Source organism: Paroedura picta, chromosome 7 (assembly GCF_049243985.1).
Source record: "Paroedura picta isolate Pp20150507F chromosome 7, Ppicta_v3.0, whole genome shotgun sequence".
In the NCBI taxonomy this organism is placed as follows: domain Eukaryota; kingdom Metazoa; phylum Chordata; class Lepidosauria; order Squamata; family Gekkonidae; genus Paroedura; species Paroedura picta.
Window position 1 is genome coordinate 120,680,396 of NC_135375.1, and position 142,545 is coordinate 120,822,940.

General features: G+C 49.0%; 3 protein-coding genes across 18 annotated transcripts in view; all 3 read right to left on the minus strand.

Moving 5' to 3' along the window:
- Positions 1-316: 316 nt before the first annotated feature.
- ZSWIM8 (zinc finger SWIM-type containing 8) lies at positions 317-80,277 on the minus strand. Of its 6 annotated transcripts, XM_077346211.1 has the most exons (27): positions 79,518-80,276; positions 55,603-55,756; positions 49,759-49,853; positions 39,278-39,465; positions 33,322-33,429; positions 24,656-24,737; positions 24,189-24,309; positions 23,009-23,210; positions 22,651-22,826; positions 18,146-18,950; positions 17,951-18,052; positions 17,642-17,773; positions 15,046-15,225; positions 14,041-14,224; positions 11,832-11,930; positions 11,566-11,690; positions 10,778-11,012; positions 9,414-9,566; positions 8,309-8,531; positions 7,730-8,019; positions 5,628-5,851; positions 4,679-5,161; positions 4,014-4,182; positions 3,117-3,290; positions 2,326-2,445; positions 1,729-1,907; positions 317-1,263 (listed from the first exon to the last, which is right to left on the minus strand). In XM_077346211.1, exons 1-27 carry the CDS (start codon positions 79,693-79,695, stop codon positions 1,060-1,062), a joined length of 5,385 nt encoding a protein of 1,794 aa, XP_077202326.1. In that variant the 5' UTR covers positions 79,696-80,276; the 3' UTR covers positions 317-1,059. The 6 variants fall into 6 exon arrangements, with proteins under 6 accessions (XP_077202326.1, XP_077202324.1, XP_077202325.1 ...); XM_077346209.1 differs by having other exon boundaries at positions 3,117-3,287; positions 17,951-18,950; positions 79,518-80,277; XM_077346210.1 differs by having other exon boundaries at positions 17,951-18,950; positions 39,278-39,450.
- Positions 80,278-90,813: 10,536 nt separating this feature from the next.
- On the minus strand, positions 90,814-129,267 carry LOC143841618 (neurotrypsin-like). 11 transcript variants are annotated; one of them, XM_077346178.1, is made up of 15 exons: positions 129,128-129,267; positions 127,294-127,339; positions 121,973-122,209; positions 120,352-120,475; positions 115,611-115,783; positions 113,385-113,535; positions 113,107-113,285; positions 109,991-110,132; positions 107,806-108,008; positions 106,700-106,841; positions 104,774-104,979; positions 100,326-100,407; positions 97,752-97,874; positions 93,995-94,275; positions 90,814-91,817 (listed from the first exon to the last, which is right to left on the minus strand). In XM_077346178.1, the coding sequence occupies exons 1-15, from the start codon at positions 129,188-129,190 to the stop codon at positions 91,507-91,509; spliced, it is 2,463 nt and encodes an 820-aa protein (XP_077202293.1). In that variant the 5' UTR covers positions 129,191-129,267; the 3' UTR covers positions 90,814-91,506. The 11 variants fall into 11 exon arrangements, with proteins under 11 accessions (XP_077202293.1, XP_077202295.1, XP_077202292.1 ...); XM_077346180.1 differs by having other exon boundaries at positions 100,326-100,404; positions 113,385-113,532; positions 129,128-129,266; XM_077346177.1 differs by having other exon boundaries at positions 109,991-110,135; positions 113,385-113,532; positions 129,128-129,266.
- Positions 129,268-140,525: 11,258 nt separating this feature from the next.
- Positions 140,526-142,545, minus strand: part of CHCHD1 (coiled-coil-helix-coiled-coil-helix domain containing 1) — a 10,364-nt gene continuing 8,344 nt past the window's right edge. Inside the window, exons 2-3 of the mRNA XM_077346186.1 lie at positions 142,154-142,272; positions 140,526-140,921 (exon numbers count right to left, since the gene is read on the minus strand). Of these exons, the coding sequence (XP_077202301.1) occupies positions 140,808-140,921; positions 142,154-142,272 (233 nt within the window). The 3' untranslated portion in view covers positions 140,526-140,807. The remainder of the gene's footprint in view (positions 140,922-142,153; positions 142,273-142,545) is intronic.

A 142,545-nucleotide genomic window follows, 5' to 3' on the forward strand; every position in this document is an offset into this window, starting at 1 on the left:
GAGGCCACAGATGCTCGTGCTCAGCCTGATCTACCCCACAGGGCTGTTGTGAAGATGCAATGACGGAGAACGATGGGCCGGGGAGGGGGGCCTGATTCCAAGCCAGCAGAGCTCTCCTTAGGAGGGGGAAACATTTGCATCCAGACGCAGCAGACCAAGTCTTATCCCAAGCCTCCCCCAATTTTTCACCACCAGGCCAGCTTAAGGGGAGGACCCCCCCCCCCCCAGCACTGAGTCTTGGCCAGAAGAAAGATGGGAGGTGCCAAGGCGAAGGCAGCTCCACTCAGGCAACAGAAGGGAGGGAGAGAAGCGTCCGTCTAGGAAAATGGATGTTTTAATCAGGAAACTAAGACAAGGAATAAGAAATTGATTACAGGAGAGCTAATAATCCCAGCCAAGGGAAGGGACATTGCTGGCCAACCCTTGGGCCCATCCTGGTCAGAAGCGCCACTGAACTGCAGCAGCCACTTCTGTGCGGTCCAGGACATCCCGCCCAGGCCAACGGTGTTGCTTCTGCCCCCCCCCCCCTCCAAGCACTCAGGCTGGCTGGGGGTTGGTCGGTCCCTGGTCACTGCAGGAAGGAGTGCCCCAGCTGCATAGAAAGCACACTCCACCCCTCCTGGCCCGGGAAAGGTGAATCTGTTTAGAATCTCGTAGAAAGTAGTATACATATTTATAAATGCCAAAATAAATATTTTAAGACAGGCCTCAAACATGCGCGCACAGAGGCCCACCCGGAGAGAATCCTTGGCAAGGCCATCTCCAAGGGGGGAGGGGGGCTTTTAAAAGCTCTGACAAAATATCAGCCTGGCCCACCTTCTGCCCCATTCACCCGGACACACCCCACGCACTCTCCCAGTCACACTGCCTGGCACGCACCACACCGGCTGGGGGAGGAGAGGGCACGGACACAGCAGCGCTCAGCCACCGGTGCAGGGAGGAGGAATGTCATGGCATAAATACATCAACTCAGTGGTTTCCAACAGCTAAAGAGAAAAACAGCCCCACAAAGGAGGGATGCCGTGAAGAGAACTCTGGCGAGGGGGAGGGCAGAGGCTGTCAGGGAGAAAAGGTGGCCATCTCTAGGGAGACCCTTTGCCACAGGTCCTTGGTCTGCTTGCTGCGCTTCAGGTTCTGGAGGATGTCGTTGAACTGCATCATGCCCACCGGCGTCAGGCAGAAGGCGCTCCGGGCACTGCGGATGGCATTCACAAAGTCGTCGTAGTCTGCCGGGGTCAGGTGGATCAGCCGGTGGTGGATGTACTGGAGGGAGAGGAAGAGAGAAGCTTTGCCACTCAAAACCATGGCAGTACTCAGGGCCCTTTCCACACCCGGACTCCCTGAACAACAGCTGCCCTTGTGGGAGCCCAGGAGCCCTACCCCCACCCCCGTATGCCACAGGACAAGACAGCCTGGGTGTCACTGCTCATTTCACTGAAAATGGGAGCGAGGGAGCAAAGAGGCGGGCCCAGGATTGTCCTGGATGCTGGAGGCTGATCCTGCCTTGAGCAGGGGGTGGGACGAGATGGCTGTAGGGCCCCCTGCCACAGAGTCCCTTGACCCACAGAGCCATAAGAGTGGACTCTTCGGACTCCCATGGAAAAAGGAGGAGTTGGAGGAGGAGGCGGAGGCGGAGGCGGCCTCGGAGTCCCTGTGGGTCCAGCTACTCTTGACGCAGGCAGGCTGCTTCATCCTGGAAGACCCAGGAAGCAGGGGCAGGGGGCGTACCTGTATGTATGCCTGCTGGCACCGCTGGACCAGCTGGTGGAAGGCAGGCGTCCGAAGGTGATTGTGGACGTGGGCCGGGTTCAGCCTCTGCAGAGCTTCCATGATGATCTCCTGCAGGACGAAGGGGCTCAGGACCCCCTTGGCTGCTCCCACACAGAACTGGTGCACATAGTTCACTCCTGCAGGGAAGGAGAGGGGTTGCGGGGGGCAGCAGGGGGAGGGACCTGCCAAGCGCCCAGAGAAAGCCAGGGGCCCACTCCACCCCTGGGGGCACCTGCAGTGAGGGGCTGGCAGGAGCCCTCAGGCCACCTCCCAGGAGCAGGAGGCAGCAGCCAACCCACCCTTGGTTCTCTGTGGCTAGCGGGACTTGCTCACAAGCTTTGTTGGGACTGGAAAAATTACACCCAGTGTCTCTGTGCCTGCTCTGTGCCCTACACTCCATCTTGAATTGCATGCCCAAAAGCTGTATGAAACCACTGCGGGGGGAGGCTGGAAGGATAGAGGGGGCACACCACAGCCAAGGGGATGGGAGGAGGCCCAGCAGGGGCTTGTGTGTGCAGCCTGCCCACCCCCCAGGCCTGCTGTCCGGGGCCTCACCTAGCTTGGCTGCCAGCCCCAGGAGCCATTTCACATCTTCCGTATAGGGGGGGCTGCGCGAGAAGTTGTTGGGGTGATCGTTGTGGGCTCTCCGGCCGAGCATCTCCAGGGCCAGCATTCCTACCAGGACAAGGCAAAGGGCTGCAGGCAAAGCAGACTTCCCCCTCACCCCCCACCTCCCACCCAACCGCGGCTGCCTGGCAGACACAGGTACCCTGAGGGCAGAGCCCACCTGCCATCAACAGGCAAGGTGGCATCCCCACAGGGGCCTCTGGGCCTGCCTGGAACATCCAGGGGTGAGAGGCTGAGGAACCTTGCAGGCACCTTTGCCCAAGTCTTGAGAACAATTCCGGCCTCAGGCCTGCAATGGCCAGTGAGCCACACAGGCCTGCAGGGAGGCATTTCTGGGCAAGAGGTTCTGGGTGTCCCTCCTCCCCAGCTGCTCATCCTCCACACCCACGCCTTCTGCCTCCCTCCCACAGGGTCCACCATAGCACTTGTCTCCAGATGCCAACCACATCCTTTTCCTACTTCTGTCTTGCCTGAGAGACCAGAACGTCTCCTCTGGAGAAGGAAGCATTCTCAGCCCCCTCTGGACTTCCCAGGCCTCATGGCCTTTTCTTTAAATGAAATGCCAGGCCTGGTGCTCCGCAAGCCCCCCAGCCCCATGGCCTGTCAGGAGAAGCAAGCCCTCTTCCCAGGGAGCTGTCCCCCACCGTGGGGAGGGCACATGCAGCAGGCCTGTGTGGCTCACGGAGCCCCTGTGGAGGGGACCGCAGCTAGTCCCTTACCGACTCGGTAGGCGGAGTGGAGGTAGTGCAGGCCCTGCGGGCTGACGGGCTGGCTGTGCTGCTCCTCCTCTGAGGGGAAGCCCCCCGCAACGAGGGGAGTGGGTGGGGAAGACAGGCTCGTCAAAGAAGTCCCTTGGATAGCTGGGAATGTCGACCCCGCGTGGACGCTCCCTACTGGAGAGAAGAGGGCAGCATCACACAGGCACAGGTTTCCCCGACACGCTGGCCCTTTCTCAAGGTCACCTTCCCTCCTCTGTGGAAGTGCAGTTGCCCCTTTGCTACCCCCCCCAACACGCCTGGCCCTTTTGAGCCCTGGTACAGCTGGGGGAGGGGGGGAGTGCCATCAGGTTATAGCCAGTTTACGGCCACCCCTCGTGGGGTTTTCAAGGCCACAGATATCCCACCCGTAGTGTGCCCTTGCCTGCTTTTGCACAGCCACCCAGGACTGCCTTGGTGGCTTCCCACACACGGGTTAACCAGGGTCAGCCCTGCTTGACTTCGAGATTGGGCCAGCCCAGACTGTCCAGGACAGAACAGCAAATCACCCACGGCTTGCTCTTTTTGCATTGCAGGAAAACCCAAAAGGTGAGACTCAACAGACAACAATGATGGAGAGGAAGTATTTTTAAAAAGTTGAAAACAGAAGGAATAAATTTTATAGAAATGTTTTTAAACAATAAAAGCCGCCACATTGCTAGGCGAGAGAATATTTCTTCATTTACAGATTGATAAGGGAGGGGCCAGTGGCAACGCCTTCTGACACCTGAACACTCATGAGCAGCACAAGAGAAGAGCCACACCAGCCCAGGCCAGGAGCCTCAGGAAGCTCGGAGGCGGCCTCTGCCTTGCCCCACTGCACATCTGGCGCAGGGAAGAAGTGGGAGATGACGCACTCACTTGCAACATTCGAAGACAGCGAGAGCCCCGCCTCGGTGTGGTAAGGATGCACGGCCAGCTGCGTCATGGAGGGGACAGGCACTCCAGGGAATGACACCGCTGTAGCTGCCAGAGATGGGGTGGCCACTGAGTAAGGGTACTGTGCCCCAATAAATGCCGGATGGACCCCCTGGACAGGAAGAAGAAATGGTCACATTCCAGAGAGCAAGGTCAGGCTCCATAATGTAGATCATAGGGAGATGTTGCTTCTTTTATTAGAAGATGATGATAATGAGACCTAGCACTCTTTTAGACATGACATTTTATGGACCTGTGATAGATATTTGCAGCTGATCAAATGGGGTGTAGCTTTTTCTATATTCTAGTGATTTGCTTAGAACTAATAAGTTAAGGAGCAGCAGGAGGTCGACTGGTAGATTAAAAGGCATCCTGCTGAAGAGATTGTCTGCCAGAAACAGTGAAGAGTTGCTATGAAAGGACTGCATGACCAAACTCCCTCGAATCCAGAGGTTGGTTCCACCTCCTGCTGCAGCCCTTCTGCTGAGGTGCCATAATTCCAAAGAAAGAAAGGCTGGGGGGGGGGGGGGCTGCTCTAGAGCCAGCCTGCGCTCCCTGCAGGGACAGGGATGGGGAGAGAACTGCTCGGCACGCAGACTGTTACTCACTTGGGGATAAGCAGAGCCCGGCACCGGGAAGACAGCTGGGCGCGGCATGTGCTGGATCGGGTGCCCGATGTATTGCGGGTTGCACGGGATGTGGGTCTGGAGGGTGGTGTAGGGGTGCAGCCCCTGGGTGTGCGCATGAGCCATTGCTGGCCCTGCCATGGTGTGCTGCTGGTAGATGGTCGACCCCACCGAGATCACGGGCACCACCGTTGCTGCAGCAGTCACCGCAGCAGCCACAGTCACCGTGGTGGGCTCTGAGCTCACTCTGGTATCTGCCAACCCGCGAACTGCTTCACAAGGGGCCCGGGCTCCACTGGCACTGCAGCCGGTGGCTCCTTCCCGCTGGGCGAGAGTCCCGCCAACAGTCTGCTCGTACAGCCAATACCACTGGTGAGCCACTTCAAAGAGGACCTCTGGGTAAACTCCGCCCCCCTTGGCCGCCTCCTCCACTGCCATACAAGCCTTCTCCAGCATCAGGTTATCCTGCGGGAGTAAAGAAGACAGTCAGTTGCAGGGGAAAGCAGATTCTCTGTGTCTCTTCATAGCTGGAATGTGACTCTAAACTTGGGACACGATTGCTGGCCTGTCTCTTGTTGTGCCATGCCATGAACTTCCATCTGCAGAGGTTGAGCTTTTAACCACAGCAGGTGTGAATTTCCTGCATCCTTCATGGGGTTGACCCGGGGTTCCTTCCAATTCTAGGATTCCTCTGGAACACCTCTGTGACACTGCCAGCCTTTGGGTCCCTCCAGCTCAGTGGAGTCTACTCTGCTTGAGACCACTGCTAGGCATTGCCTTTCCCATCGCCTACTGCCCCCTGGAGATGCTGGTGGTTTCTGCCTGCAAAGCAGAGGCTCTCCCACGGAGGCAGTGAGAAAGGCATCCAGCCAGGCCTCCACAAAGAGGCCCTCGGAGCTGGGCCTGCTGGGAAGGACTCGGGTCCACTCACCTGCTCCTTGCACTGGACTAGAGCTCTCTGGATCTCGTTCGGGTTCAAGGCATGGGCATGCGGTAAGCAGCTCAGGGCCAGCTCAGCAGCTGCACGGACCATGTTGGAGTCCCGTGCTCTGGACGCTCGATCTGCCAAGGACGCCACCTCGGGAGGGGTCAGGTGGCCATCCCAGCATTCCACCAGGATGTTCAAGGCTGCACTGCCAATCTCCATGGCTTGCCCTAGGATGGAGGGAGGGAAACTTTCTCAGCACGGTGGTGTTGGGTGGTTGTACCATTTGGCAGTTCCACCCCTCCAACTGTGCAGATACTCCCTCTGCGGAGGAAAGACAAGCAATGTGAGGCAACAGAAAGGCTTCCTCTGTGGCTCTGCCAGACCAACAGCTTCTCACCTTGTGGCCAGGCACTGCACGCTGCTTGGAACGAGTCAGGCAGAAAAGAGCAGCAGAAAAAACTGTAGCCCTCCCAGGGGACAGGCACCCAGCCAACCCCTCCACATTACCGCCAGATCAGACCCTCTGTCTGAGCGATGAAGACAGCTGGCTGCTCTTGTATGAGCTGTGAGGGACCAGCTGCCATGCCTCCCAGGGACACAGGCCAAGGCCTCCCTGCCAGACTCTTGGGGCTCTGACCCACAAGTCCCCCCCCCCCAGCTCCTGACAGCTGCTGACAAGACAGCTTCCCTGCCTAGCACAGCACACAAGGCGGGAGCCAAAATGGTTCAGGGCAGCAGTTCTCAGAAAGAGCCTCTCTCATAATCCTCAGAAACGCAGAAGACACAGAACGGTTGCAGACCCTGACGACAGACGCCCTCCACAAAGGCCTTCACCCCACACACTCAGCACACCCTTTTCCACCATGGCAGCGGCCTTCTGCCACGGAGAGCATGCCTCCGCCCCCAGGCCTTTCCACTTGTGCAAGCGCCAAAAGGAAGAGTGTCTCCCCTCCCTGTTTCCAGGGGACCAAGGGGTAGGTGGGGGGAAAGACGGCACTGAGTCAAGCCCCACCACTTCAAGGAATGCAGCCCAAGGAGCCCCCCTCCCCGCAAGCAGGCTCTGGCGTTCACAACATACACTTCATATCCATCCTATTATAAAATCACCATTAAAACAAGAATAAAATCCTGTAGTGCTCTGTTTTCCTCCATTTAATTGGTCAGGCTGCCTCTTAGCCCATTTTGTGGGTGTTGTGTGATTTCGCTTTTCAATGTAGTGAGGGGAATAGCCTGAAGATGGACAGAGGGAGGCCCATGGATGCTGTTGAAGATTGCCATTTCAGAGGCCCTGTGGAACTTAGGTAGTCCCGCCATGTCCTTCATAAGCATGAGATGAGATGTCCTTGCCCACCTCATTGCGAGCCTTCCTCCACACTCTCTCTAGCCATCTCACCTCCGTCTTCCTCTCACGAAGCTCATCGGAATACCAAGGCACCCATTTGTGGCGAGGGTGGAGAGGGAGTCAAGGAGCAACCTTGCGGGTAGCGGCCGTCAGGCGGGACTGCCAGTCCTCCAGCAAGGCTGTTAACGAGACGCCGGAGGGCATCGGGTTCCGCAGAGCATTCAGGAATCTCTCGGATTCCATAAGTCTCCATGGGCGGACCAAACTCTGTCCGTCACCCAAACCGGGCGGGGGCGGGATGCAAGATGCAAGACAACCGCCGAGGTCTCATGGAACAAGCAATAGTTTCTTTCCTTAAGCTCCCCGGGAAGGTCCCTGAAGACAGAGACAAGTTTCTTATCTCCCAGAAAGGTTTCTCAGTCCTATCGTTACCCATTTTAATGAGCCACCAGGAACAGGGAACCTGAGGACAAGCGGTTGGTCTCACCGAAGCTGGCAGCCTGCCTACTTCTCACCCAGACAACTTTTCTACACTGAGTGTGTGCAAAGAACCAACAACAAAAGTTGACAAGAGCAGGATCTAGACTTGAGGGCCACCAGAGGCCATCTGCTCCTCCAAGACAGGCATCACCAAAAGCTCTTCCCACCAATCCTCATAATGGGGCAGTCTGGATTGCGCCAGCCAGTTACAATCGGGAAAGGAGGGCAGAGGTGGAAGAGCCATGGAACTCGCCCCCCAGCCCAGCCCAGCCCCCCTGCTCACCAGTGATCCAAGAGACATGGGAAGAGTACGTCCGAGAGAGCCAGTTGGGGGAGACAAAGTTGTGCAGGCCCAAGGCATAGAGCCCAATCTCAAAGGCGCAGAGGTGGAGGTTGCGATGAGGCCCCTGGTGGCCGCCGCTGGAAGATGGGTGGGTGAAAATGGAGGTGCTGCTGTTGCCCCCCGCCTTGATGAGGACGGTCTTGGCCAGCTCAAAGTAGAAGTGGGCAGCGGCTTCCGAGGGCTGGTTGGGGACGTGGGGAGCGTGACTCTCGGGCCTCCTGCCTTTGTATCTGGACGGGGCGAGAGAGATTCATGGAGCCAAGCCGGAATCAGGGGCAGAGAGGGGAGCCACAGAAGGAGGTCTCAGCTCCCCAGAGACAGGGAGCCCCGGGGGGGGGAGGTGTCCCCCGGGGGGGAGGCAAACGTGTCTAGTTTGCTCTCTGCCATGCGGGGGCTTGAATGCTCAATCAAGAAGGTGTTCTTGGGCAAGTTGCCTCCTCATGACCCCTCCTCCCCCATGCAAGCAGCTCCAGGAGGGGGAGGGGGGCAGCCTTGGGAGAGGGGCAACAGCTTCTCTACCTGCCAACTTCCACCGTCTTGGCACGTGCCCCTCCGCTGGCTCTGCGGCTTCCGCTGGAGGAGGAGGAGCCCAACGAGTCACTGGAGGAGCTGCTGATGCTGTCGCTGTCCTGTCCTCGGCCCCAGGAGGTGGCTGCCCACCCGCCCCGCAAGGGCCGTCGGCTGAGGGTCGGGGAGCTGTCCGAGGTTGTTTCAGGGGCACTGCTGTCAATGCTAGCCATTCCTAAAACAGAGGAGGCTTCAGATTGAGGAGGCCCACAATCATGGCTTTACACTCTCTGTTTTCTTAAAATGACACACTTTGGGGGGGGGGGGGGGGAGATCACACAATGCTCTCACAGCACTGCCCACCTTGAAGGGAGCCAGCCACAAAGTGGGCAGTCCTGCTTCTTCTCAGATGCAAAACATGCACCTGCTTCTCTCTCTCTCTTCCCACCTCCGAACCACCAAGGAGGACTCACCGTGCTGCTTTCACAGGAGTGTGAAGCTAGAAGGTTCTGGGAAGCAAAGAACCAAGCATCCGCCAGCCCCAGCCCCACACAGAGAGGAGCCTTCCTATAGCCTCCATGCTGTTGGGGGGAAGGGGGGACTCACAGCCTCCAGTCAGCTGATGTAGGGGGATCAAAGGGAAAGGAGGACTCAGCCACTTCTTCGTGCCGGGGGAGCCAGGGGCCAGAAACAGAACTCTCTTCTAAGATAAACTGTAAACTTGCTTTATTTTGTCTTCTCCGGTCATCCTCACAAAAATGGTGTCTCTGTGGCTCATGGCTCTCTGTACTGCTCAAGTGTAGCTCTCAGAGCTCACAAAAGTGACTTTCCCTCCCCTTTCTTGGAAATACCCCCACACATGGACACCCCCAAGCACTGTATCCCACTGCCTGGTACGAAATACTAGAAGCAGAGAGATTCTGCAAAGCAAAAGCCTCCCTCTGTTAGAGGCTGAAGCCCAGATGACACTCGGATCAGGGCCTTGAGCCATACAGCAAGGCTGAGCAAAGCACCTGGCCCATTTGCACAGAATGAACCACCAAGGCCTGTAGAACAGAAAGCGCCTGTGAGGAGTGGAGCCAACCGAGCATGGTGGCAGCAAGGAAGCCACACGCACCTGTGTGCTTCTTCTTCTGCCTGACAGGCGAGCCCCAGCACCGGCCGTTGTAGCCACCTCGGTTCCCCAGGGCCAGCCGGCTGGGGACCTTCCCTTCTTGTTTCAAGACACTCGGCTCCACGGGTGGGTCACAAGGAGACCTCTGAGGGTTCTCTGCAGAATTTAAAGAAAGAGACACCTTAAAGGAAAAACACTAGAGGAACAGGGAAGGGAAGGGATTCTAAGGCTGGACACACTCCACCTGTCCACCCTGGCTTCTCCTGACCTCGGAGCCAAAAAACGCAAATCAGCCGTGAGCAGTGAATAATCCTATCTCAGCCAGTAGACAGAAGGAGTGCAGCTGAATTTTTAATGGTTGTTTATTGAGCCAAAACTAAGTTGTTTTAATCAGCCAATTTTACTCTATTTTAGTTTATAATATTAGCTTATTTTACCCTATTATATTCTTATAACCTACTTGGCTGTATTTGCCTCTTATTGTTTTATACCAATAAAGGTTTATTATTATTACATAAGGAGTGGGAAAATTTTGCAACTGCCTTTTAGATCTCTGCCAGCAAGAATCAGCTTTTCTCAACTTTTTTACCCCTGAAACATTCTTGAGGCTTTGAGAAACCCCAGAAGTGGCGTGATCATGCAGAATATGGTTGGGAAGCCGAGCTGTGGACACGCCCACTCAGGGCCCCTCCCCTTCCTACCCCCACCAGGCACAGCATAGGCCATTTTGGGGGTGGGGGTCAACATGACCATATATGGTCATATAACCTGATATATGTTTAACACTTTAAAAATATACTGTCAGAATTAATTTGGGAAACGTTTCCAGGGCTGTCAAGAAACCCAAGAGTTTCATGAAACCCCAGTTGACAAATCATGGACTAGATGATTAAAATGTACATCAGACTGAAATGGCAAACACACAGAAACATGACGGGCTTGTGAGTCAAGCAGACAGAGGACACGGAAGAAGGGCCCGGCCGATGGTGTTGGGCAGAGTCGGCCTGAATATGGCAAATGGGAGCCTTCCCATTCTCTCGGGCCAGGGAAGGCAACAGAGAAAGAGAGGTTGGAAGGCGAGTTTGGAGGACCATGCTGGACTGTTAAAGAAAGGAAGCACTGGTGGGCAAAGCAGGAAGCACTCCAGAGTTTCCAACACTACTTTCTCAAACAAAGGGAGACAGAGAAGAAATTGTTTCCTCAAAGTCCGAAGGATTCAGACCACTTGTGGCTAACTGTATGGAACCTCCCATCACCTTTTAACAATGTTGGGGGAAAGGAGTTCGGGGACAAGAGGGAATGAAGCAAATATCCAGATTAAGGGGGGACCAACGGCAATCCCACGCCCGCCAGAGCCTTGACTGTACCTTGAGTGCTCCTCTCTAAGAAGGCTTCCGAAGGGCTGCTCTGGACCGCAGGGGTTCCCCCTGCCTGTTGTGCCACTGGTGTCCCCGGGAGATGCTGAATGGGCGCTGCTGATTGGCTGGCATGCTTGGAGGGAGATTTCTGGTTGGCCATCGTTGGCTTGCTGGATGAGTAGAAGGAGCTGAGAGTCTGAGGCTTGTGTGTTTGACTTTCTCTATCTAGCAGCTTATCCAAGATCTTTGGAACAGGAGAAATGGGGAAAATCAGAATCTTTAAGGGGGGGTTCCCAGGAGACAAACATACAGCTTCTGGCCAGCATGGGCTTCCCCCTCTCAGCTGGCCTAGTCTGCTGCACTCAAAGGATACCTCACATGAAAGAGAAGGCAAGGCAAGACACGGACAGGGGAGTTTAGCTGCACACACTCCTCCCCCCTTCCTGAAGGCCTCAAAGTACTGACATTCAAATGGGGGGGGGGCTGCAAAGTCCTACCCCAGGCCCTCCCCCTCAGCCCCTAATGAGTGGAGCCAGCAGCTTTTGGTTCCTCGGCAAAGGCTCCTCTCACAGCAACCTCAACCAAGAAGCCTTCCACGGGTTTCCACTTCGGGCGAGGGGGGTCCCAGGGAAGGCCTGCACACTCAAGGCAAATCCTAGGAAGCCCGGGGAAGGGGATGCCAGCCCCTCCAGCCTGCCCTTACAAACCAGGAAAGGCCCCCCTATCTAGAGGCATGTTTGGGGAATGGGTAGGGCTCCTCTGGGGAGGAGGAGGAGGGGAGATGTCCCTAGACCCACTTTCTTCAGCTTCGACTGGTCGTCCTTGTAGGTGATCATCAGGGCTAGCGCCAAGTCGCCCTTCTCCCTCCGGGTGCCCTCGCACAGCAGTGGGTGCTCCGCTTCACTCACGGTGGTCTTCATTCCTGAAGGCAGAGGGAAGACTGACAACCAAGGGAGCTGAGAGCAGCAGGGCAGTCAACAGGGGGACCTGGCCTTTGAGGAGGGGAGCGAGCCCAGGGCCCCCAACCCTCACTGGCTCCACCCGAGGAAGACCGAGCACTCACCCAGGGCGGCCACAGCGGCCTCAAAACCCAGCTCCTCATCCCCTGGCAGCTCGTTATTCCAGTTTCGGCTGGGCGGTCTGGAGCCTGTTGGAGAAACCACTGGGGGGAGAAGAAGAGAGGCGCAGGAATGAAGCTGCCACCAAGGATGCTCTTATCTTCTCTCCAGGGGCCCAGGCAAAGAGGCCTTCTTCCTGAGCTGAAACAGGGCTCCACCCAGGGTGGGTGGGGGGCACAAGGGCAGGGCTGGAGACATCTCAATGGGCAGAACTCCTCAAGGCCTTCCCAAAGGAAACGTTGAGTGTCCCTTGTTAAACATAATTAAATTGACTCCAAGCGAGGCCCGTGTTGTGGTTTACATTTTCATGTCGAGCAGTCTTATGGGACCTTGGCCAACTTTGTTTAACGCAGCCACAAAACGTTACCAGAAGTCCCTTCCTTTTGTGTTGTTTGGTATTTAGGGACATGAGGCAGGAGTGAGCCTCTTTGATGTTTGTGTGAGGATTTTTCTGGCAGATCAGGCCTGGATGCCGCATTTCTATTGGCTCACAATGGAAGCACAAACCTGGCCCCGCACTGCAGGGCCTCCATCTGAGCTATCATGGAAATGGACATCAGGAGTCAACCTGAACAAAACCTGCAGTGAAAGTCCTGTGGGGAGCAGAACAGTCAGGCCTCATGGAAGCTTCCAGAAATGAGACCACTAAGCATTTCCTCCCCACACCCCTGAGATGAGCCCAAAGGCTCAGGGACGTGTTCCCCCCAACTCAAGGGGCCACATTCCATTTATGGCAGCAATTCCCAGCAGGGTGTCAGTATTCTTCTGGTTGCTCATGTCCTTCTCCCCTGCCCCCCCCCCAGCCTTTTCCCCTCCACTTTAGCCGAGCAGGAGGCGTCTTGGCTGTCACCTCTGCCTGACTGGAATGCCCTCTGGAAGAGGAGGTTGCCTGGTTCAGAGGTCCCCCTTCTCACACACACCCCACCTACCCCCCCCCCACTTGTCCGGCAGCCCCTGCTTCCACGCTATCTGGTGTTGTCTTTAAAAAACCATCACCTAAATTGCTGACCAGAAGCAACCATCTGTGCACAGAGGGGGGGTTATTTTGTTCCCTCTTGTGTTGTTTCAGAAGCAGCAAAGGGTTTTGGACAGGGCAGCGCGCGGCAAGGAAGCTGACCTTAGAGAGGGCGGGCGGCGGCGGCGGGGCATCCTCAGCTGCTCAGCGGGCCGTTGGCGGCCATCTTCGATGCAGGCGGGGTTCTTACCGAGGTCCGTTTTCGGCAGGCACGGGAGTCCCTGGTGGCGGCGCGCAGGGCAGCTGGCGGGGGCTCCCTGCCCGGCGGGCAGGGAGCCTCCGCCAGCCGCCCTGCACGCCGCCGTCAGGGAGTCCCTCGGGTGGCGGCCTGATGCGGCGAGAGGCGCTTCGCGCCTCTCACCGCGTCAGGCCGGGAGCCTGCGCGGCTCACAGTTGTTGCGGCTGGGAATCAGAGGGACCAATCGGCAGGCGCAAAGCGCCTGCCGATTGGTCCCTCCGATTGTCTGTCATGAGGAAGGGTCCAATCCGGACCCTTCCTCATCCCGGACACAGCCCGCCCCAAGAGGGCTTACTGTTTTATTTAGTCCGTGGCGCCACGGGCGGTGTACAGATAATGGCTAGGAAACAATGGGAATTGTGTATATTGTTTATTCAGAATTTTGGTGTCATTGAGAAAGATCTACTCCCTTGAAAACAAGATGTGAACCGGACCTCATTTGGGCTGTGGTTCCCCAGAATAAAGAAGATTATTTCACGTGTTGTACCCTGTTGGTCAGAGTCTTCTTTCTTTGTTTGCGTCCTTGCCAGTCTCTGCCTGGCCCACTCTCATAATCCTAGCAGCACCCCCCAGGCTCCATGCAGATGATTCCTACTGGCAAGCAGCCAGCATCTTGCTTCTGACCGCAGCGGGTCCGGGTCTGCACAGCTTCTCCCACCACAGAGTTTGCCCTCCCGAGGCAGTGGGGGGGGGGGATCCGCCCACAGCAGCTTGACTCAGCCATGCAGGACCCAGGGATGCCATGGATTGTGCTGGCATCTGCTGTCCTTGCAGGTGGAATTTCAAGCAGACACCCCCACTCCCGTCCCTATGTAGCTTGAGGAGGCCATTTATCTCCCAGAATTCCCTGGCACCACACCCATAGGTCAGTAAATTAGGATCTCCTCCTCTGGGGCGTTACCCGGAGTGCAGAGGACATCAAAGATGAAGCTGGCCAGCATGAGCGGCAGCACCGGGCGGTAATCACAGAGGGTGCCTTCCCGCAGCTCTTCAGCCCTTCCCCGAATTGTGTTCATCTCATTGACACCAAGCGGGATCTTCTTCAGCAGGGCCACAATCTCTGACTCCTGATAGGCCAACTTGACCTGATTGAGACACAAGCCAGAGAATGACCCGCATGGCCTGCCACTCAACACAAAGGCAAAGCTGGGTGGGGATGCCAGCCTCCAGGTGGGACCTGGGGATCCCCTGAAAATGCAGCTCAGCACCAGATGGAAGAAATCAGCTCCCCAGGAGAAAAGGGCTGCTTGGGAGGGGGTACTCCAGAGCATCAGACTCTGCTGGGCCCCTCTCCACTCTGCTGGGCCCCCTCCTCACTCCCAGCTCCAGTCAGGGGACTAATGCCAAAGGGCTGCCAACAGCACACAAAGACCCACTGGCTGAGATGCCATCAGCGGAAACAGCTGGATGCTAGAGGCTCCCCCTAGGCTTCTGGGAGTCATCCAGGGAAACAAACTAGGGAGAGCTTCCTCCGCCTCCTCATCGTCCACAAGGCCTCAGGACAGCCTCAGGACAGCCTCAGACCATCCAATTCTGAGGCCAGCCAGCAAGTTGTAGGAAATAGATAAAACCCACTGAGGAAGAAAACAACTTTGAAAACGGGCTATTGAAAAAAGAAAAAAAATTGTGTTTATCCAGAACCCATTTTGTTTTATGTTTGTACATCATAGATATGAAGGCAATATCCACAGAATAAATTGGAATAATTATAACCAAAAAGATTACATTTTTGTACTAGCCAATTGGTTGAATTCGGCCAGCCCTCTTTTGTAGGCTACTCAGAGCGGGTGCCCAGCTGCAGCACCCCCACCTCCCTCAGGAGACAGGCAGCTCTTGTGAGCAAGCCCCTAGAACAACAGTGAGGCCCCCTGCAGCCCGCAACTCTGACTCCTAAGGCCAGGCCTACCTCCAGCGCCTTGGTTGAAGCCGGCGGCCTCTGCAGCTCCAGAGCAAACATGCCGATCTGGAAAGCCAGGGTGTGGAACTCCTGCCGTTCACTGAGCACCGTCAGCAGGAATGCTGCTTTCGATAAGGTGTTGGTTGCCATCCACGTCTGTTTGCTGGTGGATACCTTGTTCTTCTTCCCCTGCGACAGGAAGGATTGAGAGAGAGGAGTTGGATGAAAACCATGCAGGCCCCCTTGTTGAGGAGTCCCCCTCACAGTGCCCCTCCTGGCTTCCCCCAAGTGCTTTTACAGAGCGTGCAGGGCAGGTGGGACTTTAGTCCAGCAAGTCTTCTGGTTGGCTGTGGAGGTTTTTTAAACTGTTGCATTGACAGCTGCTGCCAGCACAGTGCAAGGATCTTCCTGGTCTGACCAGAGGAATGGGGCAGCAGCCACTTTGTGGCCGCATCCATCACAATGTGCCAAAATTCCAAAGGTGTTTGCAGGCTCACAAAGGCTGGGGACCCCTACTCAACCAAACACACTGAATAAGACCCCCAAAAGCTTCCCCTACAAGCCCCTTCCAGGCTGCTCTCCGTACCACTTAGCGCTACCACAGCTCCAACTGCTTCCACTTACGTCACAGCCCAAGTGGCAGGATGAGAAGTCCCAGGCAACACAAGCTGTACTAGCTCAGCCCCAGTGGCAGGGCACACATCTGGAAAACAAAACCCCATCCGCTGGGGCCCAGGACCACGGTGCCAGGGTCAACGGAGATCCTGACTTCAAAGGAATCTAGGACAAGAGGGGATGGCAGAGGGACAGGAAGGAGCTTGTCCAGAAGGCTCTTGAGGAAGGGAAGTCAGCCCGTCCAAGTTCTTGATATGGTCTTCTCTTCCACTGTATGCCTGGGATGCCCACTGATGCCAAGACAGAAGGCCTGCAGCAGTTCCGATCCTGCCCCCCCCCCCACATCAGGACAGCTGCGGCCCTACTGAGCCACCTCATCCCTTGGCTCTCCAGTGGAGGGAGAGTACCTGGGCCACGACTCTGACCCACGTGGGCGATGCCTTAACCAACTGACTCAAAGCTTGGGTTCCACCCGAGTGAGCCACATTTCATCAGGCCTGCTCGTGCATGATTGTGGCAGAGCTCACATCTTAGGAAACCTCTGAGAAGGCCTATGGGGGCAGCCTTGGACCTGGTGTCCTCCACACGCTGGGGAGGGGGCAGCTACTAAGGGGTTTACTTGAGGGAGTCTTGGCAGTTCCCTGCGGTCCTGTGTGGTGTTGACAGGCTCAGCTCAGCCAACTCTGAGAAGGAAACTAGCACCTGGCAATACACCACCAGAGAAGCTAAGGCCAGGCATGTAGACCAAGGAAGTACAGAGTTATTTCCCAGCTACAGTTCCAGGTTCTGAAAGGGACGCCGTTGAGAACAACCTGCGCCTCCCTTTCAATAAAGTTCACAGAATCAGAGAATAGACAGTCCCTTGCATTTCATTCCTTTTTCAAACTCCTTGTATTTTGACCTGGAAACTAACGATTCCTGGGAAAATATGGCAAACATTGCCCTCTCGAGAAAATTGCTTGCACACAAGATTCTGGGGGGTGGGGGTAGGGGTAAGTAAAGAATAAACAGCATTGCACACATCTTTGTTCTCCATCCCCGGGCATTTCCCCGGGAGGCAAATTGGCACAGAGGCATGCAGGAGGTAGCAGGGAGCAGCAGAGAGCTACTTTGACAGCACGAGGCTGCATGAATGGAAGCTCAAAGGCAGGCAACAAACACAGGCAGCTGCCACCCAGACTCAGGTCCACTGGTCTGTCAAGGTCAGATTGGCAGCAGCTGACCGGGGTCTTTCACAACAACAACAAGCCTTTAATAGCATATAAAAGTAGGGAAGAAGGGAAAGTGCAAAAGGATCCACTGCTAGTGAGAACAAAGGCAAAGATCATGCTTTGGACATAATACATTCACGATTTCTCATGGCAAGATGTAAAAACTTTGCTACTGGTTCAATTATATCAGGGTTCTGGGATGTCAAAAGAAACTGAGGGTCTTTCACATTGCCTCCAGCTTCATCCTTCTCACCAGATGTGCCATTCACACCTTCTCCATGCTGGGCAGATGCTCTGCCATGCAACCCTGGACCCATCACCAAGACTGAATAAGGCCCCCTAGGAATGTGCTTCGAGGTAAATGTAACACAACATCACATTCTGCTTTTGAAGAAAAAGCTCAATCAGACCTCAACTCTAGGAAGCTTCACCAGAAGCATGATGGCCTTGAATTTGGGGTGGGGTGGGGAGTCCCTCCTGTGATATCACATAAACAGCACAGAATTCAGCACCATGAGTAGCTCAAATTTAAAACAAGTTAAGTTTCTTGTCTTGATTTCTGAAACCCCCAATCTTAAATTTCAAACAATATGAATGTAAGCAAGTATGCAATATCTATATCACATCAATATGCTGCTTCTTTACAAAATTTGAAAGAGCCGATTAAGGCACTTGTGGATGTTTACAAGCATTATTAGGGCAATGCATGCCCAGCCACCGTGTCCTCCATTTCCATTCAGAGGCTGCCACTCACAAACACTTCCTGGGCAGGAACAGACCTTGGTTGGAGGCTGCTCCACCTTGAGGTCCGGAGGGTTGGCCAACAGGTCCTTGGCGAGGTCAACAGTCAGGCGGCAGGCCTCATTGCTGTAGCCATGGGCATAGAGCGCTTCTGCACAGGCAAAAAGGACCTGGAAGCAGAGGGGAACATACAAATGAGTTGCTGCCTTTGATATGCCGTCATATCATCAACCATTAGAGCTTGGGCATGGCTGGTCAAGCAGGTTAGTTTTCCACACTCCACTGAAGCCAGGACAACACGTCTGAACAAAGAAACGTTTACGTGTATTCCATCCTCACACACTCACCTCCATGCGGTTCTCCTGGTCCAGAGGCTTTATCCCAGCAAAGATGTCCTGTTCTTCTTCTGTCCCTCCCTCCACCTTCTCCTCCTCTTCCTTCACAACCTCCTGGGGGTTCAGATAGTACACCTGATAGTCATCATCGTCCTCTTCTCCTCCATCTGCACCATTCTCCCCCACTTCTTTAGGTTTCAGACTCACCCCACCACCACTCTCGCCTGGGCAAGGGAAGTCGTCATCTCCACTGCCCACTTCCCCCCCGGGGTCCTTGGGGGTCTTCTTGGAGGACGGACTGCTCCGGAGGGTTGGCTCGGCCACTTCTGAGAAATACACCCCCCCATCATCCTCAAAGGTGTCCCTGTAGCTCCGGCTCAAGGGGCTCTCTGTGAAGCTGAACGTGTTGCTGGCCTCTGCCCCGAGGGCTAAGCTGCTGTCATCCAAAGTCATCTCTGCCAGGTCTGGCTCCAAAGAGCTGTCTTCGCTGCTCATGCGACGCTTCCCGCTATGCTTCCCAGCCAGGCTCTTCCCTGCCGGGAGCTTGCCCTTGTTCACTGCTGGTTTGGAGGCCACCTTGTCACCTTCGGCTGAGAGCCGCCTCAGAGCACGCTGGGGGCCTTCGGGGACAACCTTCCGCTTCCCCAGGATTTCTTTGGGGCGCACTGCTGGCTCCTGGGAAGTGGGGCGGGACCTGTCCCCCAGCTGCAGGCATGTCCCTGCAGCCTCCTGCCCAGGCCCTCTCCCTGGCTCGCAGATGGCTTCTGCACATTGGGGCCGACAGCTCCGCTGCTGAATGGCTTTCACCCAACAAAACGAGTTCTTCTTGTCAGCGCTGCTGTATGTGATGCCAGGGATGGGATATGCCTCCTCCCAGTTGAAGTAGCAGGCTTCCACAGCTGGCTTGAAGCCTTGGAACAACTTCTCCAGGGATTTCTTGTGCTGCCCCCTTTTGACGTTGTCTATGACCTTTAACTGCCACAGCCGGAGCTGCGCACACATGTCTCTTCGCCTGGCATTGCACAAGAGGAGGGAAAGACAGGGAAAGACACAGGTGAACACACCATGTTCTGATTATGGTTCACAATCTCACTTATCTGGGTGGGGAAAGTCTCATGATTGGAATGTGTCAACCGAGGAGTGTACTGTATGTAGGAGGAAAAGACCATATAAGAAAGGTGAGGAAGTCCATGATTTTGATCTTGGCAATCAGGTTGAAAGGATCTGGCTGAAAATTAAAGGTGAGAAAAATAGTAGAGATGTCTTGGTAAAGAATTTATTATGGACCACCATGTCAGTCTGAATACTTGGATGATGTTTTTCTTCTAAAGGGAAAGGGAAAGGTATCCCCTGTGCAAGCACCGGGTCATGTCTGCCCCTTGGGGTGACGCCCTCCAGCGTTTTCATGGCAGACTCAATACGGGGTGGTTTGCCAGTGCCTTCCCCAGTCATTACCATTTACCCTCCAGCAAGCTGGGTACTCATTTTACCGACCTCGGAAGGATGGAAGGCTGAGTCAACCTTGAGCCGGCTGCTGGGATTGAACTCCCAGCCTCATGGGCAGAGCTTCAGACTGCATGTCTGCTGCCTTGCCACTCTGCGCCACAATAGGCTCTTGTTTTTCTTGATTAAATTTTAAAGGAGTAGAGAACTAATTGCTGCAGGGATTTTAATTATCCTGATATTTGCTGGAAGCTAAACTCTGCAAAGACTGCCAGGTCTAATAAATTCCTTACTTCCTTTGCAGACAATTATATTGTTCAAAAGGAAAAATAGGAAAGTGGCAGGTTCATTGTTTGGAGATGATGGGGGTCATGATAACAGGAAAGGGTCACAAAGAGCTGTTTAATATCTTCATTATTTCAGAGCTTTTTTTCACAAAGATATTCAACTGGGGAGAAAAGAAGTAAAGGACATTGGGAAAGGATAAAATATAGAATTGATAAAGAGGCTGTACAGAAATATTTGGCTACTTTAAATGAAATTAAATCTCCAGGGCCTGATGAATTACATCTAAGACTGTTGAAAGAACTTTTAGCAATTATCTTTGAGAAGCCCTGGAGAACAGGGGAAGTTCCAATGGCCTGGAGGAGGAGGAGGCGGTGGCACCAGTGTCCACAAACGCGCAGGCTGGTACGCTGACGCGTACCCTGCTGCACCTGCGCGTTTGCGGGCACCGGCACACCGATGCCCGCACCTCCCCCCCCCCGTGCAGCACGGTGCTCACTGCGCAGCTGATCACTCCCGCAGTGAGCGCATGCCGCGGGGGGGAGGGAGGCGCACCTGCAGATTTGTGGGTGCTGGCACCCGCAACTCCCCCCCCCCCCAGTCCCCAGCCCGAAAAGTTTGGGAGACACTGATATAGAAGATGGAGAAGAGTTGTCTTCTTTTGCCCCAGAGGGTCAGACCGGAACAAATGTGCAGTTCAAGAAGGGTATTGACAAGTTGGAATGTGATTGGAGAAGCCCGAATGGGATGGTTGAGGGGCTGGAATCTATGCCTTACAAGGAAAGATTGAGAGAGTTGGAGCCTGGAGAAGAGGGGGGCATGGTATTGCAGCTGTGTTTACGTAAGAGACAGACACGTTGGAGAGGGGGGCAACTTGTTTACTGCGGCATGAGAGAAAAGGATTAGGAGCAGTGAGTTCAAATTATGGGCTAGTACGTTGTACTTAAATCTTTTTGTTTGTAGATGGAATAGGCTGCGTCGGAGGTTGGTGGAGTCTCCTTCATTGGAAGTTTTTAGGAGGAGATGAAAGGGGCACCTGTCAGGAGTGTTATTTTAAGTCTCTGAGAAACTGAGGGGCTGGACTTTGTGGTCTTTTCCAGCTCCAAGTGATTCTGATCTCATTCTCCTAACAGATTAACCTTAATATTAAGTGATCAAGCTATATCCTACATGCACATCTCATAACATTTCTACTGTTTGAGTGGTTCTAGGGATGCACATTAGAAACAAAACTGGCCGCATTTCTCACAGCAAATGTAATTATTCTTTTTATCAAGGCAGCCAGAGCTCCAGGGATCAAATCCACCTTTGATGTTGGTGCCTGTAGGACAAAGGCACAGGCCCCTTCGCCAAGAGACCCTGGCTGTGGCGGAGCCAGGCCAGCACATGGGGCAGTAAAGGAACTTCTGCAGGGGCAGAACTTTGAGAGCCATCAAGCACAAGGACTCATTTCCTCCCCTTCCTTTCCAGGAAGCCCCTGTAGCCTCTCTCTTCCCACACTCCGGAGGCTGAGTGTCCTCCTCTCCCCAACCCCCACCCCACAAATCACCACGTGTTTCCAGGTCTGGAGTTGGTAACCTTGTCTCTTTCCCCCCACAGCAGTCAGGCCTTCCCTCCTCACCTCTGACCCAGCAGCCCCTGCCTAGGAAACCTGTGGCTCAGTTCTGTGGGCTCAGCCATTGGGCCAAGTCCCCTCAAGGGCTTGCTGGAAAACACCTCACTTTCCCTTCTATATCCTGCCCCCCACTGCTGCTTCTTTCCCTCCCTCAACCACCCTCCTCTCCCCTTTCCCTGCCTCAATCATAGAATCACAGAGTTGAAAGGGACCTCCAGGGTCATTCTCTCCTTATCAGCCTACCTTTTATGCTTCTTCAGCTACATTAACTATTTTCTTCATCTATGCCTGCCTCCTTTCTCCACAGTGGGGACAACAGCAGCTTACATTATTCTCCTTGCCTCCTTCTTAACTGCATCACAACCCTGTATGGTAGGTCAGGCTGAAAGTATGTGACTGGTCCAAAATCACACAGTGAATTTCCACAGCAAGATGGGGATTCAAACCTGGCTCTCCCAGGCATTGCTTGGAAGCTTTACTAACCACTACACCATGCTGGCTTTCATAGGGTGGCTGCTGTTGAATGGTAGCAAGAAGCCAGAACTAGTTCAGTCATGCAAGTCAGGTGGTATCAAGTCACCCAGAGCAGGGGTAGTCAACTTGTGGCCCTCCAGATGTCCATGGACTACAATTCCCATGAGCCCCTACCAGCATTTGCCAGCATTTGCTGGCAGGGGCTCATGGAAATTGTAGTCCATGGACATCTGGAGGACCACAGGTTGACTACCTCTGACCCAGAGCATTGCCAACTTTCAGATGGAACCTGGAAATCTACAGAATTACAATTGCACTCTGGACAACAGAGATCTGTCCTCCTTGAGAAAACAGCTGCTTTGGAGGGAAGACTCTAGGCATTATACTAAGCTGAAGCCTCTCACTCCTCCAAACCCTGCCCTCCTTAGACTCTACCACAAAATCTCTAGGAATTCCCCAAGCTGGAGCTGCTAACCCTAGTCCTGGCCCCAGTAGGTCCTGCCTCAAAGGTCAAAATAAGCCTGGGAAAGATCCTGTTCTCTCTCCCTGCCTTTTTACTCACAGAAACCCAGTCTGGAACACTGTAGTTGCCTAGCAACAGATGCTGAGATAATTTGTTAAAGCTGCAAACACTCATTTTATTATTTTCAAGTTTTTTCAAAACCTGTTTGTGTGTTTTTAAGATTTCATATTTTTCGACAAGAGTCCGTTTCAGGTTTGCAGAAAGATCCGTCTTGCATGTTTGCAGCTCCAGCCACCGGATTTACGTATCCTCAGATTGAGCAGTTTTGGCTACCAGTCTATAGATTTAATTTAAAAGGGTGAAACTGCATCTCTTTTCATGGACTGACTGCCTTTGCAGCTCCCTTGGGAATTATCAAACCTCCAAACCTACCTGTGAGGACTGATGGTCGGATCCAAGACAGCCAGCCTCCAGAGAACCACCATCTCATCGCACATGCTTGCACAGGCGTGAGCAGCCACTTCTGACTGGCCATTGCTGCGGCCAGTGTGCCCACTGGCGCTGCTGTGGGATGCGGATGTCCTGACACTGTACCACCATCCAGTTATCTAAACAGGAGACAGACACATCAGCAGCACGCATGTTCCTCCCCGAAGGAAATGCTAAAGGATCCATCCAAGAGAGAACACTCCATCTGCATGCAGACAGGACCAGAAGCCTGTGGTTATAAATCCCCCCTAGGCTTCATAAGCAACCACACTGCCTGCCCCTGCAAAGAACCGTCAAGTACCTGTTCATACGTCAGGCACTGGTCAGTTAAAATTTCCAAAAGAGGGGCCGCGTTGGTATCCCGTCTCTTGAACATCTCCCGGACAATAGAGAGCAAGTTCCAAATGCCCTCCGGTTCCCTCCCTCGCAGGGGGCGCAAGAGGCAAGCCCACTCTGCAGCAGCTGGGGGCTCCGTGGAAGAGAGGTACATGGAGTTCACATCACTTGGAGCAGAAAAAAAGAAACACATGGCAGTAAAAGAAAAACCAATTCTGAATGGCTAGACGCAGCCAAAATTCTTTACAGCCATCATCTCATCCACGTTTGTCTTTAATAAAATCTGCTCCCATCTGTTTAATAAAATATTGTTCTCATTTTTACCACTGAAAGAGACAGGCCCCACTAGGTTTCACCCCAGAATCCTGGCCAAGCATTGATCAGAGCCCATATATTCCTCATCCACTCACAGGAAGAGATGCAGCACATTTCCCAGTAACCAACAGCAACTGAAGGGCCCCTGCTCCCCTCCCTCCCAGAACTCCACCAGAGTGTTCTGGACCTGTTTGCACTGCTGCATTGTTTACACTGTTTAGTTGTACACTGATAGTTGTAATACAGTTATTAATATTATACGGTTATTCATATGTTATAGATTGTTCTTGGGTCTCATTTGCACCCAAGCAGCAGACGAGGTGGTAACCCTGTTTCTGGAATGTATCATGGGTGGGGATTCACAGGTTCCAGTGACCCTACACACGCATGCACAGATTCCCTGTGTGCAAAGAGTAGGATTCTAACAAGCTAGTTTTCATTCAAGTGAGTCACCATGTTGGTCTGAAGCAACAAAATAGACTTTGAGTCCAGGGGCACTTTTAAGACAAACAAAGTTTAATTCTGAGTAAAAATTGTTGTGTGCCCACACATCTTCATGCACATGAAAACTTAGAATTAAACTTTATTGCTCTTAGAGGTGCCTCTGGACTCACTGTGCTGATTTTCAGAGAGCAAAGGGTTTGGGTGTTGTTGTTTTTAAAAAATGGGGGTAATTCAACCATGACCTGCCCCCTGCCCTGGCCATTTTGGAGAACGAGGCCCCCTTGCCTGGTTCAGTCACTGCCCAAGAGCCATACATGACAGGCCCACAACAGCGGGCATGGCGAATCTCTGCACAAGTTGTTGAAGGTCAAGGAGAGAGGATTTACCTAAAGACAACTGGAGAAGGACCACAAAACTTGTGCAGGGTTTTCTTTATGTTGTCACTTAAAGTTGATTCGTCCAAGTACCAGGTGCTTTGATCGGAGGCTGAAGGACCAGCAGTGGGATCTGAAAAAGGGGGTGAAGTCACATTCTCCTTCCCTGGCAGATGATGGAGCAGAATGCCACAGAATTTGTTCAGTTACGTCTCTTTTCTCCCCAGCAGGAATCCAAAAAGGCTTCCACCAATATCCTCTCCTCCATTTTATCCTAACAACAACTCTGTGAGGTAGGCTAGATTGAGAGCATAAGACTAGGCCTAAGTCAGCAAGCAAGCCTCTGTCAGGATTAGATCCGGGATCCTCCCAGATCCTAGTCAGCCACTCTAACACTACTGCACAACACTAGATCTACAAAGAACCCCAACAGCAGGCTTTCCCTTGTGTCTTGGAGTGAGGCTACCTGCTAGCATTACCTGGGGCTCCACACACGGTGTTGATGGCTGTTGACTGAGAAGACAATAGCTCGTCCAGGAGGCGCTGAGCCGTAGGGAGTATCTATGCACGAGAGGGAGAAATGAATGCTTTTAATAAGCAACAATGCACCTGCTTCCCCCCACCCAAAGAAGAAAAGCAAAGCTGTTAACCATTCACATTTTGTGCTCACAAAAGTACGAAGGAGTAAAATGTGTACAAGTTTTGCCACAGAATTTCTGTGAAGCAGATAACAGATGAACTGCTCTTGCTCTTGATGCCGTCAGAGGCTTAAGGATCCCCTCTCCACAAACGTTTGGTGGAAGCCTGTGGTTCTTTGCCTGGGACTTCTCTGGGGATCACCCTAACATTTTTATCCTAATTGCAAAGATTCTACAGTGAAGGAATCTATTTTGAAGACAATAATAGATACTCTAGGCCCATATCCAGTCACCTGCAAGGAATGTGCCTTGTTTGTTTTCCTCCCTAATGACAAGATGGACTACACTTAAGTGTAAACTAATAGGGCATGTAGAAGAGAAGATAGGGGCCCGGAGGAGTGGATCAAAACATCTGCATGAAATCAAGGAAGAGGAGGATTTCATTGATAGGAGCTGATTGAACCTGCCTAGGAATGAAGAGACCAGTCTAAAAGAGAATGAGAGGACTGGCTTCTCTATGGAGCCTCCCCTTACAGGTACAAGACAAGTCTGAGAACGATGGCACTTGGAGCCACAGGAGGTCAGGGATAGATTCCAGGCCCTTGGATGGAAGAAGCGACAAGAACAGAGGAGGAACCTAACTGAAATCAAAGATGGAGTGGGGATGGGAATAGAAGGCTACAGCATTCAAAAGGAACCGTTGTTCATCAGTGACTCTCTGCTGAGGGGCATGGAATGCCATATAGCTAGGCCTGACCCCCTAGTTCAAGAGGTATGTGGCTCGCCAGGGGCAAAGAGTAAAGCTATTATGGACCAGTTGCTGAAACTGATAAAACCTATGGATCCTTACCCATTTGTATGGATCCTTACCCATCCTTAAAGGGGAATGAATTACATGGCTGGGAACACAATTGCACATATTAAGGCTGACTATGAAGATCTTGGGAGGTAACTGAAGTGAATGGGGTCACAAATCATGTTCTCTTCAATCTTACCTGTCAGGAGAACAGGAACTAGTTCCTGTTGAGAGCTGAAGATAATTGAGGTGAACTGCTGTATGTGTTGGTGGTGCTGACAGGTGGGATTGAGATTCTGGGACCATGGGATAAAATTTCTAGAAGAAGGCGTACTAGCACATGAGGGACCTCACCTACCTAGTTATTCAAAAGAAACAGAAAAGGTTGAGGAGGAAATGGAGTGGCGCTGTATGTGACAAAAGGGCTTTCCTGCCAAGAGGTACTAAAGGGGGAGAGTGACACTCCTGTGTAAAGTATCTGGGTGAAGGGAAATGAGGGAAAAACAAAAGGCATAGGAGTTGGCAGCTGCTACAGATCACCTGATCAAGGTGAGAATGTGAATGCTGCCCTCCTTGAACAGCTTGATAGAATATTCAGGCAACAAAACCTTGTAATTATGTGTGACTGTAATTTCACTGATGCGTGCCAGGAAACAAACTCTGTTACACATCCAGAGTCATGCAACCTTCTGACCTGCCTGGCCAACAATTTCATCTGTAGGGCAGACTTTAATAAATTCAGAGACAGGATGAGATTCATCCCATGGACGAGAAAGGAGCAACAAAGGAGCTCTCCTCAAACAAGAGCTATTGCATGCTCAAACCACGAGTATTCCAGCAAGATGGAAACATGGCAAGTGATCCACGAAGCCTTTTGGAATGAACTGAGAACTTCAGGAGGCATCAAGGAAGAAAAAGCTAATGTTCAAAAAATGGAGAGAAAGGGAGACCTCTAAAGAAGAGTATCTGAAAGTTACTAGGCCCTGAAGTTTAGAAACAAAAGGCTATAGTTGGGAGTGACCTGAGAATAGCCTGGGAAGCTTACTATAACAAGAAAAATTTCTTCAGATATGTAAGGAACAAATGAAAGGTAAACAAGGTAATAGGCTCACTGTTGGGTGAAGATGCATTTAGGTAGGAAAAACCAAATACACCAATATAAGATGGAGGAGACTTGTCTTGGCAGTAGCATGTGCGAAAAGGATCTAGGAGTCTTAGTAGACCATACATTGAACATGAGTCAGCAGTGTGACTCAGTGGCTAAAAAGGCAAATGGGATTTTGGTCTGTATCAAACGGAGTATCGTGTCCAGATCATGGAAGGTGATGGTACCGCTTTACTCTGCTCTATTTTGGCCTCACTTGGAGACCTGTGTTCAGTTTTGGGCACCCCAGTTGAAGAGGGATGTAGACAAACTAGAGCGTGTCCAGAGGAGGGCAAGAAAGATGGTGAGGGGTTTGGAGACCAAGACATATGAAGAAAGGTTGGGGGAGCTTGGTCTGTTTAGCCTGGAGAGAAGACGACTGAGAGGGGATTTGATAACCATCTTCACGTATTTAAAAGGCTGCCCAATAGAGCAGTGGTACTGGTTCGTGGATCAGTTGGTACCGGGCCACGGCTCCTCCTCGTCCTCCTCCCCGGCTGCTGCCTCGGGGGCTGCCCTGCCACTTTGCTGCCGGGACACCTTTGGTGCTCTCCGGCAGCCGCCATGGCTGGGGTTCCCCCTCGGTGTGGCATTGCGCAGCTACAGCTGGCAGAGCCCCCCAGCGGGCGGCAGGAAGTCAGGGGCGCTGGCGGGAAAGCAAGTGGAGCAGGGGCTCAGGCGACGGCGACATCCCTCGGCAAAAGACTAACCACCCCCCGGGCATCAGTAAAATTGTCAAGCGCTGACCGGTCCCTGGTGATAAAAAGGTTGGGGACCACTGATATAGATGATGGAGCAGAGTTGTTTTCTTACCCTGGATGGACGGACCAAAACGGAACAGACTTCCTCAAGAGGTGGTGGGTTCTCCATCTTTGGAGATTTTTAAACAGAGGCTGGATAGCCATCTGACAGAGAGGCTGATGCTGTGAAGGCTTAAGGGGGTGGCAGGTGACAGTAGATGAGCGATGGGGTTGTGGGTGTCCTGTATAGTGTGGGGGGTTGGACTTCCAACTCTATGATTCTATGATTCTATGGGAAGACTCAAACAGAAGGCAGAGAGACAGCAGAAAGGCTTGGGGCCTATTTTGCGAAATAAGCAATAAGACATCTAGCTAAGCTAGAGGGCGGAAAGGACTTAGCAGCTACACTATGAGGTAAGACACTCACCTGGAAAGGATGCTGGAGCTTAGGCACATTTTACATGGAAATGCAGTTGGAAGGAACTGATGTGGCAGCAAGCCAGTTCCCATCTGGCAGGGGACTGAAGACACGCACTGTAGCCAGCCCTGGCTATAACTTCCCAGACCTGAATGCCTTAAGCTCCACCTCTCTTAGACCACTGCAATACATCTCCCCACTAAAACTGTGGCCTTGTATTCATACTATGACTTCTAGCAGGATTTGGAATACTAGCATTCCAGCCCCCAGCTCCATTATGATTCCCCATAGCTTCTGGCTGTCAAAATTCACGTTTGCAAATAGTGATAGGAGATTCCTGCAACTATATGAGAGCTGGCCACGACAACAAGCATAGAGCCTAACAAGCCCCTCGGGAGCAGCTTACTCTGACAAGACACCTGCGTTTCATTATGAGGCTAGAAAGCGTTCCCTGAGTGAAGCCTCTCTTGGGAAGGCGGTGACATTATTGCTCCCCGGAGTTGCTTCGGAGAGGAGCCCCCTCGGCAGGAAGGCAACCTCCACTCTGGAGCATCCTCACTAGAAGAAAATGCAATACCAAGAAGGGCCAGGCAAGAGGGCTTGGGAGAAGGGCACTCCACATTATGCTGCTTGTTAAAGGGGGAGACTCAAGCTGCAGGCCCTGATCTCCCTCGCAAGTAAAATCTTACTGAAGATCATCTAGAACCGTCTCGAATCAACCACTGATGCTGAGCTACCAGATGTCCAGGCTGGTTGTCGACATGGTCGCGGCACCCGAGACCACACTCCAAATTTGCGCTGGATTCTTGAAAACACACATGAATATCAAAAGGCCATCTATGGGTGCTTTATTGATTATTCTAAAGCATTTGTGACTGTGTTGATCCCAAGAAGCTATGGGATGCCTTACATGAATTGGGGGTATCGTCCCACTTAACCCACCTCGTCAGTTCATTGTACACCAACCAGGAGGCCACACTCCAAACAGTGGAGACACTGATTGGTTCAAGGTCAGCCAATGTGTATCTTATCACCTTTTCTTTTTAACCTTTATGCAGAGGTAATTATGCGGAAGCTTAATCTGGACAATCGACGTCAACTGGACCTGAGTAAAGCTCCAACTTTTTTGGCCCCAGTTGAAACGAGATATGTTCTGGCCCCTGCCACTTATCTGTCTCAGCTGGTAATAAGTAAACAAAGAAGGGCATTTACTCTTTGTCTTGCCTTCAGCTCTTGTAGAGGGTCGCTATAAGAACATTCCCCTTACACTGAGACAATGTTTTTGTGGAAGTGACAAAATTGATACAAAAGAGCATATATTGTTCCACTGCCCTGCTTATGTAGACATTCGTAGCAACTTGATTGACCCACTCCTAAAAAAGTTGCCAGAACATGTTTTGTGCCGCCGCCATAAAAATCTGATGCTCTAAAGTAGCATAATATTACGTTCTATTTTATGAACTGTTCAGAAAAAACAGAATAGATCGAGGAGGTGGAGGTGTGGCACTGTATGCGAGGAAAGGGCTTACCTGTCAGGAAATTCTAGTGAAGGAGAGCTTATCTGCAGTGGAAAGCATCTGGGTGAAAATAAGCGAGGGGAAAACAAACAGTGTGGTGGTTGGTGTCTGCTACCGACCGCCTTACCAACGAGAGGATGTGGATGCTGCACTTTGTGAGCAGCTTGAGAAAATATCCAAGCGTCAGGACCTTGTCATCATGGGTGACTTCAATTTCCCAGATGTGTGCTGGGAAACAAACTCTGCAAAGCGTCCTCAGTCATGCAACTTTCTGACCTGCCTGGCTGACAATTTCATTTATCAAATGGTAGATGAACCCACAAGAGGTTCAGCCATACTGGACTTAATACTGACCAATAGGCAAGAGTTGGTGGATGAGGAGAAGGAGGTGGGGACCCTAGGGGGAAGTGTAGCACCTATTTTACATCTGTTGTTTTCTCACAGGTCAAAGGGTTTAGGCACATCTAGAGATGGCAGTAGCCAAAGGATAGTGTCTGGGTGGCAGGTTGACATGGATAGAGAGGTTGTCGAGAGGCATTTAGCTGCACTGGATGAGAGAGAAAGGAGAGATAAAATTGAAAGGGTACAGAGGAGAGCGACGAAGATGATCTGGGGCCAAGGGACCAAGCCCTATGAAGATAGGCTGAGCGACTTGGGAATGTTTAGCCTGGAGAAAAGGTGGTTGAGAGGGGACATGATAGCCCTCTTTAAGTATTTGAAAGGTTGTCACTTGGAGGAGGGCAGGATGCTGTTTCCGTTGGCTGCAGAGGAGAAGACACGCAGTAATGGGTTTAAACTACAAGTACAACGATATAGGCTAGATACCAGGAAAAAGTTTTCACAGTCAGAGCAGTGGAATAGGCTGCCTAAGGAGGTGGTGAGCTCCCCCTCACTGGCAGCCTTCAAGCAAAGGTTGGATACACACTTTCCTTGGATGCTTTAGGATGCTTGGGGCTGATCCTAAGTTGAGCAGGGGGTTGGACTAGATGGCCTGTATGGCCCCTTCCAACTCTATGATTCTATGATTTAGATCGAGCAAAGAGTGATGAGTCCTCCCAGGTGACAACTCAGCTGGCTAAATTTTGTGCCGCCGCCATAAAAATCTGATGCTCTAAAGTAGCATAATTTTACGTTCTATTTTATGATCTGCTTTAAATTGTATTATATTAAATGATGATTTTTTTTTGGTCTTTTATGTATTAACTTCATATAACTTGGTCTGAATGGCTGTAATAAAGTTTGAACTGAACTGAGCTTAATCTGGAAGAATCTACGATCGGAGTCAAAATTGGAGGTCGTAACATCAATAATCTCCACTGACACAACACTCCTTGCTGATTCAGAACGTGATCTGAAGGCCCTGATAAGGAGACTAGAAGAAGAAAGTGAAAAGAGAGGACTATACCTAAATATCAAAAAGACCAATATCATGACACCTACTGGCAGTAGCATGAAAGTCACGACTGACAATGAGAACATTGAATGTATTGATTTCATCTTTCTTGACTCTATGATCAATCAAAGTGGTGGATCCAGCCGTGAAATCAAACGGCGAATAACGCTGGGCCAGAACGCAACGTTAGGCATGAACTGAATATGGAAGATATCGGCCTTGGTGCAAAGCACCGGCTAGTCAACGCCATTGTCTTCTCCATAGATATCGGCAGGCGATTGGGCCCTCCGACTGGCCCGCCACCACCAAGGCAGCAATTGCGAGCTGCGCTGTGCGCGGCTCCCATGCCGGCGGACTGACATGTCGGGGCGCGTCAGGCCGCCAGCAAGGGAGCCCCACACTGGCCCGCTCGAACTAAAAAATGGCCGCCGACAACAAGAACCCGCTGAGCAGCCGCCGCCGCACACAGCACCAGGCTGCCAGGGAGCCGCTGCACGAAGCCACGGCCTCCCTTCTCCACTCCTTTCCCGGGCCGCCGCCGAGACAAGGACGCCGCGCCGCCACAGCCCGCCCTCGAAAATGCCTCCTCTTTCAGGTACGCTTCCTTCCCTCATGCTGCCCCCGCCTGTCCCTCACTCTGCCCTCGCCTGCTAGCGCCCATTGTATTTTTTATCCAATGGGCTTTTTTCCTAGTTATCATATAAAATACATATCAGATATGGGAGGCTTCTAGTTTTTCCCAAAGAAATCTCCTTGAAACAGAATCAAAAGCAAATTTAAAGTCTACAAAAGATTCATACAGAGTTGTCACAGGGTTGGAGGAATACATAGCTATAAGATGCTATTACTCACTGATCTAACGTTGAACAGCCCTCTCTAAACTCTCCCTGTTCAGCTGCCCAAAAGTTGTTATGATCATTCTAACCAATACTGAAGCTTCCACTGAAGATGTTTCGTGTAAAGGTAAAAGTATCCTCTGTGCAAGCACTGGGTCATGTCTGACCCTTGGGGTAATGCCCTCCAGCGTTTTCATGGCAGACTCAATACGGGGTGGTTTGCCAGTACCTTCCCCAGTCATTACCGTTTATCCCCCACCAAGCTGGGTGCTCATTTTACCAACCTCGGAAGGATGGAAGGCTGAGTCAACTTTGAGCTGGCTGCTGGGATCGAACTCCCAGCCTCATGGGCAGAGGTTTCAGACTGCATGTCTGCTGCCTTACCACTCTGCACCACAAGAGGCTCTATGTTTCATGTAGAGTTTGCTTATTACATTTAGTAGACTTATCGGTCTAGAGTTGGGTGGGTCATTCAGCCTCCCCTTTTACTACCTCACAACCCCTATGAATGCTGCCCATTTTATCTATTATTGTAAATAGATTAACCAATACCAGAGCCCACCATTCCACTAGACTCACAGAATCCTAGAGTGGGAAGGAGCCATCCGGGCTCTCTAGTCCCACCCCCTGCTCAGTGCAGGATCAGCTTCAAGCATCCCGGATAAGGATCTGTCCAGCCGCTACTTGAAGACCACCAGTGCGAGGGCGCTCCCCACCTCCTTAGGCAGCCCATTCCACTGCTGAACTACCCTTGTCAAAAAAAATTTCTTGATATCTAGCCGATATCATTTTACATGTAGTTTAAAGCTATTACTACGCAACCTATCCTCTACTGTCAACAGGAACCGCTCCCTGCCCTCTTCTAAGTGACAACTTTCAAGCCTATACGAGGGTTGGGCCCCACATACCTGCGGGACTGCCTACCGCCCTATGTTCCCCACAGGGCCTTACACTCTGCAGGGAAAAACCTATTGGTCATTCCCAGCCCTAGGGAAGTGCGCCTAGCCTCGACCAGGGCCAGGGCCTTTTCGGTACAGGCCCCTACCTGGTGGAATGAGCTCCTGGGTGAGCTGCAGTCCCTGCGGGATTTGACATCTTTCCACAGGGCCTGCAAAACGAAGCTCTTCCGCCGGGTTTATGGTTGGGACCAGCAGAGGAGATCAGCTGCCCCCCCCCCCCCCCCAGCGAAGGGAGGTTGAGGGCCTGTAGACATCACACCGCTCCATGCTCTCAACGCCTCTAGTTGGGATGGGGAAGTAGTTTGGGAGATCATCCGCCATGTTATGGGTTTTTAAGTTTTTTAATGGGAGTCTTTTAATGGGTTTTTAAGACCATGTTACCCGCCACACGCCCATTGGGGAGTGGCGGGATACAAATTGAAGAAACAAATAAACAAACAAAGAGAGCCATCATGTCCCCTCTCCACCTCCTCTTCTCCAGGATATACATTCCCAAGCCCCTCAAGCCTTTCCTCCTAGGGCTTGGTCCCCAGGCCCTGGATCATTCTTGTCGCTCTCCTCTGAACCCTCTCAATTTCATCCACATCCTTTTTGAAGTGAGGCCTCCAGAACTGCACACAGGACTCCAGGTAGGGTCTGACCAATGTAGTATACAGTGGAACTATGGCATCTTGTGATTTTGATGTGATGTTGTTTCCACTTACCTGTTGGGGGAGTTCACTGATTAAGTACTGGGCAAATTTCTGCAGCTGATCCCTTTGCAGTCGAGACAAGGATTCAGAGACAGGGGCTCGCAAACAAACGGCAGATGCCTGGGGTGGGGGGTGGGAAAGAGAGAAAGCAAGACTACTGTTTTAATTTCCACCCATTAATCCCAAGACTAGATACAACAATGTACAAAAACAAATTTCAGGAGCAGAGATCTCATTTAACACAGATGAAGACTGGAGCAGAACCACTCAGAATCGCAGCAGGACAAGTTTATAGTCCACTGTCAGAATATGGGTGTTCCTAGTTTTTCGGCTTGTGTCAAGATGTCACTTTCATTTCTCTCCAGTCCAGTACATGTTTGCCTTGAAAAGAAAGACTTCCATTGTTTAGTGGCAGCTCCTTCCATGGAGGAGTGTACAAGGCTACACTCGTAGCATGGCTAAAGGGAAGCAGGAACTCAACCATGATGATTCCTTTCCCCATTTCCAGCAAATTAGGCTCTTTTCAGAGAGCTCTGCAACAAGTGCCATAGTGACCTCCAGTCACTGCACACAGCTACTAATTTGGCTATTTGTCCGACTATGCCCGTTCTAGATGCCAATGGAGAAACCACACCACCAGAGAGTCAGGAAGAGGCGGCGACTCTGCCTCAAACCTCTGCTTCACATGGACACCTCCTCCTTTTCAGATTTCAGGTTGCTCCAACCAGCCCACCGCAAACAGCAGTCCCAGTGCAGGAAAGGATGTCAAGGGGCTTCCATCTAATTTTCCAAAGGGCCAGAGAAGCTCATGCACATTCCGGGGGGGGGGGGTGCAGTTAGTGCGTAAGAGGAGAACAACCTTCCACGGGCACCTTAAAGACCATTGGCAGTGCTCAAGACAAACTCCCATGAGTCTAGGCTCATGACAGCTCCCACGAGTGTGCTTTAACTCACAACAGTTTACACCACGGGCAATTCTGTTGGTCTGCCGGGTGCAAATGTAGTCAAGTCAAGTCAGATTTTATTGCATGTAGCCATAGACCATTCCAATACAAAAATAAAATATAAAAGGATTTAAAACATTTCAAATCAGTAACAAAAAGAATGTGCAATCTCAGACAACAATCACTTAACATCATAAAAACATTTCCAGACTACATATGTCCACCTATCCTAAAGCTCCCCTAGGAACTTGCCCTCTGCAGCACCACTCTGGCCCTTATTTTCTTTGCTGCAAGGGCAAATAATGACATTTTGTTAGAAACAAATGAATTAGTATCTGTTAACAAAAACACAAGTTTTTCCTGGTTGGATTTATCATTTAGCCCATCTAGTAGGCCAGCAAGAAATTTGGATCTGTATACAATGGGCAAGTGAGAATGTAATGTGGGAGATCCTCCAGAACCAAAGCTCCACAAATACAGAAGCATTGATCTTTTGGTGTTTTATGGTATCGCCCACTCAGTGCAGCTGTTGGCATTGTTTGAAATCGCATGGAGGTAAAAGCTACTCTGAGACTATGAGTTGAAAGATAGACTAGATAGGAAGATCTCGAATGGTTTGTTTTGAATAATTTGTACCAGGGTGAACTTTTAGATTGCAGGATTAATGATCTATTAATCAAGGCATCTGAGATAAATACCCAGTCTCTGAGTTTGTTATTATCTCCTGAGGAGTTTAACAGGTCATCTGGGATGGAATAACGTGACAAAATGTTGTTTAAAAGTCTGAAGCGAGAAGGATCTTTGGCCAACAAAAGCTTAAAAGATTGTTCACTAAGTGAGTTTGAACTTGATGTTCCATGCTTCCATTTCTTCCATACTTTTACAATGGCCAAATGTATGCGAGCCCTAATTGAGGGCAGGCCAGTTTCTGCTCTGATAAGAGCTGCTGATGTCCCCTTTGGAAGGACTAAGATACGCCTGAGAAAAAGATTTTGAATAGTTTCTAAGCTGGTAATAATATCTTCCAGATTCCAGCAGCGTACAAGAGGTGAGGGACGACCTTGCTAGTAAATAGTTTCAAGGCTGGGTCTATAAGATGTCCTCCCTTTGTGTTGTAGAATCTCAGAATAGACCCAACTAACCTCAGTGCAGAGGACTTGATGGTTTCTAGGTGTGCATTCCAATTCAGATATTTGAAAGAGTTACATTGTCTGATAGGGTGCCCGTATATACTCCAGTGTGATTTTTTTGGTCTTTTTCTAAATACAATTACTTTTGTGTTCTCATCATTAATGTTGAGTGACTCCTCCTTGCAGTATGCACCTAGTTCTTGCAACAGCCTTCCTAGTCCTATTTTAGTAAAAGAAATTAGGGCCATGTCATCAGCATACAATAGAATGGAGATTTTTTGTTGGCCAAGAGATGGTGGAAAAAAATGGGGACCGGAAAGCCTCTTAACTATGTTGTTTATATACAGATTGAGGAGAAGGAGAAGAAGGTGGAGAAGAAGGAGGAGAAGGAGAAGGAGGAGAAGGAGAAGGAGAAGGAGAAGAGCTGGTTCTTATATGCCGCTTTTCCCTACCCGAAGGAGGCTCAAAGCGTCTTACAGTCGCCTTCCCAGGACGGGTGCAAATGTAGCTCTGTTTATTCTGAAGCTTCCATATCTTATTCACTAAAGAGTTGGAAGCATGTTGGAAGCAGCCAGTAAACTGAAAGATCCAGCAGAAACATTTCCATGGGGGCTTCATGCAACAAAATTGAATAGCCTTTTAATTCCTCCTTCTTCTAAACAAGGTCCTTTCATTCATTCAAGCACCTGTAGGTGACCTCCTTGTTCTGCCTGGCATTCCCTCCATGGTTACAAGAAGCAGCTGTGTTAGTCTTCCACAGCAAAAAAAAAAAAGCAAAGTCCAGGGGCACCTCAAAAATACCAACAACGTTTATTTCAGGAAAGCTTGTATAAGAAGAATGTGGCCAGTCTTTAAGTTGCCATCAGACTAGTTTTATTCCCACAATAGTCCTTCCTCCCTTTTATTTATACTGGCTTATCCTTATCCATGGTTCCTCCTCTTTATATTTGTGAAACCGGCCTTGGGGAGGAGCGAGTCCGGCTGTCCAAGTTGGAAAATAGGGCCTATCAGGGTTCTCCCTGCCCCTATGGTACCCGCCCTCCCTCACTGAGCCCTCACCCCTCACCTCACAGGCGAGGGGGCCACCGCGTCTGGAAGTGTCCCCTGCTCCACTCGCTCACTTGCTGGGCCCCAGGGAAGCGGCCGCGGCGGCTGGGGGGGAGAGATCCCTTCCCTGGGGCTGGGCAAGTGCTTTCGCCCTCTCTCAGGCAGCCAGAGCGCTTGGTGGGCCCCAGGGAAGCAACCGCAGTGGCAGGGGGGAGGGGGGAGGTTTCCTTCCCTAGGGCCTGCCAAGAGCTCTCACCGCCTCTGTGCGGTGGCGACAGCACCTGCCGGACCCCAGGGAAGGGATCTCTCCCCCCCAGCTGCCGCGGCCGCTTCCCTGGGGCCCAGTAATGCGCCACTGCCAGCCCGCAGGGCCCCAGCGGGTTGGGGGCTTTGCAGCTAATTTATTTATATTTTGCTTTATATACTGCTCCCTCTCGATATACATCAACAATTTTATTTGCTGCCTCTGATTCATCCATGTATTTCCTTTCTGGTTTTAGGATGTAGTTTGCTGGCTGCCTCAGAAACTCTGATCGAGCAGAGCTTCCTGTCTGAACAGGAAGTGCTCATTTCCTGCTCTTGTCCCCCATCTATGCTCAGATCCTTCACAGCAGGGGTCCTCAACCCCCGGTCCGCAGCCCGGCACCGGCCTCAAAGGCCATGGTGCCGGGCCGCAGCGAGAGGGGGGGAAGAGGCAGGCACAGCCGCCGGCACGGAAGCGATGCAAATACGCACGTGCGGAGCTGCCGCGCATGCGTGTTTGCGCCCCCTGCTGGCGAAAACGCACACGCACACTAGTTCTGCGCACGCGCGTTAGCGCCACCTAGTGGCAAAAACGCGCATGCGCAGCAACTGCACGTGCGCGTTTATGTGCAGCTGCAGCAGCCGGGCCGCCGGCTCTCTCCCACCCTCGGAGGCGGTCCACAACTACAAGAAGGTTGGGGACCGCTGCTTCACAGGATCTCTGAAACCTCCCAAGAATACACCAAGGAAAGTGATTATCCCAAACTCCAAGACCAGGGCTGCAATTTGTACCTATCCACCTATCTCAGTGTGAGGATCTTCAAAAAGCAAACTCTTGACTTGAAGCAAAAGATTTCATATATTGAGCAAGAAAGTACTCTCATCAAAACATTGTCAAAACTGAGTCTTCACATATAATCCCGACCCTGACGCCCACCCATGGGAATCCAGAGAAAGAGAGAACATTGAATAGCCAGAACACTCAGATAAGGGAATTCAAGGGTCTAAGGGGAAAGGGGAGGGGGAGGAGCAGATGGCTTGTCAGGGGTGAGAAGGACAGAGAGAGGAGACAAGCTGCCCCAATCCCTACAGGGCTGATACTCTATATACCTAGCTACATAAATATCACTAAATAATGGCAGGAACATCAGGGTTCTGACAGCCACATGCTGATTGAGCTCTTTAGAGATGGTTTTCCAGGAGAAAGATGCAGCTCCACAAAAAAGGTGGAATAATTTCACCACATACTGAACATTAAAGAAAACAAAAGTGTGATTTTTTTTGCTTCTTGTCTATTTTTACAGGGATTTCAGATGGACCTTATGAGGCTGTTTTAAGGACTACAAAGGTGCCAGTACAGCATTTTCATGTTCTGCCTCCTTTACTAACTTATTCCTTTTCACAGCTCTCCCTGGGATCTGTTGTTCATACACAGGCTTAGCAGCTTCTTCTTTCAGGAAGCTAACATAGCTAACCTGGCCATCTGGCTACTTCCCTTGCAAGCCCCACTACCTGCCCAAATTCTAGGTCTTAACCTGGAAGGTATTTCAGAACATTAAAGAAAAGCACACTTAGAACTGCCTAGCACTGAACAGTCTCCAGGCCTGTTCAGATAAAGCAGGAGTGCCAAACAGCTACCATTTATGAGAGTCCATTTGGATTTCAGCCTCACATACATTTCTGTCACAGCTTTCTAGAACCTCGCTTCACTTTAGCCACAGCATAGAATCAAGCTTGTGGGGCTCCATTTGGCCGAAACACATGGTCATAGTGCACTGATATGTGCACAAACTCGCCTTCATCTCTCTCTACTTTTCTACTTCTTCCCCCCTTCCCCCAACTGTAGCTCTCAGGAGTCTATCAACTGCTCCAGAAACTATGCCCAAGAAAGCAGCAGTGGAGGATGAAAGTGCAGGGAAGGCCCTGCAAGCAATTCCTCTCGACCTCCTGACCTCATCAGTGAGGGGGGGAAGTGGAAGAGGACGGAAGAAGTTGTTACACCTGAGCCAGAAAGGAATTTGGCAGCTGGGAATCTCCTCTTGTGCTGGAATAGTTTACTTCAGCCAGATTCTGTAATGGACTTCCCCAAATGATTTAATTGCATAGTGGAAGAAGTAAATTACAAGCAGTTTGTTTTTGTGCTTGAAAAACAAACTGTGGTTTGAGATGTTCTCTACAAACCAAGATTCCAAACTAGGATTAATCCATGGCTTAGAATCACAATTTGGCAAGGAGAACACAAGTCAGTTTGTGAATCAGTTGACCACAGCACAGCATGTCTTTCATGAGCCTCCACACAAAAAGGAGCACAGAAGCCTAAAGATCTGTCTATGCTGGCTATACAGCAACAAAGCAGCTTTCCCAGGAACTAGTGGAAAAAATAAACACAAAACAGGCTGGTGAAGCACTGCGCACTTCCCCTACTCTGAGTGGGAGGCAGTCAAGGCTGGCTTTACGTGCCTTTAACATATAAAGGTGGAGGACGTAATGCCTACCAGTGAAACTTTGTGTACATCAACATAACAACAGACAAGCATACCAAATGCTCTGTAGAACCCCTCCCAGGTCCCAACTGCCACACAGAAGCCGCAACGGGGGACTTACATTGTGTATCCGGAAGAGGCAGAGGGCAACCACGTGGGCACACCACTTCGCCCCTGCGCCACAAGTGCAGCTGCAAGATGTTATTCGGCATCTGTCAAACATCACAGCCACGTTGTATGCTCCTTTCGGTGGCACCATCTGAGGAGGCACCACTGTGGCACTTAGGTGGAAACCTGTCAAAGAACAGGCTGAAGGTGATTCTGTGTGGGACAGAGATCTTATCCCCCCCCACCCCCCTGACACAAACAACATAGGAACAGTCACCAGCTAGTTGCTTCAACATCTGCCAATACTGGCCCATTTTCCATTTCAACCAATAGCTCAAGCACCAGGAAGACCTAGAGGACACCAAACCAAGTATACAACACCCACAGCTGAATTTTAATTTAAAGAGAATAAAGTTTCAGAGAAGGAATTTTCAACAGGAAGGATTGTATTTGCAATAAAGTCCATTTAGGCATTTAATTTAAACAAAACCACTTCCCACGGATATCCCATTAAATTACCCAGAGCTCTACTTTACAGTCAGGCACATTTTAATACCTCTGCTAGTTTTCAGATGGGGTGGGGGCAGGAAAGACTAATCCATGGCTGAAATATGAACCCAGGCCAGCCCACAACCAAGCCTCCCTCCCCAGGAAAAGCTGCTCTAATTCATGAGGTGCCCTGAGTTGTTCAATACACGAAGATCTGAAAATACTGCAGCAGGCATTGATTGCTTCAAGGATACGAGACTCAGATGCCGGAGCCACAAGGAAGGGCAGGGTTGGCTGGGGAGGGGGCATCACATAAGCATAATAACCCTGTTTGCAAATTTACACGCACTGCATTAGACGGGTGTGAAAGTTCTTTTTTTAGTGTTTGGTTTATAAATTGTTCTTACATTTCTGCTATTGCGCTTGAGATGTTTAGGAGGAAGGCAGGCACATAAATGCGTAACTTGTCAGCAAGATAAAACTCACAGGATCATTGGCCTCATAAGAGCCTTGTTAGAAGGTGCCTGGAACAGGGATGTACTTGGACTTCTTTTTTAATTCAATTTTTATATTAATTCAAAAGTACCAGCTTTTATTAGCCCTGATTTATTTATTATTTACAAAACTTATATCCCACCTTTCTATCCTTACATGGGTTGCCAAGGTATCTAAATATTTAAAACATGCAAAATACAAGCATTAAAATCAGCTCCTCCCCACAACATCCTCCTAGACTAGCCAGCAGGCCACTTCCCATTCCATGACCAGCAAAAGACACAGATCTAGTTTCTCTCTCTGAAGCACGGCTGAGAAAAGCTTGCTATATGTAAAGTAAGATGGTTAACCGTTAATTTTCAGAAAGCCAAAATCTTTTACTTTACCCAAAAAATCCTTTGTTAAATATGGGTGGCAGATTGACAGCTGTGACACTGAGCAGCCAGGTTTCACCAATGTCTAGGCATATTTTGCCAGCCCCCTGGTCTGTGGGAAGCTTGGGCAGCCCACCCACTGAGACTGCCCACCCAAAAAGCCTTGTTCAGAAAAGGGGACCGACATATCCCTTATGTGATCAAAGTCTTCTAGGCCAAGGTATATTCAAGAATACAACGGGCGCTAGAGCTTGGCAGTGGGAAGAGGAAGGGGAGGAGTTGTCCAGTCTGTAAGGGCATGGGGTTGAATGTGTGTGTTGTGTGGGAGGTTGTGGTGGTGTGGTGGCAAATGAGGGCATGGGTGTGGAGATATGGGTGTCAAGAACCTGTGGTGTGGAATGTTCGTTGAGTGTGGGAGAGGACTGACCTTTGGGAATTGTGGAATAGTGGTTGTAGATGAGCTTTCCAGAGCCATGTCCTCAGATATGTGAAGGGAAAATCAGACTGGAGACTCTTCTTAGGGGAAGATTACATGGCAACCAATTCCCCCCAGTTCTGCGTCATTTCCCTTCTTGCGTGAATTAGACCACAGACCCCAAAATGCCCGTCTGCCCTAATACACATGGGGTAGTCACAGTACATGGGTGTCCACCCTGTTCCTTCTGTCTCCATTTTTTCACTGTTGATAAAATGTTATGTGCCCACATGCTTCTTTCATGGATGCTCCTTAGAAGAAGAACGCATTTTTGTACCCTGTTGTTTACTACCCAAAGGAGTCTCAAATCAGTTTACAAACACCTTTTCCATTTTTCTCCCCACAATAGTCAACCTGTGAGTTATGTGGGGCTGTGAGAGGTCTGAGAGAAATGGGAATGGGCCGCAGTGACCCAGCAGGCCTCAGGTGTCTCAAAGCATTTTCCAATCATCTTCCCTTTCTCTCCCCATAGCAGACTCCCCATGAGGGAGGTGGGGTAGAGAGCCTCACAGGGAATTCCTGAATGCAATGGGCTTTTCAGCTAGTAACCAATAAATGTAGAAAAGCTAAATTTTTTTGTGTTAGAAAAGCTAAATTTCAATATGAAGTGCTAAACATAAGTGTTAGCAAATAGTGCTAAACATAACAAAAGGGTTCTTTAGTTATATTTCAAGTTAGAAAAAGAGTAGGGACACCATAGGACCACTGCGAGGACAAGAAAGTGAAATAAGAGAGGGCTGAACTGCTTAACTCCTATTTCTCCCCAATCTTCTCTTGTGAGGGAAATAGTGCTCAATGTGGCAAAAAGCATAACACAGCGGGGAGATGGGAAGGTTGCCCTAGGATCACTGTGGGGACAGTCCATAAACACCTAGTCCTTTGGATCAGATGAATTGCATCCAAGGGTACTAAAAGAACTTGCAGATGTCATCTCTGACCCTCTGCCCATTCTTTTTGACACTTCTTGGAGAACAGGTGTTGTCCCCATCTTCAAGAAAGGGAAAAAGGAGGGCCCGGGTAACTATCAACCCGTCAGCTTGACATATGTAGCTGACAAAGATTTGGAGCAAATCATAAAACTCTCTGTCCTTGAGCATCTGGAACACAGAGCTGTGATTTCTAAGACTCAGCACGGTTTCGCAAGAACAAATCATATCAACCTTATCTATGGACTAAATTGAAAGCCCATTTTAAAGAGGAATAAAATGGGCGCTAGGAAGGCGACGGTGGCTGCATGTCTTTGCAGCAGGCGGCGGCGTACCCGAGGGCGTGGATGGGGCGGCCTGAAAGGCTCCGCCGTCTGCTGGCAGCACGGCCAGGCCTCCCCCAGCGTGGGCCTTACCTCGTTGAAGTCAGGAGCGATTTGAGGGGCTCGCAGTTGTGTCGGCTCAACCGTTGCGGCTGCTGGGTCTCCCGCAACCAGGCGGTCCCGTCGGAGGCACTGGCAGGGCAGTCGCAGTGACGATCGCGGGCATGCCGGCTGTTGCTGGTGCGGCAGTGCGCGGCAGCAGCCGGAGGCTGGGCGGGGCCGCGCGAAGCTGTTTGCGCCACCGCCGTGGCTGGCATCAGGGCCACTGGGGCGGGGGAAAGCGGCGGAGGCTGGGCGGCGGTAGCGTGTGTCGTCGCTTTAAACAGAAGCCGGGTGGGGCGGTGGCCAGGCGGGCTGCTGGTGGCCGTAGGTGGCGGCGGGTCCTCCAGGGTGCGCAGGCATGCGTTTGGCGGCTGTATCGTCGGCGAGTGGGGCTAAGCCGCGCCGGGTGTTGGCGAGGCGGGGCGCTCGCGACAGGAGCCGGCACCGGGTCCTCGTGGAGACGCGTCCACATCGGCGGCAAGTGGGGAAATGGCGGATCTGGGCTGCCAGTCCAGGGCGGGCCAAGTGGCCAATAGGGAGGCGTGCTATGCGCGCCTCCCAATTGGCCACTTGGCCCTTGAGTTGCACTCAGAGGGGCCCAATCAGGAGCCGCTTTGCGGCTCCTGATAAGGGGAGTGCTGTGGACATACTTTATTTGGATTTCAGTAAAGATTTTGCTAAGGTTCCACATGATATTCTTATTGACAAGCTGGTAAAATGCGGTATGGACCGTAATTCTGTCAGGTGGATTGATAACTAGTTTACAGATTGTACCCAAAGGGTACTTCTTAATGGTTGAGCATCCTCTTGGAGGAGAGTGACAAGTGGAGTGCACCCGGGGTTCTGTCTTGGGGCCTGTGCTGTTCAACATATTTATAAAGTATTTGGATGCGGGATTAGAGGGGATACTTATTAAATCTGCAAATGATACTAAACTGGGAGAGGTAGCAAACACAACAGAAGATAGAATAAGAATACAGGATGATCATTATAGGCTCAAAAACTGGTCTAAACTGAAATTCAATGAAATTCAATAGGGAATGTAAAGTTCTACATTTAGGTAGGAAAAACATTTCCTGACATTTATCAGGAGTACTGTCTCTGGGTTGGTCCCTGTCCCCTGGTCCGAGTAGCCTTCTACTGTTGCTCCCCAACCTTCTCAAGCTTGCGTCTGTGAACAGCTGCTTTTCCTGGCATGGATCAAATAGCTTTCCCTTTGACAGGTTGCGTTCCTTTGTCCACAACGCTAGGATGATCTTGACTGCCGATGGCACCATCAGGTTCTTGTCCTATTTCAGGGACATGTCATTTTGGAAGGGAAGTTTTTAGGAAGTTCTGGAGCTGTCAAGAATGTAGTCTTCCCCACACTGTGCACAGGTTCGAAATCAAGATGCCCATCGTGCTTGCCAGCATTAGTACGGCCGATGGTTTCCCTTTGATTATTTGTCCTGCCAGATCCATGGTCTTTTGAATCTTCTTTTCTGCCATGAACAGCCGGGATGCCACGTTGTCTATCTTGACCCCTAGGTGCTGTGGGGGTTGAGTCAGTGTTAGAGAACTCTTTTGAAAATGCACTATGACCCCGAAGCTCTGCAGTGTTCGTAGTGCGATCTTGGTATGCTCTTAAGCCTGCTGTAAGTACTTTGCCTTTAACAACAGGTTATCTAAATACAGATGTGTATGTATACTCTGGCTCCTGAGTAAGGTCACCGAGGTGATTAACATTTTTGAAAAGACTCTGGACGCTGTGGACAGACCAAATGGTAACGTCCTATATTGGTAATGTTTGTGCCCACACAGAACCTGAGAAACTTTTTGTGTGCCTCCAGGATCGGTACATGCAAGCATGCCTCCATAAGATCCATGGAAGTAAGGTAGTATTGTAGTGTTTCTGAGATGGACTTCAGAGTTTCCGTCCTGAAGTGGCGGAGTCTTATAAAGAATTTTATGTCCAGCACCGCTTTCCAGTCCCCGTTCACTTTGGGAATGGTGAAGAAGATGGAGTAGATCCCCAACTTCTTCTCTTGGCACTAGTTTTATTGCTCGGATGTCGAGTAAGTATTTTATGGCTGCTTGGGCTCTTTCCAGAAGATGAGAGAGTTCAACGAGATCTGAACACAATGGAAAAATGGACAAATGAGAACAAGATGCAATTTAATAAAGGTAAGTGTAAAGTTCTGCATCTGGGTCAGAAAAATGAAAAGCATGCCTACTGGATGGGGGATACGCTTCTAGGTAACACTGTGTGTGAGCGAGACCTTGGGGTACTTGTGGATTGTAAACTAAACATGAGCAGGCAGTGTGATGCAGCGGTAAAAAAGGCAAATGCCATTTTGGGCTGTATCAACAGGGGCATCACATCAAAATCACAAGATGTCATAGTCCCATTGTATATGGCACTGGTCAGACCACACCTGGAGTACTGTGTGCAGTTCTGGAGGCCTCACTTCAAGAAGGACGTAGATAAAATTGAAAGGGTACAGAGGAGAGTGACGAGGATGATCTGGGGCCAAGGGACCAAGCCCTATGAAGATAGGTTGAGGGACTTGGGAATGTTTGGCCTGGAGAAAAGGAGGTTGAGAGGGGACATGATAGCCCTCTTTAAGTATTTGAAAGGTTGTCACTTGGAGGAGGGCAGGATGCCGTTTCCGTTGGCTGCAGAGGAGAGGACACGCAGTAATGGGTTTAAACTACAAGTACAATGATGTAGGCTAGATATCAGGGGGGAAAATTCACAGTCAGAGTAGTTCAGCAGTGGAATAGGCTGCCTAAGGAGGTGGTGAGCTCCCCCTCACTGGCAGTCTTCAAGCAAAGGTTGGATACACACTTTTCTTGGATGCTTTAGGATGCTTTGGGCTGATCCTGCGTTGAGCAGGGGGTTGGACTAGATGGCCTGTATGGCCCCTTCCAATTCTATGATTCTATGATTCTAGTTTTGTCTGTGTCTTTGGGCAAGGAGATTGTACAAATGTTGGTGGGAACCTTTGAAACTCTATGGCATAGCCTTGTTTTAAGACTTTCAGCTGTCTGAATGATCTGTCAACCATTGTTCTGGAAATAAGGCTAGATGGCCTCCCACCAGAACATGGGAGTCATGCTTTGTTAGGCTTTCCATCCCTGTCCTGTTTTGGTGGATGGTTTCCTCTCTGGAACCTCTGGAACCACCCCAAAAGGTCTGTCTACATGAGGACCAGTTTTGTCACCTGTCCTGAAGCTATTATATATGTTGTAAAAGCTAAAGGAGGTACCTGAAGATTGATTAAATCTCCTGTTACGCATAGTGCCCTATGCATCACCCCCTTCTTGTCACATGTCTCCACTGGCACCTCACCAAATAGCTTGGTACTATGGAAAGGATATACAGTCACTATAGACTTTGCTCTGGTGTCTGCTTGCTATGCGCACATTCACAAGGTTCACCTTGACTCTGCTGCCATGGCCATCGCTCTGTCATTGAAGATAGATGCGTCTAGCATTGCATCTGCTGTAAAAAAAAAGCAGCCTTTAACACCCTATCCATTCCTTCTACTATTCTCTTGCCAGGGTCAGGAATCAGTTGTATCAGCTTCTTAACCCACATAATAGTAGCTCTAGACATTATGGATGAGATGGTGGAGGTTCTCACAGACATAAGGCAAAATGTGTCTTGCATAAGGCAAAATCAGGCTTTCCGTCCATCATGTCTCTAACTGACCCCTCTCCACCTTCAGAGAGATGTCCATACGTTTGTAGGACTACCACAGGTGCATCCACAATAGATGTTTTCAGTATTTCCTCAGCATAGTGTACAACTTTTGGGCTTAGGCTGGTAGCTGACTATTTGCCATGGGTTTTTCCCACTCAACCCTGAACTTTTTTTCAAAAGTCAGGTAAGGGAAGATTTCTAGGCACATCCTCCTCTGGAGGAAAATATTCCCTGTTTCCATAGGGCCTCCTAGGGTCCTGCTTTGCTGGATCTTCCTCCCCCTGCTTCCACTTCAAATCTAAGGCATTTAGACATTTTGATAATCTTCAGGCTTGAAAAACCTCTTAGATACCTCTGGTAGTTCCATCTCTTCAATTACCTCCTCATCCAATAAAAAAAAATCCTCATCTTCCTTCACTGAGGACTGTGGAGGGGGAACTCCAATGGGACCTTTTGCGTGCTACCATAGTAGTCCAGGACGCTCTCTAATATCCTTCTTCCTCTCTCTATGACTCTGGAGAGGCCTGCCTATAGCGTCTGTGCTCCTCCGTTCTCGCCTCCTTCTATCAAGCTGCGCCTTAACTACCTTTGAAATGCATGTAATAAGCTCCTTAGAGAGTAAATATTCCCCATTGGGCCTTACTGAACTCCGGACTTCTTCCTCCTCTCCCTCAGTCTCCTTGTGAGTCAGCAGGGACTGGGTAGTGGACGTGGAGCCTCCCACGCGATGTTCCTCAAAATGGCTGCTGCGCACCTTCTCCTTGATCTTTTTCCTGTGGCGTTTGGCACCTCTACGTCTTGGCTCTGTCAGCTGGTTTGAGGACGGCCTGAGGTGCTCCCTCCAGCAACTGCAGCTCCATATTCTTTGGCTCCATAGACGCCTCCAGCTCACCTTCTGAGAGAAGGTCATCGGCCATCCTCATGGCGTGTCCTTAAATTATTAGGGGATTGTGCCTTTAATGGCGCTAGCACCCAGAGCAGATAGAAGGATAGTGGGTAAGAGTTGTTGTTGTTGTTGTTTTTTAATTGGGGAGGATAAGGCAGGCAAGAAAGACTGGGGGGGGGAGCGAAGATCCAAGAATAGAAAAATAGAACAAAAATAGAAGAAAAATAGAAGAAAAGTATAAATATCTACGTTGGTCTCTCAGCTCACTGCTCTCTCTCCAAGGCAGAAACTGAACTGAGTGCCACCTAGGTATGGGAAGAAGATGCCTGCCTCCCTTGATCCGACTGAATCTCACCCAGAAAGATGCCCTCACCCCAGGAGGAGAAAACAAAATCACCCCCCTCTATTTATTTCCTCAAATACCACACCACAAAAACATCACATAGGCAAAGCCAAGAATTAGAACACCTCCTCCACCAACTCAATACACAGCCAGAAAACAAATATACCCTGAGAAGATTGGAGCTAATTCAAAGTAAATAAATAAAAGCACACCTAGAAAAAAAAACCCAAACCTACATGAATCAAAGAACAAAGTTAAGATGGAGGAAGTCAAATAAAGCAAACACGACCAGAAGGAGGGAAGAGAAAAAGGAGGAAACACTAATCCAAGATATAGGAACAGGAAGGAAACTGAGTTATCAGCACCAAACAATAACAATGAATGCTCAAATCAGGGCAATTCTGAGATAATAAAATGGAGGTGCTCAAGAACAACAAGGATGAGTTTCTTCTTCCCATCCCATGGTACTCAGGGGCAGCAGCTAAGGGCAAAAAACCACATCCAACTCTGATGTTGTGCAATGCTAAATCGATCAAAAATAAGACTGCTACTCTGCAATCCAACTTTGCAGAGCAGGAAATAGACCTAGCATGAGTGACAGAAACCTAGATCAGGGAGGGTGAAACAGTCACCTTAAAAGTACTAGCCCCTGCCAGGTTTTCTGTCCTTCATCAGTCACAAACAGCATAGCAGGAGGGAATGGTGACAATTAAAATCCCAGGAGGATTACTCCTTCAGAGCCCTTCCTGCGCCATCAATTCCAGGCAGAGAATGTGTTGGCCTCGAGTGGGATACAAATGAGAGCTTGGCCATCTGAATCATAGAGTAGGAAGGAACTTGCAGGGTCATCTAGTCCAAACCCCCGCACAATGCAGAAACTCACAACTGCCTATCCACAGTGAACCCCATTTCATGCCCAAGTGATCCTCCGTCCACCAAAATTCTTCAGAATCCAGTCTGTCCTGGAGGAAATTCACCTACCATCCCACAGTGGCAAAAGTTCCCTGGGTGTGCAAGGAAGGGACACAGAAGCAAACACTGGCACATCCCTTCCTGCCTTCCGCTTACAATCTGCCTAAGTTCATAAAATCAACATTTCTGTCAGATGACTGTCAAGCCTCTGCCAAAGAAGGAAAACCCAACACCTCTTGAGAAAGCCTATTCCACTGAGGAATTGCTCTGTCATGAACTTCTCCCAGATGTTTAGCCGAAAATTCTTTTGAATTAATTTCAACCCACTGTTTCTGGTCCAGCCCTCTGGGGCAACAGAAAACAACTCTGCTCCATCATCTATGACAGTCCTTCAAATATTTGAATTCCCAGAGGGACTGAAGGAGGCAATGGTTTGGCCTCTGCTGAAGAAACCATCCCTGGACCTGGGGGAGTTTGCTAACTAATGCCCCATCTCTCATAATTCCTAGGGAAGGTGGTGGAAAAAGCTGCCACAGGCCAATTGACAGCATTCCTAGAAGAAACTTCGGCCCTAGACCCAGCCCATTCAGGCTTCAAGCCTGGCAACGTGTTGAGACAGCACTGGTCACCCTGATGGACAACCTCCACCACCAGCTGAACTGAGGTAGATCGGCACTGCTAATACTACTCCATCTCTTGGCAACATTTGACACAGTAGATCATGAGCTGCTAAATCCACCACCTCGCTGACGCCAGGAGCTGGCCCTTCAGTGGCTGATCTCCTTTTATCCATGGTCATACACAGAGGTTTGCAGTTGCAAAGAGCCAATCAAGGCCCAATCCAGGCCCAGTCAGAGCAACAGTTCTTAATAAGGCCAGGCAGTTCTCTAGGGCCTAATGGCAGCAATCCCAACAGGCTGCAATGGAAGTGCACAGCCTCATGGGACCCAGGCCTGCAGTGAACACTCACTCATAACACCCCAGCCCACCCACTCACCCCAACCTGGCAAATCTAACAAAAGATCTGGGCCAAAGGCCTCAGCCGAGACCAAAGGCCTTAGCCAGGTCCCACCTCCGCCCTATCCCAGGCTAACAGACAAAGACAGCCCCACAAAGCCACTCGATGGCTCAATTCCTGACAACAAGGACATGTGCCAATTGATGGGCTGCAGGAACAGCCAGAGACTCAAGATGACACCAAAATTCTTTCCAAGAGCTATCAGCAATTCACCAACTGACATGTACAGTCATCTGGAGACTCCACCAAACCAGATCAGGGCTCTAAGGGCAAGCTGATACTAGTGAGGGCAAGAATCCAGCAATGTATAGGCCCAGTGCAGAGTGACCACTAAGCCACCCAGTTCAAGAATCCCACTCTTGCCATCCCATCCAGCAATAAGTCCAGCCCCCGCTTCAAGGCAGAATTCGACCTAGACATCAAGTGCTGAACAGCAACATCAGCTGGTCAGCTTGAACCACCATACCTATCTGCAGCGGATCTTTAACAGCTCTCATTCGGAAAAGTTGCTCTCCCCTCTGGAACTCATCTGCACTGCCGTTGGCCAAGCAGGAGTATAATCTAGGAGAAGTCAGTAAGGCAGGTGTCAGAGTATGGATTGACACAGAGATGGGTAGATTCAAGCAAGAAAACCATATCCTTCAGCTTACAAAACCTGAGCAAAGCTGTTAAGAACTGGGCATTTTAGAGAACTAATTCCTAGGGCCGCAAAAAGTTGGAAGCAACTTGATTCCACTTAACACCCACCCACAGCATGGTACTCTATACCAAGCCTTGGAAAGTGTTTAAGAATCACCAGGATATATCAACAAGCAATCCTTAAGACAATTTCACTCCCTTATATATTTGGGGAACAGCCTCCTGGGAGGAGACTGTCCAGGGCCCTGTCCGTCCCAGTCCACCCTGATTGGCCCTCCCTCTCCAGCTCCCGCCCTCCTTACTTGCCTGATAGAAGCTTTGTGGCTGCGGCCTCCATTGTTGCCCACGAGGAGAAGGCAGCAGCAGGGCTTTGCAGCCCGCAGGTATGCTTCTGTGCTGGGAGGAAGTCGGGAGGGAGGGAGTTTGCAGTCTCCCCTGTGGGCCGCAAAGTCCTGTTGCCACCGACCGGGGGGGGGGGGGGGCGGCTTTCCACTCCCTTTAGCCCACTTTGCGGACCAAAGGGAGCCACGGCTACCCTCTCATGCCGTCTTGCCTGCTGCCCCTTTCAAAGCCCATTTTTAAAATGGGCTTTGATACTTAGTACTCTGTAAGTTGCAAACCCCTCCTGCATTGTCCCTATTAGGAAATGTGGGTTTCATCTGAGAAACAATGCCTTTTAATGACAATAGCTGGAGTCAATATTTTTGCTACAATTTTTGGAAAAAGAAAAAAAGTTGTTTATTTTTAGTTTCTAAATGAGTCATGATTTGAAAATGCACACAAAGATAAGGAAATCTGACATTATAACAACAGCTGGGCCTCAGCAAATCATGATCCAAAACATCAGCCCATGCATAGCTAATTTAATCTCACCAAACCAAACAAACAAAAAGCACAAAGATGATGAAATCTACACTACATATGCTGTGCCTTGTTCTGTGTTAAGTGCTAGATGTAGAATCATAGAGTCAGAGTTGGAAGGGACCTGAAGAGTCATCTAGTCCAACCCCCAGCATAATGCAGGAACTCACAACTATCTACCCACCTGTAGTGACCCCAATTTCATGCCCAAGGGATTGCCTACACCAAAAATCTCCAAAATCCAGGCTGTGCCACGTTTTGATTTGCCAAAGGTTTGCCCCTCTTGTTTAAGGGAACCCAATTTTTTTTAATGTCACTTTAAGATTTTTTAAAGGCACCGGGGAAGGCACTGGCAAACCACCCCGTATTGAGTCTGCCATGAAAACGCTGGAGGGCGTCACCCCAAGGGTCAGACATGACCCGGTGCTTGCACAGGGGATACCTTTACCTTTAAGACTTTTTAATTGCTAGCACAATGATTATTCTTTTATTTAACATAAAGCAATCCTTATAAAGAGAATATGAGAAGCACCTCCCTCCCCTTGTAATTTTGCACGCTCGATTCTCTGTAAAGTGACAACTGGTTCCTGAAAAGGCTGTCCCACGGAGAGGTAAAAGATGTCAAAAACATTAATTTCCTAAAATTTTGCTAAACGTAATCAGAGAAGCCTTTCAAAGTACATTTGTATTGGCAGGAAAGAGAACACTATATGCATTCACTCTGGATCAGGGAGTGATCAGGATCAGGAGCTAAAGTGACACCTAACTTTAGCAAGCAGTGGTTAATTTGCCTGAAACATTAACCGTTTTGCATTCAGTGTCCCACTGTTGGGCCCTCCCAGGTGTAAGTGAACATCAGGCAAAGTCTGCCTGGGCCTGTGATTTTTGTGCTCATTCTATGGCAATATCTTATCATTACAATCCCCAACCGCTGCAGATAAAAACTAACCTAATCTTCCCCTCCCTCCTTTGCACACTCGGCCGCAGTCACCCACAGCCCCCAACCACCATCTCAGGGGTAACTCATGCCCAGATGACAGGCAAATGGGCGTATATGAGGAGGGACCTGCTTTTCTTAGCCTGGCCTCAATCAAATGCCTGGCAGAAGAGCTCCATCTTACAGGCTCTGCAGAACTGAGATAGTTCTGTCAGGACCCTCAGCTCTTCTGGGAGTTCATTCCACCAGGCTGGGGCCAGGACTAAAAAGGCCCTGGCCGAGGCCAGGCATGCCTCCCGGGGGCCAGGGACCACTGAGTCAAACTCGCAGACCAAAGAGCTCTGCGGGAGGCGTAAGGAGACAAGTGGTCCCTCAGATATGTGGGATGCAGGCTGTGGATGACCTTAAAGGTAAGAACCAGAACCTTAAACCTAATCCAGAAGTTAACTGGTAACCAGTGCAGCTGCCTCAGCATCAGCTGGGTCCTCCAAGGTTACCTCGTTCTGCACCAATTGCAATTTCTGGGTCAAAGATAAGGGAAGACCAGTGTAGAGCAAGTTACAATAGTCTGGAGATGACCGTTGCATGGGTCACTGTGGCCAAGTGTTCTGGGGACAAGTAGGGCGCTAGTAGCCTCATTTGGCGAAGATGGCAAAATGCAACTTGGACTACCTTTGTGATATGAGCACCTCCATATAAAGGGAGGAATCAAAGATCACCCCTAGATTCCTGGCGGGCAGTACAGGTATAAGCTGCACCCGGTCCAGGCAGGATAAACTCGCTTCCTGGTCCTGCTCCCATCTTGGAGGGGTTGAGTTTTAGGCAACTCTGTCAAAGCCATCCAGACACTGCTTCCAAACCTCTGGCAAATGTTGCTGGGGGAGGGGGGAGTCTGGCCATCCATCCATCAGGAAATAGAGATGCATGTCATCTGCATACTGATGACAACCCAGTCCAAAACCCCAGACCAGCTGGGGAGCATATTGACTCCTGTGGTACTTCACAAATGAATGCAATGGAGCGTGATAACTCTTCCCACATCGCCACCCTCTGTGTCCCTATTCCCCGACCCAGCAAGGCGGTATGTGAGTGACCACATCAAATGCAGCCAACAGAACTAAAAGCTCAAGGATAGCCGAACCGCCCCGGAGTGCAAGTAGAGCCAACCTCCAGTCTTCCTCGACAAGGATCCCCACCCCAGTGGAGAGACCTTTGGTTCCTTTTCTTCTGGTTCTTTTCACTCTATAGACACCTTCCATTTTGTTTTACTTTATTTTTGGCACAGTTTTCCTTTTCTTTGTTGACTACCCCTGGACAAGGAAAGCAGCTCCAGCCAGGGACCAGACACACTCAAATCCACTGAAGAAGCAAATGTCACCAGATGCAGAGGGGGCAGCACAGCAGACCCCGGGAGAGAGAACTGGAAACAGAGCAGCTTAGAGAGCTCCTCTGATTAACTTGGGGGAGGGGTGTTGAAAGGTGACAGTGGTTGCTTTCTTCCATTATATTATTTATTTTTATTATTCCAAGTAATAATTTTGTCTGTTGAGAATCATCTTCCTCCCTTGCCTCTGTGGAGACTGCAGCCCACCAATCTCCCCATAATGCTACGAGAGAAAGGGGACCCTGTAAAATGCCAGGATCTTCAGCAGGAAGAGGGAAGAAGCAGAAACTGCCAATTTGATTTGGATCCAGCACTATATTGGACAGGTTTCTGGCATGTGCCTTGAATAGTCAACAGTTAATGCAAAGTTCATTTTCTCTGCCTTTCATTCATACAGTCGCATGCTCAGTGTGTTTATGCAGGTAAAAACCATAAGTCATTCCCCACCTCCCATGGATGTAAAAATCTGCACAGCAGGATCCACTTAGGACAAAGGTCTTTCTGCAAGCCTGGAAAAAAAATACCAGATTTGCAAAAAACTGTGAACCAGAGGATGGGGGAGGGGGTATCTTAAAATTCAAAGCCATGAAATCTGTGTATGTTCCAACTTGGGCAGGAGAAGGAGAACCAAAGAATTTCAGGTGGCATTTTTTGGTTGTCAACAAAACCCAAAATGGGACTCTTAAAAAACCAAACAAACAAACAAACAAAAAACAGTGCAGCAAGCAGGCCTTTTGGAAGATAAGTGTGGAAGAAACAGAGTGGACAGGGGGGAGGGGCACTGAAGGCAATTGGTGGACGGAGTTTAAAGGGAACAGGTGGGCAAGCAGACATGGGGCAGCTGGGCAAGGAGATGATCAGATGAGTGGCTAACAAGCAGTAGTCATGGAAATACAACTGTGTGGGGCAGAGGAACCAGAGGCAGAATAGGGAAGGGGCTGGCAAGCAGAGGTCGAGACAGAGGGAAGCAAAGGCCACAAGGGGGGGGGGGGCTTCTACACTCAGACAGGACCTTTTAAACTAACCCCCTGTCCTTTCCACTGTGTTTCAATACTCTAATGTAACTAGGGAATATTCAAGTAATACTATTACTGCAGTTAAAACCAAAACTAATGGTTAAATCACTGCTTGCAAACCAATCAAGGAGTTTGCCATTACAACACACAATTTGTTGCTTGCAAATGTCATTCAAAAATGGTTTTTAAAACACACAAGGGGCACAAGACTTGCAGCTTCACTGCTGCTGCTGATTTCAGTCAACAACAGAAAAAAGAACCTATCCTAAAGGTATCCCCTGTGCAAGCACCGAGTCATGTCTGACCCTTGGGGTGACGCCCTCCAGCATTTTCATGGCAGACTCAATACGGGGTGGTTTGCCAGTGCCTTCCCCAGTCATTACCGTTTACCCCCCAGCAAGCTGGGTACTCATTTTACCGACCTCGGAAGGATGGAAGGCTGGGTCAACCTTGAGCCGGCTGCTGGGATTGAACTCCCAGCCTTTTGGGCAAAGCTGTCAGACGGCTGCCTTACCACTCTGCGCCACAAGAGGCTCATGAACCTATCCTAGACCACAATAAACGATTTTACGATGAATGCAACTAAACGTGTCTAATCTCTTCTTTTAATTGAACAACCAAAACGGCCTTCAGATTATAACCGTTTTCAAGTCAGTTTTCATCAGTGGTTGTTTTTCAACTTAATGTTTGTTAATGAAGTCCTTCAATAGGATCAATTCTTCTTATTGTGCCCTAGGATAGGTTCTTTTTTCTGTTGTTGTGCTCATTTTGAACCGTGCTGATTTCTGTCAGTCAGTCAGTAACCTTTTATTGGCATAAAATATGTATAAAACTTATAGAAATAGGGCTTAAAATTTCAACGAAATAATAAAATAGGCCATGGGTTACATAAACGAACAGATATTAAAATGATTAGATAAACTATAAAAGATAAAATACAAAATAGGCAGCATATTATAAAAGCATCTTAGTTAAGACTCTAGTGACTATAATGGTTGTCAGAGAGCAGAAATTGCAAGGTCATAGATAGAAGGCTTGTTTCCCAGCAAAAGCAACAAAACTGTCATCCCGACACTGCTCATATAAGGGGCAATCTAACAAAATGTGTGAGACAGAGTCAGGGCAGCCAGAACCACACGGACAGAGTCTTGCATGGTATGGGATATAGTTAAACCTTCCCTCAAAGACCTTTGAGGGGAAAGCATTCATTCGTGCCAGGAGAAAAGCTCTTCTCAGGGGTGGGATATCAAGAAGATGCAAATATGTAGGCATAAGATTTCTCTGCATAGTGATGCCAAAGAATGCTGGAGAGCAGACTCAAGGCTGGGTAAGGCATGAGTTCCTGATGCTCATGGTCTAATATTCTGTTTAATAATCCGGAAGATACATTTTTTTTCCAGAGGTAGTAGGGAGTTCAGATTGATGCCGCCTGCTGATTTCAATATACACAAGACCGTCAAGACGCGAGCTCACCTGATGTCCTCCTCATTTTCTGGAAAGCTCCAAAAGGCAATCCGAAGCTGCAGCTGTTCAGGCACGGGTGGGTAGACCTTTTCCACCACCTCAAACGGAATGTGAAAGGCCACCTGCTTGGCAGACAGCTCCACTAGAGGGATCACCAGCCCATCTAATAACACAAGCACAAAACAAGAGGCCCAGTTCACTCAATTGTGCAGGAATTAAGCTGAAGTTGTACCAAAGGGAAGTAGTTAATGAATTCAGAGATGCTACATGAGATCTTCTGCTCTCTACCTTCAACCAGTGGAGTAACCCCAGCTGTTATTTAGTACAACATTATTATTATAGCTTATTTAGTACAACACTATTATTGCACCTTCCACCAGAACAAAGCTCCTCACCTGGCAGAAAAGAGTCACTGGACTCAACTCTGTCCGTGTGTGGCTCTCATGTGTGTCGCCATATTTATTGTCTCAAAAAAGTAAACCTTCTGTCTGAACAGCAGAATCAAATCATCAGTTCCAGTTACTCAAGAGAAGTGAGGTGCTTTTCAGGATAATTATGCAGCTCACAGAATTGCCACGAGCTATGGGGAGTGGCTGCAATACGTCTAGGAAATCAGAATGTTACTCGTTAGAATTGCAGCCATCTTTTATTGAGAGCAAAATTCATCCACCACAAATTATTTACCTATCCCCAAGATACAGAAGGACTGTGATACTCTCCCCATCCTCTGTGAGCCTGGAGGGGCTGGAAGCACCACAAGGGAGAACAGCAGAGCTCCCACTCCAGGCGGGCCCAGGGGTGCTCTTCACCAAGGCCCATCGACCCAACTATCTACTGACATTTTAGGAAGAGGTACACAGCTCACTTAGACTGGTTTTGGATTAGACTAGTCTCACATTTTGATGTTTTATTGTCTTGACTTATAATGGTTTAAGTCAAAGCTCCCCAACTTTTCTGAGCCTGCAGGCACCTTTGGAATTCTGACACTAGGGGAGGGGAGCACTACAAAATGGCTGTGACAAGAGACAGACCCAACCACAAAATGTCAGGGTGTTTATGCATAGCTGTAATTGTAAATCTTCAATATTTCAGGCACAAGTTTTGCTTAATAGGATACCTTTTCAAATAAACATACTGCATAAAAAGATTTTCCTGCATGCATACACACACAACATGAAGATCCTGGTGTGGTGGCAGCTGCTACTAAAGCAGAAAATCAAATCAATGGCCAATTAGAAGCCCTGCTATGCAAAAGCCTCACTTGGTCCTGCCCACTTTCCAGGTGGTAAAGGTGCTTGTGGGCACCATGTTGGGGACCTGTGGTTTTAAGGATTTTTAAAAATTAAGATAAAATATGTAATGATCAGCAGAAACATAAAATGCAGAGGCAAAGTCATAAGATATGCATTATGAAACAATTCACATTAGATACAGATACAAAAAGCCTTTATTGGCGTAAAAAACAATACAGGTAAGGAGATACAAAATGGTACAATTATAAGAGTCAGGCAGAGTTACTCAATTTTGTTAAAAACAGGGAGTTAATACTAAAAACCTTTGCTAAAAATTTTGCAATGCGGGCGGTCCGCTCGGGATCCTTGCTATCAATTCACATTAGTCCAGCACGTTTGTGACGTCTATTCCAGGACGCCTATCTCCAAATCACTTTCAGCTTTGATCTTACAAGAACAGGGACCTGAGAGACACGACTCTCATAAAAGCCAAGACCCTCAAATGCTTGGGCTCACAAAACGAGCCCTCTGTCCAAATGCATTTCATACTGGGCTGAGCAAGAGCCAAAGCCTCCGCTCTCCAGTGAATTATGAGCCCAGAAGGGAGGAGGAAGGGCAGGGTGAGCTGGCAGAGGAACATCTAGGGACCACTGGAGTCTGCCTCTGTCTGCAAAATGGCTATGAGAAAAGCTTGTTGTTCAGTATTGTGACTAATATATCTAGATGTTCTCATGATACCCAATTCTCAATGAGGCCAAACCCATGGATACTTAAAACTAGAGAACATCCAAGAAAGATTTTTCTGCAAATCTAAAAAAATCCTGAAATTTGTAAAAACTCCTGAAATCTAAGAAAAGCAAATACATGAAGGGCCACCTTTTCCATTATGACCCACCACAAAGTGTTCGTTCAGTGATAGGTGGGCCTGGCTTGATTGTGATTAGGGTGACGGTCTTTTCCTCTTTAGCCCCACCCTGGAGGAATGCTTTGGCTGAAGTGTTGGCTTGGCTGCATTTCACAGGGCATGGAAGACAATCCATCAGGCTTTCCACTACTGAAATTTTGGGGGATTCTATGTCAAAATCTGTGTATTGAGTTTCCACTGGATTTTACTGAAATTATGGTTTTATTATTCTTAATAATAATAATATACTATTGAATAAATAATAAATTTGGGTAAAGGAGGGATATAAATGTGATGACGGCACATAGCTTCTCCTGTGCTCTCCTCTTCTTTGCACCTTCTAGCCAACCTACCCCCAGATCTTCAGCTATCGGGCCTTTTAGGGAAGGGAAGGAAGACACAGAGGGGGATGGGGAAAACAGGCACGAAAAGGAGTGTATAAAACTGAAAAATGATGTGAGGTTCCTACATATTAACTTGGGGCAGGTGGAAGAAGCATGCAGATACTTTGCTTTGGGTCTGAAAAAGTACATTAAATGGACCCTATTTTAAAAATCCTGCTGATCTAAGCAACAACAGGATAGTCCTGTGTTATAGATGTGTGGAGAACAACAGTCAATTCTGAATGAAGCAGACAAGAAAAAGCACAGCTGCCTGATGGGGAGACTTGGGATGTCTCTCAATTCAGACAAGAGGCATACAAATGGCCCAAAGCCTGTTTTGAACAGACTTCAAAACAATAAACAGCTGTGAATTAAGAAAACAAAGGGAACTTAACAATGAAGAAACATTTTTGTGGTCAAAGACAGCATCACCCGAACCCAATTGAAGCATGCATTCATGCATTCATTTTACTGCCCTCCACTGTGGGAAGGGCAGAGATTGATATGGGTTTATGCCATGATTATAAATACAATGCAAAACCAAAACCAAAAAAGGAACACAACCTTGCTATAAGTACAAAACACCAAGTGAGTCTTTCAAACTCCAGTTCTCCTAGACCAGAATGAAAGGCAGCCCAGGGGCAGAAACAACACCTGTCGCTTCTGAAGACAAGCAGGACAACTGTCAAGCGATGCTGCACCACAACTGAAAAGAGAACATGGCACAAAACAAATGTTTCTGCCCTCCCACACCATGACTTCTGGAAGGCTAGATGGGAACCAACATCTGCAGGACATGTCCTCAGACAGCTGGGAAGCAGCAGCAGCAACCAAAAAGCTGTGACTGTACCACAGAGAGTACGTGCAAAAATGCCTTTTGTGAGGGTCTATTGTGTGCATTCAGCAGTACACTTTCTTGTTTTAGCAAAATTAGTTAAGAAACTAGTAATCAAGCCCGCTGCAGTTTAAATACAGCGGACGCTAGCGGGCCTATGGAGTTGGGCAGGGTGGCTGTGCGGCCTGGCGGCAGGTGGCCGCACACCCGAGGCCGTGGATGGGCTGGCCTGAGACCCTCCCCACCGGCTGGCGGCTCATGCAGGTCTCTCCCCGGCGCGGGCCCTACCTGAGGCGTTGCAGGGTAGGAAAGAAATGGTGTTGTGCATTCTCGGCGGCGGGACAGAATAGAAGGGGTCGGTGTTCTGGCCCCGGCGGTGCGGCCGCAGCATCTCCCGCCGCCATCCACTCCCAGCAGAGGCACTGCCGGCGCCGTTGCTGCGGCCACCGCCATTGGGGGTGGCTCTGCCGGTCGAGGCGTGGCGGCTGGCAGCGACATCTCGTCCTGTGAGGCGGGGCAGGCAAAGGCAGTGGTGCTGCTGCCGCGGCTGGCAGCGGGGCCACTGCCGCGGGGGAAGGCGGCAGCGGTTCGGGCACTGTCGTGGGTGTGGCTGGAGGCTGTGCTGCGGTCGCGGTGGTATCAAGCCGCATGGGGCATTGGCGAGCCGCCCTGCTCACAGCTGGGGCCGTGCTGGCTCACCGTCGCCGGGCGGCCAGGCAGCAACTTTCCGTCTCAGGGGCAAGGAAGAAAATGGCGCCGTTCGGCTTGCGATTGGTCCCTTGCCTCCGGATTGACAATCGGAGGGCCCAATTGGCAGGCGCTTCACGCCTCATCCCGGACAGGGCCCACCCTCGGGGCCCTTACTGTTTTATTTTATCCGCTCCACAGGAGCGGTTAAAGATGTATATCCTATCTTTTTACCCAAAAGAATCTCATAAAAGAAATAACAAAGAATGCATCCATCGAATGGTCTCTTAACATCTACATAACCGCTGGAGGCAGTTTCCATAGATGAAATCAGTGATACTGCCAAGACCTCTGTTATTCAGGGATACCTTTGGCATTTTCGATACACACAGATTAAATTTATGGATTTTGTTTTCTCTGGCTATTGTTTGGAGAGCTTCCCTTTGCAGGGGTCTATAAGCAAAGTCAGCAGGTAATCCCTGACTACTAGAAATTTAATTCTAGTAAACAGCAGGGGAAGCCCCTGTATGCTCCGGCCAGTAAGTAACTCATTTTGGAAAAGTGGCTGGCTGCGAATTCTCCTTTCAAAGCAGCTCCAGATGGCATCTTGCCCGGAGGACGGGCATTTTTTACCATTGTGGGTAGAAAGAGGAGGCTTTCGATACAGTCCTGGTAAATCTGCCTGCTGGACAGTTAGAAAAAGGACAAGCTCATTTAGCAGAAAAGGAGGACACACGCCAACTATACTGTTTAGCCAAAACCATTTCTCCTCCCCAAAACGAGATTACATCCAACAGGAAGCATCACAGATCCAACCGTAGAGTGCTTTCTTCGCGCTTCATGAGGGAACACCTGCAGCACACTCACTATTGAACCACAAATGCATTTAGGGCAGTTTACAAGCAGAACGAGCCCTTACATTGTTGTTCGTCGAGAGAGGGAAGAAGAACTCATGCTTCCAGATTCCATTCAAACAAAGCTCAATTATTTCTCCTTCAAAAGTCTCTGTTCCAGCCTGGCAGTTACCAGGGAAAGGCCACAGTATCCAATACATTTCTCAGCTTTGTTGCAGCTTTAGGGAATTCATCCAGGCTATATTTTAAGACTTCATCTCTATTTGCCATATTGCTTGTTAGTCCATGTTGCTGATAGAATAAAGTTAATTGTTTTAGACTGCTTGGAAAAATATTAAGGTGAATCAAAATTGTACTTTAAAACCATAAACCATAAAGTGAATCAAAATTGTACTTTAAAATCAGAAAAAGGCAACTAGCACGCTGAACACAAGTTGAAAAAGTTGCCTTTCAGGACTAGAATTAGTGACTTTCACACAAAGATAATCCTGTATGCCCTCCACCTTACTGCCACTTCTGGTTTTTCCTAACGTCAGGCTCACTTCCCCCTACATACCGCAATTAGGGAAATATCCACCCATTAATCCCCAATCTTGACATATTTATTTCCTCTACTATGTTTCCCTGGGTATTTAACCCAAACAAATGGTAACCTTATACCCTAAGCTTGTTATTTCTGCTTGATCCTTGAACCTATTAAACACCTTTATTATGCTGAATAATAATTTACTGCTCACCCTCTACCTAAATGTATGGACTGGTAATTCCCATTGCTCTGTGTCTGAGGAACCATGCCTACACACAAAAGCTTATACCCCCCCCCAAGGTTGCCCCCTATCACTACCTCTGTTTATACTTGTTTTAGAAACTGTGTGTGAAGCCATACAATTAGATGACAGAAATAAAGGTGTTTATATAGGGAGGCACTCATATAAAATATGTGGTTTTGCAGATGATCTTGTCTTTTTTCTGGAAGAGCCAGAAGATGGGATCTCAGCTCTTCTGGAACAGATTCAACATTTTGGGAAATTATTGGGATTTAAATTGAATAAGACAAAAACTACGTTAACAAAAAATATGACTGAAAACTCCAAAAATAGCTTGCAAGTCAAATCTGGCTTTGAGATAGAAAAAAAATTAAAATATTTAGGGACAATAATCTCAAATCAAAATTCACTGCTTTTTCAAAATAACTATTTTAAGACTTGGGGCACCATTAAAAAAGATTTGCAAAAATAGTCCAGATTAGATATATCGCTATTGGGCTGAAACTCCACAATTAAAATGAATGTGCTTCCCGAGTTAATAATGCTATTCTAAACATTACCAATAAAAATTCCAAAGAAATACTTTAAACAATGGCAGAAAGATATTCAAGTGTTTATATGGAATGTGAAAAAAAACTAGGATTAGGTTTAAATTGTTAATGGATTCAAAGGGAAGAGGAGGTCTCTCACTCCCTGATTTTCAAGGACAATAAGCTAGAAGGGTTCAAGAAACGATTCAGTTGCCATGAATACACTTGGCACGACAAGGACAGAATCCATAGGGAATTTAAAGAACATTACATTAGGAGAAATTTAATTATGGTATGGGAAAAATACAAAGACTTGAACCATCTACACTATTATGGCTATCACCAGAAGAAATGCTTAAGAGTCAGGAAAAAGTGGTAAATCAAATTGGCTTACAAATAAAGATCTGATTTATACAGAAGGAAAGAACTTTAAATTATGATCTAGAGAGAACAACTTCAGGGGAAATCAATTGATTGGTTTTTATATCTTCAGATTAATGACCTATTTGTCCATTAAAAAAAGGGATTTGCCCCTCCAGATTTCAGAAAGAAATACTAAAAAAAGAAGGTCGAGAGATTTCTAAATTGTACAAATATCTACTTGAGTGGTCCATGGAAGAAGAGAGAGTTAAGGAAGTGATGATTCAATGGGCTAAGGATATTGGTCACTCTAACTTAGGTACTTGGGAAAGATTGAGGATGTGAGATATGAGATTTACTCCTTGTTATGCAATTAGGGAAAACCAATACAAAATGATGTACCAATGGCATATTACTCCGGCAAAGATTGCAAAGCGGAACAAAAAAATGCAAGGCAAGTGTTGGAAATGTAAGGATGAAAAAGGGGATGACGACCATATGTGTGGTGGGGTTGTAAAAAGGCAAGAAAATATTGCAGTGAATACTTGAGGAATTTTTAAAAATTATGAATTTTAACTTGGAGAAAAAAACAGAATTATTTTTATTGAGCTTTGTAGAGAGGGCTATACCAAGGTCCCTCCTTCTCTATGCAATATCAGCAGCAAGACTGGTGTATGCAGCTAAATGGAGACGTTCAGAAACCGGTCACAGAAGACTGAGCTTTGCGGACTCAGCTAGATTAACGGCAGTATTAAAGGACAAAAACTGGGAGAAATATTATGAACAGTGGACACCTTTCTGGAGCTACATGAAGAGAATCTTTCCAGACTCTGCAAAATCATACAAAACATAAAGTGAAGCAGCAAATAATTCTAATCAATTTTTCTTAGCACAGGAGGAGGGTTTATTTGTCCAGAAGAGTGAGCTGGGTGGGAAGTCAATTTTTAGGGTGTAATTGTGATGTTTGTATTATTTTTGTGTGTGTTTTATGTTGGGGTTTTTTGTTCAGTAGTGATGTTATTTATAGATGTATATAAGCGTAATAAAATGTAAAAACAAAACAAAAAGAAAGCTTATACCTTGAATAAAACTACATTGGTCTTAAAGGTGCTCCTGGATTCCAACTTTGTTATTAAGCTCCCCTAGGCCCATTCTGCACACATTGGATAATGCAATTTCAATGCACTTTTGCAGTTGGATTTTCCTGTGCAGAACAGGATAATCCTAAAGTGCACTGAAAGTGCATTATCCAACATGTGTGGAATGGGCCTTACTCTCCCCACTCATCTGCCTCTTCCCTGCTCTGGGTGAATAAGGGGGGACGAAGAGCCAGCCCCAGCCGTTCCTCTTCACCTGTACCTAGCTGAATTGGCTGTGGGGGGGGGGCGGGCTGACAACTGCAATCAGCCTTTTCTGAAAAGAGTGCCATCAGATCTGCAGAATGCTGTCAAAGACAAGCAGGAATGGGAAGACGATTCAGTCTACTTGTGTCAAAACCCAGATTTTCCATTCAGTCAGGCTGTACCGAAAGGCAACCAAGGCAGAATCTGGCTCTCCTGGCTCTTCAACTGCCATGGGCACAAAAAGACAGAAGTAGAGATTTCACTCCCCAATGCAGCCCCACCTTACATCCCCTGGCATTTTATCACAGAGGTATCAATGTAAGTATATTTTACTAGTCAACCTCAAATATTCCCAGAGTGTGGACCAGATTTTATTTAAACTTGCCAGCTTGTTCCTTCCCACCTCATTCCTCACACTTATTTCTAACCCCATGAAATGCCATGCTGAGAAACAAAGGAAGTGGAAAATATAGCTCTGGACAACTGCCACCATTCATTAAGCAGAAAAAAGTGAGGTTCCTCTGGGAAGATCAGAGTTCACTTTTTCAGAGCTGGGAGAGCACAGAGTTGCACATTAAGAGCCCCCACCCTTGGGGGTTCTGTTTCAGTGCCTTCACTAGCTTAACAAAAACCTTAATAATTTCTCCACTCTCTTTGGGGACACTTCACACAACACAGTCTCAAACCACAAGTGTCCTGATACAGGTACACATAAGAAGAAGCAGAAGGGAAGCAGGAACTATGGACAGCATTTATTTTTATGTTGTTTGTTTATATTTATTAGACTTTTAGACTGCTTTCCCAGCAAACTGGCTCAGGACAGTGTACAAAGATATAAAATACAGTATTTGCTGGCGTATAAGACTACTATTTTCCACTGAAAAACATGCCTCCAAGTGGGGGGGGTCGTCCTATATGCTGGGTGCACTTCAGTTGAGATAGACATAGCTGCCCATAGTGGCCTCCTGATGCCCGCCCACCTCATTCTGCATACCATCCAGTATCGCGTGTTATCCAACGCAGCCACAGCGGTTCATCAGTGTGGCCGCGGTGAGCATCAGCAGCGAGACAGGGGTGCCAGCTTTTTCTCCGTGACCGGCCTGTTCTGCTCGGCGGGAAGCAGCAGCGCTCCGGCCCGCCCCTTGCCTACGCTGAGCTCGCACATGCGCACTACGGTATACCATAACAGTAATACAATTAAATGTAAAATTAATTTAAATAAACAATGACAAGTTAAAACATTTTAAAAACAACACTGAATTCTCCCAGAAATTCAAGATGATTTGGGAGTGAGTGGTCAATAAGTAGATTTCAAGTCCTTGCAGTGGAAGCAACACCGAGAATAGAGAAAGAACCTAAACAAATCCAAAGACAGAATGAAGAGGGCAGGGGACTGCAGGAAATGACATTCAAAGGTTAGATGTAAAAAAATAATTAATACATGCTCATACCATACCTCTCTTTTTTTAAATCTTAGTGTTTCTTTTATAACCTATAAACATAAATATCAGCCAATTGACTATAATATTGTAATACTAGCTCCAAAGCCTGTTCCTAAGAACAGGCCTTGAAAGGGTCCCCTTCCCCTGGCCCCCCCGGCCAGACAGCTTAAGGTGGGCTTTGGGCTGCAGCTCGCAGTCACATCAAGTGGGGCGGGCGGGGGCTGGCCAGCTCGTTAGCAGGCCCAGGACAGAGATCCTTGGCAGGTAGTCAGCAGGCCGGGAGGCCCTCGTTAGCAGGTCAAGCCAAGAGGCCCTCGTTAGCAGGCCCTCCACCATGACCCTTTGCCCAGGGCCCTCTCCCCTTACCTCCTGCTGGCTGCAGGCACTGAGGCATGTCTGAGAGAAAAGAGGCTAGAGTTCAGGGACAGAGGGTGGGAGCTGCAGGGGCAGGGCCAACCAGGCGAATGATTGGCCCTATTCCAACTTGGACAGCCGGACACGTTCCACCCCCCAGGCTGTTTCACAAATATATGGAGGGACCATGGATAAGAATAAACGTTCAGCATATATCTTAAATGCAGTGAATTTACCTCAATACAAGCAGTAATATAAATTGGCCAATGGCTCAGAATAGTATGGATCTCCATTAATTGTGACTGTTTATAATTTAGGACTTACCACTGAGGAAAAGATAATTGAAAACTGATTTTATCTGGAAAACCGTTCTGGTTGACGTCCTTGGAATGAAATAAACTGAAAGTAAATTCAAGAAATGACATTGTTTTAAAATGTTCTTTATTATTGTTTAATGCTATAAGAATAGGTCTTATCTTCTTGGTTTGCTGTTTGGAAATGGGAGCAAAAAAACACCGACGCTCTCCCTCAGAGGAAACAGGGGAAAACTTAGGGAAACAGCTGAGGGTGGATTCTTTCTTGGGAAATAAAACTTCAGAGGTGAATTTAAGCAACCCCCAACTTCAAAAAAGTTTACGGCTTTGAAACTGGACCAAGAACAGGAAGCTCATAAGAAGTATCTCTCACGGAGGAAAGAAGAGGAAAAAGAATCAGGAATGCAGGATATTCTTGAGTCACCCCCACAGCACAGAAGATCTTTGGTCCATCAGGCTGTATATAATTCAGGGGATGAGTTCAATAAACTGGAATTGATAGCCAAACAAACTACCCTGACCATAGAGACAAACATTAATTTGTATATGAAGATCGATCAAGTAAATATAAAATTAGATTCTTTAAAAAAAATAGTGAACTCCTTAGCTGATAAGCTTTCAAACCATTTCCTAAATGACAAAAATGGAGAAACCCTGAACATTATGGGTTCTAAAGCAACAGTGGTACTAAAGCAACAGTGGTACTAAAGCTAGTAGTGGTGACAGCATTCCAGTTGAACTAATACTGACCAACAGGCAAGAATTGGTGGATGAGGTGAAGGAGGTGGGGACCCTAGGGGGAAGTGACCATGTCCTCATAGAATTCCTTTTGAGATGGGGAGCCAAGGAAGCTTGTAGCCAGACGCGGATGTTGGATTTTCGTAGGGCAAACTTTAATAAACTCAGAGACATGATGAGTGTCATACCATGGACAAGAATGCTGGAAGGGAAAGGAGCATGTGAAGGGTGGGCGCTACTCAGACAAGAGCTATTGCATGCTCAATCAATGACTATTCCAGAAAGACGAAAACACTGCAAGAGCTCTAAGAAGCCTATTTGGATGAACAAAGAACTTCAAGAGGAACTAAGAAAGAAAAGTAAAATGTTCAGGAAATAGAGGGAAGGACAGAGCTCTAAAGAAGAGTACCTACAGGTTACTAGGCACTGTAGATCAATCATCAGAAAGGCCAAAGCTGAGAGTGAGCTAAGATTGGCCAGGGAAGCCCACTGTAACAAGAAAAGATTTTTCAGTTATATGAGGAGCAAACGTAAAGTAAAGAAGGCAATAGGCCCACTGTTGGGTGCAGATGGACAAACTCTAACGGAAGATGCAAAGAAAGCAGAAAGGCTTAGTGCCTATTTTACATCTGTTTTTTCCCCACAGGTCAAAGGGTTTAGGTACATCTAGAGATGGCAGTAGCCAAAGGATAGTGTCTGGGTGGCAGGTTAACATGGATAGAGAGGTTGTTGAGAGGCATTTAGCTGCACTGGATGAGTTCAAATCCCATGGTCCGGATGAAATGCACCCGAGAGTGCTCAAAGAACTTTCCAGAGAACTTGCACAGCCCTTGTCCATCATCTTCGGGACCTCTTTAAGGACTGGAGATGTCCCGGACGACTAGAAGAGAGCAAATATTATTCCGATCTTCAAAAAAGGGAGGAAGGATGACCCGGGAAACTACAGACCAGTGAGTCTGACCTCTGATGTGGGTAAGATAATGGAGCAGATATTAAAGGGAGCGATCTGCAAACATCTGGAGGACAATTTGGTGACAATTTGGAAGTCAGCATGGATTTGTCTCCAACAGATCCTGTCAGACCAACCTGGTTTCGTTTTTTGACCAAATGACAGGTTTGCTGGATCGCGAAAATTTGGTTGATGTCGATTACTTGGATTTTAGTAAAGCTTTCGATAAGTGTAAAGTTCTGCATCTGGGTCAGAAAAATGAAAAGCATGCCTACTGGATGGGGGATACGCTTCTAGGTAACACTGTGTGTGAACGAGACCTTGGGGTACTTGTGGATTGTAAACTAAACATGAGCAGGCAGTGTGATGCAGCGGTAAAAAAGGCAAATGCCATTTTGGGCTGTGTCAACAGCGGCATCACATCAAAATCACAAAATGTCATAGTCCCATTGTATACCGCACTGGTCAGACCACACCTCGAGTACTGTGTGCAGTTCTGGAGGCCTCACTTCAAGAAGGACGTAGATAAAATTGAAAGGGTACAGAGGAGAGCCATGAAGATGATCTGGGACCAAGCCCTATGAAGATAGGCTGAGGGACTTGGGAATGTTCAGCCTGGAGAAAAGGAGGTTGAGAGGGGACATGATAGCCCTCTAAGTATTTGAAAGGTTGTCACTTGGAGGAGGGCAGGATGCTGTTTCTGTTGGCTACAGAGGAGAGGACACGCAGTAAGTTTAAACTTCAAGTACAACAATATAGGCTATATATCAGGAAAAAATTTTTCACAGTCAGAGTAGTTCAGCAGTGGAATAGGCTGCTTAAAGAGGTGGTGAACTCCCCCTCACTGGCAGTCTTCAAGCAAAGGCTGGATACACACTTTTCTTGGATGCTTTAGGATGCTTAGGGCTGATCCTGCGTTGAGCAGGGGGTTGGACTAGATGGCCTGTATGACCCTTTCCAACTCTATGATTCTATGATTCTAACTATTCAAAATCTTAAAAGACAATGCAGTAAAAGTACTACACTCAATATGCCAGCAAATTTGGAAAACTCAACAATGGCCACAGGATTGGAAAAGGTCAGTTTACATTCCAATCCTAAAGAAAGGCAATGCCAAAGAATGTTCAAACTACCGCACCATTGCACTCATTTCTCATGCTAGGAAAGTTATGCTCAAAATCCTACAAGCTAGGCTCCAGCAATGTGGACCAAGAACTTCCAGAAGTACAGGCAGGATTTCGAAGAGGCAGAGGAACTAGAGATCAAATTGCCAACATACGGTGGATCATGGAGAAAGCTAGGGAGTTCCAGAAGAACATCTACTTCTGCTTCATTGACTATGCTAAAGCCTTTGATTGTGTGGAGCACAACAAATTGTGGCAAGTTCTTAAAGAGATGGGAATACCAGAGCATCTTATTTATCTCTTGAGAAACCTATATGCAGGTCAAGAAGCAACAGTGAGAACTGGGCATGGAATCACTGATTGGTTCAAAATTGAGAAAGGAGTTTGGCAAGGCTGTATGCTGTTGCCTTGCCTATTTAACTTGTATGTGGAGCACATCATGAGAAAGGCAGGGTTAGATGAGTCACAAATCGGGATCAAGATTGCAGGGAGAAATATCAACAACCTCAGATATACAGATGATACCACTCTAATGGCAGAAAGCGAAGAGGAACTAAAGAGCCTCTTGATGCGGGTGAAGGAGGAGCGTGCAAAAGTTGGCTTAAAACTCAACATCTAGAAAATTAAGATCATGGCATCCGGACCTCTCAATTCCTGGTAATTAGATGGGGAAGAAATGGAGGTAGTGACAGATTTTATTTTCCTGGGCTCCAAGATCACTGCAGATGGGGACTGCAGCAAAGAAATTAAAAGACGCTTGCTCCTGGGGAGGAAAGCTATGGCAAATCTAGACAGCATCCTAAAAAGCAGAGACAACAAAAGTGCATCTAGTCAAGGCTATGGTTTTTCCAGTTGCAATGTATGGCTGTGAAAGTTGGACCATAAGGAAGGCCGAGCGTCAAAGAATTGAGGCTTTTGAACTCTGGTACTGGGGAAGACTCTTGCGAGTCCCTTGGACTGCAAGTTGAACAAACCGGTTAGTCCTAAAGGAGATCAGCCCAGACTGCTCCTTAGAAGGCCAGATCCTGAAGATAAAACTCAAATATTTTGGCCACCTCATGAGAAGGAAGGACTCCCTGGAGAAGAGCCTAATGCTGGGAGCGATCGAGGGCAAAAGAAGAAGGGGACGATAGAGAATGAGGTAGCTGGATGGAGTCACTGAAGCAGTCGGTGCGAGCTTAAATGGACTCCAGGGAATGGTAGAGGACAGGAAGGCCTGGAGGATCATTGTCCATGGGGCTGCGATGGGTCGGACACGACTTCACAAGTAACAACAACATCATCATGTGGCTACCTTTATCTGCTGCAGGCGATGGGTGTTTTGGTTTGATGTAGTCTAGCTTGCAAGAGAGCTTTCCCTTAAGTCAGCTATCCCAAGCCACCGCTGTGGAAGAAATCTTGAGCTCTTCTCCGTTGCATCCTACAGGGTCTGACCTAGCCTGTAATACTGAACCTTCTTTGGTGGGAGAACTACTGCCTTCTAACATATATTTTCCAAAAATCACAATGCCTGTCAGAGCTTCACTCCAAGAGGATTATATAGACCTATTAGTTTACTGCCCATAGTGAGAAAACTTTATGCCAAACATCTGCTAAAAAAACTGCAAGATTGGATGAGCGCCTCTAATTTACTGGGTAGGGAACAAATTGGTTTTACTCCTCACCCTGGATCACTGTTCAATTTTGGCCTTCCTTGCTGAAAAATATACCCAGCAGGGGCAGAGGAAATTATATGCAGCTTTTATTGACTTGCATAAGGCTTTTGACTTGGTCAAGCGGCCCTCATTATGGGAGAAATTAAAGAAGTTTTGAATAGAACACCACCTCCTTTTTTTACTTCAAAAATTATACTTCTCTAAATTTTTGCCAAAAGACTAGACAGCCCGGGCACTTTATCCCATAAGATTCCTATCTCAAAAGGGGTAAAGCACGGTTGTGTATTAGCTCCAATTTGTTCCTTGCCGATCTGGCTACAGTGGACAGACATCCCCCTACATTAAATTCAGTTGCAGTTCCCATCCTTATCCGTTGTTCCTCTTAATATTTGTGAAACATCTTTAAACCGCTCGGGGAGCAGTATTCATATTTGGTTAAGGGCTAAGTGAGCGGAGAGTGGGCATGGCCTGTCCGTGTGAGGTACCAATTGGGCCCTCACGCGGACTGGCCACACCCACTCCCACTCCCGGCCACTCAGCTAGCCAGGGGCTCTCTGCCTCCATTGTCAGCAGTTCTGTATGTGCTCAACAACGGGGGGGGGGGGGTTCAAAACCCGTTCTGATGAATGGAATTGAAAGTAGTATTGTTATTAATATTTTTGAAACAGCCTGGGGGAGGGGGTGGAATGTGTCTGGGGTGTCCGTGTTGGAATAGGGCCCAGCCCCTAAAGCTCCCACCCTCCATTCCTGAACACTAGCCACTTTTCTCTCACATACTACTAGAGCCAGCAGCAGATCAGGAGAGAGGATTCTGGGCAAAGGGTGGTGGTGGAGGGAGAGAGCCCTCCAGGCTGCTAACGAGCTCTGTCCCGGGGTGCTAACAAGCTCCATCCTCTGTTCCTTCCTTCTAGGTTAAGTCCTTCAGATATCTGGGGCTTCTTTTTCATTATAACCTAAAATGGTCTACCCACCATAACAATAGTCTTACTCCGGCCAAGAATAAGTCACAGGCCATCAGTCGCTTCTACTTCCAGAAGGGCAACCAATATGTGCCAGTGGCTTTTCGAGTTTTTCAAGGCTCCGTAATTCCCCGACTGCTTTTTCGGATTCTGGTATGGATCTGGTCTAAAGAGGCTGACTGTATGTCTATGGCCCTCTACCACAGAATTTTAGGCTTTATTCGGTAACCTATCTGACGATGTGCTGAGCTGGGTCTACACACTATTGAATCGTGAGCTTGGATTTTATCTATCAAACTAGTACTTAAGCCCGCTGTACCCTAAATCAGTGGTCCCCAATCCCCGGTCCAGGGACTGGTACCTGTCCATGGATCAGTCGGTACCAAGCCGCGGTTCCTCCTCGTCCTCCTCTCCGGCTACTGCCTTCGGGGCTGCCCTGCTACTCTGTCACCAGCTCACCTTTGGTGCTCTCAAGCTGCCACCATGGCTGGGGCTCCGCCTCAACATGGCACTGCGCAGCTGTTGCTGGCAGCGCCCCCCAGTAGGCAGCAGGAAGTCAGGGGTGCCAGGTGGAAAGCAAGCAGAGAAGGAGCTCAGGTGGCAGCAGCGACATCCCTCAGCAAAAGACTACCCCCCCCACCCGGGTCTCAGTAAAATTTTCAAGTTGACCGGTCCCCGGTTATAAAAAGGTTGGGGACCACTGCCCTAAATACAGCGGGCGCTAGGAGCCCTCCTTGGGGCGCCTTCCCTCCCTGTCGTGAAGCCCTCTCCCCAGCTCCCTTGCTCCCCAGGCACCAGGCTTCAGCCGGCTCTGGGCCCAGCAAAGGGACAGGGCCTGCCGCGTCTATGACCTCCACCAGGTTGCTGCGGCCGGGTACCTACCTGTCGTTGCGCCAGGCAGCCTGGTAATGGCAGCAGTGGGGGGGAGGCGGCCAACATTGGGGAGGGGGGTGTCGGGAGGTGCTTTGTGTCAGGCCGGGTCTGGTTCATTTACATTTTTCTATAAGGTTTATACATTTGTTGTGTTCATTGTTTGATGGGTGGACATAAAGAGGTGGCACATTCTAGGATAGTTTCTGAGACCTCATAGAATCATAGAGTTGGAAGGGGCCATAAAGGCCATCTAGTCCAACCCCCTGCTCAATGCAGGATTAGCCCTAGCATCCTAAAGCATCCAAGAAAAGTGTGTATCCAACATTTGCTTGAAGACTGCCAGTGAGGGGGAGCTCACCACCTCCTTAGGCAGCCTATTCCACTGCTGAACTACTCGGACTGTGAAAATTTTTTTCCTGATATCTAGCCTATATCATTGTACTTGAAGTTTAAACCCATTACTGCGTGTCCTCTCCTCTGCAGCCAACAGAAACAGCATCCTGCCCTCCTCCACGTGACAACTTTTCAAATACTTAAAGAGGGCTATCATGTCCCCTCTCAACCTCCTTTTCTCTAGGCTGAACATTCCCAAGTCCCTCTATCTTCATAGGGCTTGGTCCCTTGGCCCCAGATCATCTTCGTCGCTCTTCTCTGTACCCTTTCAATTTTATCTACGCCCTTCTTGAAGTGAGGCCTCCAGAACTGTATTGTAACAAGAAAAGATTTTTTTTCCCATTGTAACAAGAAAAGATTTTTCAGTTATGTGAGGAGCAAACGTAAAGTAAAGGAGGCAATAGGCCCACTGTTGGGTGCGGATGGACAAACTAACGAAAGATGCAGAGAAAGCAGAAAGGCTTAGTGCCTATTTTACATCTGTTTTTCCCACAGGTCAAAGTGTTTAGGCACATCTAGAGATGGCCATAGCCAAAGGACAGTGTCTGGGTGGCAGGTTAACATGGATAGAGAGGTTGTCGAGAGGCATTTAGCTGCACTGGATGAGTTCAAATCCCCTGGTCCGGATGAAATGCACCCGAGAGTACTCAAAGAACTTTCCAGAGAACTTGCACAGCCCTTGTCCATCATCTTCGGGACCTCTTTAAGGACTGGAGATGTCCCGGAGGACTGGAAGAGAGCAAATGTTATTCCGATCTTCAAAAAAGGGAGGAAGGATGACCCGGGAAACTACAGACCAATGAGTCTGACCTCTGTTGTGGGGAAGATAATGGAGCAGATATTAAAGGGAGTGATCTGCAAACATCTGGAGGACAATTTGGTGATCCAAGGAAGTCAGCATGGATTTGTCTCCAACAGGTCCTGCCAGACCAACCTGGTTTCCTTTTTTGACCAAGTAACAGGTTTGCTGGATCGTGGAAATTCGGTTGATGTCATTTACTTGGATTTTAGTAAAGCTTTTGACAAGGTTCCCCATGATGTTCTGATGGATAAATTGAAGGACTGCAATCTGGATTTTCAGATAGTCAGGTGGATAGGGAATTGGTTAGAGAACCGCACTCAAAGAGTTGTTGTCAATGGTGTTTCATCAGACTGGAGAGAGGTGAGTAGCGGGGTACCTCAGGGCTCGGTCCGATACTTTTTAACATATTTATTAATGATCTAGATGAAGGGGTGGAGGGACTACTCATCAAGTTTGCAGATGACACCAAATTGGGAGGACTGGCAAATACTCCGGAAGATAGAGACAGAGTTCAACGAGATCTGAACACAATGGAAAAATGGGCAAATGAGAACAAGATGCAATTTAATAAAGATAAGTGTAAAGTTCTGCATCTGGGTCAGAAAAATGAAAAGCATGCCTACTGGATGGGGGATACGCTTCTAGGTAACACTGTGTGTGAACGAGACCTTGGGGTACTTGTGGATTGTAAACTAAACATGAGCAGGCAGTGTGATGCAGCGGTAAAAAAAGGCAAATGCCATTTTGGGCTGTATCAACATAGGCATCACATCAAAATCACAAGATGTCATAGTCCCATTGTATACGGCACTGGTCAGACCACACTTGGAGTACTGTGTGCAGTTCTGGAGGCCTCACTTCAAGAAGGACGTAGATAAAATTGAAAGGGTACAGAAGAGAGCGACGAAGATGATCTGGGGCCAAGGGACCAAGCCCTATGAAGATAGGTTGAGGGACTTGGGAATGTTCAGCTTGGAGAAAAGGAGGTTTAGAGGGGACATGATAGCCCTCTTTAAGTATTTGAAAGGTTGTCACGTGGAGGAGGGCAGGATGCTGTTTCTGTTGGCTGCAGAAGAAAGGACACGCAGTAATGGGTTTAAACTTCAAGTACGATATAGGCTAGATATCAGGAAAAAGTTTTTCACAGTCAGAGTAGTTCAGCAGTGGAATAGGCTGCCTAAGGAGGTGGTGAGCTCCCCCTCACTGGCAGTCTTCAAGCAAATGTTGGATACACACTTTTCTTGGATGCTTTAGGATGCTTAGGGCTAATCCTGCGTTGAGCAGGGGGTTGGACTAGATGGCCTGTATGGCCCCTTCCAACTCTATGATTCTATGATTCTATGATTCTAACTGCACACAGCACTTCAGGTGTACCTCCTTTTCAGCTTTATGGTTCAAGAAGTGCAAATTTATTTGACAAAGTAATTTGTAATTTTTGTTGAAGTGCATGCTCTCCCAATTCATTTTGGATGGTATATGTGCCTTGCTGCACTTTGCTTGTAGTTGTAGTCACAGTCATACCTTGGCTCGTACAAGGTAGTGATCAGATCTGCAGTCAGGTCCTCTCATGGCCCAGACATCTTTGAGTGATGAATGGAACCTGGAGAAGACCAGGGTATAGTCCAGTATTGCTGAGACCTTGCCTGATGGATTTCTCCATGTTAGTTGGTGTTTTGCAGGATGTTGAAAGTGGCTGTTCCCAAAGATAAAATTATTTGAAGTACCAAAAGATATATGGTGCAATCCATTGTCATTTATCTTCCCCTGACCAAATTTGCCCATGATTTCCTGGTCAGAAAACTCTCACAACTAGATTAACAGGACTGAGGGGTACAACTTATTCAAAAGGGACAGACAAAGAATGGGGGAGGAAATACATGTGGCTGAGCATTAGAGTTCAGTTGAGCTTGAGTAAAAATAAAAGTAGGAAATAATATTAGTATTATGGTGGGGGTCTGTTATAGATTGCCAGGCAGAGAGCGTGGATGAGATACACCTAGACCAGATTACAAAGTTCTTAAAGAGACAGAACCTGGTAGTCATGGGAGATTTCAATTACCCAGATGTCTGTTGGAAGACCAATTTTGCTAAAAATGAAAAGTCCAATAAATTATTGACTTGTCTTGCTATCAACTCCGTTTCCCAAAAAGTAGAAGGGGCACCCCTGGGGGTCTGCTATTTTAGACTTGATTCTCACCAACAGGGAAGAGATTGACAAGGTAAATAGTGAGCACACTTGGTAGTAGTGACCATGTGAGTTTGGACTTCATGATCTTGGGGAAGAGAAAAGCAGTATGCAGTCGCATATACAGGCTGGAGTTGATGAGAGCAAATTTTAACAAATCAAAAGTTATGTTGGGTAGAACCTCGTGGTCAGAAACACCTAAGGAAATGAAGTCCAAGAATTATAGGAATTTCTCAGAAGTGAAATACTGAGGGCACAATTACAGACAATTTCCTTTGCCTAATTTGCTCAATACATTACACTTATAACCAAGAAGAAGAGTTGGTTCTTATATGCTGCTTTTCTCTACCCAAAGGAGCCTCAAAGCGGCTTACAGTCATCTTCCCTTTCCTCTCCCCACAACAGACACACCGTGAGGTGGTTGAGACTGAGAGAACCCTGATATCACTGCTCGGTCAGAACAGCTTTATCAGTGCTGTGGTGAGCTCAAGGTCACCCAGCTGGCTGCATGTGGGGGAGTGCAGAATCGAACCCATCTTGCCAGATCAGATTAGAGGTCCACACTCTAACCACTACACCAAACTGGCTCTCCAAGAAGGAATATAAACAACCAAGGCATTTAGGGAGAGTGTTAGAAAAGCTAAAGCTCTGTATGAGTTAGGCTAAAAAATACTAAAAACAAGAAAGGGTTCTTTAGTTATATTCAAAGGAAGAAAAAGAAAAGGGACATAGTAGGACCATTAAAGGGACCAGAAAGTGACACTGTAACAGGTGATGAAGAGAGGGCTGAACTGCTCATTTCCTACTTCTGCTCAGTCTTCTCTTGTGAGGGGAATCATGCTCAACATTGCAAAAGCATTTCACATGATAAGGGATGGGAGTTGTGGCCTGGGATCACTGTAAGGGTAGTCCATGAACACCTAGTTTCTTTAAATGAAATCAAATCCTCTGGGCCAGATAAGCTGTATCCAAGGTACTGAAAGAACTTGCAAATGTAATTTCTGAGCTTTTGTTCATGATTTTTGACAATTCTTGGAGAACAGGTGAAGTGCCAGAAGACTGAAGGCAGGCAAAGGGGGAAAAGGAGGGGGAAGAAGAGGGAAAAGGAGGATCTGGGATCTGGGTAACTACCGACTCATCAGCGTGACATCTATAGTTGGCAAAATTTTATGACAAATCATCAAACAGTCGATCCTTGAGCTGCTAGAGCAAATGGCTGTAATTACTAAGAGTCAGCATGGCCAAGAACAAGTCATGCCAAACTAACCTTATCTCTTTTTTAAAGAATATTACTACCTTGCTAGATCAGGGGAATGCTGTGGGAACATAGCTTACCTTGATATCAGTTAGGCTTTTGATATGGATCCACATGATATTCTTATTGACAAGTTAGGTGTATTGAGAACTGGTTGACAGATCGCACCAAAGGGTGCTTGTAAATGGTTTGTCGTCTTCTTGGAGAAGAGTGCCCCAGGGATCTGTCCTGGGCCCTGTATTGTTCAACATATTTGTAAATTATATGGATGAACATTAAAGAGGGATGGATAGCAAACACACCAGAAGACAAAATCAGAATATAAGATGATCTTGACAGGCTAGAAAACTGTGCTAAAATGAAAAAAAGTCACAGTCAGAGTAGTTCAGCAGTAAAATTGACTGCCTAGGGAAGTGGTGAGCTCCCCTTCACTGACAGATTTCAAGCAGTAGCTGGACAGATACTTATCCTGGATGCTTCAGACTGATTGAGCAGATGGCCTTAAGGTCCCTTCCAGCTCTATGACTCTATTATTCTAGATGGACCGATGAGAGAGTGGGACCATAGGTAAGTAGGTGTATGTTAGCTTTGGCCCCAGTCAAAATCCAGGCAGAAGAGGCCTGTTCTGCAGGCCCAGTGGAATTGAATTATCTCCAACAGGGCACTGATGTGCTCTGGGAGCTCATTCCACCAGGTAGGAGCCACGACAGAAAATGTCCTGGCCCTGGTTGACGCCAAACATACCTTCTTGGGGCCGGGACCACCAACCAGCTGGTACTCAAAGAACAAAGAGTTCTTCAAGGGAAACACTTACATTCAATTTTGTTCTGTTTCTTTTCCCATCTAGCAAGGGATATCGTGTCTTCACTCTACCCCCCCCCCATGCTTGCATTACTTGTAGAGAAGAAAAAAGACTCACAACATGTAAAATACTATCCTTTCCAAATACGACTCCGTTTTTAAAACCTATTAGCTGGAGCAGAACCTGGGTCTACATGCAACATTTTAGACTGTTGGATAAAATATCACCTATCCACAAACCTGGGGTAAGATAGTTACCGGCAATTACCTTGTAAGAATGTTTCACATTCACCGTTGCTCCTTCCCACCCCCTCAGATATAATAATTAATATAACTGAGTTTATACCGAGTTCAATGTATTGTTGTTTATGTTCCATGTGAACAGCCCTGAGCGTGAGGAGAGGGCGGTATACAAATGTAATTAATAATAAATAAATAAATTGATGTAACATTGGTAACACAAGCTACAGGATAAGCCAGAGAAAGCAAGAATTGTCTTGTTAAGGCTACCTTGATCACAGAGCCTTGGACTGCTTTGCTCTGATAGACAATACAACATAAGAGTTTGGTTGTGTTTTTTAACATTGTGAACTACCTACCATAGCCTTACACCACATTTGCAACCTCTCCCTTTTCCAACTTCATGTTTTCACATTGCCAGACACCACTGCTAAATAACTGCCAGGGACAGGGACATAGCTGGACGTATGCCCAACCTCAGAAGAGAGTTCAACCACATGTTGAAAAAGGGAATCAGATTTCCATAAATGGATGTTTTACACATTACAGTCTTATTTTTAAATGTTCTTGTAACACACCTTATTTGTCAGTGTGCACATGGGGAGAGGTGTGATATTTGTTATCCATTTCAGGCAGACAGGAGTGACTGTGGTTCCCTGATTATATGGAAGGTGAAACACATTTATCCGAGTAAAATCATACCATGCAAAGCCATGCTCGGAACCTCACTGGAATATGGTGAGTAAATTTTAAAAACAAACAAATTATTTCCAATTGGCACATCCAAGCTAATTTTGCTCCAGCAAGTGCTCCACCAACAGCTCTGAGCATAGCAAAAGCACTCCAATGGTCAAGAAGTGTTCCTGAACCATGCTTGTCTTTCCACTTAAGTTCACTGTGTGGTGAAAGTTCAACCTCAACAAAAACAATAGATTCAAATGTTGGTCTAAAGTAGCACAATAGAATCAGAGTCCAAGAGCACAACAGAGACTTATTCAAGGTGTGAGCTTTCGAGTGCAAGCACTCTTTGTCAGACTTACATGACTGTGGGAATATATAGCAAAAATTAATTCTGTTACATTAGTAAACTGTGTTAAACATCCAAATACAGCCAACGATAATTCTTTGCCAAAACAGCCAATCATTCCCCTTGAAATTCAGTCGTTATTCACACAAACATGGGAGAAATAAAACTGTCTGTGAAAGTGATCAAAGGCTATCACATCGCCATATGTTGCTTGCCCCATCTGTTCCCATACCTGTGTGAAACATTCTTACAAGGTAATTGCCGGTAACTATCTTATCGCAAGGCCAGCCATTGAAACCGCCATTGAAAAGAAGCTATCGGCACTCATTGCAAGAATTCTGCATTCCACAGCAGGCTATAACTATCACGAGGGCCAGGCATAATCCTGACTAAGCACCCAAGTAGGTCATACCTGTTGCACTGTAACAGGCCTATATGTTTCCATTCAGCATGGAATGCTAGAAAACCACTGTACACAATAACGTACCAACTGAAGAGCAAAAAAGAAAGGCATCCTGTAAGGCAACACCTTACTTACAGTATTCATTGATAACAGAATTTTCACATAGTGAAAGTGCCTACAACTTCTGATTTGGGAGTAAGACCCAGCAACTTCTATACCGCTTTCTTCCAGGAAAACACACAGCAAAGTGCAGCCAAAAGCTCATCGAAAATGCTCCCGCTGAATACTACACCCCACTAAGTGCAAGTACCGGTCCCCCAAATCCTATTACAAGGTAGGTGAATGCAGTAAGAAACTGTTATATTAAGTAAATCATCAGTTCAAACTAGTCCATAGCACACATCCACTGCTTTGTCCCTTCCTATATCTATTACCTTCACCCACACACTCAACCCCCCCCCCAATCTTTGAGCCTACTCCTCTAAGTGGCATCCAAAAAATTCCGACACACTCACCTTTCATTTTGACAGTGGGAGAGTTGGGTCCAGCTGATTGCTTTCGCCATCCTCTCCAGTTCTGACACAGGCTCTCGGCCTCCGAAATGAAGGAACAAAGAGAGTCTTCCTCAAAGCGGTCAGAGTCTTCAAAGGAAAACCTTTCCCCGTCCTCCCACTCCGCAAACATGAGTTCCATCACATCCAAGAAACTCAGGGAAGGGGGCAAAATGGGCTTCTCTCTGAGAGAGAGGCAGCCACAGGACTCCAGGACAACGTAGAGCGGTACTTCAAGGCCAGTTGCTCCTCTGTCTCCAAAATGGGACGCGGGGGGGAGGGGGGCACGCCTGCCCGCAACGGGGCCCGCGGAGCAGCCGGGTCCGCAGCGGGAGAAGTTCGACACTCGGTGCGGGAGACTTCTCGATCTGCCCCGGCTCGCTCAGGGCGAAGGAGGCGCCGGGCCCTTTCCCGCCGCTCAAGACCCCCCCCCCCCGGGAGGGACCCAGCCGGGACAGCACGGAGCAGGCCGCTCAGCCGGCCCCCCGGGGAAGGAGAGCGGCAAGGGGCTTCGGGTCCCGCGCGCCACCACCCCAGGGAACGGGTCCCCGGCAGGGCCTGCCTGTCCGTCGCGCGGGACTGGCGGCCGAAGACCCCCGAGGGAAAGGGCAGGGGCGCTGCCTCCCGCACCGCTTCCCCGGAGAGGGCCTGGCCGGAGGCTGACGCGGCCGCAAACGCTAAGATGGCCCCGCTCGCTCGCCCGCCCGCCCCCTCCCTCTTCTCCTCTGCCAGCGGACCCCGGGGCCCTCCCCCTCGCCAGCTGAAGCCCGCTTCCGCTCGCGCGGCTTCCTGCTTCCGGCAAGGGCGACCATCGAAAAAGGCCCTCCTAGACCCGACTGGCGGAAAACATCGCCGGCCTCACTCCCCGGAACTCCCGCCTGAGAAGGTAAGTGGGCGAGAGAGGGGAGAGGACTTCGCCATAGAGGTGGCAAGGGCTAGAACGACACTCGCATGCCCGGAAGTGTTTGTTGCCCTTCCTGCGCTTGCGGAGCGCCCGGCCGCCCCGGCCGCCCCTTCATGTGTGCCCCTGCCCTTCTGTGGGAGACAGCGGCAGGCGCCTTTCCAGCCCCGCCCAAGATTGGCGCTGGGCAAAGACCTCAGCAGAGCGTGGCCTGCAGGCAGGGCCGGTGCTGCCCTTAGGCCAACTAGGGCGCTGACCTCAGGCCTATTTCTCGAAAAAATGCAACTGACTTTATTTGTTTAAGGCGAATGCTGCAACAGTTCTATGGATTATAATTAATCGTAAAGTCTTATATGAAAGTTTCCGATCCACCGTGTCCATTGCCCCCTCCGGCTTGCAAGAGCCCCACTGGCAGCAGATTAAACAGGGTAGGGGAATGGTCTTCTCAAACGGCAATTTTTAACAAGGCATTTCCCAATCGGTAAAACAATACCTAAATGGGCGAGCTGGAGTAATTATTAAGGTGAAAACGATGCTAATGTTTTAGCTGTTGCTGTTTGATTAACAGCAGTATGGTATGAATTGGGTTTGGCAGTTTGAGATCATTAACTGTTAGAACAAGGCAAATCTTATGAATGATGATATATCATCCTGCACTATGATAATGTTGCCAGTCATTGTTGCATCTCAAAATAGCTTTGGATGCTCAGGGTTATCCCAAAAGACTCAACTTCAAAAGAACAAGCCTCACTGAAACCACTCTGTTTTTAGCTCTCCAAAGACTAGTTAAAAGAAGCAAACAAAAGCAAAACAAACAAGTACACAGCCACATTAATGATCCTATAGAGCAGTGGTCCCCAACCTTTTTATCACCGGAGACCAGTCAACGCTTAACAATTTGACTGAGGCCCGGGGGAGGGAGTAGTCTTTTGCCGAGGGACGTCGCCGCCTGAGCCCCTGCTCCACTTGCTTTCCCGCCGGCACCCCTGACTTCCTGCTGGCCGCTAGGGGACACTGCCAGCAGCAGCTGCGCAGTGCTACGCCGAGGGGGAGCCCCAGCCATGGCGGCCACTGGAGAGCACCAAAGGTGAGCTGGCGGCAGAGTGGCAGGGCAGTCCCCGAGGCAGGAGCCGGAGAGGAGGACGAGGAGCTGTGGCCCGGTACCGACTGATCCACAAACCGGTACTGGTCTCTGAACCGGGGGTTAAGGACTGCGTAGCCCTACCTGTAGCAACTGCTGACGTTCCTGTTTCATCCATTGGCCACATGTCCTTCATTATCATCAATCACACATGGTTCAGAAGGCTCGTCGCTCTCCATAATCTCAAGCAACACCCTCCAGTGCCTATGCCTGAATGAGGGACCACCAATGTGTTCCATGCCTATCATTCTAAAGGACTTCCGGTGCACCAAGGTCCCATTCTGCGACATCGGGGATTTCCACATAACCTACAAATCTTCCTCCAGACTGCTGCAGCTGGCTGTCGTCGAGGGGAAACAAGCCAACGCCCTCGACCTTGAATGAGTGAACGGCATCAGTAGGATGCAGGCTACTGCCCTCGCAGACATATGCAAGGAATTTCTAGCCATCTTTGATCAGTCTCTGGGATACTACACTGGTCCGCCAGTCTTTCTTGCCCTCGAACCACAGCGCAAATCTTGCTCAAGGCCCGGCATGTCCCCTTTGCATTGAAACCAAAGACTGATGCAAAGCTGGAGCAGTTCATTGAACAGGGCATCCTCGAGCTGGTCCCCAGTGCTTGCCCATTGTCACCCTGCTCGAGTCCAACGGGGACATCAAGATCTGTGCAGACTAAAAATGCACAGTCAACATGGCATTTCAGCACCACTCATACTCAGTGCTAGTCATCAGCCACCTTCTGGCATCCCTGGCCAGTGGGAAGGTCTTGGTGAAGCTGGATTTATTCTGATGGATAAATTGAAAGGAGTGCAATCTGGATTTTCAGATAGTTAGGTGGATAGGGAATTGGTTAGAGAACCACACTCAAAAAGCTATTGTCAATGGTGTTTCATCAGATTGGAGGGAGGTGAGTAGTGGGGTATCTCGGATAATGCAATGCAGTTTAAGGTTGTGGAGTTTGCGACCTTACTGGTAAATGGTGAGGCATGTGACATCTGCAACATTTCACTCATCAACCAATGGACAGTCAGAATGCATGGTGAGAACCATGAAGGACTTTCTATTCTGGTTGGTGCACGCGGACTGGGAGCAGCACCTGGCTAGTTTTTTAGTGGCCCACAATGTTATGCCATGCATGTCCACTGGGAGAAGCCTGGAAAAAGTGTTGATGCACCGTAACCTTGTTAGACAGGTTACATCCAGACCTAGTGTCATATCCACCCTCCTGTCTTAGAGGGGTGATTAACTGAGAATGCCCCCCCTTCTCCTATGTCTCATAAGATTTGCGCCTTTTAGGTCAAAAAGATGTTCCTATATGAACCCATCTTCCCACTTAAATTGCCCCTCTATATGTAATACTAAGAGGGCTTATACTTGTCTCTGTCAATATTCCCTGCATTTGCCATGCTTTGTCCTGTTTTACCTTTTGGATCTCTTCAATAAAGACTGACTTCTTAACACGACATGTGTCTGGATCAGCTGTGGATAAAGGGGTCTCTTCTGGTTGAGCGGACCAGCCCATGGTACATGACAGTTTGACAGACACCTGAAACCTCCCTGCTTGCCTTCCAACAACGGCCCGCTCACTGACCATGGAAGCCGTGGCTGGAGAAGGCACAGGGCCCAACCAGCACCCCAGAGATGAGGGCATGGGGGGGCCACTGGACCCACGCTCTCCACCGAGCCCATCCCAGCACCCAAGGATGAGGGCACAATGAAAGACCCCCGGGTTGAGGAGAACACTAGGTCTGAGGTGCACAGCAAACATCCAGGTTGCCTGGACGTTGCCCCCAGAGTCCCTAGGAGGTGAGCCGCTGGGGACGGAACCCCATTCTCACCTTCTGGCAAAGGGAGGGGAAGATAGCTCGGCAGAGAAGTCCAGATCCACGGGATCTGAAGTAGAATTCCCAGAGGAATGCATGGAAGGTGCACTGCTGGATTTCCTGACAGGAGAGGACCTGGGGTCACTGCGAAGCTTTGACCCCCACTGGACCGAGCCCGTGGGGTGTGGTTGGTGGACTTCCTCCCACCAGGCCCTACACAGAAGGTCCAGACTCAAGAGAGACTGGAGGCCATGAGAATTAGACTTTTTGCAGCGGTCTAGGGACCAAGAATCGCAGGTCCTAATTCACATCAATGAACTGCGGTGCTTGTTGCCAGCCAAGAGAACCAAACTGCAGAAATCCAACATTTGCACTCCCTAGTGGGGGCTCTACATGGACTTTATCTATCTCAGTAGTCCATTCTCACAGTAGGGATGGGGGCCCAAGGCAGAAGCCCAGCTGCTGGCTCCTCAGACACCCAAGTTGGGGCTGCCCAAGTTACCCGGAGAGAGGTGGTGGTGGTCTACAGTTCTACTTCCATAGACTTCTTTCAGCCTCCCTCACCCCTGGGGGATCCGATCCCGCCCCCCGGGCCGGATGAAATGCACCCGAGAGTGCTCAAAGAACTTTCCGGAGAATTTGCAGAACCCTTGTCCATCATCTTCGGGACCTCTTTAAGGACTGGAGATGTCCCGGCGGACTGGAAGAGAGCAAATGTTATTCCGATCTTCAAAAAAGGGAGGAAGGATGACCCGGGAAACTACAAGTGACAGGTTTGCTGGATTGTGGAAATTCGGTTGATGTCGTTTACTTGGATTTTAGTAAAGCTTTTGATAAGGTTCCCCATGATGTTCTGATGGATAAATTGAAGGACTGCAATCTGGATTTTCAGATAGGGAATTGGTTAGAGAACCGCACTCAAAGAGTTGTTGTCAATGGTGTTTCATCAGACTGGAGGGAGGTGAGTAGCGGGGTACCTCAGGGCTCGGGGCTCGGTCCGATACTTTTAAACATTTAATGATCTAGATGAAGGGGTAGAGGGACTACTCATCAAGTTTGCAGATGGCACCAAATTGGGAGGACTGGCAAATACTCCAGAAGATAGAGACAGAGTTCAACGAGATCTGATCACAATGGAAAAATGGGCAAATGAGAACAAGATGCAATTTAATACAGATAAGTGTAAAGTTCTGCATCTGGGTCAGAAAAATGAAAAGCATGCCTACTGGATGGGGGATACGTTTCTAGGTAACACTGTGTGAACTCTCGTTGGGGTACTTATGGATTGTAAGCTAAACATGAGTAGGCAGTGTGATGCAGCGGTAAAAAAGGCGAATGCCATTTTGGGCTGTATCAACAGGGGCATCACATCAAAATCACAAGATGTCATAGTCCCATTGTATATGGCACTGGTCAGACCACACCTGGAGTACTGTGTGCAGTTCTGGAGGCCTCACTTCAAGAAGGACGTTGATAAAATTGAAAGGGTATAAAGGAGAGCGACGAAGATGATCTGGGGCCAAGGGACCAAGCCCTATGAAGATAGGTTGAGGGACTTGGGAATGTTCAGCCTGGAGAAAAGGAGGTTAAGAGGGGGTTGGGCAGGGGGTTGGACTAGATGGCCTGTATGGCCCCTTCCAACTCTATGATTCTATGATTCTATGAAATCGGTGGATGTGTCAGTGGCGGCAGGAACCCCCTCCCCCAGGCAGGGCCGTTGCCCACCTCCAGTTACCTCCTGTGGGGGGTCGCCCATGGCCACGGCTGGGGGGGCAGCGGAAGTGCCTCCGCAGCGCTAACTGTGGCAGCTCCTCCAGCTGGGTCCCCGTTGGGCTTCAGCATTGAAGTTGGGGTCGCGGTGAAGAAAAGGTTGAGAACCGCTGATCTAAAGTATTTAGCCAATCATTGAATTGTTGAAATTCTCACTTTAGCAAGAAAAAGAGATCATAATTTTTGATCTACAGATTTAGAGGTAATAAGCAACATATAATCAAAATTAACAAAGATTTACTCAATGCCTGAGCTTTCTTCCTCAGACAATAGAACAGGGATCATAACAGTACAGATATAAGGCAAAAATAAATTAGTTACAAATTAGTAAACTCTCATAACATCCAAATTAGGTGATTCGATAACTACAAATACTTGAAGGGCTATCAATATGGAAGATGGAGCAGAGTTGTTTTCTATTGCCCCAGAGGGTCAGACCAGAATCCATGGGTTGAAATTAATTCAAAAGAATTTTCAGCTAAACATCCGGAAGAAGTCCCTGACAGAGCGGTTCATCAGTGGAACAGGCTTCCTCGGGATGTGGTGGGCTCTCCTTCATGCTTCCATCATCATAGGCTCTCCCTTCCAGCCCCCCCCCACCAAAGAAGGAGAAAAAGGAGGAGGAGAAGAAGAAGAGTTGGTTCTCATATGCCAATTTTCTCTACCCGAAGGAGTCTCAAAGCAGCTTCCAGTCGCCGTCCCTTTCCTCTCCCCAAAACTGGCACCCTGCAAGGGGGGTGAGGCTGAAAGAGCCCTGATATTACTGAAGAAGAGTTGGTTCTTATATGCCGCTTCTCTATCCGAAGGAGTCTCAGTGCCTTATAATCTCCTTCCCTTGCCTCTCCCCCCGTGAGGTGGGTGAGGCTGAGAGACCACTGACAGAACTGCTCAGTCAGAGCATCTTTATCAGTTTTGTGGCGAGCCCAAGGTCACCCAGCTGGCTGCATGTGTGGGAGCAGGGAATGAAATCCAGCTTTCCATATTAGAAGTCCGCACTCCTAACCACTACACCGAGCTGGAAGACTGGCTTGTTCTTATACTCCACTTTTCACTACCCAAAGTAGTCTCAAAATGGGTTACCATTGCCTTCCCTTCCTCTGCCCACAACAGACACTCTGAGAGGTTGGTGGGATTGAGAGACCCCTGAGAGAACTGTTCTGTAAGAACAGCTCTAACAGGAGGCAGACAAGGTCACCCAGCTGGCTGCACATCAAACACTGGTGGGGAATCACATAATTCAACCCCTGCAACTGGTGCTTTGAGCCAAAGGTGATAAGCACCTCCCTTGGCCGTGGCAGGGCTGACCATGGAGCCAGCGACCTGCTTTGGGGCTCAGGGACCAGGGAGTGTCCGGAGTTCAGGCAACAAGTGGAGACCCTTCTGCGAGGCTGGAGGAGCCCGATGCAATGAGCTGAAGAGGGAAGAGGCCTCCTGGGCACTCCTCTTCCTGGCTTACCCTGGTCAAGGGGACTACTCCACCAGGCTGACGACTGACTGGAGAGTGGAGACGAGGGCAGCTGCTGAGAGGTCTGGCTGCTGGAGCCGCAATCCTCTCCTAGTGGGGATCCAAGACATCGCTAGGAAGACACTCCCTGCTGCCATCTGGTGGCCAACGATTTATTGACCTCCAATAATTGAGTAGCATTTCTGGGGATTTTTCAATTTTATTTTAGCTTCAGTTGTCTTTAGCCAAATGCACAGAGGACAGTGGAGAGCTGAATGCTCTGCGGGACCCGATGCCCTCTGGCGTCTTGTTGGTGGCCTTGGTGGAAGACTGGCAGTCCCGCCTGACGGCTGCTATTGACATGATTGCTCCTCAGAGTCCTTTCTGTCCTCGCCTCAAACAAGCTTCTTGGTATTCCCGGCAGCTTGGGGAGAGGAAGACAGGGCTGAGACGGCTAGAGGGAGTGTGAAGGAAGACTCGCAATGAGGTGGGCAAGGACATCGCATGCTTACGAAGGCATATGAGACGGAGGTGAAAGTGGTAAAGTGAGATGTCTTTGCCTTGGATCAGCCTCAAGCACCCAGGAGAAGGATCTGTCCAGTCACTGCTTGAAGACCGCCAGTGATGGGGAGCTCACCCCCTCCTTAGGCAGCCCATCCCACTGCTGGACTGTGAATTCTTTTTCATGGTATCTAGGCGGTACTATTCTATATGTAGTTTAAACTACTTACTGTGTGGGGGGGTCCTCTCCTCTGCTGCCCACAGGAACCTTTCCCTGCCCTCCTCTGACAACCTTTCAAATACTTCAAGAGAGCCACCATGTTCCTTCTCACACTTCTCTTCTCCAGGCTGGACCTTCCCATCTTCCTTAAAATAGCAGAAACATAAAGGAACACATCACACCATCTTAATATAACCCATTTTTATTAGCATACTTTGTGGATATAGGCTTGTCTCAAGGGCCGCCTTGAGCCTCTTGTGGCGCAGAGTGGTAAGGCAGCCGTCTGAAAGCTTTGCCCATAAGGCTGGGAGTTCAATCCCAGCAGCCGGCTCAAGGTTGACTCAGCCTTCCATCCTTCCGAGGTCGGTAAAATGAGTACCCAGCTTGCTGGGGGGTAAACGGTCATGACTGGGGAAGGCACTGGCAAACCACCCCGTATTGAGTCTGCCATGAAAACGCTAGAGGGCGTCACCCCAAGGGTCAGATATGACTCGGTGCTTGCACAGGGGATACCTTTACCTTTACCAAGGGCCGCCAAGTGGGCAGAATCAGATGCAGGCATTGTGGCACTTAAGGAACTGCAGGAGTCCATTGCTGTAGCACTGAATAGAGGAAAGAGGTGTTAAGAGTTTGTTGGGCGGCTAGACCAGGGGTGGCCAAGCTGTGGCTCTCCAGATGTCGGTGGACTACAATTCCCAGGAGCCCCTGCCAGCACATGCTGGAAACTGTAGTCCATGGATCTCTGAAGAGCTACAGTTTAGCCAGCCCTGGAGTAGGAAAAAATGCACCAGAGCAAATGGTGTGGCCATAGCTGCCTCCCCATCACCACTGCATCTGTCATCCCTGCCACCAGCACTGCCTTGGCTTGTGAAAAGGCACATTGTTTAAAAGAGGAGACAGGCTATAGGTGTCTTTGGCTGCAATCCTGAGGGTACTTTGCTAGTAGTTAGCCCCATGTGTCAAGCAGACCCACTGAGGATGAACTGGGTATGCCTTAGGGCACTTTTTGTCCCTTATGGCTGCCGAGCTCTCCATAGCCACATCAATTCATGCATGCCTGATATCACGCCGCCTCATGGGAAGCGTATTCTCCCCTCCCCCCTCATGCCTTGTAAACAATTTCTTAGGGGGTTTACTATCCATTATTCCTAGCACTAATGACCCATTAAAGGCAGATGGATTGTCCTGACTGTATTTTTGTACTGCATTGTGGGAGTTGTAGTTATTTTTCTTCTGGAGGGGAAGTGGCTGCTCTCAGGTGATGGCACCATCCTTGGGAAGGAGGAAGGACAAGGATGCAGGTGCTGGAAGGGCAGCGAAGAGGCTACGCCATGGCCTGATTATTGTGGAAAGCTGTCCTGTTCCACATCAGTTTGGTTGCAAATGGTGCATTGAAATCCATGAAGCTAGCTGCCCCCCATAGCTTTTGATGGAAGTCAGGCCTGGCCTTCAGGTGCTGCAGAGTGAGTTGGGGATCAAGCAGTGGCTGAATGGTCTGTACCATTCATTCCAGATTACAGGGGAGGGATGGTGCTGCTTTCAACCCCCCTATGAATCTCCCTGAAAATCAAAAACTAGCAATGCTCCAAATGCGATGCTGTTTTGTTTGTTTCCTAAAGGGAAGGCTATTAAGACTTCTGTCGCCTTAGACTCCTCCCACCGCCTTCTGCTGCATCAGTGGTCCCCAACCATTCCGAGGCTGGGGACTGGCAGGGCATCGGGCCACGCCCGCGCAGCGCCCGCAGGCCATGCCCGCGCATCGGGCCACGCCCGTGCACCGCGCCCGCACGATGCCCGGCCCGGCCCTGATTCCCTCTCCCCGCCCTCCCGCAGTAAGAAGCTTCCCGGGCCGCAAGCTTGCGGCCTGGGAAGTTTTTTACTGCGGGGGGGGGCGGGGAGAGGGAGCCGCGGCCCGGCGCCATGGCCTTCGCGGCCCAGCACCGGGCCGCGGCCCGCAGGTTGGGGACCACTGTGCTGCATGACTTCTGTCAGTGACAACTGACAGCCAGGCAGCCCATGGTGTCTCCAGGGTTGGGTGCTTTGGGGTCCAAAGCGGCCGTTCCCACCCAAAGCAGCCAGTGCCACAGCGCTGGCTGTGTCAGACGTCGAAGCGCCCAACCCTAGTACAGCTCTTGCAGTTCACGGGGAGTTCTACCTCCTCTGGTTAGCTGCCTTGACAATATGTGTGAAGGACAAAGAACTAGATTCTCCCCTGTAACTGGCACATGGACAGCTCTGTGAATGCATGTTGACTGCACCCTTGGAAAGAATGATTCTCACATGGATTCCACAGGAGGTGTACTCTACAGCAGCGATCCCCAACCTGTGGGCCGCGGATCACATGTGGTCCATCAACTAATTGGAGGTGGGCCGCGAAGGACGCCTTCTCCCCCCCCCCGGCCCTTTACTTCACCCCCCCCCAGCCCTTTACAACACACTTCCGGTGTCATTGTCTCCCATCACTCCCAGATGGGACTGTCTCGTTGCAGAGAAACAAGCTCAGGGTTCCCATTGATTTGTCATTGTCATGAGTTAAATTTCCATGAAAATAAAATGTCCATTGTTGTGGCGTGTCTGTATCTTATTTTGAAGGGATGTTTAAACATTACCATAGTGATCAGAGAGCGTCAGGGCAGTGGTTAAGAGTAGAGGAGTAAACTACCCCCCCCCCACCAGGCCTCAGTAAAATTGTCAAGCGTTGAGTGGTCCCCGGTGATAAAAAGGTTGGGGCCCACTGCTCTACAGGTTGTAGGTTCAGGGCAGACAAAAGGAAGTAATAGCATCTGTTGCAGCCAGAGGTGGCCACTTAACTGGAATGGCTTTAAAAGGGGATGGGACAGGTTCAAGAGGAAAGGACCTTCAGGGGTCTAAAGGGGGCACTGGTCATGTGAAACCCAGGGCTAGGAGGTAACGTCAAGGGAAGGCCCTCCAGAGCAACTGTTGGCTTCTGCATGAGACAGGACACCAGACAAGATGGGCCACTGGTCAGACCCAGCAGGGTACCTCTGGTGCTCTTATTTTCTATCAAAAATATGTAGTGAGGTTTTGGATAGTTTACACAAGAAGAAGAGCTGGTTTTTATACCCTGCTTTTCTCTACCCAAAGGGGTCTCTCCTTGTAACTGATGCCCTATGAGGTAGGTGGGGCTGAGAAAGCTCAAAGAGAACTGCTCTGCAACAATAGCTCTAAGAGAACTGTGACTGGCCCAAGGTCACCCAGCTGTTTTTTTTTTTTGGGGGGGGGGAGTTCTCCAGATTAGAGGCTGCTGCTAAAAGATTCTGCTGGCCCCATCACAGTGGGAGGAGTATGGTGCCATTCCCTTGTGCTCATGGCAAGGCACCAGATGGCACAGGCTGCTCCAGCAGAAAGCTATCGGCATCTCCTACAGAGCTGGAGAGGACCCGATGACAGAGTGGACAGATTTTCCCCCCTCACTTACACCACGGTGAGATAGTCTGCCTTTAAAGAAAACATCTGCTGATATATGTAATGTCCAAGTACTTTGCATCAACATGTCTGTGCAGAAATTATGATGTTGAGATGAGATGCTGGTTTTGCGAAAACAAGCCAAAAGTTGAGTGCTGGGAGAACAGAGAGGGTAGGAGGCCAGCTTATATCTGCCCCTTGACTGGAGGGAAAATGGAAAACATGAACACTGCTTAACACCCGAAACTGTGACTGGAACTTCCCAATGTCCCTCAGGCAAATTGTTATCCAGAGCTGCTGACGGCCTTTTTATCTTCTCAGCACTCGGCTCCTTGTCTTCTGGGTTCCAGCGGCCACAGAGAGCCAGCCGGCTGTCCCCAAGCTGTGCCCACTCCAGCATCACACCAAGCCACAGGTAGTACAAACTGCGCTTCCAAACCATCAACTCCAGTTTTGGTTTGCTGGCTGATCACAAGCCAAGATTTGGGCTGACCCAATACTTCCAATTAGAACCACAGAATAGGATTAATGTGCATATATCAAGTGCAAGGATGTGAAAAACACATCAGTGAACCAAAGTCTATTCTTAGGGAGTCCTGAAATCTTCTTCGGTTCCAGGGGCAGCAGCAGACAATGAATTACAGACAGGACAAAGCTAATGTTCTCTTCCATGGTTTAGATTCAGTTAGGTTAAAGTGATATTAATCCCTCTTTGGCAGGGCCGATTTCACTTCAGCTTGGTTACCTTCTTGATCCAAGGCACAAATTTGCTGACTTTTGTGTAAACACCAGGGGAATCTTTTTGGCCGCACCCATAACCCCAGGAAGTGATCCCCAGAATAACCCAGTGCCCACTTGACCTTTGACACATCAATGGGCCCCCACTGTCACCCTGGCAGCTGTCCACTCGGTTATCTTCAGAAAGGTTTCCGGCACAGAGCATCCGACTGGTGAACTTCTCCCCGTACCGGGACTGGCAAACCTTTTGGGCAAGCAGGGCCACCGAGCCCTGGAGCAGCATCCTCGAATAGGACTTCCCTGGAAGAAGAACAGAGTCTTGCAAGCACAGCTCAAGGCACAGAGGAGCAGCTTTTCCCCTGCGTCCCCCCTCCAGGAGAAAGCACTACTTTAATGAGAGACATCATTTTATACTATGTGGATTTTAATATCATCCTTTTGAAAGTGTGTTTTTCAGGGTCTCCTTGTTTGTAAGCTACCTCGGTTCTAAACAACCTTAATATATTGCTATATTATGAACCTATCCAACCACTACAGTCACCTCTGGAGAATCTGCTGCAGGCACCTCCATCTTCTGAGATTAGGCAGGCGGCAACCCAGGAAAGGGCCTTCTCAGCTGTGGCACCCCAGGGAGACTTGCCGGTCTCCTTCCGTTGCCATCTTCTGCCACCACGTGAAGGATTTGTTTTGTTTTGTTTGTCATTTCCCCAGTGCTCCCTTCTTCCTGCCCAATGTTTTCATTGTTGTTTTTATGTTTTTGTATTTATTCATTAAGTTCTGGCTTAATGAATTATTTGTTTACTAGGATTGGGTTTAAGCCGAGATTTTATTGTGTGTGTCAGGATCCACTGCAGCTGGGTGTGACTCCAGATCTGTCTCACCCTCCAGGGTTGCTTTTGGTAGCAAGTTGCCCAGGATAGAGCAAGAGGAGGGGGTTTCCGTTCACTCACTTTTCCCACTCTGCCCTGCAGTGACTGCCAATCACTTATTCCTGCCTGCCTGCCAGGGAATAGATCTGGCTCTTCCTCCCTGGCTGCTCCTGAGACTCCCTTCGAAATGCTTCCCCAAGGGCGGGCTGATCCTGGGCCCAGTTCTGGGCCAATGGGATTGGTGAGTTCCCGGGTCTTTTCCCAGACTTTAAAGAGTTGGCTGCCCTGCCCGCTTCCTGTAAGGAGACCAGTGCTGCTTGCTCTCCCTGCCCCTTGGTCCTAGCTCCCCTGGGTCTCACTGCCAGCATTATCTCCGGTAAGAACTCAGATGGGTTGGCTTCTGCTGCTGAGTGTGGCCGACTCCTGAATAGACGTGGTCAAATCCATGCCCTGCTGCAACCTGGCAGACAACATCCGCAGCCTCGGGGCTTGCTTGGGCATGTGGGATAAGTGTGTGGGTGGTGCCACCAACCCCAAGCAGGGGTTTTGCTTTGTTAGCTGCCCTGAGGGTCCTTATGAGGGCAGGAAGCTGGGGTAGACATTTTGTAAAACAATTAATTGTTCATAAGAGTCAGGCCATGCCCATCTCCCCAGAAGTGAGATTTTACCATTATGAAGGCTTCTGTCTTTTGAAAAACAGATTCACCATCTTTCAGTCCAATACATCCAGATTCAGTGGCTCAGAGATATGTTAACCACTCCAATCAAGTAAATGAGCACTGCTAAGACATTTCCTATTTGGTTTTGACATTCCTGGTAAAACTGTGATTTTTAAAATACGTATAATTAATGCAGAGATGAGTACATAGAGCCAGAGAAAATTCTAACCACATAGCAAAATTTTCATCTGTGTAATGAAAAGGGTTAGAGACTTAGTTCTTTTTTAAATAAATAAAAGAGAATTTATCAGCCACATCCCAGTGACATTTTCACTCTATAATAATATGCCAATTGACAATTTTTTCACAAAAAGCACTCTGGTGGAGAATGAATGGCTGGCCACCATGGAGGATGGTGCAAGGACAGTCACCTCAATGTGGGAGGGGTGAGGAAGATCCCGACTTTACTCTCCCCATGGGGATGCCACCACCACTGCTGTTTTCCCAAAACATCATAGTAAAGCAGGTTTGGAAACGATGTGGGAAACTCAGGAGGTATCTGGAAGCACCACAAGGCTTTGGGGAAGCAGGAGAACCCCTTGCTGCCTCATAGTATCTATGCCGGGCAAACACTGTGGGGCTCTGTGCCAATCTGTCTTACTTTCTTCTTTCATTTAACTGCCAGAGCTTCCAATTCAAAGTTTCCCCCAGTTATCTCCTTTGACTGAGCTTATTTGGATGATGCATTAATCTGGCAAAAGAAGAATCTTCTTGCTCTGAGCTTTTAATTTGAAACTGTATTGGCCTTTTCACAGCAAGTATCCTAACAGGTCTGCCAGGGTCGGCTCTCAAAAGGGCTGGCCTCTCACCTCCTATCAACACAGCACTATCAACCTTGTACAAAGGCTCCTCTACGAGCAATCATGAAACCACCACCACCACCCCTCACCTGTGTCTCCCCAGCCAGAGATGATGCAGGCCTGTCTGTCAACAGCAGATTTCTCTTTCCTGCTAGGCAGGCAAATGGGAAGGACGTGGTGGCTGAAGGAGAGGCAATGGCCATCTTTCCCCCGAAACCGGACAAGGGCAATGTCGTTGTCGTTGCTGCTATACCGGTAGTTCCTGTGGAGGACAATCTTCTCCACAGGCAGCTCTCTCTCAAACTCCTCCCTCACGCCGGTATGGTAATCTCCCACGCGCAGGAGGTAGCGCCTCACATCTACCCCAAACCTGATCTCAAGGGAAAAGAAAACTCATTATTTCCCACCACAGCACACCATTGGGCTGCCCTTCCTCTGTGGAGCTCAGGGCACATCCTTCTCCTCCCCACTGTTGGCCTCCCAACCATCCCTGTTGAGGAAAATTAGACAGAGAGAGAGAGAGAGAGGCTGCCCCAAGGTCACAGGGGGGATCTGGAGCTGGGTTTCCCTCCGCTTTGTGCTGCTGTCCCCATGGCGTCCTTTGAGCAGTGCTATGGGGAAAGTAGAGAGCATTGTCCTTGGAGGAGAGGCTGGTGAGTGTCCCTCTAGGAAAAGAGCAGCTCAGGGGAGGCATGACAGAGGTTCATAAAGCCATGCTTTATGAGAGAAAGTGGAGAAAGTGAACAGAAAGATCCATTTCTCCCCCTCTTATAACGCTAGAATGATGGGGCACCCAATTAAATTGTTGTGAAGTAGGCTCAGGACAGGCCAAAGGAAATGAGTTTAAATTATGGAATTCATTCCCAGCAGGTGTAGCGATGGCCACAGGGATTTCAAAGGGGATTTCTCATGGGTGAGAGGTCTCTCAGCAGCTACTGGCCCTGGGGACTATTCATTCATTAATTTATTTGTTTATTATTATACCACCTTCCCTGAGGGCTCAGGGCGGTTTACAGAAAACAGGAAAAGATACAATTAACATATGGTAACAGCAGTCTGAAAGCTCTGCCCATGAGGCTGGGAGTTCGATCCCAGCAGCCGGCTCCGGGTTGACTCAGCCTTCCATCCTTCCAAGGTCGGTCAAATGAGTACCCAGCTTGCTGGGGAGTAAACGGTCATGACTGGGGAAGGCACTGGCAAGCCACCCCGTATTGAGTCTGCCAAGAAAACACTAGAGGGCGTCACCCCAGCATCACTGCTGGGTCAGACATGACTCAGTGCTTGCACAGGGGATACCTTTACCATTACCTTTAACAGGTAACAGTAACAGTAATAACAATATAACAATAATAACTTAACAAGATCATAACATTATAAAATAGAAATTGTGAGACCCTCAGCTCAACTCTTACTGGGACCCAGTGGGTAGAACCGATTAGTGTTGGTTGTAGGGGGGGAGATTGGGGGCCAACTGGTTTGGTCGACCTCAACCAAATGCCTGGTGGCATTTGGTTTGGCCCTGGTTGAGGTCAAGCGGGCTTCCTTGGGGCCAGGGACCACCAGGAGGTTGGATGTAGTAGAGCACAAGGCTCTCTGAGGAGTGTAGGTGGGGAGGCGGTCCCTCAGGTATATGGGCCCAGACTGTGTATGGCTTTAAAGGTGATAGCCAAAACCTTAAGCCTGATCTGGAATTCCACTGGGAGCCAGCACAGCTTCTGGAGGATGGGCTGGATATGGGACCTCTGAGGAGTTGCTGTGAGGACCCTGGCAGCTGCGTGCTGGACCAGCTGCAGTTTCTGGATCAAGGATAAGGGCAGGCCAGCGTAGAGCGAGTTACAGAAGTCCAGCCTAGAGGTGACTATCGTGTGGATCTCTGTGGCAAGGTATTCCGGGGCCAAGTAGGGCACTAATAGTTTGGCTTGGCGAAGGTGGTAAAATACCAGCCGTGGTACCATTGTGATCTGAGCCTCCATTGAGAGGGAGGCATCAAGTATCGCTCCCAGGTTCCTGGCAGAGTGGGCCACTTTTAGCTGCACTCCATCCAGATTGGGTAGGCGCGCTTCCTCCCTTGGGCCTTTCCTGCCCAGCCACAGGACTTTGAAGGGTTGAGCTTGAAGGGTGCCATCGGCATATTGGTGACAACCCAGCCCAAATTTCCTCACCAGCTGGGCAAGAAGGCGCATAAGGATGTTAAATAGGGTTGGAGAAAGAATTGCCCCTTGATGAGCTCTCTCCTAATGCTACCCTCTGTCCGCGATTCTGGAGAAAGGAGATCAGCCACTGAAGGGCAGTCCCTCTGATCCCGGCATCGGTGAGGCGGTGAGCTAAAAGTTCATGATCTACTGTGTCGAACGCTGCCGAGAGATCTAATAATATAAGCAGCACTGTCCCGCCTCGGTCCAGCTGGTGACGGAAGTCATCCATCAGGGTGACTAGCACTGTCTCTACCCCATGGCCAGGCCGGAAACCAGACTGGGATGGAAACTCCAGAGGGACTAAATGGAACCTCCAGAGGCAATCAGCCTCTGAATTCGAAAGCTGGGAGGCAACACTGGGAAAGGCCCCAGCCTGTCAGGATCAGTCCCCTGATCTCTGCCATGTTTTGAGATTGACCAGAGAGACTCCATCTTTTGTAGAATGTGTGTTTGTAGAACCTTTGTAACCTTTTTTTATGACCCTGAGCTATTTCACACTGCAATGTGTATTCTTTCCTGCTGTGACACTTAGTTGCAAATGTTGCTCTGTTATCTACAAAGAAGGGCCAAGGATGCGGAAGCCAGAGACGATCTGGCAGGAAGCCCAGGATGGCACCTGGAAGCGGGGGGGGGGGGGGGAATTCCACCCAGGGAAAGAGGGGACATTTGGGCAGGAGAAATGCATTGATAACTGCTTGCTGACCATGTATCGATTAGATTCGACTTCAGACGTTAGAGTGCTCAGAACTACTTCCAATAAAGCTTTCTATTAATCCAGAAGCCTTGTTGTGAGTCTGTCTGCCTTTGACACAGCCTCTATGCCCTCTTCCTTAACCTCTAGAGTAGGAATTCCCAACTAAGGAGTCACAGAACCTCAGGAGCTTACAGGGGCTCCGGAGGGGCTCCATGGCCTTTCCCCTCCTGCCTTAGGAATGGCTACAAGCTAGGGAACTGGCTCCTCCCAATGCTCCCCTCCCCCCCCCCCCAAAAGCACAAGTGAGTTCTCTCCTGGTTTCAGTGCCTGGGAGGAGGCAGACCCTGCATGCCCACTCCCTCCTTAACCCCCCCCCCCCCCATCATCCTTGAGCCTGCCTATTAAAACAGGCAGAGAGGCGTTGCCAACTGACAATTTCTGGAGCACCTCAAAGCCTGAGAAATTATTTCAGGGGCTGCTCCAAGGTCAAAAGGCTGGAAACAACTGCTCTAAAGGAACTGATGCTGAACTTGAAGGACCCTAGTCTGATCTAGCAGGGCTCTTCTGATATTCTTATCTTTTTTTACTCCTGTTTTCTTATAAAGCACCAAGCCAGCAGATGGTGCAGTAGACATAAGCCCACATGCTCTGTCACCACCATCTGCAGCCGTCTCTGCCCAGAAGATGCAGCTCATCATTTCTTGGGGTTTGGGGCAGAGGGTAAGAAATCCCTCCAAAAAAGAATATGCACAGGAGAACTCCCACTATTGCAAGTGATCTCCAGTGACCCAGGTGAGTTCCACTGGAGAAAATGGTTGCTGTGGAGGGTAAACTCTATGGCCTTATATACTGTCCCAAGGTCCCTCCCACCACCTCCCACCCCACCCGCAAAGGCTCCAGAGCTGGCAACCTTGTGCTGCCCCCTTCTGCCCTTTGGCTGTGCTTTCATGGACCGACCTTTTGAAGCAATGTGCTGCTGTCACCCCCCAGCAGTTGCTGATAAGTGTGGCTCCACACAGCAAACGAGTGTCTCTATGGAAGCCCTTCAGCCGCAGCGAGGCCTGCCATGGCCAGCCTCCCCTGGAAGAGAGCCAAGAAGTCATCGCAAAGGGAGGAAAGGGACACTCGGAAGAATCCTAGGAGTCTCATTACACACCAAACAATCCCTATGCTTTGGGTCAACTCATTACTCTTGTATGGCCCCATGGGATTGGTGGAGAGAACAGAGGGTCACCCTCACATCCTGACCACAGCAGGAAGGCTCCAACTGGGAAGGAGATGGCTTGCCAAGCTGAAGATTCAAAAAACAGAAGGAGCTTTGAAGAGCAATGCCTTGTATTTGTATTGTCTTTTTAGCATCCAATGTAGAGATATGGAGATGTGTCATCTCAGAGGAGTGGCATGTGCAGGACATCTAGACTGGAGTCCCGGAGCACCTCAGAAACCAGCAAGAGTTTCTGGGTAGGAGCTATTCTTTTTAGGGAAGATGGTGATACTGTCACAACTTCCGCACAAGAAAATGTTGCTTCACAGCCTCTTAATGTTGGCGGCATATAGAGGCCCCTCCATATGACGTTGCCAACATCCCAAGGCTGTCCACTAAACAGGTTGTGTTTTGGACATTTTAAAAGTGCGATGCGTAAATCGAGGAAAGTGCAGTTGCCACCCTCTATCTCGCATCCCAGCGGTGAGCAAGGAGTGATCAACAAAGGATAAGAGCATATGGAGGCGGAAAGGCGTGCCAGGCTCTTGAGCGTTGTCCCGCCCCCTCCCTTCTCCATTTCCTGCCCAGCAAACCTTTAAAATTGAAACCTATGCATGGCAATGCGTACAAATTGCCACTTATGATACAGCACACAAAAAAGTACAGCGCTGCGAGGGAGGCAGAATCACATCCCTGCAGTAGTTCAGACGGCATCTGCTCCTCTTCCCCCCCACCCCGCTTGTCTGCCCACCTGCCGCTCAGCCCTTCCCTTCAGCACTCACCTTTGTCTCCAGCCCTCTCCTTCCCCAAGCACTCTTGCTGCCCGCAGTCCTTACACTCGATGCCCCCGCTGCTCAGCGGCCCGTGTGCCAGGGAGAACAAGAGCGCCTGGCACTTGGGTTCTGTGTGAGTGCCCAAGAAGATCCGCCGGCCCCTCTTTTTCAACACTGGTGCCACTACTGGCTCCTGCTTCTGCTGAGGCAGCAGAGACATCACTCCGTGCCTCTCTGCCTGCCTGCGGCCGGACTCCTCCTCCCCTCAGCCTCTTCGATCTGCAGCCCCTCACAGGCTCATCCCCTCCTCCCCACCTGTAATAGACGGAAGAAGCTCAGCAGAACCCAACCGCAAACACAGAAGCCTCCAGCACCACTGCTGACTGCCTCTTCACTGCCAGGGCCGTTGCCCTCTCGGAGCACTCTGACACCGAGGCAGTAAGCCCTGCCATGCATAGGTTTCAGTTTTTAAAAAATTCACACTCGGGGGGACTTTGGAGACAAAACAAAGCTTGGTCACCTCCATTGATAGAGACACCAAGGAGAGGTGAGTAAAAGAGCGGGTTGCTCTCTCTTGTGCCTTTTCCCCTGGCTAGTGAGGAGAGGAAAAGGCAAGCAGGAAGGCTTTCCATTGTAGAGGGGAGAAACGGCGCAATTTACTATCCCACAATTGCAGGTAGAAGGCATCGTGCAATTTGGCCCTTCTTGTGGAAATGGTATTTTTGATTCCTCTGGCAAGCAAAGCAAGAAGTCTGACAGCCAGTGAGTTAAAACAATAGCGTGATGAATGACAAACAAAGGTCCAGTGGCAGCCAGCAATACTGATTGTATGATTAGGCTTTCAGGTGCCACTGGATTTTTCTTTTACTTTTCTTGAAAAGGCTGCCGCAGCTGCCCCATTGCAATGAACATTCCATTTCAAATAAATGCAAGTTGGTTTCATTTGGCCACTCATTATTTGGTTCTGGCAAAAAAAGAAGTCAGAGGCAGGCCAGGAGCAGCTTCACAGTTCCAAATGGTAAAGTCGACACAAGGCACAAAATCCTGGGGGAAAAAAGCATAACTCCTCAAAGGGGAAGTGAGCTGGGGGGTGGGGTCATAGAAAGGCACCAGTATCACATGACCCATGATGTCACTTCTGGGAATAAACAGAGGGGACATCATATCGCTCCTGGTGATTCCTAGACCAACCCAATGTCACTTCTTGGTTTTCCTGGGAAATGACATCACACTGTGTGCAACATGCTTTCGATAAAGTTTCCCATTTGCCACCTCTTCAGGAGGCAGCAGGCAAGAAAGGCTGCCAGTGAGAGTTCCCGTCTTCCACCCCAGGGGGGGGCCTGGCCAGCCTCAGGGCAGCCCATCCCAGGGCTGGGGGTGTTCAGAACTTCTGATAGCTTTCCAGAGGACCCATAAGGCTCTGCATTAGGCAGAAGGAACTAATATTTGTTCTGAAGAGGAACAAATATTTGGGGGTTGCCTGACAATGCAGATGTGCTGAAGCCAGGTCACTACTGCTCTGCCATCCCAGGCTACAAGCAACAAGTGAGGTACCTGAGAGATTTCTTTCCACCAATTATCCTTTTTTTGCGGTGATGAATCAAGCGCAGGCCACACGTGCCAAATACTGAACCTGCTGAGAAAGAGAAAACATCTGAGAAAGGGAGCGTCTGCACCATAGCCAATCAGCTAGACCAAAGCTACTTCAAGATGATCTTTGGAAGACACTAGCTTTCATGATGGTCTCTAAACCTCCTCATGAGCTGGGACAAGGAGAATGTGGAAATGACTTTTCCACCAGCTCCATGTTCCAGGACTTGGTCATGCATGTCAGGTCCATATCCTGTCCTACAAAGACGTTGTGTAGAGTGGCAGTGACAAGCTGCATGCACTGGTCAATGAAGTGAATGTTGTTGTATGTTCATGCCATGATAATGCTGGGTTCGCACTCTGCACTCTGTCTATGCTGCACTGATGTTCTGAATGACTTTACTCTTTTAAAGTAGCTTTTGCCAGCTTAGCTTGATCAGAGTCCCAGGGGCAGCTGTATATTGTAAACAATGTTATTTTAACTTTGTAACCACGGGGATGCTGGCGGATACATTCCATATGTCTCTTTGACATAGTTGACAGCTCTGATTCCCTTTTGTGGGAATGCACCTGGGTTTTGACACTAAGACATGCTGAGGGAAGAGGATTGGGAGCATCTTAAGCCCTCAGTTTCAGCATAGAGTTTTCATGTGCTTGTTCTTTAACCCTTTAATAAAGAGAATTCTTCAACTGAGAGTCTGCTTATTGAGGAGTACAAATGGCTGATTCGGTTTGGATAAGCTGAAAAGTATCCAAAGCAATGCTGATTTAGGTACTTTTTGGATGTATGTGAGCCAAATCACCCATCCCTGCAGTTAAACAGTCTGAAACAGCCTTATCTGAATTTGGCAATCCAGCTACTCTGTTATAGCCTGAGTGGCCATTAAAATCAATGGGAATATTTGCCTTTTCATCTATTTCTTAGTTGGGGTATGTATGTGTGAAGTTTGAGTTGGGGGTTGAGATAGATCTACCAAATTTATGTGAACCACCCTGAGCCTTCAGGGAGGGTGGTATATAAATATAATAATAAATACATTTCTAGTGTAGCTGTGGGAGCCTCTCCTCAAAAGAACCTCAAAGTTTCCAGAATATTGGAACATGGGGACCTAAGGACACCCAAATGGATGAAACTTTGGCTCTTGCCCTATATCAGTCTGACTTCTGTCCTGGCCATGGGGGGAGACAGTGTTGGTCAACCTGATGGATGATCTCTGTCAGCAGCTGGATCAGGGCGGGTCAGCTGTACTTGTTCTATTACATCTGTCAGCTGCCTTTGATGTGGTCGGCCATGAAGTGCTGGGGCATCGCCTCACCTGGATGGTGATACAGGGCACAGCTCTTAGCTGGTTAATCTCCAGAGGGTGGCTGTGGGGGATGAGTTGTTGTGCTCCTATCGACTCCATTGTGGAGTTCCTCAGGGCATGGTGCTCTCCCCCAAGCATTTCAGCATCTTTATGTGCGCTCTGGCCCAGCTGGTGCGGGTTTCGGGCTGGGTTGTCACCAATATGCTTTTGACACCCAGCTCTATCTCCTCATGGACGGCTTCATAGACTTCCCACCAAAAAAGCCATTTGACAGATGTTTGGAAGCAGTGATTGGCTTGAGGAGTCTTCTATAACTCAGCCCCTCCAAGACTGAGGTCCTATGGCTGGGAAGTAGGAGGAAGGGACAGGAAGTCCGCTTATCCGTCCTGGCTGGGACGCAACTTGCAACTGCACCCCAGGCCAGGAACTTGGGAGTAACCATAGATGCCTCACTAAGGAGACACCAGGCATTTTCCACCTTCATCAGGCATAGCTACTATCACCCTGTCTGTTCTCTAAAGACTTGCCTAGATCTGGAAACTACAGCTGGTTCAAAATGCAGCTGCTAGGGTCCTCACAGGAACATCTTGGAGGGCCCATATGGAGCCTGTGCTGAGGCAGCTGCATTGGTTACCAGTTGCTGCCTGCATGTGGTTGAAGGTTTTGGTTTTGACCTTTAAGGCCCTTTGTGGTCTGGGACCGCCCTATGCTCCCCGCAGAGCCTTACGCTCTGCGTGCACCAACTTGCTGGTCATTCCCAGCCCTAGAGAAGCATGCCTGGACTCAACCAGGGCCAGGGCCAGGGCCTTTTTGGTTCTGGCCATCACCTGGTGGAATGAGGTCCTGAAGGAGTTCTGGGCCCTGTGGGAGCTTTCGTTGTTCCGCAGGGCCTGCAGAATGGAGCTCTTCTGTCAGTCTTATGGTTGAGGCCAGTGTGGTGAGGAAGATCTGATTGAGCTTCTTGTTTTATGACTTTTTATGTCCTAGTGCAGGGGTAGTCAACCTGTGGTCCTCCAGATGTTCATGGACTACAATTCCCATGAGCCCCTGCCAGCATTTGCTGGCAGGGGCTCGTGGGAATTGTAGTCCATGAACATTTGGAAGACCACAGGTTGCCTACCCCTGTCCTAGTGTGTTTTAATGTGGTTTTATTGGGGTTTTATTATGGACAATTGTACCCCGCCATGAGCCAGTTCCGGGAGTGGCAGGAAATAAAAGTAAGTAAGTAAGTAAATAATAGTGCCCCCCACCTCTTTTTTCCCCACCATACGTTGGATGGGGCACCATCTTTGGGTCACCACAGAATTGGATCTCCTGGTCCAATATTTTTGAAACTTGGTGGTTCTTTTGGGGAGAGGCTCCTGCTGCTACACAACAGGTCTGGTGCATCTATCTCAGCCCCCAACCCACACAGATCACGGAATATATGAAAAGGCCAATTTTCCCATAATGGCACCATGGTATCATATTGATTCTGCCGAACACGAATCTCCAAATCCAAAACCAGTGATTCGGGTGATTCAGATTTAGCTGAATCGAATTGACCTGAATCCAAAACATACTGAATTTTTTTTCCAGGGTGCATCCCTATTGAGGAATTTGACTGGAACATGACAATAGATCAATATTTTCCATTTTAGTTTTCTATGAACCTCGAATTAATGTCAACAAGACCTGGAGACCTACTGATTTTTAATTCAGAAGCATCAAATGTATTGTACAGTCATAGGTCATTACAAAGTACAAAAGACAACCATAAGCAATAAAAGCAGATAATCACATACACTGGAATCCATACAATAGAACATCATCAGAATCAGCCACCACCCCTCACTGCCATCTAATGAAATTGGCTGCGGCAACCCCACTGATGTTGTTTCATTTCAGAGTGTCCTTTTATGACATTGATTATGTCATTTCAGAGGCCCCTCACCAACCCTTAACTGTCTGGCAGCCAGAGCAAACAGTGCAACCCTATGAGACACATATGGCTCATTATCAGACAATACAGGAATCACCTTCACAGAATCATAGAATTATAGAGTTGGAAGGGACCTCAAGGGTCATCTAGTCCAACCCCCTGCACAATGCAGGACACTCACAACTACTGGCCACAGTGACCCCAATTTCATGCCCAAATGATTCCCCTCACACACACATCTCTAGAATCCTGGAGGAAATTCACCTACCATCCCACAGTGGCGATTCTCTGAGTATGCAAGGAAGGGCCACGAGAGACAAACACTGGCAGATCCCTTCCTGCCCACCCACTAACAATCTGCCTAAATTAATAAAATCAGCATTTCTGTCAGATGACTATCTATCCCCTGCATAAAAACCTCCAATGAATGAGAACCCACCACCTCCCAAGGAAGCCTGTTCCACTGAGGAACCACTCCAACTGTCAGGAACTTCTTTCGGATGTTTAGCCAAAAAATTTTTTAATTAATTTAAACCCGTTGGTTCTAGTCCAACCTTCTGGGGCAACAGAAAACAACTCTGCTCCATCGTCTATATGACAGCCCTTGAAGTATTTGAAGATGGTTATCATATCATCTTCTCTCCTGGCTAAACAGACCAAGTTCCCTCAACCTTTCTTCATACGTCTTGGTCTCCAAACCCCTCACATCTTTGTAGCCCTCCTCTGGACATGCCCTAGCTTTTCTACATAGAATCATAGAACCATAGAGTTGGAAGGGGCCATACAGGCCATCTAGTCCAACCCCCTGCTCAACGCAGGGGTGCCCAAAACTGAACACAGTATTCTAACCAGATTACCAGTAAAGTGGTAACATCACCTCGTGTGATCTGGACACATACTTCTTTCAATACAGCCCAGAATCCCACTTGCTTACTCTGCCTCTTGACTAGGGCTGCCCCGTCTGGAGACAGTTCGGAATTTAGGAGGCAGAGTAGGAGGAGGGTGGCATTTGGGGAGGGATGTGATGCTCCAGGATCAAGAGGAATTGGTGCCTGTGGTCTGGAGATCAGTCATGCTTCCAGGCCCCACCCAGAGGGTGTTAGTTCTACTTAGGATGGCACCTCAAGCCTTGAAAAGGGGCAACTCCCCAAGCAGGGGAGGGGAGCTATGTGCCACACACACACCTGCCTTTTTGAGGGCCTGGCTCTCCCCTTCCACATAGCTGCAGATCACGCCAACCTCTTTGCTGCGCCAACAGTCGAGATTGCCACTCTTTGGGACGATGCACTCCCCCAGGGTGCGCTCCATGCCACTGCACTCCACATTGTTCAAGTGGATGGGTCCATGCCTACCCCCAACATTGGCTATGCTCTTGGCTTTCGCAGCTCCACTGCAAGGAGAGAACAAGGAAAAGGCCAGGTAAGCAAAGAGGAGCCCCCAAACCTTGAAAGGCTTCTCCAGGCCTCCACTTTCCAAAGTGGTCACATGGTGCTTTGCTTCTTGAGGTCTGGAACAAAATGGAAAGGGCTTCAGTGGAACAGAAGGGAACACCAATGAACTAGGAGAGCCCTGAGCTCATTGTGGCCAGGCACATCACAGCGGTGCACCTGGGACTGAGTCACAGAACTGGATTTTCTGGTGTCTATTTGGCTGCACAGCAAGCAGGCCCTCTCCTTTCTCTGGAAGCCATTTCTGCAGCAGTGATGGAGTACAATTAGTGTCACTGGTCACCTCTTGGCTGCCTAACAGTTTGTCAGTTTGTTACAAATTTGTGTGTGTGTGTTTTGGGAAGAACAGAAGCACAATCTACCATGTGAGAATGGCATGTTGTAGTACCACATACAGTTAGTTCTGGAATGTCCTGTGACAGATTGCAGAAAATAGCCCCAGCATGACTTCGCCCTGAAAGCGAATGACATCTCTTTTCCCCAGGGAAAGAGCTGTTTCTCGCCTTCCTTCTCTGCCTCAGAATAGGTCCATTTGGTAGCAGCTCCTCCCACCCTAGGAGGCTCCTTGGCTGGCTGCATTTGCACATGGCACGGAACCGCCCAAGGTTAGCCCTTGGCTCCAGCCCTGTGGCAGACAGCCCCTCTGTGGTCGTGCTCACTGTAGTTAGTAGGGTTGGGCGCTGCAGACGCTGGAGGCAGGCTGAAGGAAGTGGTCAATTGACTGGTGGGACCTTCAACTACCTCCCGGTTTTGCGCATCATGTTCCTGAGCAAGGCGGTTAAACCTTGGTCTGCAGAGAACATCTAGATCGAAGTCCAGCAGCAGCTCAGAAGCCAGCAAGGTTTTCGGGCGCTGAGCCTCTGAGAGTCAAAGCTCCCTTTGGCAGACATGAGTGGAACTGGAGATCATTAAGTCCTTTGATTCCAGCTAGAAGATGCCCAGAATGCCTATAATAAATGATGCAAAGACATGATGCATATCTTCTGCCTCCCCTTCCCTAATCTAGCTGATGGCCCTGTGTCTGGGACCTCTGCATTTTCCATCTAGGGCCAAACGAGATCTCCATTCCTGCTCATGCCTGACCAAGGGAGCCTTGATTCTCAGTACCTCAGAGCCCGAAGCTCTTGTCGTTCTGGATTCAAATGGAGCTATTTTTTCTCAGGGGATCAGGTTTCTGTGCTCTGTACTGCTGTGCTCTGTACTGCTTCAGGAAAATTACAGAAAGCCCCACCTGGAAGTTGGCATCCCCATGTATCATCCAAGCAGTAATCTACTCCCACAAAAGAAGGCTGAAGGGCAGGAGTCCGGCCTCCTTTAGAAAGAGGTCAGCTGTCCTTCAGCCCAACTCTGCTCCACCCATCCTAGGATTGTTTTCTCCAAGGCCAGCCAATGGTCTTCCATCAGGAGCAGGGGGGCAGGCCTGTGCTGCTCACTGGTTTCCAACAATTCTCTGGCAAATCTAGAAACTGACTGAGGCTTAGGGTTGCCACCCTCCAGGTGGGACCTTGAGACATCCCAGGGCTACAGAGATCAGATCCCGTGGGAAAATTGGCGTTTATATTCCCCAGTGAGCTCCCATCCCCAAATCTTCCCACATGTCTCAGCCCAGGGTTAGCTGCTCTGCCCGGGTGACCTCCTGCCGTGTCTTTGCGATCCTCTTACCTGTAGCCCAGCTGCCTGCAGACCACCAGAGCATCTCTGTCTGTCCAGCTGTCAGCACAGACACTGCCCCACTGTCCGTTCAGGAAGACCTCCACGCGTCCCTCTTTGGTGTTCTCCCCATCCACCAGCCGCACAGGGAGTCCTGGGAGAAAGTCAAAACAGCAGAAGAGGGCATGAAGCCCTGGACAGGGCAGGGCAGGGCAGGGCTGACATAGCAGGGCGCTGCTCGTACTCAAAGCCAAACTCAACAAGATGTGGCCAGACTAAGGTCTGATTTCACACGGAGCATGGGAGTCGGGGGGCCACCCTGCTACTGCACACCACTGCTGGTCTCCAAGCCATTCAGCAGCCACCGTGAGGTCATCCCTGGGCAAAAACATTAAAACAAAGTTTGAGTCCAGTCAGGCCCTTCCAAGGCGAACAAAGTTTTATTCCAGGCATATGTTTTTGTGTGCAAGCACAATGCCTCAGACATGTTGGAAATGAATGCACCAATCATTACATATGGTGGGGAGAGCGCTGCCAGGAAGAACTTATTAGAGTCAAGATGCATAAGTAACTGAGAATCTAAGACTGAATGAAGGCGATTAGTAAGATCTGTGAATAGCAGCAAATCAGGATACAACACAATAGTTTACAAACAGATATGAGAACTGAGAGCATGTGTAGTGAGATAAGAAGCTGATATCTCTGTTAAGCCCAGGGGGTTCCAAGGTCCTGAGTGTGGTAATAACTTGTAATTCAACAATCTCCTGCTCAAGTCCATTTCCAAAGTTCCTAGGAGTACCTGTTTTATAGCAAAGAAACTTCAGCAACATACTGCGTATAGGTAATGACCGGTGACTTCTCTTTCAGTGTGTCTGAAGAAGTGTGCATGCACCTGAAAGCTTCTACCCTGAATAAAACTTTGTAGGTCTTAAAGATGCCCCTGGACACAAACTGTTCTGTTGCTTCAGACCAACATGGAGGCCCACCTGAATCTCAGACATTAAAAGAGGCACCCAAGAAAGAGGGTGAGGAACCGATCTCTGTCGCTTGGAGATCAATGGTTGTCCCAGTTGTCCTCCTGCCACGCTGCTTGTTTGAGAGGATAGGTGTGGTGTTACCTGGGGCCTCCTGTGTGATCGTGTCGTTTTCCAGGGAGCAGTGAATTCCCACGTCCTCCTCGTGTGAGCAGTCATGCTGACCCCATTGGCTATGGGAGCAATCCAGGAGGGAGCGCTCAGGGCCCACACAGGACACATCGTCCAGCATGATGAAGCCTTGACCAGGAGGAAATTCCCCCTCTGACCCCAGCCGGGCAGGTCCCCTGGAAGAGGAAGCAAAACATGATGCGCACCTGGCCTTCTCCCCAACTTTATCCCCATCTCCCCCGAGGGGCACTTCCTTCCCTTCGCAGGCCATGGACTGGCCCCAGTCATGACAGGGAGAGCAGTTCCTCAGTGGAACAGGCTTCCTCAGGAGGTGGTGAGTTCTCCTTCCTGGGAAGTTTTAAAGCAGAGGCTGGGCATGGAATTGGCGTCACTGTGGGTGGGCAGGTAGTTGCGAATTTCCTGCATTCTGTACAGGGTTGGACTAGATGACCCTGGAGGTACCTTCCCACTCTTCTATGATTCTATCCAGTGATCTCCGCAGCGGAGTGAGCTTTTGGACCAGGGTACTAAGTCCAGTTTGGGGACTTCCTGGAGACTGGGAGGGGGAGTGGCTGGAGGAGAGCAGAGAATTCCATGTGGATGTTCAGCCCACCCTTCAAAGCTGCCATCCTCCCCCCCACCCAGGGGAACTGCACAGGTGAAATCCCAAAAGAACTCCAGGCCCTGGAAACCAAAAACCCAACCAGAATTAGTTAGGACCTGAAAGGTTGGATGCCCGTGCAAGTTGGTCACAAAATATAGAAACATTTACTGTGCACAGCTTTAAAAAACTTCTTTAAGGCTAAAAACACAAACAAAGCCCATAGGACATGGTTGACAAATGATCATATGCACCGTCTAGTCTGAGTTCTTAGACGTGACATGTTTCGACCTTCACTGGGTCCTCCTCAGTCTAATTTTGACACACAAAACAATGATAAAAAATACATAAAGCACCCAATAAAATAAATCAACTTTGAGAACTTATTTTCTAGGGTGACAAAATCAATAGTCCCCTTCTTTCAGGCTGCCAAGAAATTGTGACACGTCCCCATGAAATCAGTGCATGTACAAAGCCTCACAGGCTGCAGTGTACCTACCCTATTTCACATCCAGAGCAAGCAGGTGATGCGCCTGCCCACAAACTGCCCCCCATCTCTGACATCCTGCACCCACACCAAGGGGGTGGCAGAGGGGCCAGCCACCGCGAACCGTAAGTCCTGCCATTGGGAGTGTGGGAGACTGGTGGACGATGGGGAGGGGGGTCCCCCACTGGTGCCCTCCCATGTGCCTGCCGCACCCAGTCTCCAGCCTGCAGTGTTCAGAGCCAGGCTGCCTGCAGGTGGTGCAAGTGCTGCCAGGCTGTGCTTTCCCCACAGGGGCACACGCTAGTCAGGGTGCCTGGCTCCTACTGCCCCTGGGAGCACAGAACACTTCCTGCATTCCACACAGGGCTGCCAGCCCTGTGCTCTCTGGGGATCTGATTGTACAACTGACTTCCAGACTCTTAGAGCCCAATTCCCCAGGAGAAAATGGCTGCTTTGGAGGGGGGGGGCTCTGGGGGGGGTTGGGAAGCTCTGGTAAACAGGGGAGTTTACCCTGAGGTGCTGCCCATCCTCCAGCCCCAAAACCTCCAGGTATTTTCTAACCCAGAGCTGGCAGCCCTAGTTCCATGCCCCCCAAAATCTCCCATGTGGGAGGAGCCTTCATTATGGCTCCTTGGAGCTGCCAAGTCAGCATTGACGGGGTTGAAAGGGGGTTGCAAACTGCTTCTTTGGGAGTCTTAAACTCCTGATTGTGCATTTGAAACTTCAGTCAGGTAGGACCCGCAGCTGCACAAGTGCCCATCCCATGAAGCAGATGGGGAATCAACTAAGCAGAGAGGGTCACTGGGGACCTGCCTGGCCTGGGGCCATTCTTGAGCACAGCTCCCCTGACACAGCTCACTTTAGCTACAGCCACACAAGAACTGCTGGGAAAGACCCTGGAAAACTCAGAGAGAGCCTTTTCCCACTCTGGACTGTGAAAAGAGGGCCATGCCATTTTCAGAAGCTGACATGACCCTGGCAGGGAGTCACTTGCGCACACTGGGCATGGCACATGCTCCCAAGTTATGTGAACAGCTCCCTGCGGAGGCCATTTCAGACTTTGAACTTACCTGAACCCCAGCTGCCTGCAGGCCACCTGGGCAGTAACGCCTGTCCAGCCATCGTTGCAGACACACCCCCAGTCTCCACTGTGGTATATCTCCACTCGCCCTTCATTTGGGACAGGACCTCCAACCAGGCGGATGCTGCCTTCTGCTGAGATGTGGGACACACAGATGAACAAGTGATCAGGAAGGGAAATTCCCCTCGTGCCTACCCATGTTACTGGCATCGATGAGCATTTGATTCATCTTAACCTTTTGGAATGACCTTGGCAACAGCCATCGTGTCATCTGGAACTTGGATGCCTCACAGCTCTCTACTGCAAAGCCACAAAGGCCAAGGCTGAAGCCTCCTGGAGAAATGGCGGTGGCCTAGAGATCCAGGCAACCATGAAGCGGTGAGAATTCTGAGCAACACACCCGACAAGCATCTCTAGAGAACTTGAAAGTGTGTGTGTTTTTCACTAAAATCTTAAGCCAGAAATGGCTCGTGTGCTTTCTGTGGGTAAGAAGGCCAGGAGTCTGCAGTTCACACACACGCGTCACACACATGGACTCACACACACAGACACACTTGTTCCTGCTCAGTCACCTGCTAAGCCACTCTTTGTGATCAAAGAATTATTAGCCCGCAATTGCTAATCCTTCCCCTTCTGCAAAAAGCAGCTAGAGTGAACCAAGTTACTCAGCTACATGCAAAACCTGGATTTGTTTCCATGATTCTGTCTCAATGCACTTTTGTGCTCTTCTGCTTTGGGATTTTGGAGCAGCCTTGTAGAGAATCCCTCCCTTCATCAGAGTTAAAGGATGAACAATAAATCTAATCTGCCAACAGTAAACGTGAGAAAGGCAAGAATAGCACTTTGGAGAATGTCATGCCACATAAATTTTATTTATATCCCTCCTTTCTCCAAAGGTTCAGAGTGGGTAACGACAGAAGTTTAAAAATAGAAATAATACCAAGCAGTAAAACAGTTAATATTAAAATCCTAAAATAAAGTTTATATTCAGTTTTAAAACTGAGAGCATTTCCACACCCTTTAAATATAGTGTAATGCTTACCTTATGAAGTCGTTATGTTCAGGCCCCTCCACATGATGTTGCCAATATCCAGCATTTGGACAGTAACCGGCTGGCTATATCCTCCATTTTAAAGCGCTAGTTGGGGAATCCCAAAAAGTGGATTCACCAACCTATTTAGCGCTACCTAATGGAGAGCAGCCAGCAGCCCACCTGCCAAATACATGTATGGAGGCTCAAATGTGCAATGTGCCTGCCTCGTCCCTTCCTTGCTTTCACCCCCTCTACTGGGGACGGGAATGTCATTTTTAAAATGTCTGAAATCTTAAAATGCACCTACCACCCACAGTAAGGGAACACCGCAGAATGTGTGTGTGCACATTTGTGCATGCAGGGGAGGGGAAACAGCGGCAGCGAGCCCTCACTGGGTAGCATCTGTGTGTGTGTGCGTGTTTGCACGTGAGGGAGGAAGCATGTGAGGCACGCGAGGCAGTAGAAGGGAGGTTTTTCTTTTTCAACTGAACTGCCTGGAGCAACCAATAGGCGTTCAGTCATGCAGGCAAAGGCAAAAAAAAATTCCCCCAAAGTTGTAGCACAAAGCATGCCCTCTCTAAGCTTCCCCCTGCCCAATCAGGAACAAGATTTATTTTTAAAAGAAGCAAGCATTGTGATTCCATATGCAATGGCAATAAGGACGCAGTATGCATCTGTGATTAGATGTGTCGGCGTTTCTCAACTGAGAACTACTGTTTTGGGGGGTTTTTTTAATAGCGGGCATCACAAGACCTTTAAAGCATGGAGAAAGCATGCTTGACTGGCAGGCGGAAGAGAGTCACATATAAATCACGTTGCTCTCTTCTGCCATTTCCAGCAGCACTTGTAGAGGGGAGAAGCGCGAAATGGCAGCAGAGAAGAGCTAGACAGCAGGAAAGGTAAGGCGGGGTGGGAGGCATGATTTTATTTAGCATTACCCCACTCAGCTGGCGTAATGCTATTTTTAACCATGTGCGGAAATGCTCTGAATGTTCAATTTTAAAACTGAATTCATTCTAAAACACTCCTCTCTGGTGAGAGAGGTCATCTAAGCCTGTTTGATGGTCGATATGACTGACATTTTGGGTATGGAGGCCAGAACTTTGGTGTTTTCAGGACTCAGCCATAGGCCTGGTGGAACAACTCTTTTTTACAGGCCCTGCAGAACTGTCCCAAGTCCCTGATCTCACCATGATCTCACACATTCCACGAGGCCCTGGTTGAGGCCAGTTTAACCTTTGGGGTCTATACCTCACTGTAAACTTGTCTCTGGGCTGTATCGTTTCAAATGGCAACAAAAGGCTTCATATGCTGAACACTATTTTTGTGAAACTCCTGCAGACAAAAAACTGGAAGGCTAAATTACCACCCTTCTCCCTGACATGCTGGGTTTAGTTCTAAGGAGGTGGAAATTTGCATTCCATCACATGAACCGACACGTTGAAAATAAACAGTCCACGAATAAGTTTACTATCCGTGAGAGTTCTCAGGTCTTCGTTACATATCACACAATCCACCTGTTTTCTGCCAGCTAGTGTCTCTCTTTTTGACCCTGTAAGATAGGTGGAGAGAAGAGAGGAGTCCAATCCCACTCATAAAGAGGCTGGTAGGAAGGCTACTCGCTCTATCGTTTTGACAATATAGAAATTGCTGGCCAGGCTGAGCCAAGAGACCAATGCAGCAAACCAGTAATAGATTAAGCAAGGCAAATGCAAGCTATAGAGACATCTATCACATGCATACAGATGAAGATTTTAAAAGAAGATGTTTTGAGTCTAATATGTAAAACCTTTGACAGGCAAACATGGTTAGGGCAATTAAACACCATAGCAAGAAGTCCCCTCCATGTTTTTAATGACCATATACAAATTAAGCTGAAGCAGGCAAAATTCAAACTGATTATGTTTGATTGCTCATTATTCAGTTCTTATCAGCCCCAAACCCAGGAGCAGTCATACCACTCCCAACAATAAAAGAGATGCAAGAGTTGTTCAACATGCAATAAGAGAGAGTCATACTTTTACACCATTAGGTTTTGACCTTCATTGGTGAAGCAATGGAGAAAGCCCTACCTGCCAAGGGGTCACAGATCACCCCAGCATCCTCAGTGTGGTCACAGTTGTGCTCCTCCCAGTTAGTCTTCTTGCACTGGTCCAGGAACAGCTCATTCCCTGAGCACTCAACTTCATCCAGCAGGATTGGGCCGGAGCCCTGACCAAAGCGGGCCCAAGACACAGCCTTTGGGTTTCCACTGGAGAGGAGAAAAACACGTACCCATGAAGGAGTCCAGGGCCCTCTTGTGGGGCTGGTTCCCACAAAAACTGGGTAGGGCAACACAACACTCACAGACCTGAGGCCCAGCTGCCTGCACACAACTTCGGCATCCCGGTCATCCCACCGGTCATCACAGAGGGTGCCCCAGTGGCCATTGTGGTAGACTTCCACTCGTCCCTCAAAACTCTCCTTTCCCCCCACCAGACGAAGGGGGCTCCCTCCACCTGCTTTCAGGGAAGCGAGAGAAGAGTGATCAAGAAAGGAAGGGCCGAGGACAGCAATTCTTCACCCTGATTTCCTGCCTCTTCAAGGGTTTTGGCTCCAGAGGTACAGCCACCCGCATCACCTGCATCACATGGGCATTGTCCCTTCCCAGCTTGGCTGCCTTGGACTATCTCCTGACTCCCCCTGCATTGGAGAGGGGGGGAAATCACTCTTGCAATTTGAACTTTGGGATGCTTATTCTTTTTAAAGGGATGTATGCACGTAGGGGTAGGAATCCCCTCCCCGCCAGTTTATCTCGCTTCTGAAATTGTCTCTGGGTTGCAGAGGGGTAAGGTGGGAGAGTGGGAGGGGCAGTGGGGTACAGTAGTTACAGTTTGTGACCGACACCTGGGAGGCCGAGGATCAAATCCCCCTTAGCCACAGGGTGACCCTGTACAAATGTAGAACTCCCTTACATCAACAGAACAAAGTTTGAACAAAAGTATGAGTTTTTGTCTGCATGCCCCTCTACCTAGAATTTAACTCTGTTGGTCTTAAAAGTGCCCCTGGATTCAAAATTTGTTCTGTTGCCTCAGACCAACATGGAGACCCATGTAAATCCCTTATACCAAGTTAAACCACTGGTCTATCTAGGTCAATATTATTATTAACTAGGGGCCAAGCCCATTGCATTCAGGAACACAACAGGTGCTAGATTGGGGGGTGGGGTGGAAGAACTGTGTGGCCGGCCTCCCCCTCCCCCCAGGACCTGGAAAGGCTGCAGGCAGCTGTTAGGCAACTCACCAGCAGGGGGAGCTCTCACACAGCAGGGATCTGCAGCCTCTGAGCCTCAGAGGGAAGTGGAAGGAGGGAGTGGTGTTCAGGGGTGGGGAACGGAAGGTGATTGGCTCGCCACTGGACAGACAGGAAAGCTGGCTGAAGGCGGGACAGACGCCCTGAGCGGGTGTTAAGCACTGAGTGGCACTTAAGCTATGAGACCAGCTCCTCCTCCAATCCCTTACCAGAAATACTTATTTATTTGTTTGTTTGTTTTTATGCTGCCGCTCTTCCAGTGGTCTCGCGGTGGTTCACACAAAATAAAACGATAAAATAAAACCCCATAAAACACACCTTACAACAATTAAAGTTAGATGGTGACCTCTTACTCAGCATCTCCAAAACCCTCCCTCCTTCCTCCTCCCCTGTTCAACTGGAAGATCAAATGTTCTTGTGCAACAGATTAGATTTATATCCTCCCACTTTCCAAAGACTCGTGGAGGCTTACACATAAAACCCTGCATAAATTCCCCACATAGCCCCCATTATACCCAGGTAATATCTCTCTGATGGACAATGGTTCTCCGCAGTCTCAGACAAGAGACGTTTCATATCACCCAGTATCTGTTACTTTTCACTGCAGATACCAGGGATTATATGTACAACTGATGCTCAACCACTGAGCCATGGCCCCACCTCTGACACTGCCAGCAACTGTTGTTAGAAATGATCACTGCCAAGAGTTGGAATTATGAGTACCTGTCAAATTCCCCAATAAAGAAAAATCTGTATTAAGGGGTTAATGAAACAGGCACGTGAAAACTCTTTGCCGAAACTGAGGATAACAAGCAGTGACTCAGATTTAAGATGCTTAAAAACCCCACCCCCCTCCTGCAGCATCCCTTGGCACCAAAGCCCACAGAAAAGTGAGAGAGTCAAGTGCTGTCTGCTACCCAAGGTCCAAAGAGATAGTGAAAGAGGCTCCAAAGAGACTTCTGGAGTAGAACTGTCAGCCTCCCCTGGATCACACAGCTAGAACAACCCCAGATTCAAATGGGTCGCCGTGTTGGTCTGAAGTAGCACAATGAGATCAGAGTCCAGTAGCGACTTTTAAGTAGCACCGTATACACTACCCAGCTGCCCCTGGACTTGGGTCAAGCAAAGATAGCACAAGCAACTACTGAGCAGGAGGCATAAGCATCTTAACATATTTCAGATCAGAGCATCAATATGGCATGGACAGATTACAGATTCAGAACTCAGCCTCATCATGGCATGACCACGTGACAACACTCAGGACAGTGCCTCTGCAAAAGTGTACCTTGAGGAGGAGCGCAGCTTGTGGCTCCAGCTCCCTGGATGCAGGTTCCAAACATCTCTCGGTACACACACTGCAACAGCATCTTCTCATCCCCACGACAGTTTGCAGACTGCAGGTGGAAGGGCATCAGGGCAAGGCCAGAATGGTCCACCCGTTGAGCTGTGCCAATTTCACTAGTGAAGCAGAAGACAATGTAAAGGCCACAACAACCATCACTGGCAGAGGATGACATTTGCTCCCCTCCGCAGTGACTAAAAAATCTGTCACCCCCAACTGCCACTTTGCCCAACCAAGTTACAGCTAAGCACAGTGACACCCCACTATCTCTGCTGGCTGCACTCATGACAGGCTGCTAGAAGGACACGGAGGAGCCAGGCAAAAGGCCAGCAGCCAATAAAATCTGTTGGTTCTTGAGATCTTATGGGAGCCATTATTCTTGGCCCTTCTATACAGCAAACACATTAGAAGATGCCAAGATCAGGACTTTCTTTGCAGTGGCCCCCAGCTCCAGAGCTTCCTTCAGAGACATGCCTGAGAGAACAGAGTTGCCCTTACCTGTAACTGTTGCTCCTGGGCACTCATTGGGACTGTCCATGTGCAGGCCTGCAGCAGAGAACTTTTGAAGCTAAAGCTTCCAAACAGGCCATGTGCTCACTTCCCGCTGGACGTACCACATGTTTGAACCTAGCCACTGGATTCGAGCAGCTCTAATTGTTGAGACCACCCAGCACGGGATCAACTGGGAGGAGGAGGCTGCACTCCTTTAGGGACCCCAACAACAAACATACAAAGATTTAGAACACCTAAATTGCTTTGTCCATCAGAATAATAGAGCAGAGCCCTTTTGACATCTAAGGCAGCCTTTCTAAACTTTTATACCACAGAGATGCCCTTGACATTCTTCTGGCTTTGAGAACCCCCAGAAGTGGTATGATTGTGCAGAATATGGTTGGGTAGCACACCCACCCAGGGCCCCTCCCCTTCCCACCCCTTCCAGGCCCATCACTGGCCATTGGGGGAGGTCAACATGATGATGATCACTGGCAGTCTTCAAGCAAAGGTTGGATACACACTTTTCTTGGATGCTTTATGATGCTTAGGGCTGATCCTGCGTTGAGCAGGGGGTTGGACTAGATGGCCTGTATGGCCCCTTCCAACTCTATGATTCTGTGATTCTATGATTCTATATATATCACCTGATAAATATTTGATAAATTTATAAAATACATAAAAAATTAACTTCTATTCTGGAAACCCTTCCAGGGCCATCAAACCCCACCAGGATTTCACTAAACCCTGGTTGAGAAAGCCTGGTCTCAGAAGTCGAGTCATTTCTCTGGTTTAAAAGAAGCCCCAGGAAAGAACACGGGCAAAATAATTTCTTGAGAGACATGAAATGTTTTGACTACTTTGGGCAAGAAAGGCATGCTTGGGCACAGCACTACTCTACCAGGAAACACCTGCAAAATTGCAGGGTCCACTTGACCGCTGCCAATTTGCACATGTTCCTGGCAGAGGTGATTGCAACCAGTCAATAGCCCCAAAGATGTTGTAACCAGAGGCTCAAAGGGAGCTGACAGCACCACTGGAAGGGACCACTGGGATAAAATCCTGGTTGGCTGATAAAAAATCAACCCCCTAAAGAAATGCTGGGACCATTTGTGGGCAAGTATAGAACTAACTACCTGTACCTCAATGTGAAATGCAGCAAGGGCTGCCAGATGAGATGTAACCGAGTCCATTGACAAACCCCCTTCACCGAAGGAAAGGAGTTACCCTAACTCTGCTAGGGGACAAGAAAATGGGAATGTGATACTGTGTCCCCTGACATCTCTAGCAAGACTGTGAATCAATATTGACAATCGGAATTGCTTCGGTTCCCTTCAGATGCATTTTCTCTAACACCCTGAGAATCAAGGGAAGAGGAGAGGAAGCATAAAACAATGTTCCTGCCCAGATGAACTGCATATCGTTTCTTGCCAAGAAACAGAACCTGGGGGGCTTTGGCTAACTCAATGGTGCCAAACAGACTGACTTCTGGGAATTCCTCCCAAAGGAACACCTGAGTGATGTACACTAAATATAGGGGTTTAAGACAGGCAGAACTCCCTGCTGACCCTGCCTGCCTCTACATTTTACTGGCCCACAATAGCAGTGACTCAGAGTCCAAGCACCTTATTTCATATTCTTAACACCTCCCTGCAGAATTGAATGGAGGATGTGCCTCCTTGCTTGTTCAACTGAGGTCCATTCCGCACAAGTTTAATGTTGCAGGAGTGTGGCAAATTGTAATCGCTACTAATATGCAGTTATGCACGATGTCGTACACAATCTGCCACATTCCTGAAACAGTCACGCTAAAAGCGCTTCGTTGTAGTGCTTCCAGGGAAATCCCAAAAGGTGGATTCACCCTCTGGAAAGCGCTACACTCTTGCAAGCAATCTGCAATACTAGCGAAAAAGACTTGTGCATTAACATTGTTGCGGTTTCAGAAAAGTCCGGCCCCCTGGCTCTCTCCTCAGAACTTCCGGCGAAGCGGTCGCCAATTTTTTTTTCTCGGAGCAAGCGGAGAGCAACGAACCGGCGAGCCTTCATTCACCCAGCGAGGCTTCTCCGGCTGCAGTCCCTCCACCGAGCTGCTTTAAAGCTTGCCTCAAGCCAGTGATCTTCTCCACAGGATAACCTTCGGCATGCCTCTGAGTTTATTAAAGTCTATGAAAGTCTAACATACAGGTCAGACTACAAACTTCCTTGGCCCCTGTCATGCCCCCGCTGCCACCTCCTGTCTCCCAAGAGTTGCCACAGCAACCAGGGCCTGCAGCTGAGCCAGCTCTGGCAGAAGAGAGAGGGGCCTCTGAATGTGCAGCAGGGGAAGGCAGCACAAGTCAGCCAGGCTCTTCCCAAGAGGCATCTTTGGTGCATCTGTAGATGCATTCCAGCCCTGACAGTTCGCCTGAACAACGCAGGTGAAGCAGAAGGGTGGTATTTGCTGAACGCTGAAGGAGCCAGAGACTGCAGGAGCCAGAGACTGCAGACACGCTGTCAAAGTATATGGGGCCCAGCTGGGATAGCTCCTGGGGAGGATGAGTGAGTCCTCCCCCAGGTGCAGCCAATTAGCTGGCCTGCTTTTAGGCAAGACAGCAGCAGCTCTTCAGCTCTTCTATGCAGAAACCCTCCTGTCCGGCTTGGATTCCTTTGTCTGTGAACTTCTGATGCCCATCGGCTTCCCTGACTCCTGGCAAATGGCTTTTGACTACGCACCTGGTAATTGGACTGGCTTTGTTGAATATATGCTTATCTGGACTCTGACCTTGGCTTTCCCTTGACTACTCTTTGCCTTGCCCTTAACTCTGCTTGCTTTGATTCCTAACGACTCGAACTGGACTTTGACTATGCCCTGATGTGGACTCCGGCTAGGCTCTGCAGCCCAGGCACCTCCTGCCCTTGTGTATGGCCAGCTAGGGCAGCATACCCTCCATCTCAAGAGGAATTCTAGGAGGACATGGTCACTCTCTCCTCACCGCATCTACCAGCTCTTTCCTGTTGGCCAGTATTAAGTCAAGCCTCAGCCAGGCAGGTTAGAAAGTCACATGACCCTGGACTCTTAGCAGAGTTTATTTCCTAGCATGCATCTCACGTGCTTCTTGAAAGTGGCTTCAGATGATGGGAAGCACACAAAAGCCTCTCTCACTGAAAGGCAAAGCACACGGCTGGTAAGGCCCAGCTACACAGGAACATGGAGCACTAGCCAAATTTGTTTCCTCCTCACGGCAGTGAAAAAGGAACTGGGAGCAGGGGCACTCCACCCTCAGAACATGTGGTGCATCCAGTGGGAAGGTGGGCGCATGTGCTGAGGGATGTGAGTTCCCCCTGCTGGAGCTTTAGCTTCAAAAGTTCTCAGTGGCAGAATTGTTCATGCAGAGTCCCAATGTGGGGCCGCACTACAAGACAAGAAATGGTCTATAATCCCCCTCTTCAGACTGAAGTGGTCCAGTCTAAGCATTCTGCCACATTATGACCAACTTAGTGGGCTGTGTGCATTGACCAGGGCTGATCCATTCCGTCCTTGTACCTGTTGCAGTGAGGGTCTAGCTGGGGAGTCCTCACTCTTGGCCAGACTATGGGTACTTCTGGAATTCTGAGCATGAGGAGGAGCTATCCTTTTAAAATGGCTTCAGGAAAGTTCAGAGCCAAGCAACTTCCTATGATACAGGAAGTTTCTATATTGCCTCCTACTCTGTTGAAGGAGATGGTTTGGGGAAGGAGTAATTTGCAGAAGCAAACGGTGCCAGGGAAAGCCACCAGGCAAAGTGATTTCCTGACAAACTAAGTTTAAATGTAGTGGGGTTTGTTGCTGTTCTGGACACTTCTGTGGTACTTGGGGTCATGCATGTGCTAAATGTGGAGGGAGGGGTAGATATTCTCAGCCAGCAGTGAAATGCACAAAGTCTGGCACTCCCTGAGGGGGAGAAATTACCTTTGGCTGCACAACTGGGAACAGCACAGAGGCTTGCTTCATCAATTGCATATTCAGCAACAGTCACAGCATGACCTCTCCTTTCTTTGTCAAAAGAAGAGTGTTACTCCCTACCAGGTATTGTGGTATCATGAAACAGGCCAGTACTATTTAAAGGGGAACACACATTTTTGCCTTTGTTGTGTGTGTTACTGATGCCCAAAAGGCTACCTTTTGTGGAAAGGGGTCTTCTGCTTCATTCCCGTGCCCCTGAGACATTCCTACCTGATACCCAGTTGTCTGCAGACCACACTGGCATCTCTGTCTGTCCACTCGTCCCCACAGATCGTGCCCCACAGGCCATGGAAATGGAGTTCCACCCGGCCACCCTCCGCTAGTCGCACAGCACCTGTCCAAACCGAGAGGCCAAACGGATTGTGTCAGAGGGACTCTCGGAAGGCTTGGCCGCTCTCCAGGTCTGCCCTTCTTCCCGCCACAGGATTTGGCCGCCTGCTCATTTCCATCAGGAGTGACCAAAGCATATGCGTGGGAGGCTTCGGCTGTAAATCTCGCCCTGCTTTTTTACACTGCCTGGCGCAGAGATTATGAAGATGGAGGGGGCGGGGTGGGGGCACTTTCCCTGCATGTCACCAGCTCTGTTCAACACATTCTCAGAGTGCAGAATCATAAGAAGAGGGAGCATTCCTCAAGCATTTTAGAGGACTCCAAGCAGTCCTCAGGCCTCATGACAATTCCCTCACAAAGCAGGCCAGTATTACTGCTGACAAAATGGGCCTCAGTGGGGAAGCTGTTTCATGAGACCAGAGCAAAGTGCAGGTCTGATCTGAGAATCTGCTGGGAGACCCACTCTGCCTCTGGGACACTAAGCCAGAGGCCAGCTTCAGGCAGGCCACACGATGCTGCAATCCAACCCAGCCGCTGTTAATGTGTGTAAGCGCCTCTAGATGGGATGCTAGTAAGGAAGCACTTGGGCTCTGCATGCAGACTGTTGGACTGTCATATATGCAGCATCACTATACATGCAAATATGAGCTCACCAGCGCAACACCACACTAATGATGTATGTGCTTACGTGCTGTTCGTGGCCTCAAAGCATAACACCAGCCTCTCCAGTCCATTTCCTTTGTTTATTAAAATCTAGAGAGATGAAAGTAGTGGGAGAGGGGAACAAGACCATGTGCAGCGGTGGTCCCTGCCAGACACCCAGGGCCTCTGCAGTTGCCCCACCTCTGCGTATGCCAGCGCCAGGCCCCCGGAGGGATTCCCCACAAGGTCCGACCCTTTCAAATACCCATTACAACAAGCACAAACACACAAGACCAATCTAGCTGTCAGAGGAAAACCATACTCTTGAGAACCAGATACGATTCAGCCATAGAAAATAAGCAGAAATCATCCACTTCAGCCCACCATGCCTATGAGAACTGGGGGTGGGGGATGTCTTCTACAAAAGACCTGAACGAGCAAGTTATTTGCACAGGGACAGACCCATATTTATTTCCTACATTTAAATGGGAAACATCCTGGCCTCAAACTCTTCAGTGTTTTAAAGGTGACAAAATACATCACATGTCCTAAAGGGGAACACTTATTGTGATGAAAAAGCCACTGATTTGTTCAGTGAACAAATTTGATTTGTTCAGTAGGTGGCATTATCTGAGGAGGACCATGGGACAATCTTCTGTGCTGCATGTAGTCAAATATTTCCATAAAGGACAGGAGGATAAGGATGACTTAGAATAACTTTGAGCTGAAGCCTACTGGAAACCTTTCCTTTCCTACATATGAAAAATGCTCTTTCGAGAGACTGGCAACAAGACCTTCCTTAGCTGTCCTACAAGCTTCCTGTGAAGCATGACCAGCAGATTTAGCACTGGGTACTCACCCTGGTGACAGTCACAATTAGCCCAGCCAATGGCTCCAGAGGCCAGCTGGTAGAAGCACCAAGGGACCTCCCTGCCATCTGGATTTCTACAGTAGTTGTGGTTTCCCAGTCCGCGGTTTGGATATTGCAGAACGTACTCAGGGAAGTCCAACCAATTCAAGCATGCCAAGCCAGAGATTGTTGTGGACAGAGACCCATTGTAATACCCAGAGGGCTTCATCCCACATGCAGGAGATGCTAGAAGGGAAAGGAGAAGAGCAGCATGGAAAGCTACATTCTGGGATCTGTATAAAGCATACAAATTAAGTTCCTGCTAATTATAGGGTGAGGCAACGGTTTGTATTTGCAGAAAATTTCCTCCAACAGTTTTCACCAATTCCTTCCTCCCACTGCAGACCCCTAATCCATCCCAATGCTCTTCCTGGTGAACCACAACAACTTTCAGGAGCGTCTCAGTTGCAGTGGGATGGAGGGAGAGAAGGATGCCTGTTCTGTTGGCAGAGATTTACTGAAGGATACAGGCCAGCAGGTGATCTTGAGCCTTCCCCATATGGCTTAGGGTAAATGTGTGATAAATAAATGAATACCAGGACACAGCAGACTGACTGCTGGAAACGCCCCCCCCTCCCCCAGCATCTCAGGCTGCAGCAAGTGAGGAGGGCCTTAAACTAAGGACCTGGTGAGAAGGGCTTTAAGCTCCTATGGAGGTGTGTGACGTACATTCAAAGCATAGTTAGATGATAATTACTGCAGATGGGAACACTGCAGATTTAAATGGAATGGCCCATATGCAGGGAACTATTAACTTGCCCCTTCAAGGATCGCTGCCTTGCCTTGGCGAAGGGGCTTGCGTAGCTCAGAGAAGCTATGAGCTATGCCATGCAGGGCCACCCAAGACGGACAGGTCATAGCTGAGAGCTCTGACAAAAGGTGATCCACTGGAGAAGGAAATGGCAAACCACTCCAGTATCTTTGCCATGAAAACCCAATGAGCAGTTCCAAAAGGCAAAATGATATGATGTCCCTCAGGTTGGAAGGTGTCCAATTTGCTACTGGGGATGAGCAGACGGCTAGTACAGGTAGCGCCAGAATGAATGAAGCGGCTGGGCCAAAGCCGAAAGAACGCTCAGTTGTGGAGGGAACTGGAGGTGAAAAGACAGTCTGATGCTGTAAAGACTTTTATTCCATAGGCACCTGGGAACATCACATCCATGAATAAAGGCAAGCTGGATGTGGTCAACCAAGATATGACAAGACTGAACATCGACATTTTAGGAATCAGTAAACTCAAATGGACAGAAATGGGTGAATTTAATTCAGATGACCATCAGGTATACTACTGTGGACAAGAATCTCACAGAAGAAATGGAGTAGCCTTCATCATAATCAATAAAAGAGGAGGAAAAGCAGTATTGGGATACAATCCCCAAAATGACAGAATGATCTCTGTTCGAATCCAAGGCAAACCATTCAACATCACAGTGATCCAGGTCTATGCCCCAACCACTGCTGCTGAAGAGGATGAAGTTGACCAGTTCTATGAAGACCTACAACGTCTTCTAGAAGCAACGCCAAAAAATGATGTGCTTATCATCATGGGGGATTGGAATGCTAAAGTAGGAAGCCAAAAGATAATCAGGATAACAGGCAAGTTGGGCTTTGGAGTACAAAATGAAGTAGGGCACAGGCTGGTAGAATTTAGTCAAGAGAATACAATGGTCATAGCAAACACTCTCTTCCAACAACCCAAGAGATGACTCTACGCACGGACATCACCAGACGGTCAACACAGAAATCATATTGATTATGTGCTCTGCAGCCAAAGATAAAGAAGTTCTATACAGAAAGTAGGGAAAAGCACTAGGCCACTCAGGTATGAACTGAATCATATCCCTGACGAATTTACAGTAGAGGTGAAAAATAGATTTAAGGAAATAGATCTGATGGACAGAGTACCTGAAGAACTATGGACGGAGGTTTGCAACAAGAAGTAGCAACTAAAACCATAGCAAAGAAAAATGCAAGAAAGCAAAATGGCTGTCTGAGGAAGCTTAACAAATAGCTGAGGAGAGAAGGGAAGTGAAAGGCAAGGGAGAAAGAGAAAGATACACCCAACTGAATGCAGAATTCCTGAGAAAAGCTACAAGAGATAAGAATGCCTTCTTAAATGAACACTGCAAACAAATAGAAGAAAACAATAGAATAGGGAGGACTGGAGATCTCTTCAAGAAAATTGGAGATATGAAGAGAACGTTTCATGATAAAGGAACTAAATGTTAGGGACCTAACAGATGCAGAAGAGATTTTTAAAAGGTAACAAAATAATACAGAAGGATTATACAAGAGCGAGCTTGATATCCCTGATAACCACGATGGGGTAGTCACTGACCTGGAGCCAGACATCCTGGAATGTGAAGTCAAATGGGCCTTAGGAAGTCTGAGCAACAATAAAGCTAGTGGAGGTGACAGCATTCCAATTGAACTATTCAAAATCTTAAAGGACGATACAGTAAAAGTGCTACACTCAATATGACAGCAAATTTGGAAAACTCAACAGTGGCCACAGGATTGGAAAAGGTCAGTTTACATTCCCATCCCAAAGAAGGGCAATGTCCAAACTACCACACCATTTCATTCATTTCTCATGCTAGCAAAGTTATGCTCAAAATCCTACAAGCTAAGCTCCAGCAATATATGGACCGAGAACTGTCCAGATGGACAGGTAGGATTTTAAAGAGGCAGAGGAACTAGAGATCAAATTGCCAACACACGCTGTATCATGGAGAAAGCTAGGGAGTTCCAGAAAAACATCTACTTCTACGTCATTGACTTTGCTAAAGCCTTTGATTGTGTGGAGCACAACAAATTGTGGCAAGTTCTTAAAGAGATGGGAATACCAGAGCATCTTATTTGTCTCTTGAGAAACCTATATGCAGGTCAAGAAGCAACAGTGAGAACCGGACATGGAATCACTGATTGGTTCAAAATTGAGAAAGGAGTTCGGTAAGGCTGTATACTGTCGCCTTGCCTATTTAACTTGTATGCGGAGCACATCATGAGAAAGGCGGGGTTAGATTAGTCACAAATTGGGATTAAGATTGCAGGGAGAAATATCAACAACCTTCTTGAAAATAAGGACAACATTTGTCTGCCTCCAGTCTTCTGGCACTTCACCTGTTCTCCAAGAATTGTCATCATCTTATTGGAGAGAAGTGACGAGTGGAGTTCCCCAGGGCCTGGGCCCTGGGCCCTGTGATGTTCAACATATTTATAAAAGATTTGGATGAGGGATTAGAGGGGTGCTTATTAAATTTACAGATGATATTAAACTGGGTGGGGTAGATAACACACCAGAAAACAGAATCAGCATGATCTTGACAGGCTAGAAAATTGGGCTAAAATGAATAAAATACATTTTAATAGTGATAAATGTAAAGTTCTTCATTTAGGTAGGAAAAATCATATGCATCACTATAGGATAGGCGAGACTTGTCTTGGCAGTAGTACGTGTGAAAAGGATCTGGGGGTCTTAGTAGACCAGACACTGAACAGGAGTCAGCAGTGTGCCTCGGTGGCTAAAAAGGCAAATGGGATTTTGGGCTGTATTAAAAGAAGTAGAGTGTCCAGATCACACAAAGTGATGTTAGAAATCAATGATTTCCGTTTTGGGCACCACAACTGAACAAAGATGTAGAGAAACTAGAGCGTGTCTAGATCAAGGCTATGAAGATGCTGAGGGGTTTGGAGACCAAGTCCTGTGAGGAAAGGCTGAGGGAGCTTGGTCTGTTTAGCCCAGAGAGAGATGACTGAGAGGTGATCTGATAACCATCTTCATATACTTGAAGGGCTGTCATATAACAGATGGAGCGGAGTTGTTTTCTGTTGCCCCAGAAGGCAACCAATGGGTTGAAATTAATTCAAAATAATTTTCGGCTATACATCTGTAAGAAATTACTGACAGAGTGGTTCCTCAGTGGAACAGGCTTCCTTGGGAGGTGGTGGGTTCTCCTTCTTTGGAAGTTTTAGAGGCTAGATAGTGATCTGACATAAATGCTGATTTTATAAATTTAGGCAGCGTGTAAGTGGGTGGACGGAAGGGATCTGCCAGTGTTCGTCTCTTGTGGCCCTTCCTTGCATACCCATGGAATTGCTGATCGCCATTGTGGGATGGTAGGTAAATTTCTTCCAAGCCAGGCTGGATTCTGGAGATTATTGGTGGGGGCGGGGATCACTTGGTCACGAAATTGGGGTCACTGTGGGTAGGCAGGTAGTTGTGAGTTCCTGCACTGTGTACGGGTTGGCCTAGATAACCCTGGAGGTCCCTTCCAACTCTATGGTTCTATTAGTGTTGCTCTGGCCATAAGAGAACATTTGCTTTTCAGATAGAAGGTCCAAGAGTCAGGCTGCAGTCTTAAAAATACTTACCTGGAAGCAAGTCTTACTGAATGACATGGCACCCCGGGCCTAGTGAATTGCTTTTGAGTGCTCCCAGGCAATACAACTGCATGGAGTGTCTGTGAGAAAGGCAGCCTGCAAATAAAGTAAATAAATACGTGCATAAAAGAGCCACTGAAGGCCAGGATTGGCAGTAGGAAGCCACGTGCTTCAGACACTTAAGGGCTGCACTAAGGCAAAATTTTGCACTTGCGCACCCTGACCTGAATAGCCTGTTCTTGTCAGATCCTGAAAGTTAAGAGGGTCAGTCCTGGCTAATGCATGGATGGGAGACCACCAAGGGATACCATGTCCATGACACAGAGGCAGGCAATGGCAAACCACCTCTAAAGCCAGTTTGGTGTAGTGGTTAGGAGTGCGGACTTCTAATCTGAGTTTGATTCTGCACTCCCCCACGTGCAGCCAGCTGGGAGACCTGGGGCTCGCCACGGCACTGATAAAACTGTTCTGACCGAGCAGTGATATCAGCGCTCTCTCGGCCTCACCCACCTCACAGGGTGTCTGTTGTGGGGAGAGGAAAGGGAAGGTGACTGTAAGCCACTTTGAGACTCCTTCGGGTAGAGAAAAGTGGCATATAAGAACCAGCTCTTCTTATTCTAAAGGTCTCTTGCACCAGGGGTGCCATAAGTTGGCTGTGAGTTGACAGCACTTCTCTCCCCCACCCCAAGCCCCCACCAATGCACAGGCCTCTAGCAGAATAGACTAAAAAGACAAGGAGGATGGGGGAGGAATGATTAGTGGCAAGGAAAACAGGTAGCTTAAAATGCATTTGGGAATGGAGAATGCAAGGCAGCAGCTAGTTTTGTTGATGGAAGTGACCCCTGTTGTAAGAAGTAGGACTCCATGAATGAACCTCCTCTTCTTACCTGCATTCTGCAAATGGTTCTGACCAGGCTGGGATCTCCAGAGAGCCTGGAAAAAGAAGACAAAGAAAAGGCAAAGAGATGGTTATCCCAAGCAACAAACATGGACTCCTTGTTCAGAATTCGAATGGAAGCCAGACTAGGCAATCGGCTTCTGCCTGCTTGTCTGTTTCCCCATTTGCATTTCTGTCCACAAGAAACAAGATCCAGAACTCTTGGGCTGTGGAGCCTGGCCTGCTACTGAGCAGCACAGGGAGCCAGAAAGTGGTCCTGAGCTTCCAGGAGTGTTATGGAGGGGAGAAGAGGGGAGGTTGGTAAGAAGGACCACTGCAGGGCCTGCCCCCTAGGGTTGGGCAGCCAGCGCTGTGATGCGGGGAGGGGAGGCACGATCTGACATGACTGGTGCGCCGGTGCCTGCGCCTCCACCCCCCCCCCCCGCGTGCTGCTGGCTGCTTTGGATGCCGAAACGCCCAACCCTAGGCTTCCCCTCCCTGTTGACCAGAGAGGAAAGGGTCTCCTCACTGCCCTGGTGGCTTCTGTGGATCCATCCAACAGAAGGCACGAAGCCTGCAAGAAGTCTTCCATCCAGGCAATCACAGAGCGCCTGGCACCTTCCCCTTTGCTCTGCTTAATGGACTTTTGACAACAAATGTTGAGTCCAGAGGCACCTTGAAGACTGACAAAGTTTTATCCAAGGGATGAGCTCTCGAGTGCACGCACCCTTCCTCAGATCCAACGCCATGTGCACACAAAAGCCCTTCCCTTGGATCAAACTGCGTTGGTCTTCAAGGTGCCCCTGGACTCTCCTTGGGTTATGCTGCTTCAGGCCCCCGTGGCTGCCTGCTTGAACGGAGCTTTGGACAAGCCCGGTGAAGGGATTCGTCAGCCTCGCCTGCCTCCCTCTGGCTCTTGCTCCCTCCTGGGGAGGCTGCCATCAAGGGCTTGTCCAGGAAGCGGGGATCCCCCTCGATCTCGACCGGCTGGCTCACTGGAGCCCTCTCCGTTCTTTCACAACCCCTTTTGCTGCACCTCTCAAGTCCCAACTGGCCCCTGCTGAGGGATTCGTGATGAGAGACTCTTTGCCATTTTGCAGTCCTCCTGATGACACAGGAACAATCCAGTGCTGCCCTTAATCAACAGTTTTCAAGTATATTCTCAGCTGTAAATGCTAGGCAGCCGGCCCCCGAAATCTCCCCCCACCCATCCACTGCAGGGGCTTCCTTCCCCCCCCCCCACCACCCCCGGGCCCTCGACGGGCGCATTTCCCCAGGCCAAGCACGACTGCTCAGGGGTACAGCAGAGCCTGGGTCCCAAAGCTGGCCGGTCAGCTCAGGGGAGGGCCAGCCTTGCAGAGTCCAAGTGCCCCCCCGCCCCCCGCCCGGCAGCAGCAGGTGAGCAGGAAGCGGGGCCTGGCAGCCGCCCGGGACGCCGAGACGCTGCCTGGGCTGCCGGTGGCTGGAGAAGGAAGCGCTACTTCCCTGCAGCCAAGCGGGGCCCAAGAAGTGCCAGGAGGGCGCCCATTCCTCCGTCCGGCCCACCTGGGGAGCCGCGCGTGGACAGCAGCAGGCCTGCGGGGGCGGCCCGGCATCCGGCCCCGGGCGATTGGCTGGGCGAGGGGCGCCCGCAGAGTCCCCGGTCGGAAGCGCTCCTTTCCGAGCTCCCGCTGGGCTGGGCTGGGCTGGGCTGGGCTGGGCAGGAGACGGGCCGGCCAGGTGCGGCGGGGCGGGGCTCCGAGGGGGTCAGCCTCCGCCTGGCAGCCCCAACCGAGGGGACCCGGGGGCCGCCCCGCCCCGCCCCGCCCCGCCCCACCCCGCCCCCCACCCCCGGCCCCTCTCACCTGGCCCGGCCCGAGGGCGCCCAGCAGCAGCAGCAGCCGCAGCCGCAGCCGCAGCCGCAGCATCCTCCTCCTTCGCCTCCTCCGGGCTGCGCGCCTCCCCGCCGGCAGCAGGCGCGCCCCTCTCCGCCGCCAGGCCCCGGGCCAACTCCCTTCCCCACCTCCGGCAGCCCCCGCCCCCCTCCCTCCCTCCCTCCTCCCGGGCACGCAGGGAGCGAGGGCAGAAGGGCAGCCGGGCGCCCCCCCCCCCCCCCCCGAGGCTGGCTCAGGGTCCAGACCGCCCTCCGGCTTCCAAGCCCCGAGCAACGCAGGGAAGGTGGCGCGCCCCCTGGCGGGAGGGGCTAGTCCGTGCTCGGAGGGCAGGGAACCAGAGGCAGTAGAAGGCCCCCCCCTCGGATAAAATCTCTCCCTCCCACCCCCACCCCCACCCCCACCCCCACCCCCACCCCCACCCCCACCCCCACCACTAGTTTTGCAATATGCCCTGCTTGCAAAGATGCATTTGGGGCATTTGGGCTGGTTCCTTTGTAGTGCCAGCTTGGTGTAGTCATTAACAGCTGTGGCCTCTACTCTGGCGAGCCGGGTTTGATTCCCTGCTCCTCCTCCGCATGCAGCCAGCTGGGTGAACTTGGGTGAGTCACAGCATTGATAAAGCTGTTCTCACAGAGCAGTCCTGCCAAAGTGTTCTGAGCCCCATCTGGTGGGAGAGGAAGGGGAGGCGATTGTAAGCCGCTTTGAAACTCTTTCGGGCAGTGAAAAGTGGGGTATAAAAACTATTCTTCTTCAGTAAGTAAAACAAACTGGGGAGCTATCCCCTATAATCCAGGGCACCCCACCCTGCAGTTCCTTCACAGGCCTCTTGGTGGGCCGGGGCTGCCAAGTTCCCCGTGAAACCAGACATGCCTTGCAGTCTTTGCATGATTGAACCCCACACAGGGCATCGGCAGGCACCTGATGAAGAGCTGGGCCATGCTGGGTCATGCTAGCTCCTCCGTACTCCAGCTAAGCAAGAGAAAAGAGAAAATTGGCTTGTGTTGCATTGAGTTTGAAAGATCACGGAAAAGGTCTCGCTAAAGACTAGTGCAGACTGCCGGTGGCTGGAGAAGGAAGCGCTACTTCCCTGCAGCCAAGCGGTGCCCAAGAAGTGCCAGGAGGGCGCCCATTCCTCCGTCCGGCCCACCTGGGGAGCCCACCCATAGGGGTGATGAGATGCATCTGGGTTGAATTCTTCCCCTTCACACCTGAAGTCATCTGGAAAATACAGCCCAGACATTAAATGCATGCCACGTGCCTCTTGAAAGGAAGAGTGACTGTGCAGTCCCAGAGAGGGATCTGGGAAACCTCGCTCCTAGACCCCGCTTTGCCATGGAAGCTCATTGCGTGATCCTGGGCTGGCTGTTTGCTCTCAGACTAACCTACCTCGCAAGGTTCTTGTGGAAATGTAATGGAGGAAGGGCCAACAATGTGTGCCACCCTGGGATGGAGAAACAGCAAGCCCCTAACTTGCAGCTGAGAAGAGTTCTGTCGAGGGGTGGGCTTTGTCTGCAGGAAATGCAAACAGATGTCCAACTGAAAGGGGGTTTGTCCTAGCACACCATGAAGCCCCTCAGGAACCTCGGCTGGGCCAGTCACCTGCTCTCAGCTTTACCTCTAAGGATAAAATGGGAAAGGGAGACTTGCACATTGAGGGCGGGATGAAAATTTACTAGGTAGGTATGTTTTTTGGAAAGGTGACCGTCACTTGGCTGGTCCAGGCTAGACTGATCTCAGCTGATCTCAGAAGCTGAGCAGGGTCAGCCTGGGGAGCACTTACTGTACATGGGAAAGCCCCAGGAATGCCCAAGGGGCTACACAGAGGCAGGCCATGACAAACCGCATCTGTCTCCAACCTTGAGGAGTTGCCATCAGTCAGCTGGCCAGGGATCGGTATCAGGTTGCAAACAAATTAAGCCAAGGGAGATTACAGGATGCAAGGCAGTCCGGCCCAAGAGGTCAAGGCGTGCAGGCGAGAGACTGCCAGTGGATCAGCAGATAGCTATCCACACCCCACAGTGCCCCTCAAGATGCTTTACAGGTGTGGCCTAGAAGCGTATCCCCCATCCATTAGGCATGCTTTTCATTTTTCTGACCCAGATGCAGAACTTTACACTTATCTTTATTAAATAGCATCTTGTTCTCATTTGCCCATTTTTCCATTGTGTTCAGATCTCGTTGAACTCTGTCTCTATCTTCCGGAGTATTTGCCAGTCCTCCCAATTTGGTGTCATCTGCAAACTTGATGAGTAGTCCCTCCACCCCCTCATCTAGATCATTAATAAATATGTTAAAAAGTACCGGGCCGAGCACCGAGCCCTGAGGTACCCCGCTACTCACCTCTCTCCAGTCTGATGTAACACTATTGACAACAACTCTTTGAGTGCGGTTCTCTAACCAATTCCCTATCCAACTAACTATCTGAAAATCCAGATTGCAGTCCTTCAACTTATCCATCAGAACATCATGGGGAACCTTGTCAAAAGCTTTACTAAAATCCAAGTAAACGACATCAACCGAATTTCCATGATCCAGCAAACCTCAAAAAAGGAAACCAGGAAAGGAAAGAGCCTACACACTCCTGTCTCAATAGTACCAAAATATTGCCTACCAGCTTTATGAAGTCCCTTGGTGCTGTGGATAGGCCAAAGAGTAGAGCCCTGTACTGGAAATGCTGCCCCTCTGCACATAAATGTAAGAAACGTCTGTGACTTATTGCAGTTGGTACGTGAAGATATGCCTCTTGCAGATTCAGAGACTTGAGGAACTCTCCCTTCTGGAGTGCCTTCATGATAGATCTTAAAGTTTCAATGTGAAACTTCCTTAAGGGAATGAACCTGTTCACGTATTTGAGATCGAGAATCGCCCTCCAATCTCGATTATTCTTTGGGACCCTGAACAGGAGGGAATATACTCTTTGACCTTGCTCTGTGATTCGTACCGGCTCTATGGCTCTTATTTTTAGTAGATGTTGTATGGCTCTTAGAGTGTGTAGCCTCTTTTCTGGCCTTTTTGAAATTGGAGGTGGAAACAAGCGATCTGGAGGGATTTGGGCAAACTCTAACTCCTGAGCTCAGGACCTTAGCCAGATGCTGTGGAACCCCACAAATGCCCCCCAAATGGAGAGACCAGTGAGTCATGTTTGTGTAGGCTTATTTTCTCCTTCAGTACAGTCAGAACATGACTGCCTGAAACAGTGAAATCTATATTTGGACCCCCCTTTACGGAAAGACTGCCTTGACTGAACCCAGGTACCCCTTTTTCCTTCTGGTCTATATCTGGAGCCCGAGTTCTGGCTCTGGAAGGAGGAGGGAAAAGGCTTGCCATCTCTGTGAATGTGTTGGGAGAAGGCCTTCGTTTTGTCCCTGGTCTCCACCCTGTCCAGAGCATCGCCAATGAGCTTATCCCCCTGAAAAGGATGTGCCGCTAGCATGGTCTTGAGTGAGGGTTGGCCTGTAAGACCTTCAGCCATAGTAAACGTCTGTCAACTGTGTAAAATGCCATAGCGCTAGCAGCGAACACTACAATGTCTAATGATGCATCTGCACTATAGGCTGATGCCTTAAGGATCCTATTAGTTCCTTCTTGAATACGTCCCTCAGATTCAAGGATGAGTGTAAGAAGCTACAGTGGCTGCTCTAATAGCCATGGCCCTTGTGTGCCTTACAGAGGACTGTCTTGGGCTTCCTGTCCATCACATCTCTTAAGTAGCCCTCACCATCCTCAGAAACCAAACCTGATGTCTGTAGGGCAAAAATGACTCAGCATAATCGGGTAGGAATTACATTTTCCTTATAAATGAAGGGACCTGTTTTGCAACCAGAGGCTTCTCCCATTCAGCCCCAATCTTCTTTCAAAGGACTCTGGCATTGGAACATTTTTAAAATTAGGTTCTCCCCACTACCCTTGGGCCCATAAAATTTCCTGGGCTGCTTCGGTAGAGGCTCCTCAATGCCTGATTGTTTTAAATCAAGAATTGAAATAAAGAGAAATAGAAAGTCCTCTGTGTTGAAAAATCTGTCTGTTGGGGAACCTGGATGGTTTCACGTCCTCCTCATCTATGATAAATTCTCCCTCTTCCCTCTATCTGGCTTCCAGCTCCTCTTCGGGAGATTCTGAGTGTGTCTTGGAACCATGAGGCCCCTTACAGGTGGCCTTAGTGGGCCATCTGGACCTTGAATGGGGAATTTACTATGTTCCTGGTGGCCCCCAGTGGCCACTGACTCAGGGAATGAGGAGTGAGTCCAGGAACAAGAAGCCCTGCTCTCTGAAGCCATATGTTGTTGTTAGGTGCGAAGTCGTGTCCGACCCATCGCGACCCCATGGACAATGATCCTCCAGGCCTTCCTGTCCTCTACCATTCCCCGGAGTACATTTAAGTTTGCACCTACTGCTTCAGTGACTCCATCCAGCCACCTCATTCTCTGGCGTCCCCTTCTTCTTTTGCCCTCAATAACTCCCAGCATTAGGCTCTTCTCCAGGGAGTCCTTCCTTCTCATGAGGTGGCCAAAGTATTTGAGTTTCATCTTCAGGATCTGGCCTTCTAAGGAGCAGGCAGGACTGATCTCCTCTAGGACTGACCGGTTTGTTCGCCTTGCAGTCCAAGGGACTTGCAAGAGTCTTCTCCAGCACCAGAGTTCAAAAGCATCAATTCTTTGACGCTCGGCCTTCCTTATGGTCCAACTTTCGCAGCCATACATTGCAACTGGGAATACCATAGCCTTGACTAAACGCACTTTTGTTGGTAAGATGATGTCTCTGCTTTTTAGGATGCTGTCTAGATTTGCCATAGCTTTCCTCCCAAGGAGCAAGCGTCTTTTAATTTCTTTGCTGCAGTCCCCATCTGCAGTGATCTTGGAGCCCAGGAAAATAAAATCTGTCACTATCTCCATTTCTTCCCCATCTATTTGCCAGGAATTGAGAGGGCCGGATGCCATGATCTTTGTTTTCTTGATGTTGAGTTTCAAGCCAACTTTTGCACTCTCCTCCTTCACCCGCATCAACAGGCTCTTTAGTTCCTCTTCACTTTCTGCCATTAGAGTGGTATCATCTGCATATCTGAGGTTGTTGATATTTCTCTCTACAATCTTGATCCCAATTTGTGACTCCTCTAATCCCGCATTTCTCATGATGTGCTCCGCATACAAGTTAAATAGGCAAGGCGACAGTATACAGCCTTGCCGAACTCCTTTCTCAATTTTGAACCAGTTAGTGATTCCATGTTCAGTTCTCACTGTTGCTTCTTGACCTGCATATAAATTTCTCAAGAGACAAATAAGATGCTCTGGTATTCCCATCTCTTTAAGAACTTGCCACAATTTGTTGTGCTCCACACAATCAAAGGCTTTAGCATAGTCAATGAAGCAGAAGTATACATTCTTCTGGTACTCCCTAGCTTTCTCCATGATCCAGCGTATGTTGGCAATTTGATCTCTAGTTCCTCTGCCTCTTCGAAATCCTGCCTGTACTTCTGGAAGTTCTCGGTCCACATATTGCTGGAGCCTAGCTTGTAGGATTTTGAGCATAACTTTGCTAGCATGAGAAATTAGTGCAATGGTGCGGTAGTTTGAACATTCTTTGGCATTGCCCTTCTTTGGGATTGGAATGTAAACTGACCTTTTCCAATCATGTGGCCATTGTTGAGTTTTCCAAATTTGCTGGCATATTGAGTGTAGCACTTTTACTGCATCGTCCTTTAAGATTTTGAATAGTTCAACTGGAATGCTGTCACCACCACTAGCTTTATTGTTGCTCAGACTTCCTAAGGCACATTTGACTTCACATTCCAGGATGTCTGGCTCCAGGTCAGTAACTACCCCATTGTGGTTATCAGGGATGTTAAGCTCGCTCTTGTATAGTTGTTCTGTATAATTTTGCCACCTTTGTTTAATCTCTTCTGCTTCTGTGAGGTCCCTACCATTTTGGTCCCTTATCATACCCAACTTTGCATGAAACGTTCTCTTCATATCTCCAATTTTCTTGAAAAGATCTCTGGTCCTCCCCATTCTATTGTTTTCTTCTATTTGTTTGCACTGTTCATTTAAGAAGGCATTCTTATCTCTTCTAGCTTTTCTCTGGAATTCTGCATTCAATTGGGTGTATCTTTCTCTTTCTCCCTTGCCTTTCACTTCCCTTCTCTCCTTAGCTATTTGTAAAGCTTCCTCAGACAGCCATTTTGATTTCTTGCATTTCTTTTTCTTTGGGATGGTTTTAGTTGCTACCTCTTGTACAATATTGCGAACCTCCGTCCATAGTTCTTCAGGCACTCTATCTATCAGATCTAATTCCTTAAATCTGTTTGTCACCTCTACTGTGTATTCTTCGGGGATATGATTTAGTTCATACCTGAGTGGCCTAGTGCTTTTCCCTACTTTCTTCAATTTAAGCCTAAATTTTGCAACAAGAAGCTCATGATCTGAACCACAATCAGCTCCTGGTCTTGTTTTTATTGACTGGATAGAACTTTTCCATCTTTGGCTGCAGAGCACATAGTCAATCTGATTTCTGTGTTGACCGTCTGGTGATGTCCATGTGTAGAGTCGTCTCTTGGGTTGTTGGAAAAGAGTGTTTGCTATGACCATTGTATTCTCTTGACAAAATTCTACCAGCCTGTGCCCTGCTTCATTTTGTACTCCAAGGCCAAACTTGCCTGTTATCCCGGTTATCTTTTGGCTTCCTACTTTAGCATTCCAATCCCCCATGATGATAAGCACATCATTTTTTGGCGTTGCTTCTAGAAGGTGTTGTAGGGCTTCATAGAACTGATCAACTTCATCCTCTTCCGCAGCAGTGGTTGGGGCGTAGACCTGGATCACTGTGATGTTGAATGGTTTGCCTTGGATGCGAACTGAGATCATTCTGTCATTTTGGGGATTGTATCCCAAGACTGCTTTTCCTACTCTCTTATTGATTATGAAGGCTACTCCATTTCTTCTGCGAGATTCTTGTCCACAGTAGTATACCTGATGGTCATCTGAATTAAATTCACCCATTCCTGTCCATTTTAGTTCACTGATTCCTAAAATGTCGATGTTCAGTCTTGTCATTTCTTGTTTGACCACGTCCAGCTTGCCTTGATTCATGGATCTGACGTTCCAGGTTCCTATGGAATAAAAATCTTTACAGCATCGGACTGTCTTTTCGCCACCAGTTACTTCCACAACTGAGCGTCCTTTCAGCTTTGGCCCAGTCGCTTCATTCATTCTGGCGCTACTCGTACTAGCCGTCTGCTCATCCCCAGTAGCATATTGGACACCTTCCGACCTGAGGGGCTCATCTTCCGGCGTCATATCGTTATGCCTTTTGGAACTGTCCATAGAGTTTTCATGGCAAAGATACTGGAGTGGTTTGCCATTTCCTTCTCCAGTGGATCACCTTTTGTCAGAGCTCTCAGCTATGACCTGTCCGTCTTGGGTGGCCCTGCATGGCATAGCTCATAGCTTCACTGAACTACGCAAGCCCCCTTGCCACAACAAGGCAGCGATCCTTGAAGGGGGCTGAAGCCATATGCTGTCTGCAAAAATGGGCTGTTTTGGCCTGCATAGTGTTCTGCATGAATTTAAAAAATTATGGAGGCAGGTTAAATTGCTACCATGGCCACAACATTACCGGTATCCTGGGAGGTTGAAACTGTGGCTCCTGCAATAATCGAGCTCTTCAGGGCAGATCTGAGTCTTGCTGGCAGAGAGCCAGTGCCTGGGTCAGGCCCCGCTCCCATAGCCACTGCGTCAGATTGCTTGGGGGCGGGGTGCAGCGTGGCTTCCGGGCGGCTTTAGATTGCTGAATGCTGTCCTTGCTCTGCTGCTGTAATCTGGGACTCCTCTGGGGCCACCGCCACTCTCCTCCTTTGGGGAATCAAGCCCTGTTGAAGCCAAGTCAGCACTCTGCTCCTCCTCAGAGGAAAAACCTCCATCTTGCCGTTCCGTTGCCATTTTGGATTGGCTCCTAAAATGGCTGCTGTGACCATGAGATCGCACACGTGGCTGGTAAACGGCTGTCCCTGCTGCCTGGTCCGGCACAGCCGATAACAAGGGGAAGCCAAGTAGCAAAGGGATGAAGGTGGAACGGATAGGCGGAGAGGATAATCAGGAAAAAAATATAGTCTTCTAAAGCAGGGGTAGTAAACCTGTGGTCCTCCAGGTGTTCATGAACTACAATTCCCATGAGCCCCTGCCAGCAAACGCTGGCAGGGGCTCATGGGAATTGTAGTTCATGAACATCTGGAGGACCACAGGTTGACTACCCTTGTTCTAAAGTACTCAGACTAAGAGACACCTAGTTGAAGGCAGGAAGACTGGCTAACGAGGCAATTCCCACCAGAAGATGTTACCCAAATTGCTGGGGAATTATGAATATAGCAAGAGGCTGGGTAACGCAGGATCTTTACTACCAATTTTTACGGGGTCCTTTCCCTGGAAGAAACCCTTCTTAAATGAAGAAGACAAAAGCTTACACTCAGGGGATTTATTTGGGGAGAATATCAGGGTTACATTCAAAACACACACAGAAGCAAAAACATACATACACTAAGTTCTACAGGGGGACAAGTTACACTAAGTTCTACAGGGGGACAATATACTGCACCTTTCTTGGATCCAAGAAACCAAGACACAAGGTTCACGACATCAGGGGGTGGACAGGATGCCGGGTGTGGACAACAACACACACACACACAAACACACACACAGGGTGTGTGCAAGGCTTGATATAGTGTTTGAAATTCCCGGGCCAGCCCCAGAGACTGCCCACTAGGAGGTCCATGATTGTTGATTGGTCTCTGATATTATGAGTACCTGATAGGTGAGTTTGAACTGTGAGGTCACTAGAGTGGGAGGTGTGGAGTAATCTCATCAAGTAGTACAATACCTTGGCTAGGTGTAATGTGTCGCTAATGGCCCTCTCTTTGTTTTATCAGGAAGGACTGGGGCAAGACATTTGGGGATAAGAGATGGTGCTAGGCAGAAATTACACTGGGCAAGAGAGACAAAAGAAGTTGCAGTTAGTACCTGGAAGGGATATTCCTTTCCTGTAGATAGTCTGATGGTCTTGGGCTGGGCGGGGGGGGGGGGGGGTTAGATAACGTGCACATTTAGCTCGGGCAAGGAGGAAATGTAAGAAATCTAGTGAAGCCCAAACAAGATGGAGACCTGGCCTGGCTTCCTAGGTTTGTTGAGAGGCCCTACTGACTCCATAGTCTGTGCATGAAGGTGTCTCCATGAGGCACCCTTCCATTATGGGCTACCTCTAGGGTAACAAAGACAGGAAGTTTAATTTGACCTGTCTCCCTCAAAGAGAAATGGGACACACGCACCAAACTGTCCTCCTGACCTAAAGGGAGAACACATTGCTTAGGTACTGTAGCTGGTAAAAGAAGGGTATGTATGGAACTCTTGGCCTCAACCCCTAATCTACCCAAGAAGTATGCTGGCAGTTCTACCTCAGGACAACTTGTCTCATTTTTGAAAGTCTCTCATCAGCCCCATGGAATGGGGTGGCAGCAGAAGATGGGAAGGGGTTAACAGAACAGGGAAGACATGATTTTCTTGATCTGCAACAGGCATATACAGCCCACCCCAGGAGGCACTATTAGGCCACTTACGCACATTAGAACCGGTACATATATATTCTCCCACTGGAGTTGATGGTTTATATTGGTGGCCACAGCAAGTCAGCAATGAGTTTGAAAAACCCTTCTCTTCTCGCTGCAGTTCCCATCCAAACTAGGCCACACCTGCTGGAAGTTCCTGCCACAGAAGGACCAGGGAATCACCTGGACAGAGCCCAAGGCTTTCAAAAAAACAAGTTCCTCCCCCAACTTTTCCCACCATCCCCCTGCATTCCAGGCTAGACTGGGGAACTCCCATTCTCAGTGGTTCTCAACCTGTGCGTCATGTGGCAAAGACAAAGGGGAAGAGCAGACATGAGCTCACACACATGAAGTTGTCTTACACTAACTCAGACTGGGGGTCCATTCATTCAGTACTATTCTGAGTAGCTGTTGCTCTCCAGGGTAACAGGCACAGAGGTCTTCTGTGTCCCCTACTACCAGGTCCTTTTAGTTGGGTACTGAACCCAGAACCTTCTGCAGGCCATGTAGGGCCTCTGCCAGTTCCTTCCCTGATCCCTGGGCTTCCTTCCTACCAGAAAAGAGTAGCTGTTGCTCTCCAGGGTAACAGGCACAGAGGTCTTCTGTGTCCCCTACTACCGGGTCTTTTTAGTTGGGTACTGAACCCAGAACCTTCTGCAGGCCATGTAGGGCCTCTGTCAGTTCCTTCCCTGATCTCTGGGCTTCCTTCCTACCAGAAAAGAGCAAGGTGCCGCTCCCTTCCCTCCCCCCTGTGTCCTTTTGCCCTGACTTGTGCTACTGAGCACAAGGGCAATCATTGTACATGCAGGTCCTCTGAACAATCTGAGCCCACTTCCCAGGTCTATGACACGGCTGGCTGAGCCCTCGTGGTGGCATGTAGGGTTGCACTCTGCGGCCACTTTGGCGAGCACAGCAGCCTGATGCGGTGCTTGCTGAAGTGGCCAGAGAGCGCAACCCTAGTGGCATTGGTTGCCCGCTCAGAACTCACAGGGATGGTGTGCAAAATAATGAACAGGGAATAAGCCTGTATGCTGTCATAAGCTTCTTTGGAGAAAGGGGGAGAGATTTCTGAACCAGGTATTGCTCAAGACAACCAGCCCACTTTCCTTTTGTCTGGCTTTCAGATGTAAACAGATGCAGGTTCCTTGGGTGCACCATGGGAGCTCCTAAGGTGTGAAGCACAACAATTGTGTTCCAGGCGTTTCCCCCCCCCCCCCCCACAATTCCATCTGAGTTCTTCTGTGATTCCATAGTGAAACTCTTGACTGCTTTATCATAAAATCCAGCAGGAGAGCAGCATCCAAAATCTAAGGTGTACTGTGGTGTGGGATGGGGGGTGGGGAGGCTTATTATTATTATTATGAATTAAAATGTAAGATTTCCCCATCTTACCCCCTGCCAAAGTGGCCAAGGATGGGCCAAGGGGAAAAGGGGAGGGGAGGGCCCCCAGCCATTCAAGCCTTTGCCAACCGAAGCTCCTCTCACTTCAAGTCAACTTGTGTCTGTGGTGGCTCAATGAGCCACGCTGGGGTGGTGGGTAGCAGAGGGGCCTATCTTGGCTTGGTACCTGACCGTGGCCTGACACTAGGCTGAACCAGGCCTCTTGCGGGCTCCAGGGCCTGGGGGACCGCAGAGCGGTGTGCCTCCAAGCCTGAAAATTTTTTCAGGGGTGCCTACATGGTCAAAATGTTTAAAAACACTCATGTATAACCACTGATGGGCTGAAAGCTCACTCTGCTATGCATAAAAGTGTCATCAGCAGAATACAATTTACAACCTAGCAATAGTTCCAACTATGTATTTAATTAGAAGATATTTTCACACAAAGCTCCAACGTAATGCTTATTTGAGCAATGTTTCAAGAAGGCATTCTTCTACTTGAAGCACAGAGGGATTGTCTTTGTCCAGCAGCCGGGATTCCTCTTCCTCTTCAATTGAAGTGCTCAGACCAAATCCTTACAGATCCCATCAGCTGCCAATGAAACGACAAGCAAGCAGGGAACTTGTGCATGTGGTCTGATTTTAGCCCCTGGTGACCAGTCTTTTGCAGAAGCAGATCTTCCATTAATAATAGTGAGTAATGTTGGGAAATTGATTCAGAAGTTTATTGATCTGTTTTGCACCGAGGGTTTTTGACTGGTCCAGGGACTCTTGATGGAGTTTGGCCTTGTGTTCTGCCTGAAAAAGAACACAGAGATCAATTAATGTGCGATACTTATGGAAACTGCAGGCTGCATCTCAGGGCCATTTCCTACAGCAAGAAGAATCCACCAAGGAGCATGGGATGCCTGCAGCCTCTGGACTCCACAGAAGGGTTCCTTGCAGCAGAGGAAAGTGTTGCCATCTGTGGAAGTGAACCCAACGCATCAGTCCTGGCAATGCCACATCCAATGATAACAGCATCAAACAGCCACCTTCTCGACCTTTTGAAACCAGATTTCTGTTCTGTGTATTTGCTTCAGACAAAGAACTGCAGGATGCTGCTTTGGGAAATGAGAAAAAAAATATGCCTGGAATGTTTAAGGGACCTCTCCCCGTTTTCCTAAAGACACTGCAAAGGAAGACAGGGGAGAGGTCCCTTAATATTCCAGGCATTTTTTCCTCAGCATCCTGCTGCTTTCAAAACCTTTTTCACCCACAAACCACCCAGAACTGCTGCACTACTCAGGAGCAGGACTTGGCTGAGAAAAACCGTGGCAGCCATTCAGGGTCTGCTCAGGCAGACATTCCCTTACGGGCATATCCATCCTGAAGACGACACACAGTCACACTGATAACTACCCATCTTCCAGACTGAAGCTCAGGACCAATGAGGTACTGATAATTTATAAAACAAACATCTAAAATGCAAAAAGTTACTAAGAAAGATAACAAGTCGTATCTACCACAGAAAACAGAAGTTCTGCCACTGGAGAAATGACATTGCCTTCTATAAGCATATTTTAAGTAGAGACCAAGTTCCCAGCTTCCCATCCAAGGAAACTCCTAGTTTCCGTTCAACTGTCAGTTTATTTAGGAGTCTGCAATGCCTTAAAACAAATACATGATTATTATTCTAGCAAACGCTTCCACGGACTTACTTCACCCAACACAAGAGACATGACAGACCTTGTCCAGTCCCACTGGGTGTTGGCTTCCACGTAGAGTGAGCTCAGACAATAAGTTCACCAGGGCACTCTATCCCCTCTTGCGCTGCCTGCCCCGGCACCTTTGTTCACCAGGACAGAGGCCTCTGGAGACTTAGCAAAGAACCTTTCCTACTATATAGGTTATCCTTGGATAAGTGCAATTGCTACTCAACGCCCAGACCACATAGAGAACAGACGGGGTGGCAAGTGACTGGTTTGCGCTATCTGGAGAAAGGCCTCGCCCACAGAAGAGACATAGGATACACCAAGGATCATAATTACGTCTGCTTTTGATGTGCAGTCGAGGAAGGCCTGGATCTCCTTGCTGCAGGTAGCATCGTTGAACTCATTCTGCTTCCAGCAGGCCATCATCAGAGACATCTCTGTGACGCAGGTGGCCTCTGCCAACAAAGAAAACTGCCATGACATGGGAGCATAAACAACACCCGTGATCCCCCCTTGACTGTAGAAGCCTCAGAAAGGAGACTCCTTGTCAGGCGGACATCCATGGCAAATCCTGGATCCATCTCTCAGAACCTGAAACTCTGTGTTCAGCTGTCGGTCCTGATATTTTTTGCTTTTGCAGTTGGGCAGACATGTTGGCTGCCTGCCTCTGCTGGTGTATCCATCCCCTTCCCCCAACGGAGTGGCCTCTCACCCAGGAGGACACAGTC

What these genes read in the sequence shown, in the direction of transcription:
- ZSWIM8 (XM_077346208.1), bottom strand. Translation starts at nt 79,695, where the DNA reads ATGGAACTCATGTTTGCGGAGTGGGAGGACGGGGAAAGGTTTTCCTTT. An exon ending in TAAAGATCCGCTGCAGATAG is followed by an intron (nt 39,466 to 49,758) that starts GTATGGTGGTTC and finishes AATCACCTTCAG; the next exon opens with CCTGTTCTTTGACAGGTTTC. An exon ending in CTTCAACCAAGGCGCTGGAG is followed by an intron (nt 14,225 to 15,045) that starts GTAGGCCTGGCC and finishes TGTCTCAATCAG; the next exon opens with GTCAAGTTGGCCTATCAGGA.
- LOC143841618 (XM_077346175.1), bottom strand. Translation starts at nt 129,190, where the DNA reads ATGCTGCGGCTGCGGCTGCGGCTGCGGCTGCTGCTGCTGCTGGGCGCC. An exon ending in TGCAGACAACTGGGTATCAG is followed by an intron (nt 115,784 to 120,351) that starts GTAGGAATGTCT and finishes CTGCTTCACTAG; the next exon opens with TGAAATTGGCACAGCTCAAC. An exon ending in TGCAGGCAGCTGGGCCTCAG is followed by an intron (nt 113,286 to 113,384) that starts GTCTGTGAGTGT and finishes TCTCCTCTCCAG; the next exon opens with TGGAAACCCAAAGGCTGTGT.